Consider the following 143653-nt stretch of genomic DNA (forward strand, 5'->3'; position numbering starts at 1 on the left):
GTACACAGCAGTTACTTCCTTATAAATCTGCTCCCCAGCCCAGCTCAGCTCAGGGAGTCTGCCAGCCTCTCAGACACACTCAAAGCACAAGCAGGACCCCAAACTTCTGTGAAGGAGGAGGTGGCACCAGTGAGGTGAGAACCTCCCCATGGGATCAGCTAGGCAAAGCAGAGGGAGGTCTCAGATGCAGCGGCCACCCAATCAATGCCACCCAACAGGATGACGTAGGGACATGGAAGGCAGAACATGGACAGGAGAACAAGATTGTACCTCTGGTCCCAGATTTGCTAGGAAGAAACTGTGACCACCCTCGTGCAGCTGAGCATGCCCTGTTGGCCTGCTGGCTGTGGTGCCAGGCCCTGCTGGGGTGGGGCTCTCTTTGGTCTGGCCTTTCTCCTCCCCCGCCCTTACCAGCTGGACCGCAGCCAACCGCTGGCTAAGGTGAGCTTAGCTGGGAGGTGTCAACTGCTGTTACTTCCGGTTTAGACTTTCCAGGCGTCACACTCCTAAAACTCACCACTTGGACCGGTGTTCTGTTTGGGTGCCTCTCTGGTACAGGCCTCAGAGCGTGGGATGTGGACGCCACTGGGCAGCTGGCCTGCAATCCTGGCCCCGCCAGTGTGACCCTGGGCCAGCGACTTCACTCCTCCTTGGCTTGGGTTCCCTCAACTGTAACTAAGACCCATCTTGTAGGGGAAATGTGATATCTTGATTCTAAGGTATCTTTAAGTTGAAAAGTCTGTCAACTGAGTGTTGCTACATCCTAGCCACCGTGAATTAATTTCCCTCTGGCCCTGAGATGAAGAGCCCTTATTTCCTTGGCATGTGTCTTCTTCCCAGGTCCTTCTCCCTTCCCCTTTGCTTGGCTAACTTCTTCCAGTCCTAAAGTCAGAAGAATTCACCCCTCTGCCTCTCCGTGGCCACCATGTTGGTTCTAGCAGTTGTCCTCTCACGTGTGGTCAGCCAGGGTCCTCCTCACTGGTCCCGCTGCCTCCACTATTGGGTCCCTCAGTCAATCTTCCACCCAGACACCTCAGTGAACTTTGAAAACAGACACAGCCCTTGCCTCCATGGAACTGAGAGCCTAGCAGAAGAGGCAGCATCAGACCACTGGCCGGATGTGTCACAGTGAGGGTTATGAAAGAAAACAATATGGAGAGTATAATTTCGATGGGGTGGGGGAGGGATCAGGGGCTGTGTTTCTGACGAAGTGACACTTCAGCTACGATCTGAAGGATAAATAGAAGTTCACTGAGTGAGGTGTTGGGGCAAGAGCATTTTAGGTACACAAAACAGTAGGAGGAAAGGCCTGGAGGCAGGCAAGAACTTGGCCTTCTACAGGAACTGCAAGAAGCTCAGTGTGTCCAGAGCTTGGGAAGTGGTAGGGAGTGGGTCTCAGTGGCTCAGCACTGGCCTCTGTCCTGTGTCTCCAAGACCCTGCACCATCTGGCCCTGCTGACCTCCCCATTCGGACCTGAACCTTATTCGGAGTCAGTTTCTTCTGCAAAGGAAAAGCCAAGATGCTAGTTTGGATTGGAGAAGTCTGAGTCCCAGCAGAGCCCACCTACTCAGCATGATAGTCTAGTGGGCTGTTTGTCTTAGTGAATGAATCTCTCAGGGCGGGCCTGAATGGTTTCCTGCTCCCTGGGCCTGGTCTCTCAGGGGACAGAGGACATGCTGGGGTACACACTGGTCTGGAGGGGACAAGCTGGCCACTGTGACAGGGTGTGGGCTGGGGGTGAGGGTGGGAAATAGCTAAGGAGGGACAGGCCCATGTATACTTTCCTTCGTGGCCTTGGCCCTGTGCCTTCCTTCTGCTAAGCCCAGCCCTCAGGAGGGCCTTGACAACTTTGACAGCGATGTCTCACCTCTCACTGGGGAAACTAACCCAAGAGCGGTGGTCAGAGTTGGGGTATAGCAGACTGGGAGAGTTGGGGAGATGCCAGCTTTAAGACAGCCAGCAGGGACCAGCAGGGACTTGGGGCTTAAATATTTGTTATTTGGATATTAGAAAAAGGGTGCTTGGCATCTGCAGGTGGGAGAATACAGGGACATCTGAGTATATTGCTTTGCTTTTTAGTGCATAAAACTATCTTTTCTGGTATGTGTAGCTGGGTCACCCAGTATGGGGCCCAGAGGAACAGATGTCCCCTAGAAATGAGGAGTGGGCAGGGCCCCATGCAATAAAGATGACAAGTGTAGAGTGGCATGGAGGTAAGAGAAATAAGGGCAGAGCTCTGCTTATATAGTTCTAACAACAGAGTCAGCAGATGAGGGAGACTTGGGGGAACTCCAGTAACTTTGCCATGTTCAATTATGTTACTCTCATCTTCACACAGATATAAAAATCCTCAGAAAACCTCATGAGGTTTCATAAAGGAGAAGAAAATGTAGGAGGCTTTGTCTGGCCCTGAATTGGCTGGCAGAGAAGACAGCCAGGTCAGAAGTGCAGGCAGTGATACTTAAAGTGGGAGCAGGCAGCCCATCCTTGAGGCCCAGAGAGGAAAGCGTGTAGTAGGAAGCCAGCTCCAAGTTGGGTGTGATTTCTGCAGGGACAGGCAGCGATGGCTTTGGGTGAGCTGGAGCCCCTCCAGCCTTCAGAGTCCCCTCTTTCTCTCCCCCCCCCTTCCTTAGCTCCCTGGCTAAGCAGAGAGTTGGACACAATTGTGGGCAAACATTTTTATTCTGATCACATGCCAAATTCCCCAGGGCTGGAGAAAGGCTGGTGCGGTCAGTGCTGCAGGAACTGCAGCCCAGGGACAGATGCGGCCTGGGACAGATGCACAGTGCTTCTTCTAGCGTGCCTGGAGATAGCTCACCAGAGGGGGTCACTTGGTCTGCATCTAAGAGTCCACTTTTGACTCCAGAGATGGAAGATTAATGCCGGCAATGGGGTGGAACCCTGGGACCTGCTCTTGTTCTTGGATCTGGCTTCTGAGACGCTGGATTTCTAGGCGTTGCATTTCAATAATTCTCCCAGTTTCTTCTTGCTCATTTAGTCTCCTGGTGGGAGCAATGCTGAGAGTGTCCTTCCTGGGTGCTGTAAGGGACAGAGCAGGACTAATGTGGGCCTGTCATCGGGCTGCTGCAATGCTTTTTTGAAACCAGGTTATCCTCCCTTCCTCCCTCCCTGCCCCCCCCCAAATTTTTATTGACCACCTACTATGGAGTCGACAATCCCAGATGCTAGGAAAACAGAGATGAGCCATTTCACTTTCTAGCAGAGATGGAGAAATGAAGAGCCACGCTTCAGAGTGACAGAGAAAGGTTGAGCATGACCTCAGTCCATCCTCTCTCCTGAGCACCCCAGTCTGCCTGCCTTGAGGGCCCCCTCTAGTGCAGGCTGCTCATTCTCCCATTCCCCACACCTCAAGCAGGTGGCACTGTTCTGTTGACCTAGGTTGGCTTCCAAACTGCCAGTCTTCCTCCTAAGGTAAAACTCTTGCTCCTGGACAGACTCCCCACTACCCTTCCTGGTGTGGCCACTCATTCACGTTCCTTGAGGACATTCCCTGCGACTCTCAGTCATCCTTAGTTGCTGCCATCCTGAGCAAGGCTGGTGTCCCTGAGGGTCCAGGGCTCATCCCATCACACAGCCTCACAAAGCTGGACTCTCAGCACCAGCGTCCTCGGCCTCCACGCCATGTCGGCACCCACTCCTGTGGCTTCCCCTCCCACATCACAACCAGGACCCTGCATCTTTTAAATCTTTCACTCTTGTACTCCATTCTCCCATCACAACCTTACTGTCTTGTGCTCAAGACACTTGTTCTCTGACAGAATTTAGACCTCTTCCCAAACAACTCCGTTTTTAACCTACCAAATGGATTCCTTTTAGATTCACTCCCTTTTTGGTCCGGTGAGACCCAGTTAGAAACAATGAGTTTCTCGCACCATTTCTTGCAGCACCCTCGGAGTTCTAGATGCCCTATCCTTCTGCCCCCAACGTGCCCTGCACAGCCCAAACCTGAGATTATCCAACCATCTGGGGTTTCCACTTTAATATCTGACCTGATGCAGGCTACTGAAAAGGTAACGTGTGAGATTGAAATTCTTGGTTTCCAATCCCAGATGGTGTTTATGTGTATACTGTGTTTCCTTGAAAATAATACCTAGCTAGACCATCAGCAATAATGTGTCTTTTGGAGCAAAAATTAATATCAGACCCAGTCTTATATAAGACCAGGTATAATATAATAAATATAATGTAATATAACGTAATATAATGTAATATTATATAATATAATATAATGTTATATATATATAATAAATATAATATAATATAATAGTGGGTCTTATATTAATTTTTGCTCCAAAAGACATTACAGCTGATGGTCCGGCTAGGTCTTATTTTCGGGGAAACACAGTAGTCAGCAAACTCATTCATTCTCCACAGCAGCACTTCCCAACTTCAATCCCTACCTCCTCTCCCTGACTCAATTGTGGTAAAATATGTACAACATAAAATTTACCATCTTAGCCATCTTAATTGTACAGTTATAGTACATTCTCTTGTATAGTACAGAGTTATAGTACAGTGTTATAGTACATTCACATTGTTGTGCAACCAATCTCCAGAACTCTTCTTATTTTGCAAAACTGAAACTCTGTATTCATTAAACAACAACTGCCCCTTTCCCTCTTCCCCAGTCCCTGACAACCAACATTCTACTTTCTGTCTCTATGTATTTCACTACTCTAGGTACCTCTGATAATTGGAATCATACAGTACTTGTCTTTCTGTTACTGGCTTATTTCGCTTAGCATGATGTCCTCAAGGTTCAACTGTATTGTATCATATGTCAAAATTTCCTTTTTAAGGCTGAATAATATTCTACTGTATGTATACACCACATTTTGTTTATCCATTCATCTGTTGATGGACATTTGGGTGTTTACACCTTTGGCTACTGTGAATAATGCTGCTCTGAACATGGGTGTACAACTAATCTCTCTGGGACCCTAATTTCAATTCTTTTGGGTATACACACAGAAGTAGAATTTCTGATTTATATGGCAATTCTATGTTTAATTTTTGAGGAACTGCCATAGAGTTTTTCATAGTGGCTATGCCATTTTACATTCCCAACAATAGTACATTAGGTTTCCAATTTCTCCAGATCCTTGCCAACACTTGCCATTTTTCAATTTTTTACTGTTTTGGTTTGTTTTTTGTTTAGTTTATTTTGATAGCCATCCTAACTCATGGGTATGAGGAGGTATCTCGTTGTGGTTTTGATTTGCATTTCCCTAATGATTAGTAACGTTGAGCATCTTTTCATGGGCTTGTTGGTCATTTGTATATCTTCTCTGGAGAAATGTTTATTCAAGTCCTTTGTCCGTTTTTTAATCTCTTTTTGTTTTGGTTGTTGAGTTGTAGAAGTTATTTATATATTCTAGATATCAATCCTTTATCAGATATACGGTTTGTAAATATTTTTCTTAGATTTTGTGGGTTGTCTTTTCACTCTTGTTGATAGTGTTCTTTGATGCACAAAAGTTTTAAATTTTGATTTGTTTTTCTTTTTGTTGCCTGTGCTTTTGATGTTATATCAAAGAAATCATTGCAAAATCCCATGTCATAAGCTTTCCCCCTATATTTTCTTCTACAAGTTTTATAATTGCAGCTCTTACATTTAGGTCTTTGGTCCATTTTGAATTAATATTTGTATATGACATAAGGTAAGGGTCCACCTTTATTCTTTTGCATTGTGGATATCCTATTTTCCCAGCACCATTTGTTGAAAAGATTGTCTTTTCCCCATTGAACCGTCTTGGCATCTATGTCGAAAATCATATGACCATATACGTGAGGATTTATTTCTAGGCTCTCTATTCTATTCCATTGATCTATCAGGTCGGTACAAAAGTAATTTCGGTTTAAAGGGTTAAAAATAAATGCAAAAACTGCAATTACTTTTGCACCAATCTAATACCGTGTTTCCCTGAAAATAAGACCTAGCCGGATAATCAGCTCTAATGAGTCTTTTGGAGCAAAAATTAATATAAGACTCAGTCCTATATATTGTATTGTATTGTATTGTACTGTACTGTATTGTATTATATATTATATTATAGACCTGGTCTTATATTATAGTAAAATAAGACTGGGTCTTATATTAATTTTTGCTCCAAAAGACAATTTAGAGCTGATTGTCTGGCTAGGTCTTATTTTCAGGGAAACACGGTATATGTCTGTTTTTATGCTAGTATCACATTATTTTGATTACTGTAGCTTTTCAGTAAGTTTTAAAATCAGCGTGAGTGTGAGACCTCCAACTTTGTTCTTTTTCAAGATTGTTTTGGCTATTTGAGGTGACTTGAGATTCGATATGAATTTCAGGATGGATTTTCTATTTCTGCTAAAAAACATCTTTGAGCTTTTGAAAGGTATTACACTGAACTGGTAGATTGCTTTAGGGAGTACTGACATCTTATCAATATTAAATCTTCCAATTCAAGAACATGAAATGTTTTTCCATTTATTAATGTCTTCTTTAATTTCTTTCAGCATTGTTTTATACTTTTCAGTGTAAATGTCTTTTGCCTCCTTGTTTATTACTTAAGTTTATTCCTAAGTATCTTATTCTTTTTGATGCTATTGTAAATGGAATTGTTTTATGTTTTCCAGTGGTACCAACAAATTAGTTTCATTTTTTATATTTCCTTCCACATTTAAGTCCATGACCCACTTTATGTTAATTTTTAAAAATATTTTTATTAAAATATAGCTAATATACAATATTATATTAGTTTCAGGTGTACATCATAATTATTCAACAGTACCTACCTAGCTCTATATAGAGTTATTACTACAATTGATTATATTCCCTACGCTAAAGAAGTGATCACCAGCACCCATCTGACACTGTACCGCGCTATCACAATATTATTGACCTTCCCCCCCTTTTAAATTTTTTCAATTAGGTGACATTCAATATTATTTTATATTGGTTTCAAATGTACAGCTTAGTGGTTAGACATTTGTATCATTTAGGAAGTGATCCCCCTGACCAATACCACCTGGCTCTATACATAGTTATTACCATATTATTGATTATATTCTCTATACTTTACATCCCCATGACTATTTTGTACTACAGATTTGTATTTATTAATCCCTTCATCTTTTCACCCTGATCCCAAGTCCTCTCCCACCTATCACCCCAATGGATCTAGTACCCATCTGACACCATACATAGTTATTACAATATTATTGACTATATTCCTTAGGCTATGCCCTACATCCCCATGACTACTGTGTAACAACCAATTTGTACTTTTTTTTAAAAAAGATTTTATTGGGGAAGGGGAACAGGTCTTTATTGGGGAACAGTGTGTACTTCCAGGACTTTTTTCAAAGTCAAGTTGTTGTTCTTTCAATCTTAGTTGTGGAGGGTGCCATTCAGCTTCAAGTTGTTGTCCTTTCAGTCTTAGTTGTGGAGGGCACAGCTCAGCTCCAGGTCCAGGTCCAGTTGCCGTTGTTAGTTGTAGGGGGCGTAGCCCACCATCCCTTGTGGGAGTCGAGGAATTGAACTGGCAACCTTGTGATTGAGAGCCCACTGGCCCATGTGGGAATCAAACCGGCAGCTTTCAGAGTTAGGAGCATGGCGCTCCAACTGCCTGAGCCACCGGGCTGGTCCCAATTTGTACTTCTTAATCCCTTCGCCTTTTTCACCCACCATTTCTACCCCTCTCCCATCTAGCAGCCATCAAAATGTTCTCTGTATCTATGAGTTTGTTTCTGTTTCGTTTATTTTGTTCTTTAGATTCCACTTATAAGTGAAATCATATGACATCTGTGTTTCATTGTCTGACTTATTACACTCAGCACAGTACCCTCTATTTTCATCCATATTGTTTCAGATGGTAAGACTTCCTTCTTTTTTATGGCTGAGTAATATTCCATTGTACATATGTACCACCTCTTGTTTATCCATTCATCCATTCAGGGACATTCAGGTTCACTTCATAACTTGGCTTATGTAAATAAAGCTGCAATAAACATGGATAAGCATGTCCCCTTGAAGTAACATGTTGGATTTGTTCGAATAAATACTCAGAAGTGGAATTACTAGGTCCTTCTTTGTCTCTTGTTATAGTCTTTATTTAAAAGTCTATTTCGTCTTGTATAAGTATTGCTACCCCAGCTTTTTGTTTCCGTTTTCATGAAATATCTTTTTTCCATCCCTTTACTTTCAATCTGTGCGTGTCTTTTGATCTGAAGTGTGTCTCTTGTAGCATATATAAGGGTCTTGTTTTCTCATCCATTCAGCCCCCTATCTTTTTGACTGGAGCATTTAACCCATTTCCATTAAAAGTAATTGTTGATAAGTAGTTATTGCCATTTTATTATTCATATGTTTTATTTTTATTTATTTTACCCCTTTCTTCCGCCTCCCCCCCCACTCTGGTTCAAGCCGTTGTTTCTCAGTCTAGTTGTGTAGGACACAGCTCCCTGGCCCATGCTGGTATTACGAGGCTTGTGCTCTCCCAGCTGAGGCAGTCGGTCGCCAGTCGTCGGTGGGCCACTCACAGCAGCTCACGGCAGCTCTCACCGGCTGCCGGCCACTCATGATGGCTACCGGCTGCTCATGGCAGAACACGGCAGCCCGCAGTAGCACACAGCAGCCCATGGCAGCTCACGCTAACCTCCGGCTGCTCACAGCAGCCCAGCTCCAGGGAGAGCTGTTGTTCACAATCTTAGCTGTAGAGGGTGCAGCTCACTGACCCATGTGGGAATCGAACCTGCGACCTTGGTGTTATGAGCACGGCGCTCCAACCACCTGAGCCACCCAGCTGACCCTATTTTTATTTTTCATCTTAAAGAAGTCCCGCTAAGATTCCTTGTACTACTGGTTTGTTGGGGATGAGCTCCTTTAGCTTTTTCTTATATGCGAAGCTCTTTATCTGTCCTTTGATTCTAAATGCTTTGCTGGCTAGAGTAAGCTTGGTGTAGGTCCTTGCTTTGCATCACTTTGAATATTCCCTGCCAAGCCCTTCTGGCCTGCAAAGTTTCTGTTGAGAAATCAGCTGACAGTCTCATGGGGGCTCCCTTGTAACTAACTGCTTTTCTCTTGCTGCTTTTAAGATTCTCTCTCTGTCTTTAACCTTTGGCATTTTAATTATGTGTCTTGGTGTGGGCCTGTTTGGGTTCATCTTGTTTGGGACTCTCTGTGCCTCCTGGGCTTGTATGTCTATTTCCTTTGCCAGGTTAGGGAAGTTTTCTGTCATTATTTCTTCAAATAGATTTTCAATTCCTTACTCGCTCTCTTCTTCTGGTACCCCCATAATGTGAATGTTGGTACATTTGATGTTGTCCCAGAGGCCCCTTAAACTCTCCTCAATTTTTCAATTTTTTTTTCATTTTGCTGTTCTGATTGGGTGCTTGCTGCTTGTCTGGGTTCCGTGAAACTTTGAGAGACCCTAGGAAAGTCTGCAGCATGAGCTAAGACAGGTGGTTTGTACAAAAAAACCAGTGGAAGTGGCTTGGGTGTGTCCAAAAGTTGGGTGGGGCGGGGTCTCGAATCACCAGGGCGTGGCCAACACACAGCAGAGACTCAGATATGGCGGCCACCTGTGTCTGCATGCTGGGAAGACAGAGGGCTCAACAAAGAAACGATGGCCTCCGCCAGTTCTTCCGTCCAGGAGGAAGCTGCCCCACCAGCCCCTGTCTCAAGTCAGACAACTCAGTTCCCCACCATATGTTCCTGCTGCCCCAGCGCTGGAGCTCAGAGTAAGTCCTTGCACTGTCCTTTTAAGAGAAGCGCTGGGACTCCAGCTACCCTCTGTCTTACTCAGTCACAATCTCCGCTGGTTTTCACAAGCAGAAATTATGGGGACTTCTCTCCCTGGCACTGGAACCCTGGGCTGGGGTGGGGCTGGGACCTCTCGCTCTTGAGGGTGGGGGCAACCTCCACAGCCGAGATATCCCTCCTCATTTTTAATGGTCACACGCAGGTGTGGGACCAGCACATTTAATGCTTCTGCCCCTCCTAGCAGCCTCTAGGTGGCTTCTGCTGCATGTCCTTTGTTGTGGGGCTCCGATTCAGCAAGATTTTAGGTGATTCTCGGTTGTTTTGAAGTTTAGTTGTAATTTTGATGTGGTCATAAGAGAAGGTTAGCACAGCATTTACTTATTTCGCCATCTTGACCAGAACTCCCCTGGAATTTTTTTCTTAATTTCATTTTTGCATTGTCCTTGTTAGTGCATAAAAAATGTAGCTGATTTTTGTGTGTCGACTTTGTATTTTGTAATTGTAATTTTTGATCATTTGCATGAAACCTACTCCAATCCTCTTTGGAAGTTTGGAGGACTTTTTTTTTCTTTGTACTCTGGTGTTCTGAAATTTCATGATGATGGTCCTGGTGAAGGTCTATTTTTAACCATTGTATTGGATACTAGGTAAATCTTCTTAAAGATTTTTCCCTTTTGTTTTGAGCCTCACCTTTACCGCCACTTCCAGAAATGTTGGCTTTTGCTAATTCCTGAGCCTTTTGAGGGTTCTGGGATGTGCACTAGGTTTCCTCTAATATTCCCACTTCTGGCTTAGGAGTCAGGTTTTTTGGGCCTATGAAGTCAGTTACCACTCATGTTTCCATTTTCCAGCTTTCAAAATTTTGTCTCTTGTTTCCTTTTGGGTTTTCTTTGATCTTGTGGTTTCTTTATGCTATTGTAGTAGGTTTTCAATTAGCTGGAAGTTCTAATGATATGGCTTTTAAAAAAAAATTTTATTGGGGAATACTAGAGAACAGTGTGTTTCTCCAGGGCCCATCAGCTCCAAGTCGTTGTCCTTCAATCTAGTTGTGGAGGGCGCAGCTCCGCTCCACGTCCAGTTGTTGTTTTCAATCTTAGTTGTGGGGAGGCACAGCCCACCATCCCATGTGGGAATTGAACCAGCAACCTTGTTGAGACTTCACGTTCTAACCAATGGAGCCATATGGACACCCCTCCGCAGCTCAGCGGAAGCTCATTGCTTTCAATCTAGTTGTGGAGGGTGCAGCTCACTGGCCCATGTGGGACTTGAACTGGTGACCTTGGTGTTTGGAGCACAGCGCTCCAACTACCTGAGCAACCAGGCCGTCCTGATATGGTTTTAATAATTGAAAACAAGCAGGTGTGTCTATTAGACCTGTTAGTTAATTATGTGAATGAAAACTGAATAATAAATGCTACTAAAACAAGTGATGGTTTGAGGGTGGCAACCTGTCCTGTTTGGATAAAGAGTTCTTAAAAACCAACTGAACTGGTCAATTCATTAAACAACTTGAGGATGTATATTTTGAGCTAACTTGCCTTGGCGGGCCCATGTTCAAAATCAGAGGTCAGATTTAAGTTCTTCATGATCCAGGCAGACAATTGGTAGTACTCATCTTTAACTGTTATGAACAAAATCTTCCAGAAGAAAAACTATATGATATGATGTTTGGTTTGTTTCAAAATAATCCATGATGTGTGTAGGAGGAAATAACTGGGGGTGGGGATACAGATGAAACAAGAATGACAGAAAAAGATACTTGTTGAAGTTGGGGAATGGATTCATTAGACTTTTCTAGTTTTGTGTTTGTCTAAAAATTTCCATGATTCCGTGTTTCCCAGAAAATAAGACCTAGCCAGACCATCAGCTCCAATGCATCTTTTGGAGCAAAAATTTATATAAGACCCAGTCTTATTTTACTGTAATATAAGACCCAGTCTGATAGAATACCAGGTCTTATATTAATTTTTGTTCCAAAAGACACATTAGAGCTAATGGTCCAGCTAGGTCTTATTTTCGGGGAAACACGGTGGTAATAAGAAGAACCTGGATATACCTCAACTGATTATTTGGTAGGATGCTTGGGCATATTTGAAATATTTTTTAAAGAGCAGTTTTGCAAATGTTCATAGACACATCTATGCTTCACCTTCAACCGAAGATGTTTTCACCTCCAAAAAGTCAAGTACCTTGGTCTTTATAACACAGGCTGTGCTCTTATGTCGGTTATTTAGACCTTCAGGTACTACTCAGAGGATTTACTATTGTCTCAAGTTCTGTTTAACTCCAGTGAAAAGGGCACACAAGAAAACAAAATTATTTATATACATATATAATTTTGTAATAGTTTAAGCCTTACAAGAAGTTATGAAAATAGTAGCATTCCTGTGTATCCTATGGACACTTTCTCCTCAATGATAATATCTTCTATAACCACAGTACGCGAGGAAACTGATATTTGAAAAACCCAGTCCATAGTCATGAGATGTTTCGTTCAAGTGTCTAACCTTTATTCCTGAATGTAAACCACCAGAAAGCAATATACTTGAATCACGTTGGCTTAATTTTCCATAGAAATGCCTTATACTTTTGGTATTTGATGGTCCAGATAAAAATGGACACCTGAAGAGTCTTTTTTTTAATTGTCTGAAAACCTACAGTTACAGACTGTTAATTATGTTATTCAGTATCCTTTTCATAAGAACTATATACATGATCATATTTCTTTTTTTCCATTTTTGCCTTGGCGGTCAGTAATTCAGTTATAATTGCAATAACTAACTCATTTACTATTTCTAATGTTATTCTTTCCCTTCTTCCTTTACATAGCTTTGATCTTTTTTTTTTTTTTTTGCCTTTAATTGTACAGGTTTACAATCCTTTATCCACAATTCTGAAAGGCAAAAAGCTCTAAAAATGAAAACCATTTGTAAATGATGAGTTTAGGGTGAATACTCATATGTTTCATGACAGAAATCCTCATGTGTTTGATTTCAGGGCACTGCCCCAGACCCCTCTAGGGCTGTCCTGTATTAGGTTGGTGCAAAAGTAATTGCAATTTTTAACCTTTTAAACCACAATTACTTTTGCACCAACATAATAATATAAAGTATACAGTATTCTTTAAGATCTAAAAGATTCTGAATTCTGACACAGGAGCTAACTGCAAGGATTTTGTTTGAATGTGGCAGGCTCCTCACAGGAGAGCAGGAGTGTGACATGGAGAGGCTCCCAGAAGGCCATGGGGTGTATGTGATCTGACACAGGGGGACACTTAGGAGAGGCCTTGGAAGCCAAAGGGAGACCTGCTTGTGGCTGCCATGGGTGCCTGGTCCCAATGCCCACCTCCCTCAGCCCTTGGTGACATTACCTGTCTCTGGGACCTCTAGTGGTCGGATTTTCTTCATCAGTTTCAGAGCTGCTTCAAGGTCATAGACTTGGGAACGGGTGAGTTTCAGTTCTCTGCGGAGCTCATTAATCTCCTTGATAAGGGAGACATTTTCCTGCAGTGAAAAAGGGAAGAGAGTGAGTACAGATGGATGAGTGATTAGTGGGCAGGGTACTTCCCCTGGCCAGGGGCCCAGGGTGTGGGGAATCAATGGGGTTGGTCCTGGACCAAGATGAATTCTCTGGTTCTTCTGTTGGAACATGAATCTTTATCCTAGCGCATGGATCAGCCTCTCAAGTTACCAGCTAACTTACCTTCAGGTGGACTCTGGCAACATAAGAAACAGACAGTGCTCACTGTTCCCATTTATCCAGGCTCTTCCCAACATCAACAGCAACAACACTTTTCTAAGGATTTGATATGAATTTAATGCATTGAAATAGCATAATAACCCTATAATTAGATCTATTACAATCACAATTTTACAGAAGAGGAAACTGATACACAGAGAAGTTATGTAACTTGCCCAGATTACATAGATAGCAAGTGACAGAGCCAGGATTCTGACCCTGACAGTCTGGTTCTGGAGCTCTGAGCTCTTAAATACTGTTCTATGCTTTATTCATTTTTTTAAAATTCATTGTTGAACCTACATTTATAGGGTATCTGCCATGTCTCTGAGATGCACACAGAAATAAGACATGGTTTCTGCCCCCAACAGTGCACTGTTTGGTGAGGAACACAGAGAAGTAAATGGATAAGTAACATTTGCTACATCCATTGGAAGTTCACTTCTCGTTTGTGTTTGACAATATCATCCATCCATCCATCCAGCTCCCATCTGATATTAATTGAGTACTAATTATGTGCTGCCCTGAGGTATATAGACAGTGAGACCTGGCCTCTGCTTTTGAGTAGTTTAGGGTGTAATGGGGGAGCTGGGCACAGTTTAGCGTGGTGACCACCTTGCTGTGATGCGGGGGTAGGGCACAGAGGAAAGGCACTTAGCTCTTCCTGAATGACCAGGGTGGTTCCTTGGAATTGACCCTTAGGCTGAGGCTTGAAGGAGTTGCCAAAGGGAAGGTCAGGGGATCCCAGATGACTGGAGCAGCAGGAGGAAAGCACAGAAGTATGACATGGCTGGTGTGAGGGGGGCATTTGCAGTAGTTCTGTATCACTGGAATGCTAAGTGAGACAGGGCAGTAGAGAGGATTGAGGGCGAAGAGCCTGCACCCTGGGACTAAGCACTCTCTCCTCTCTTCCCTCCCACACCTCAGATCACTGCCTCCATTTTCACACTCAGCATGAGGGCACCAAGGGTGGCTCCATGGAGGTGTCCCCATCACTGTGGGCTGAGAGAGACCCTGGCCATTTTGCTCTTAGAAACTCCGCAGCCTCAGGACTTGGCTGGTCTACAGCAGCGCCTCTCATACTCGTATGACTGTGCAAACAAATCACCTGAGGGTCTTATTAAATGTGGCATCGGACCCGGTGGGTCTGGAGCCGGTCCCAAGATTGTGCATCTCTAACCAGCTCCCAGAAGATGCTGCTGCTGGTCTGTGAGCCAGGCCATCTGTGGGGAGCGAGGCCTTGAGGGTCTGGGTACCGAATGAGGCGAATGCAAGCCAAGTCTATGGAAAACAGACCTGTGCCAGGAACAAACTGTGCTTCCACTAGGGACATTCTCTCCAGAGTGGTGAGTGTGAAGTCAGAGCCCAGAGAACAAGATGATCCCAAGCACTGTTCTGAGTCCTGAAAAGCACTTCTCGGTTATGGGGACAGGCCTACGGAGCCCAAGAGGGAGCAGGGGCTGCATAGGAGACACCCCATCATACCCTTTCCCTTCGGAGACTCTTTATCTCAGCATGTCAGATGTACCTTCCGATTTTCAGTGTGTCACTTAACTTTAGTATTCGTCATTCCTCTCTCTTGGATAAAATGCCCCGTCATTGCCAACCCCTCATTCTCAGGCTAAGCTCTGTGCTGTTTTGTATAAAGTCAGCAGGTTTTCTCCATCTGATCTTTTACCCTTTGAACCCATCCAGGCGTGGGTGATGAATCTCCCACATTTCCTTTCCAGGTGCTCTCCTGTAAAACTCTGCCAGTTTCCTCGCCTGGAACTTCTCCATGCAGACTTTACATCATGACACAATCAATTAAATTCATATTTATTGGGTTCTACGACCTTGGACTCGGCCTGGCCTGGAAGAGATGCTCCATAAATAATTGTGGAATGAATAGCAAATGAGTAACTAGTGCAGCGGATACCAAGTTGAGTAAGATTCTTACTAATGAGGAAATTACAAACCAGGGGGTAAAGCTCAGGCAGGGGAGACCAGCCGGAAGGTAATCTCCGGGGAACCGTAGGGAACTCATGGGGAACCTGCGCTCAGGGTCTCTCTCCATTCCTCTTAGTTGGCGTCACTCAGCTTTACTGTCCTGCCTCATTCAATGCAGTAATAGTAATCAGAATAAAGATTACAGGCTGAAAGTACCATTTCCCCAGTCCTCTTCATAAACATCTTTAGTGATTACTTCTTCTTGGTCATCTCCATCCATTTTGTCACTGAATTCTGTCAATTTTGTGTCTGAACTGAATCTCATACCCACCCTTCCTGTTGTGATTCGTAACCAGCTCTCAGCATCTCTCTCCTCTGCTACCGTAAGGGCTCCAAGGGGAGCCCCTGTCCTAGTTTCTCTCTGCCCCTCCATTCTTGACAACCCTGTCACTCTAACTGGGTCTTCTGGCTCCGGGTACCTTTTGGTGTGAATGCCTGTCAGCTTTGGACATCTCCATGATGCTGGCCACCTGAATGGACCTCCAGGTCATGGCTCAATCCATTTCAGAGTGTGATTGAAACCTATGACTCAGTGCAGCCCTATTCCCCTGTTCTGTTCATTCATTCATTCATTCATTCATTCATTCATTCATTCATAAAAATCACTTAAGAACCAGTTGCTGAAAGCCGGTTATGCACTGGTCATTGTGCCAGACAGAGGAACACAATCCAGTCCAGCTCGGACCCAATGCCAAAAGATGCCATGAGAGTCTGAAGAAGGGAGCTCACCCTGTGTGAGGAGGGCTCCCTGGGGAGGCAGGGGACGGGGAAGGGCATTTCAGGCCCAGAGCCAGAGGGAACAAGCAGGAGTGGAGGCATTAAATGCTTGATGATGACAACGATGATGATGAAAATAAGAGTAGCCATAACTCCAAGGGCTGACTGGGTCCCTGCACCGTATCAAACATTTTGCGTGTATTTACTTCATTTCATCCCCAGAAGCCTCTTATGAGGAAGGCATTATTAGAATCATTTTCATAGGAGGGAACTGAGGCAGAGCATAAATGGAAGAGCTGGGATTCGGATCTGGCTGCGTCTGCATCCAACTGCCTGGTTCCTGTGTGACTGCAGCCTTCCAGAACCGACTCTCCCAACTCCATTCCATCACCTCCCATAGTATGATGGCCATGGAAGCCCGAAACGTACAAGCTGGGCTCCCTAAAGTGTGCTTTCCAGGGTGGTCCATGTTCTGAGGAGTCTAGAGATCACAATGGGCTCAACTATCCAGGCACCCCTCAGGGCGATACTGCGGTTTGGTTCCACACCACAGTAAAGTGAGTATCACAATAAAGCAAGTCACATTTTTTGGGTTTCCCAGTGCAAACAAAAACATGTTTATACTATACTGTAGTCTAAGTGTGCAATAGCAGTATGTCTAAAAAAGTAATGTATATACTTTAGCTAAAAACTACTTTATTGCTAAAAAATGCTAACCATCATCTGAACTGTTGGAAAAATGGCGCTGACTGACTTGCTTGATGCAAGGTTGCCAAAAACCTTCAATTTGTAAAAAACACAGCATCTGCGAAGTGCAATAAAGTGAGGCGCAATAGAACAAGGTATGCTTGTATGTGCTTTGGGTAGCTTTGTGAATTTAAAAGGTGAATGCAACAGGTTTGCTGAGCCTTCTCTTCCTGATCCCTCCTTGGTCAGGATGGTCTACAAAAGCCCCTCTCCGCCTCCAGAGCCCCACTCAGCTTCTCTGCAGCAGGGAAAATCTGACGTGGGGTCCCATCAAGTGCCAAGTCGTGGGGTATGTAAGAGAGACTGGCCGAGGATGCTAAGGTCCATTTATACAGAAAGTATTTTGCATAAAGGGGCTATGCTGAGCTGTCCAGGATTGCCTTTGGCTGAGATCAATGCCAGAGAGTCACAGATGGGAACTGACTGGCAGATCTTTCAGACCCCTACCGTGGGCCCAGAAGAGAGCAATGCCTATAGCACCCCCTACTGGCCTTCTCTGAGTTGACATCTTTAAGAATATGGCCGCTTTTAAGAACATGGCAGTGCGGAAAGAGTCTGCACCTGATTTATTCCGTGAACTTCAAAGCACTGCATTGGTGGCATCTTTCTGGAACCCACAGTTGGTGGGCTCACCATCTGCCTAATTGCACAAGTGAGCCATTTCTCCGCTTATCTTTCAATCTTCTTCTCATGTCTAACCTGACATTTCTATTAATCATTTCTATTCTGAAATGTCTTTTGACATCACCAGTTTCCCCCTGTCAAGCCCCTTCGCATCTCCCTTTAACATGGCAGTCATCTTCTGATGGGTTTTCCTGCCACTTGCCTTCCCCACCAGCCTTCCCACCTGCCAAGTGAGTTAACCTTTGCAGAACAGATAACACCCCTACCTACTTAAGAAACCTTGGATGGCACCTGCTTGTAAGATAAGCTTTATGCCTTTTGGTGTGGCATGGAAAGCGCTTTACTCCTGCCCCCATGCTGTGCAATGGACTCCTGGGTCCCCAAACACCTGAAGGCCTCATTCTTCTCTGCCTGTTCACAGGTTGTACCTTCTTACCAGAAGGCTCTTCCCCCATTTGTTCACAGTGCACACTCTAGTCACCCTTCAAGGACCAGCTCAAATGCCACTTGCCCTCACTGAAGCCCGCCCCTACCACAAGCTCACAACACTGGATACTGTGGGTGGCGCCGTGCTTATTTGTACCTCACTGAGGGTCCCTTTGATGAGTTCTCTGAGGGTAGGTATGCTGTCACACTCATCTTGGAATCCTCCATGGCTGGCACAGAGCTTGCCCTCAAAAATGTATACTGAATGAGTAAAGTATGTGTCCTAGATAATTTGTATTCCACAGCAACTCTTGTTTTCGTGTCTGCAAGTGGCTGAGAATGAGTGGGGAGGCCCCACCTTCCTGTCTGCGCATCCAGATGAGACAGTGACCTCATTTTCTGTTTTCTAATGAGTTTCTCTCAGGTGCCTTGTCTGCCCTGGCCTTCTCTGGCCTGTTTGGATTGAAGTGCCAGGGCCTCGGAACCTGTAGACACAGCTCCTTCCCAATGCATACCAAGGCACCGGGCGCCCTGGGCCACAGCTGGGGGGCCCTGGCGTCAGTGTGGTCCCCTGTCCCATGCCCCCTGCCCTCAGGCACCCCTCCCTGGTCTGTGCTGTGGTGGCCTTCCAGGCTCTCCCACTGGATTTCTACCTTGGTTCTTGAACAGGTCTTTTGCTTGGTGGCGGGGAAGGGAAATAACACTCTTTGAGCACGTGTGTTATACCTGGCCAGTGCCTAATGCTTTATGTTGGTTATCTTGTGTTCAAACCTTGCATTAACTCGTTATAGCTGGTGTTTTCTCCCCCATTTTATAGATAAGGAAGGTGACTCCTAAAGATAAGGAATTTACTCAAGGTCTCCCCACAAGCGTGGCTGAGGCAGGATAAACTGGGTCTGCACAGCGACAGTGCCAGCTCACTTTGTGCTTGCCCTGATACCTTCCTTGCCTGGCCCTGGCCTGGCCCTCTCCTTCAACTTAAGATCAAAGAAAGAAACAATTTGTATGATCCAAAAGAGTGGTTTTAAAAGTTTTTCCTTTTCTTTTAATCATCCAAACAAAACATTACACAGAGCCCACTGTAATAAGCAAGAAGTCTCCCTGGTTGAGGGGTGGGGACCCAGAGCCCTGCCTCCTTGGTCCCCTCTTGCTCCCTGTAGTTGTCTGGGGCATTTTATGGGTCCATTGGGCTTCATAACACGTGGGTTTACAATGCTGCTCGAGAAAACCCTCTTCTAGGGATTTCCCTCCTGTAGGGCTGGGCAGGAGCCCTGCCTGGGTCTCCTCTGCTCCCTCCATCCTGACTTGCACCCTGGCCCAGCAGGAGTGGGTACACAGCTTCCGGGGCATCATGCCAGCCCGGAGCAGCCTCATGCGATGCTTACGCCCTCTGGCTAGCCTGTGGTCTTCACTTTCTTTCTTCTTCCTTCTTCTCCTAGGCCTGACATTTGACTTGGGTGTCTGCTTGTCATGGACAGAGGCCCCCTACCCCTGGAGGGTGTCTCCGGCCTGTGCTCTCATGGCCAGGCACACATAAGAGCTCAGCAATGTCACCAGCCGACAACTGCTCCAGCAGTCGCACTCGTCCCACTGCCCAGCACACTGCACCCCAGAGCCTGGGGAGCAGGCAATGCTTGGGGGTACTTGTGACCCTTATAATATCTGTTTATCACCTGTTTGTGCCTAAGGGTTCCTAGTGCCAGCGGATCCACTCAATTTTTGGGCCTCTGAAACTGCTTTCATGGCTCCAGAATAGGGTGGTGGTTTGATGGTAGGCGCTGCTTTTAAGCAGAGACTGGTTATAAGATGGCATGGCCCTGGCCTGAACTGCAGTGGGCTCTGCCCAGCTGTGTATGGGTTGGCCAAGCTGTGAACTGGTTTGTTTCAATCCAACTGCTGCTCATCCCTACTCCAGTATTTTAATTATGACATTAAAGAAATATTTACTGTAAAAAGGTACGTGCCTTGTAAATGAGGTTCTGATGTTCTCTTTTGATATTAATTGCTTCAGACAATACTGACACCCAAACAGAAATCTGGCAGAAGATGCCCGACTGGCAGTCTTGATAATGCGCTTAAGTGGAGGTAGCAGTAATGGGGTCAGGCTCTCTGAACAGCCCTACAGAGGATCCTGGGAGGGGGGTGTGGAGAGCTCATTAAATTAGAGTGAGGTCAACTCTTAGGGTGGGTGTAGTGAGCTCTGTCCCCAAGAGATAAGGGTTGGGACCTGAGGCACCAGTAAAGTCAGATGAGGTGGGTGGAGGCAGGTGTGGTCAGAGGAGAGGACTTGGCTAGCAAGTACCATGTGATACCAGCATCAGAATAAAAAGCAGCAGAACAAAGTAGGGTGAAATAAGAGTTGGAAACAGAGGAAAGGAGGAGAGAGTGACTCAGGAAAGCTAAAGTCATGTGGATGAAGGTTCAGAGGGGGCAAGGGTCAATAGGAATGAGGAAGGACACAGAAGTGCTTTGGGTAACGAAGGGGCAAAAAAAAAACAAAAAAAGAAACAGGTGCCTGGTCAAGCATTTGGGGGAGAAATGAATGGGCATTGGTGGGCATGGAAATGCCTAGAAAACCTCCTTGGCGAGGCTCTGGGCCATGGGCACTGCCAGGATGAGCTCTGGGAGGTCAGAGGAGAGAAGTCAAAGAGAATGTTTTAGGGAAAGCTAGTGGGTAACCCTGCACACTTGGGGAGCCCTGGGTATGGGTGGTCTCCGAGAGGCCACGAACAGGCTCTCTCATCTGTGCTGGCTCAGTCCCCAAGGGAGCAGACGGGGACCTACTTGCATGACGCGGACGTAATCGGTGCGGTGCAGCTCACTCTCCTTGACTACCTTCTTCTTCAGAGTGGCCAGGTTCCTCTCCAGGTGCTCCCGCTGACGGGCATACTCCTGCTGCAGGTCTGTGTTCAGCCCTGTGATCTCCACCTGGAGGGGCAGAGGGGGTCTCAGCGAGCAGGGGAGGCCCAGAGAGAAAGGGAGGGCTGGCGACGGAGGTGGAGCTCACCATGTCGGCCCGCTGCACGTACTTCTCAAAGAGACCTCGGACCTTGTCCTTCAGCAGCTGGGGTTCCTGGATATACGCCACGCAGTTGTGAAGGTCTGTCTTAAACCGTTTGACCAGTGCCTCCAAGGCGCGCTCCTGCAATCAGAGGTGCTTGCTTTTGCCACTGAAGGATACCCCAGGCGTGGGGGCTGCAGGCTAATGACTGAAGAAAGGGACAAGAGACACCTCATTGGAGACTTACAGTTGCCCGCCAGGGACCCCACTGGGCACAGAGACCTAGAGGTGAGGGCACTGAAACTCTTGTGCACCTGGCCCAAACAGTGTCATCTTTCAGAGGTCACACAGACTGAGACCTTTATTGGCGCGGGGTTCCTTTCAGGATCACAAGCCTTAAAAGATGAAAGGAAGCACAGTGGTCACCATTCTTTTCTGAGCCAAGATGGAGAGTATCTATTCTCTCCTGCAGGGCTTCCATGCTCCCTTCTTAGCTCACTCAGGGGTTATCCTTCCTTGGGGGCTGCTGTGAGTGGGTCGGAGGGGAAAAAATGACAAAATTGTGCAGATTGGTTCATCTGCAAACTTGGTAGATCCTCCTTTTCCATCAGACTTTCTCTGATACCCATCTTCCCCTCCCCCAGACACAGGCAAGTCTTGCCTTTCTCTTGGATCCATAGCCCTTCATTTATATTCCATAATTTTCCACCGTGCATTATAAATTGTTATGCACACGCCACAAATCACTATCGACCTCTTCAGTCTGTGAAGGGCAGGATCTGTCAGTTCACGTTTGTAGTTCTGCAGCTTCTAGTATTACCTAGTAGAGCCAATGCTTACCGTGGGGGATGGAAAAATTCCATGTGGTCCAACCACCACGACAGGGTGCCCTGTGCCAGCAGGTGAGGGTGCAGCCAAGTCCTGGCCCAGGACCGGGAGGCCTGGTTCCCAGTACTGGCTCTGTATGTGTTAACTAGCCACGGGTGCGGGGTGAAATTTCTTAACCTCCTAATCATTCTGGCCCTGCTTTCCTTACTTCTTACACAGAGAGCCCAGAAGAGGCGATTTCTGAGGGGCTCCTAGCCTCAGTATCGATTTGCTAGGCAAGGTTTTTAACCACTGATTCCAAACGACCTCGCTGAGTAGGCTCTTTCCCAGGACAAATGAGCCAATGCTGTGAGCATTCTCATGAGACTGGCTTCCCACCCCTTGGTCACTTTACCCAAAGTCATTTTATAGTCTCAGAGGGCTCCAGTCATGTATATTTGCACGGGCCTGAAATCTGGCAGGCGGTGAGCACATAAAGGATGTGAGTCAAAATGGGACTGTGTCTTAGCAGTGGGCTGACTGTCTCTGAGAAGCTAGCTGCCAGTGGCAGACAGGTGTCACGTCCCGAAGCCAAGAACTGCCAGGTGCTGAAAATCCCCACACCTTCTGTATCTCTTTGCGCATCTCCTGATCGGTGGCTCTTAATTTCTGCCACAATTCTGTGATGTTTAGTTCCAGCTGCGTGTTCTGCTTATGGAAACGCTCCAGTTCAGCTTCCATCTGTAGAGAGTAAGGGACAGAGTCAAGACTGAAAGAGCCAGAGAATGAAAATTAGGTTTGAGGACTGAAGTCTTTCAGTGGGAAAGGCCTCCTCCCCGATATCAGGCATTTTGTTTCTGGTTCCCACCTGTCCTCTGGAACAAAAACCTTTCTTCTTACTCCTTGCCATCCCCAAAGCCTCCACTCTCGTGGCTGATATGTTGACTGGAATCAGGTGTTTCTATAGCCGGGCTATGAATTTTTCCCTCTCAGGTGCCCTGTTCCTGCAGCCATGCTGATTACGTGGTTTTTAAAAACTCCTTATAAATAGGTAACTGTCATGTGCCTCCTAACCGGAGGCAGGGTCCTGCAGTAGAAGTACCTTTCTTGCCTACTTTGTGAAGTTGTGTGAATTGTGACCTGCTGGGGCCACAAGTCATCAGAGTTGATTCCAAAGCAGCAAGTTTTGAGGGCCTGATGTAGGCATCCCCAGTCAAAGGCATAAAACAGGAAAGAAGAAGCTGAGAAGGAACCTCGGCCTCATCATTCTATTGCAAAAGTCTTAAAAAGAACAACTAAGGAGAGAGTGTCCCATCTTCAAAAGAAAAAGAAGAAACCATAAGTAATTTCGGAAAGATTTTTTATTCATTGTCGCATTTGTATTCACCAAAGATGTGACTGACAGCGGGAGCTTCTGATTAGGATGAGGCCAGGTGTGGGTGAGCGCTCAGTTGATCTAATACCTCCCAAAAGAAAGGAGTGATGTTTGATTTTCACACTAAATCTGGTTGATATTAGTATTTCTGTTAATAGAGAGGTTCGCTGCTTTTTGGCGAGTGAGACATGTTGTGTGGGGTCTCCTGCGGGGTCTCTGCTCCCGCTCCCCACACAAGAGGGGATATGGTGAGGCCAAAAAGGAACACCCATGGAGCCAAAGGTAGGGGAGTCATACTACTATATTCTCACTGGCAGCTGGGTTGGAGACACAGGAAGCAGGATCTACATAATCTGCAACCCGCCGTCCTAACAGCAGTTCGCGCTTGCCAGCCACCATCTTCTTGCTAGCCCCCATTCTTTCTGCTAGCGTAGCCACAGCAGTTATATTAGTGGCCAATGGCTTACGGGTTACAGCTGACGGCCAACTAGCCACAGCTGATGGCCATCTGATCACAGTTGATGGCCATTTACTACCCGAGCCAGCACCTTTCTGGAAACTGCTTTTTGGGGCTTTGTCCCCACAGACAGTTCACTGGTTTATTTTTTCATGGCTGGATGGAGTAGCCCCTCTAGTCTATTCCCGGCCCTTTGCTCAGATTTTAGGCTTCTGGCCACCTTCTAGGCTAGCAGGAGGTCCTACTGAGCCACATTCATGTTCGGGCATGAAGGGGCAGCTTTTAGAAGAATGTCATCCTCATTATTGAAAGCACCCTGTATAGACATAAAGGCAGACTCAGTAAGTATTCATATGAATGAATGCACGGCAAGTGTACAAGGCAAGGGAAACAACAATGAAGGAAGGGGGAGGGTATGAAACAACCTGCCTTCTGGAAGAAGGATAATAAGGTAAATATACAATGTTGGCAGAGCCACCTTGCAGAGGACACACAGGTAACGCAAGTGTGGGCATTTGCACAGGTAAAGCTAGAATATGCCCACTACAATGGGCATAAAGATACAGAATTCGGGGCCGGCCCAGTGGCTCAGGTGGTTAGAGCTCCATGCTCCTAACTCTGAAGGCTGCCGGTTCGATTCCCACATGGGCCAGTGGGCTCTCAACCACAAGGTTGCCAGTTCAATTCCTCGAGTCCCGCAAGGGATGGTGGGCAGCGCCCCCTGCAACTAAGATTGAACACGGCACCTTGAGCTGAGCTGCCCCTGAGCTCCATGATAGCTCAGTTGGTTGGAATGTGTCCTCTCAACCACAAGGTTGCCGGTTCGACTCCCGCAAAGGATGGTGGGCTGTAACCCCTGCAACTAGAATAATGGCAACTGGACCAGGAACTGAGCTGTGCCCTCCACAACTAAGACTGAAAGGACAACAACTTGAAGCTGAATGGCACCCTCCACAACTAAGATTGAAAGGACAACAACTTGACTTGGAAAAAAAAAAAAAGTCTGGAAGTACACACTGTTCCCCAATAAAGTCCTGTTCCCCTTCCCCAATAAAATCTTAAAAGAAAAAAAAAGATAAAGAACTCATTAAGAGGGAGTTTCTATTTTCAAGAAGCCTCAGGTCTAGAGGGATAGGAGGGAAGGAAGACAGAAGTTAAGGTGGAACAGGATAAACACCGTCTGCGGTCAAGGTAGAAAGGAACCTGTTTCTCTCCTTTACACACACAGAAATTAGAAGAATTGCCAGGTCTTCTATAATTGCAAGTCACCTGAAATATATGCCATTGCTGAACTAGAAGCTTTACGATTGCATTAAAAAAATAGTGAAATATGTCAAATTTGAGTAGCTGGCTGAACAGCCAGGAGACAAGCTTAGTATCTGGGGACAAGCTTCCTTTTCCCGAAGTGGAAATCCCATCTACTTTTCTCTGTGTTACTCATCCTACTCAGTGACTCAAAGGGGGTGAGGAGGAGCGCAGGGGAGAGGCATTTTGCCTTCCAGGGGACATCTGGCAACATCTGGAGACATTTTTGGTTGTCACATCTTGAGAGGAGGTTTTACTACTGGCATCTAGTGGGTAGGGGCCAGGGATGCTGCTGAACATCCTGCTACAACGCACAGGACCGCGGCCCCATCACAAAGAATTACCCACCTCAGAAACCCTGCACTGGATGAATTAAAGAATGTAAAGTAAAATGGTAGGGTTCTGGGAATTCCTCGTCTAGGAAGGAGATAATCATGTCTCATCAAAGAGAAGCTGGAAAAGTGCATGTGAGGGGAGGTACCTGAATCAGGAAAGCATTACGTTTTCATTCATAGGGGTCTCTACAAATGAGCCCAAATGTGTCTCTGACCTCCCCCTCCCAGAGGAAAGCCCCAAGGTCAGAGGCCCCTTGGGAAGGAGTCAGGCTGAGCTATCAGCCCTGGCAGCAACTGGCACCAGGGTGGGGGTAGGAGGGGCCCTGTTGGAATCACTCCCAAGGTGTGGGCATATCTCCTGCTGAGAATCAATGTCATGGTTGGCCCAGTTACTGATGGGGAATGAATATGCTCTCAGGTATGTGGGGGTGGAAAGTAACCGACTCAATCTGAAATCCAGTTGACAAATATGTGAAATGAGGAGGGAGAAATGGGGCAGTGATTTCCAGGGGCCTGCAGCATGTTGATTTCCAGGCAGGTGGGCCCTCTGCTCTCTCTCTCATATTCTCAGGCTGCCATTTCTGGACCCTGAAGTCACTCAAGAATGGCAGGAGGTCCATTAAGGTAGACAGGAGCTCCACAGGAGGCAGCTCTGTGGTCAACTGGGGGCATCCTTCCTTAGCTCAGAGGCCAGGGAGAAAGTCATTGCCACAAGGACATGCTCTCTCTGGACCCCTCCTAGCCCTGGATAGATTCCCACCACCTGACTTCTTTCCTGGGCCTCCTAGAGGACAGAAAAGGCTTTGCTTTTCTCTCCTATAGCTTTTGTGTATTCAATTCTAGTTGGGCCATCAATGCTCTTTGACACTCTTTTACCTGTTATCCTTGCTCAGCACAATTACAGAGAATGGAGAGGGAGCAGGAGGCTATTTTGGATAGGATGGTCAGGGAAGCCCTCCTTGAAGAGGTGACCTATGAGCTAAGACCTTGAAAGATGCAAAGAAGCCAGTCATGTGAAGATCTGGGCAAAGGAAGCAGCATTGTGAAGGTCTGGAGATGGGAAAAGCTTGGCTTATCCGTGGAACTGTCAGGAAGCCTGTGGGCCGGAGCAGGAAAGGGAGCCTGGCGATGAGGCTGAGAGGCAGGGAGAGGCTGGATTATGCAGGGAGAGGCTGGATTATGCAGGGCCTCTTAGGCCAGGGTGGAGATTTTGGATTTTCTTCTAAGTGGAATGGGACACCACGGGGGCTTCACTGTGGCCTCTATGTGGAGAGCAGCTGGTGGCTGGAGTCAAGTCTAGGCCAAAGATGACAGACGCTTGGACTGGGATGAAGGCAGTAGAGGAAACGAGGGTTGGATTTCAGGTAGCTTTTGGAAATTGATCAGATAGGTATTGATGATGTGGGTATAGGAGTTAAGTGAAGGGAAGAATCAAAAAGACTTCTACACTTCTACCTTAAGCACACGGGTGGATCGCGGTACCGTTTACTGAGAAACAGGAAGCTGGAGGAGAGGGAAATCAGGAATTCAATTTTTGATCAATCACAGACCCCACTGTTCACTGCTGTCTGCCCAGTGAGGAAACGCTGACAGGTAAACACTTGTCATAAGGAAATGCAATGTGTATGGGGCACAGGGGCCAAGGAGGACACTTGTACCCCATTGGACTCTCAGAAGCCCTTATCTAGTTGCTGTTGCTTCTAATCTTTCTCCTCTTTACCTTCATCCTGTTTGCTTCCCAGAACACACACTTAATTATGGCACTCTTCTGCTCAAGGGCCTTTGATGACTTCCCACTCTTTATCATCTGAAGTACAAACACCACGGCTTGCATATGGCCCCAACCAACATTTCCCGACTCAGAAAAAACACTGAATAGGAGGGGTGTCCTTTCTGGTGCGACAGGCTGGTGGCTGAGTAGACATCGCCCCCTGGTGGCCAAAGGCCCCAAAGCCGCGGTTTCCTTCCCTTCCAGGCCCAGAGCAAGCACCCTGAGGTGCTGGTAGGCCTGGAGCCCACCCCAAACACACGGCAAGCCAAATGCCAAAGCCTTTTGCTTTTGCACAACTGAACCCCCAGTTGGGCCTTCTCTGTGGCATCCTCTGCGGAGTGGAGGCTGCACACACCGTGGGCGCAGAGGGGCTGTGAGGAGGTTTCATTACCCCCAGGCCAGCCAGGAATAACCCTGGAGGAGGCAGCTGGGCGGAGAGGGCAGGGTGTGGCAGTGACTTCTCACCTCTTGAATCTGTTCCTTCATCACCTTGATCTCATTCTCTCGCGGTTCTATTTGTTTCTTCAGCTCCTTTATTTTGTAGTCGAGCACAAACTTGAATTTCTCTAGTTCTTGGTTTTTCTTTTTCAGGTCATAAATTCGCTTCTCCTGCAGTTGAGGAGAGAAGCGAGAGCTGTCAGGAGGCCCGGGTATATAGGATCCCTCATAGGAGGCCTCAGCCGGCTCTCCTTGCTGGGGACACACTAGGAGGGGGCACCGACTCCTTGGCTTCTGTGCCAGGACTGCATGTATTCACTCCTCATTCATATACAGGTTGTGGCTGTTTTCCAAAGCTGGCCTCGACATCATTTCTCCTCCCTTGTGGTTTTGTACAATGCGCCCTTATGCTTCTCCATCAGGAGGTAGGATCTGACTCCCTCCCCTCGCGTCTGGCTGGGCTTATGGCTTGAATGTAACGCAAAGAATGCAGCTCACATGATGTGTGGCTTCCCAGGCTAGCTCAGAAAAGGCCAAGCAGCTGCCACCTAGTTCTCTGGGGGAGTCTCTCTGCTATGGAAGTAGTCCCACTACACGGAGACCTCCAGGCTGGAGAACACGTTAGTTCTCTAGTGGGCATCCCTAGCTGATGCCAGCCCCCCAGCCATCCCTGCCAAGGGGCTGGGCATGTGAATGAAGGAGGCCCCTGGATGCTGATCTTACAGCCCCTCGCTGTTTGAGTCACCCCTGACTGTGGCCCGGCTGGGCCCATCAGGGACAAAGACAAGCCCTCCTCTTGTACCCTGTCCAAATTCCAGACTCATAGAATGTGAGCATAATAAGACAGTTGTTTTTTCACCACTAAGTTTTGGGGTAATCTGTTGCTAGGCAATAATAATTAGAATGTAGGTCTAGCTGTCCATCAAACATATACTGAATAAAGACCTTTCACCAAGGTCTGAGATCCCAAATATAAATATGACACAGTCCCTGCCCTTAAGGAGAAAACACTAGCTGGGAAAGCAGATGTGTCAACAAATGTACCCTACACTGTGAGAGGTGTCGTAGAAGAGGCAGGCATGGAAGCTGTAGTGTGTACTGAGGGTGCTGAGAACAACTTGCAGGAGGGTAAGGTGGTGGCTCATGGAGGAATTGAGAAATGAGGCTGGAGGGGAGGCGGGGAGGGAGGCAAGGGTCCTGAATGTTGGGTTAAAGGTTCAGAATTTATCCAGGAGACCAGGAGTTGGCAAACTACAGCCCTCAGGTCAAATCTGACCTGTCACCTGTTTTCGTAAAGTTTTATTGGCACATAGCCAAGCCCATTCATTTGTGTATTATCTATGGCTGATTTTACACTGCAACGGCAGAGTTGAATAATTGTCACAAAGATCATTCTGCCTGTCAAGACTGAAATATGTACTACCCAGCGCCTTACAGAAGAAAGTTTGCTGACCCCATAGGCAATGGGGAGCTACAAAGGGATTTTAAGTAGAGAATGATACAATTAAAGGGTATGGTGGCAGTGAGCAGGGGTGGAGGTAGAGAGAAAGGTCTTTAGACTGCTCAGGAGGCTGTTGCAGTTTTCTAGGTCAGGAGGTCTTAACTTCCTTCTTGTCGAAACACAACCCTTCGAGAATCTGAAGACAGCTTTGGGCCCTCCCTTAAAAAAGTGCCCAGCTACATACATAAATTCTTACATGGAGAAATTACTTGTGGGTTCTATCTCATCTCATCCTTATCAGATCCCCTGAGGCCCCATTTCACAGGTGAGAAAACAAAGGCTTAGAGAAGTTGCCCAAGGTCCTGAGGCCAGGAAAAGGAAGAGCCTGTGCTAGAACCTAGTTAACTACGCAGCACTGAAGCCCACCTTCTCAACCGCTGGAGAAATCTGCCCAATTAAGGCAGTAATGGTAGAGGGAATGGAGAAGAGGGCACAAAGCCTGGATTTGCTCAGGAAGATGACACGAAATTTTGGCTACTGAGGTGGTATGCCTCACAAAAATGTGATCTATCTGTCTTCTAAGTGTTTTGTGAGAGAGGCAGCCTAAAAAGTGATAATCAGCCTCTCGGTAGCCAGCAGTTATGGGGCCAACAAGGGGGAGTTCCCCTGTGACCAGGGGGCACCACGTGGGCAATGGGGACCGTCACCCTAGGATACCTGGAGCAGTCAAGAGCAGAGGCCTTGTAGTCAGCTGACGAAGATTGTTACCCCAAGTCTGTCACCTATAAACTGTATGACTTTCAGCAAGCTACTTAACTGCCTGGAACTCAGTTTTCTGTGCTATCCACACAACTGGGTTGCTCATGGCCCCTGGGGTTGCTGGGAGAACTGAATGTGATGTGATTACAGCAATTAGCCAAGCACACAGTAGACACTTCACTGGCTCTTCATTCCCCATCAAGTGAAATAAATATGTTCCAAGAAGCCAAGGCCCCTCTCTCTTGGGCTTTGTCCTCATTGCCTGGGTCCATCTAGGCTGCAGTTGAGGGAGGACCGAAGATGAGCCTTCACCTTATCTTGAATCGTCTCATCTCTTTCCTGGATCTCCCTCTTGAGGCCTAGGATGTCCTTCTCCAGGGACTTAATGACTCCTTGCAGCTTCAGCTGCTCTCCCTTCAGGACTTCAATGTCATTGGCTCGCTCTTCAATCTCCTTCTGCAGACTGCTGAACTAAAGATATAAATGGCAACGACAAAGATCACACATGGTCTTTGAACTCGTCTCCATTCCTCCCAACTGTCTATAAATTTAAAGAGCTCCCCATCCGAATTTGGGACAGTGAGGAATTTCCCAGGCCAAGTGGATGATGTAGTATTCTGTCTGGTAAGGTCCGGTCTCAATCCCTTCTGTGGGACGGACTGTCTGCATCAAGAGGCTCTGGAGACCAGTTCCCCGACTGGATCCAGTTTTTTCCATGGAAACACTGACCTTGAAAGGTTGGAATCCATGCCCATCAAGGTCAGAGAGATTGAGCCCTAACTGATGAGCCACCTTAGCCATGTCCAAGAAAGGAAGGCATGATTGTCCCCTGGACTGACTAGTAGTGTGATTTCTAATAGGAAGGAATGTGAGTTTACTTTGAACTTGGCTTCTCTATTGCTAAACTGTGTTGGAAAAACTGTGGAAATTCTATAAGGATCTACAAATGGAATTCCTTCTCATCCCAACCATCAGTGACTAAAAACACTGTAAATTAAGCATCCTATACCCCCCATGGATTCTGAACCGGAGCCACGCAGGACTCCCTCGACCAAGAGCCTGAGGGCACCATGAGGGGAGGACTATATCACCTCCAGAAGACCTCACTGCCATTTATATCGGGGTTGAGCTCTGAAATCTTTGACTAAATCCTACTTGCCAATAACTGAAAGTTCAGAGAGTGTCTGTCAGTGTCACAGCGAACCTCACTATCCCTGGAAAGAGGAGCGGACGCTCCGACAGTTACCCCTTCATAGGATGTGGTAAGGATCTGTCTGCCTGACGGTGCAGAAAGAACCCTCACACCCGTCAGTGCTGCTTTCCTAACCTGCTTGCTGGAGACGAGGACCTTTGGGCATGACTCTGCCAGGTCACCTGGGCAGAGTCACGGTCAGCCGCCTGTCCACCCGCCCCACGCTTTCTCTGCAATGCTGCCCTGGCCTGCCCCCAGCCTCTCAGGGAATGGCCCGACCTGTACCTTCTTCCTCATGATGCCGGTTTCTCCTTTGAGCCGCAGGTTTGACTCCTTTTCATCCCGAAGCTTTTTCTCATACTTGGTTTTGATATCTTGGATTTCTCGGTCTTCATCTTCTTCAATCTGTTTCTTGGTTTCTTCAAACTCTCGCAGCTGCTGCCTGACATCTTCCTGTGCCTGGCACAGAGAGAGGGAAGGGAATGTGTGCTAGGGGAAGAAGGGGGCACATGACGGGTTTGTGCTAAGAGGGCCTGGGACAAAATGAGTACATGGGAACTGTCATGGGGAATGAGAGACTGAGTGTATTACAGAAATGGAAACCAAGGCCCTGGGTCCCTTGACTTTTCCACTTTCTTCCTGTCTGTCCTTCTACCTTCCTTTCTTTTCCTACCAGGTTACGCCTCAGGCTCCATCACTTCAACCACTATCTTATCTTGTTCCACCTCTGGTCTTCACATTTGACACCCAGGTTTCCTCTACTTTTCCTTCACTGAATGTGTGACAGTTGTAATTTTATATTTATTTGTGAAATTAGTTGATTGTCTTTCCCATAAGGTGTAAGTTCCTCGAGGGCAGAAGCCCTAATTATCATGCCCACCACTGAGTGTACAACACATCAGCACAGAGCAGGCACAACAAATACCTGAATGAATGAGCAAATCTTTAATTTTGCCCTCCAGCTTCTTACTCCAATCAGTCCTGACCTTTCATCTCCCACAGTTATTGGGTCCATCCACCTCTCTTTATGTCGCTACCACTGCCTAAGCCACTGTCGTCTCCTGCCTGGACTGCAGTCTCAGCCTCCTGACCAATCTCCTGTCTCCAGTCAGGCGTCCATCCAGTCTGTTCCCACTCTCTAGTCAAGGGGGATCGTCTAAATCACACACCTGATCATGCCACCCCCAGCTTGAAAGCCTTCATGGCTCACCCTATCCTCAGGATAGAGTCCAGACTCTTGAGCCGAGTCTACAAAGCTCTATGTGACTTAGCACCCGCCTAGCTCTCTAGCCTCAGCCATCATTCCCGCCCCACGCTCTTGCCAGAGTAAACTAACTTCAGTTCTCCAAATGTGCATGCTCCTCAATGGCTGGGCTGGGCACATGCAATCCCTCTGTTTTCAGCCCTCTTCCTGCTACTCTCTCCTATTCTTCCTTCAGCTCTTGGCTCAGCTACCATTTCCTGAGAGAAGCCTACCACTCTCCATCACTTTATGTTATAATTGCCTGACAGATTCCTCCACTAGAATGGAATCTCCTTGATGGCAGGACCACATCTCTCTGCTGACCACAGTGAACAGCCACCACAGACAGTATCTGGTACATAATTGGTGCTGAATGAGTAAAAGCCTAGAGAGCCCAGATGCTGGAAAAACTGCCTGGTGGAGATTGAAAGCGACTAGGACGTGACTCCTCTTTGCTACTGCCATCGAGTGGTGGAAATTTTAGATTCTATCAGAATCAATTGCTTTCCTCCAAATGTACCAGCCCTGGACTGTGTGTTTTGGGGATTAAGAGAGACAAGATGATTTTAAACCAGGGCTCAATGGCCTCCTGAGAAAGGCTTCTCTCTTCACCCATCACATGTCATCAGACCCGTGCTAGACACAAACCTGGCAAGCCTGGTTGGCTCTGTCTGCAGCCTGGAGTCACACACAACCCCCTGCTCTTGATTTGGTAGATGTTGCTAAAAAGTAGAAGCAGCCCAGCCAAATTAGTAAGATGGCATGCGAGGTGGCAGCTCCCTAGGAAAGTTCTGAGTTGAAATTTTATTGACTCAAAAGAAGAAATGCACTGTGATCACTGTGGGAGGTCCTGCGAGGGAGGCCAGCTTCTTGCCCCTCTGGGAGGATTCAATGTCCCTAAAGGCGGAGCTCAGTGAACACAGGGTATCACCTTGTAAGCCAGGTGTGAGCAGGGGCCTGGGGCCCTGAGAACACACAAAAGAGGGCTGCTGAGCCCTGTGTAAGGGGAGAGGGTTTAGGGAAAAATTCCTCAAGGAGCTGGCTCTTGTCCTGAGTCTGTAGGGGTGAGCACAAGTGGCCAGGAGAAGAAGGGAAAGGAGCCCTGGGAAGAGAAATCACCCTGAGCAGAGGCCAGAGGCTGTGTGGGAAACTCCCAGATGCTCCATATTGTTGGATGGGAGGGAGCTGGACAGGGACAGCAGGAAATGGAGTTGGGGAAGTGGGCAGATCCAAGTCCTAGCAGTTTGTGCAGGCTGTGGAACAGTCACAGAACTGACCCAGGTGGCACTCAGGGGTGGGTGGGATTCCCTCAGTGCCGGCTTCCAGCTGTGTCAGCGCTCAGCCTGTTCTGAGGGGCCTGCCTCAGGAAGCCTCCACCCCTACTTCTCCCCACATTGATCCTCCACTGCCTGGCCACATTCTCAGTTCACCGGAGATTTCCGGATGCTGACTCTGTCTTCCTTGCCTTAAGTGGGGGTGGTTATAGAGGTTCCTGTAATGTCTCCTTTACTGACCCCTCTCTGGCCTGGACCCAGTGGTTGGTCATTGGCCGACCTTTATTTTCTGTGGCATCACTCAATAAACCCCATCTACAAATGAGGGCGCCGTGTCTTCCTCACTCACGCACCTACTCACTGTGCCATGCTATGGAAAAGCACACAGCCTGGTGGATTAATGCCGCCAGAATTCATGTCTCAAACCTGAGCTGGGCTCTCAGCCACACACCTGCCAGTCCTCTGCTTGGTCACTGTCTTCCTCATTCCCTTCAAAAATTACTCCACACCTCCATGCCTCTCCTGCCCCCTCACTACCGGCACACCATCTGCCGAAATGTCAGGCTGAACAGGAGGGGCCTCTCAATTCTCTCTTTGTCTTGGGAAACAAGGTATTTCAGAAACAAATTGCTTGAACATTCTATCGCATTGCCCTGCCTGGGTGCCCTTCCCTCCTGGATTTCCTGTCTCCTGTTCATTCTGACTTGTATTCCTCCCGGATCGAATGAGCTCCAGCCAGCCTTGCCTGACCACCCAGGCCAGGGCAGCACCCCATTATCTGCATCCCCCATTATCCTGTGCACACCTTTACGTACTGATCTATGTGACTGCCTCTCTCCCCAGACTGAGAACCAGGCCCTGTGTTTTCGTTTTCTCGGTCACCCAGCACTCAGGCTGGCAAACCTGACGTAAGACACCATCTGTGTCGGTGAAATCAGTGAAGGAATGACTTCACCTTGTAAGACAGAAAAAGTTACTACGGGGTTTCAGGCAACCACCTTCCCTATTGTTCAAGGCCCTTGTTCCTCTCCAGCTTCTACAGGCTTCTTTTAGAAAGGTCTCCCCAGTTCTTAAGGCTTGAGGATAGAGTTAAGATAGAACAGGTGTGAACTGAACTTAGTCTATCCAAGGAATTTCAATCTCAAATCTGAGCATCTCCTACCTCAGTGAGTCCCCTGGTCTACAGGAAAACAGATGTATAAATTCAGGACCGGATGACATACATACTGAAAGGAAGTTGGGGAAGGAAAAAGAAGTCAAGTGAGGCTTCGCACAGCTCTTCGGGCTGTTCCCGGTCAGGCCTGCAGGATGGCACCATGGAGGGGCCCAGGTCCGCTTCATGTGAGTACCTCTTCCAGAAGGGTGGTTTTCTCCTGCAGTTTGGCCTCATAGAACTCGGTCAGCTCCTCCAGGGCCTGGCTCTTAGTCTCATCATTATCCCGAAGCTGTTTTTCATACTCCTCCTGCATCCTCTGGGACTTGAGCTGCAATTCCTGGTACTTCTCATATTCTAGAAGCAACTTTTGGTTGTTGCAACATTCTGGAGAGAAGAGCAAGGAAGGTATTTAAGGTGGGAGAGTAGCATCAACCTCAGGGACACCTAAGCCTTGGGTGTTTTCCCACCCCCTTCCAACACTAGCTAGAACATCTGCCTCCAAAGCCAAGATCCAAATGCTGGCCTATCTTCCTCACCTGCCCCTGACTCCATCGTCTCATCAGGCAGCCAAACTCCCTCCCCTTTGCTGTCTAGGTAGAAAGGTTTCCAGGAAAGTGCAGATGGAGCGTTTGGGGGTTCAGGGCCAAGAAGAATGCTGAGTGTGCAAATTAGGTGGTAGTACCCTCATTTTACAGAAGAGTAAACTGAGGCCTGGGGAGGTTAGGTGACTTCCTAGGGCTCCCGGCAGGTATGTGGTGAGTCTGGGACCCGAGGCAGTCTCTCAGGCTCTAAACGTGCACTTTTCTGGATCTCCTATTGCTTGTGTTTAATCTATGTTTAACGAATGAGTAAATACACAGGAGTAAAAACCACGGTGAGTTCCAGGGGACACGTGTAGCCTGTTTATAGGCAAAGCTGCATCACCAGGGACTTCTTTTGTTGTTGTTTTTTTTTTTTTTTTAACTTTTATTTATTTTAAATGTGCTTTTCCAGGACCCATCAGCTCTAAGTTAAGTAGTTTCAATCTAGTTGTGGAGGGTGCAGCTCACAGTGGCCCATGTGGGTATCGAACTGGCAACCTTCGGAGTTAGGAGCACAGAGCTCTAACCCCCTGAGCCACGGGGCGGCCACCGCATCACCAGGGACTTCTGCTGGGTCTGGGGGACTCTCAGACTTCTGCCCTTAACCAACTACCCTCCTCTGCCCACGTGGCCTCTACTTGTGCACTCACCCAGGTCCTGCAGTTCCCGGGTTTGCTTTTCTAGGAGGTCATCCATGCATTCACGATGAAATACATCCTGCTTTTCTTTCTCTGTTTTTAAAATCTAAAACACAAGGTCAGATGTTCTCATTTCTACACATCTGCTGAAGGCACTACTGGGGCAAGAACACATTTTACAAGCGACATCTGCCTTTACTCACAAACATTTTGTACCAAGCACTGTCCTGCGAACAACCACCAAGCTATCACTTTATTTACATTACGTTCTGCTCTGAAAGTGCTATACTTTCACTATTTATATCCTTCTATTAAGTGGGTCTTGTCAATGATGAATTCAGTTTTGGACATGTAGCAAATGCATTTTCGGTGGAAAACGTAAGGGTTCAGTGGAATCCTGTTGTCAGCACATTGCTGTCACTAATCCTTGGGTATGTTAATGTGTCAGCTTCTCTGAAAGTGTTTTCTTTAATGGAGTGGGAAAGCTCCTTGCAGTCAGGGGAGGTGCCATTTCTGGGACCTAACTTTGTGCTTAGCTTACGGAATGCACCAAATCAAAGTCTGTTGACTAAATGAATGAAATAATAAAATTAACAGTCATGGTTTTGTTTTGTTTTGTTTTTTCCAGCCAAACTATGACTCATGGAGATAACATAAAAGAACACATATCCCTTGAGCAATAAATAGGGGGTTTTGGATGATGGGCCAGGCAGATTTGTGAGGAATAAAGAAATTATTCTGGGAGAGTGCTGGACCATATCTAACTACAGGAAGACCATTTAGATTAATTTTATTTAACCTACTGACAATCCAGAGATCAATATTCTAGCTCTTTTCTTTCTATACTTAGTTTTTCTTGTGAACTTTTCCTTTTGTTTTTAAGTAAGTTTCTGTTGACCATAAAGGTAATATATTCTCCTTGTAGAGAATTTGGAAATTACAGAAAAGTATAAAGAACAAAATTTAAATTATCCACAAATTTAAATTATCCAGAGATAATCACAGTTAGCTACCGTGTTTCCCTGAAAATAAGACCTAGCTGGACAATCAGCTCTAATGCGTTTTTTTGGAGCAAAAATTAATATAAGACCCGGTATTATATTATATTATGTTATATTATATTATACCCAGTCTTATAGTAAAATAAGACCAGGTCTTATATTAATTTTTGCTCTAAAAACCACATTAGAGCTGATTGTCTGGCTAGGTTTTATTTTCAGAGAAACACGGTATTTTCTTAAAAAACGTTCTATGCATATTTATTTAACTAATTATAATAATGCTATTCACAGTTTCACAGTCTGCTTTTTTTCACTTAGCACTTGTTTTAATCATTTCTGATGTTATCAACTATGCTTTAAAATCATACATTATCACATATCTTACTATATGAGCATATGCCAGTGACATCATGAGTAAATAGGAAATTTTTTATTATTTGGTGTTGGTTTAGTGTCTCAGACAGACCTGGTTTTTTGTTTTCAAGGACTCCATTTCCTGGATGAACTTGTCTGTTAGCTCCTTCATCTTCTCAGAATAGTTCATATCCTTTAACCGCAGTTGATACTCATTCTCCATTTTTAACTCTTCCACACGAGTCTTCAGCTCCAACATGATCTGAGCCTTTGAGAACACAGAATAGAGGGCATTCACAGTGTGATAAATTCGACCATTTACACCTGTGTCCTCCAGCTCTCTTGAGACCTGCAGCTCTGTTTAGCCTCCAACTCATATGTCGCAACTAGAACTTACCATCTTTCCCCCACAAAACACAAACTAAAACCTAGAAGACATATGAGCTTCTTCCTCTACCCCTACGAAATATATTCAATAAGCCCTACTGTGTGTTGGGCATTATATTAATAACGCTCCCATTTCCTTCCAACATGCGTAAACGTCGCCTGCTCAGTGAGGTCTACCTGGGTCACACTATTTAATCCTGCTACCCTCTCCTTCCCATTCCCAGCACTCAGGACCCCTCCTCCCCAACTCCCTACTCTTCCCTACTTTTTATTACTTCCTTAGATCTTGGCACTTTCTAATATATACTTTATTCTTTTGTTTTCTGTCTTTTGTCTTCTTCTCCTACTAGAATTTAAGCGCCAAGAAGGCTGAGATCTTTGTTGGATTTGTATGCTGATCTATCCCAAGTACCTAGAACAGTGCCCAACACATAGCACACACTTGAAAAATATTTGTTGAACCATGATTCCTGGCCCCATGGCATTTACCGACTGAGGCAGCCAAACAAACATAGCATTATGAATTGATACACGCCCACAGCGGGGTGGCTCCCGGGACTGTCCATTTGTCCCTCTGGCCTATCTGTCCACTGTGAATTAGTTTAGGTCCTCACTCTTCCCACCTTGCTGGTTCCTAGGTCTAGTGTCTTCTTCCTCCGATCCATTGTATTCACCATTGCCACAGTTTTCGGAAAATACTGCAAGACACATACCCCTCATTTTTTTTTTTTAAAGTTCATGTTGATGACAGAGCAGGTGAGAACACAGGTGTTTTCTTCTTGCTCACCTACGAATACACTGTGCGTCCTCGTTTGTCTTTTCTGGTCTGGTTCCCCTATAGCCCATGGACGACTAGAGAACAATGAAGGAGTTATGTTTGTTTCTGCATTCCTGACCAGCAGGCTAGCATGAGCCTGGCACACGGGAAATAGCGACATGAGAGATGAACACAAGTTGCATATGCAAAGGCAAGAAGGTAAGAGCGAGGATACCAGGTCTGGGCACTGTGTGCGCTCTGTTGCAGGTGGGAAGCAGAGGGTGAGGGAAGAGACTGAGACCAGGTCAGGCCATCAGAGTCCCGTTGGCCATGCTAAGGAGTTTGCATTTTACCCCAGAGGGCCTCCGAAGGTCCTCAGTTAACCTGATTAAGCTGACTTTGGCTTTAGAAAAACCTCTCTGATGGTAGCACGGAGCTCGGGCTAGATTAGAAGAGGACTGACGGCAGGGGTACTACAGTCCAGGTGTGGGATGGGAAGGGCTTGACCGGAGGTGGGGAAGAGGGAGCAGAGAGGAGTGGAAAGATTCAAGACATTATACAGAACATGGTGCCTGACTGGGTGTGGGGTGAAGGTGAGAGAAATGGGGTGAAGACTGTTTCTCCCGCTAGATGGTTCCCTGTGGGTGCACTTGGCTTGCCCTGCTTCCCTGCTTTATCCCGGGAGACTGGCACAGGCACAGCAGCAATGTCAGCACTAAATAAAAATTTATCAAATGAAACTATGACCCCAACTAGTGGAATACATTTATGGGTGGATGATCTGGTGTTTGACATGTTATGTTTGAAGTACTTGTTCATCGTCCTTCCTCGGTCCCTTCTCCACACTGTCGCAGAGAAGTCCCTCTAAGATGTGAATCTATCGAGTCATTCCCTAAGTTAAGGCTCTCAGTGGGTTCTTAGGAACAATTTCCAAAGTCTAACACATGGTTTAAAAGGCCATGCACGATCTCTCTCCAGCTTCATCTCCAGCTCCTCTCTCCACACAACCTCTCTTTTCCAGCCTTACCTAGCCAGGAGCACGCCTCTCTTATTCCTCAGTGTGGAACATCCTTTCCCATTTGTTTTGGAAGGTTCCATCCAAGGCTCACTTCCTCTGGCATCACCTGGCCTGGGTCAGAGTCCTTTCCCCTGTGCCCCCACAACATCGTTCCTTCATAACACCCATCACACACTTAATTCCCGTTTTCATTTCACCTATTCTTCCTCCGAACCTATAAGCTACAGGCCCTGTATGTCTTTCATTTCTGTGATCCCAGACCTTAGTACAGTGTCTGGTACATAGCGGACCCCTCTGTAAATACTAGTTAGACAAATGAATAAATGAATGACCAAATGAGTGGGTAAATCATCGCCTGAGAGACAGTTACATAGAACATCATAGACTATAGAGAAAAAAAGAGAGCTGGGAATTCTGGGGAATGTGACTTTTAAAAGACAGGTGGAGGAAGAGCCAGGCACAAACAGTCAGAGAGGCTCACAGGGAATAAATAATGAGTGAGGTAGTGTGACACCTAGAAAGACAGGCGTTTTAGGAGTGAGCAATACGCACACTAGTCATTTCCACCTTGGCAGCAGTTCTGTCAGGCCTGGCTGGGGGTGGGGTCGGGCCAGACCCCTCAGGCCTTTGGTGCAGCCTGGTGCCTCCTATCTGGTCTTTTCCTCTACCCTCTGGGAGGAAGAGAGAAGAATAAAGGAAGAGGAGACATATTCACCTGTCTGTAGTAGGTCAGACCCCAACTCTCAAAGGCTCTCCCTCCCCATTTCTTTCTACTTTGCCTTTCCTGCAGGAAGTTCCAGGGAGCTGTAGGAGGGATCTTGGGAAATGCTAGGGCCCTATCACCCTGCTTTGGGGCCATTCTGGCACTGATGTTCTGATGGTTTTACTTGTCTCTATCCCTCACTTACTGTGAGTTTCCTTGATCACAGGAGCCATGCCTGTCTTTTCACACAGGCATCCCTAGTGCCTAGCAAAAAGTAGGTATTCAATACATGCACTTTGGAACCTGGATGAACAGCAATGAGTGCACAGCTTTGTCATCCTCTGTAAGCCTTGTGAGTCTACCGTCCATTCGTCTTCTCCCTTAAGGAGTGGAGCTCACAGCTGTGCAGTCAGAGCGCTCTCAAAACACGTCTGCATGGAATGCTTACTGCATAAATAGGAGGGAAGGCCCTTTGGGATAGTGGTTTAATCCAGAGTGGGCTCTGGATTAAATCTAGATCAGAACTCCGGTCCTGCTACTTACTAGCTCAGTGACTTTGAACATGTCACTCAACTTCTCTAAAACCATGTCTTAAAACACGGGGAGAATACCAGTAACTTCTTCATAGAGATGTTGTGAGATTTAAATGAGAAAGTCCTTATAATCAGCACTGTGCCTGGTTTGTGGCAAACCTAAAAATTGTTGGTTATTATTACTTTTATTGTTTTATTATTGAGGGATGGGTTTCAGAAATGCTTTATAAATACCTCTTCTTTGTTTAAAGAAGGCTCCATATACTAGCAGTTATTAAGTTTTACAGCTACAACTGGGATATTTAGTTTGTCAGTTAATTAGTTAATTTTGTAAATATTTATCGATTGTCTTCCATGTGCTATAAATTGTCGGTCATACAAGAGGATTGTATGTCATGGTTCCCGCCTTCAAAGAGTAGGAAGAAGAAAGCTAGTTCATGGGCTAAAAGAAGAGCACAGCTTAAGATGATCACGTGGCAGGCAGGGCGCGGTGGCAACAGATCAAGTGGTAAGGAAGAGGGCGGCGTGGGCAGAGAACGTGCAGGAGAGAGCTGGGCACGGGTGCAGCCAGGCTGTAGCGGGCCTCAATGCTGGCCCAGGAGTGTGGATGTAGTCTAGTAAGAAATGTCTATGTCCCTCTTCATTAGATCCGATTCTTACCTTCTCTTCCAAGTCTATTTTTGTAACAAGCACCTCTTCGGCAAAGCCCACTTCTCTCTCTCGCTTAATTCCCCGACCTTCCTTATCATAGACCTTCCAGGTGTACAGGCAGCCATCCTGGGCGACTGTCAGCAAGTGCTGGTCATCAAAGGTGAGCAACATCTGAGGAGAAAAAGATCATGGACAGGAGGCTTTCTGAGGCCCTGGGTGACCAGGATTGAGCTCACTATTGTACAAGCCTCACGGGGAGGAAGACTCATGGGTAAGAATGAAACAGGAGCCCTCACGGGCCTTAGGTAATGAATAAAAATAGCGAGACTATGGTATCTCAAGAGTCAATTACCTAGACTATGCAAGGGACTCTCAGAACTCCACTCCCAACTCGGATGCCTTTTATTTCTTTCTCTTGCCTGACTGCTCTGGCGAGGACTTCCAACACTGCGTTGAAAAGCAGTGGTGACAGGGGACAGCTCTGTTGTGTTCCTGAACGTAGAGCAAAGGGCTTAGTTTTTCACCGTTAACAATGATACTAGCTGAGGGTTTGTCATATATGGCCTTTATTATGTTACGGTATTTTCCTTCTCTATCCATTTTATTAAGTGTTTTAACCATACATGGATATTGTATCTTGTCAAGTGCTTTTTCTAGGACTTTCACAACTCAACAGTAAAAAACAGTCCAACTGCAGGTAGGCAAAAGATATGAAGATATTTCACAGAAGACAAGATACAGATGGCAAATAAAGACATGAAAAGATGTTCAACATTATTAGCTGTTAGGGAACTGTAAATTAAGACCATGCATTCATCTCCCAGCTGCTGAGTGTTGGTTGATCACAGCTCTCCATCCTCCACAGGCGGTCCCTGGACTGAAAGGAGTCCACAAGATAGCCCCTGCCCCTCCCCAAGGTTTCAAAAGGTCTTCCCTGGGGGTAATAAGATGAGCACCCATTTGTAAACTGTCCACACGACACATCTATTAGAACAGCTAAAATAAAAATAGTGACTATGAAACGTTGGCAGTGATGTGGAGAAACTGGCTCTCTCATGCATTGCTGGTGGGAATGGAAAGGAGCTTGGCAGTTTCTTAAAAAATGAAACAAACACACACTCACCATATGATCTAGCAATTGTACTCCTGGGCATTTATCCCAGAGAAATGCAAACTTAGGTCCACACAAAAGCCTGCACGTGATTGTTCATAGCAGCTTTACACTTTGTAATAGCCAACAACTGGGAGAAAATAAAAATATCCTAAACAAACTATGGTATATCCTTACCATAGAACGTGACTCGGCAGTTCAAAGGAATAAACTATTGATACACAAAATAATTTGGCTGGATCTCAAGGGCATTATGCTGAGTGAAAAAAGCCACTCTCAAAAGGTCACATACTGCATGATTCCATTTATATAAAATTCCCAAGATGATAAGATTTTAGAAATGGAAAACAAATGAGTGGTTGCCAAGAACTAGGGATGGGGGTGGTATGGGGGATAGGTATGACTATAAAAGGGCAGCATGAGGGAGTTCTCTGTCATAACGGCATAGTTCTGTATCTTGACTGCTGTGGTGGTTACACAAATCTACGCATGTGATGAAGTGACATACGTAGAACCACACACACATATTGTACCAATGTCAATTTTCTGGTTTGATATCGTACTATAGTTACAGTAGATGTAATTATTGGGGGAGGGTACATAGGACCTCAATGCTATCTTTAAAATTTCTTGTCTATCTATGATTATTTCAAAATAAAAGGTGAAAACAAAAGAATCAACTATGAAAAATGTCTTTTTACTATCAGCAGTATTTGTCAAGAATCTTAAAAATGGCAATGCTCTTTCCCTCAGGGATTCTATCTCCATCTAGGAATTTAGCCTTAGGAAGTAATCAGAGATTCCCATGGAAATCTGTAGACTAGGACATGTATCAGAGTTTATAATGTAAATGACCAATTATATGAGAAGAGTTAAACACGTTACAGTCCATCGCAGGATAGGATATTTGTGTAGCTACGAAAATCATGCTTTTGAGGAGCATTTAATTACATGGCAAAATGTTTACAATAGCATTAAGTAAAAACAAACAAACCAGGCTACAAAAGAGAGTACATACCGAATAATCTCAAACACACGCACCATATATATATGTATGTATATACAGAGGGAGCCAAAAAAAATGTATACACGTGTTAAGATAATGTCTCTTAACACGTGTATACATTTTTTTGGCACCCCGGTATATGTACATACATACATACATATGTATGTATATGTGTGTGTGTGTGTGTGTGCATGTATATATATATGAAAATGCACCAAAATATTATGAGGACTTTTATTTCTAAAATAATCATGCATTGCTTTTATGATCAGAAAAATAAACACCTTTTGCACAAAACTTAGTAGATCTGAAGGGAAGGGTGGGGGATATGTTGTAGTAATTTACTTGGGACCCAAGACCCAGGCTCAGTTACAGGCATGTTCCAGTTTCTCAATAAAGATAGCATCTACAGGTAAGCCAATATAGAGTTTGGGACATAATTAAAAACCTCAAGAGTTGGTATTGTTCAATCCGGAATAAGGGAGGAAGGGAGAGGAGATACACAATTTTCCACTGTCTGTTTGTTGTCACACAACAGCCTAGCCGATTGCACCCCCCCACCCCGTGTCTTTCCTTGTGGAAAGAAAAGTCTGTGAGACTGTGCATCTCTAGGACTGTATATTTCTCTCTATTTAGTCTTCAAAAGAGGGTTTGCAGCCAATGACGAGTAAGATTCCCCACGGGGGGGGGGGGGGGGGGGCGGGGGGGGTGAAGGGACAACTCAAGCCAGGCGGAACCCCTTGGAGACCCCCGATGAGCTGCCTTAGAAAGATTTGGGAAGGGGCCTTGTCTCCCCTTGCCCCTGCCTGGGAAAAGCCGTTGCTGACTCTGGCGTTCCCATCTCACCTAATTGTGAGAAGAGTCTTTAGAGCGATAAGATTACGCTCTCTCTGCTCAGCTCTGTGAAACAATTTCGACATGTGATACATGTCCCTCAGGGGAGTTACATATCTCACCTCAAGGACTTTCTGCTTCGGCTGTTTAAAGATCAACATAATTGGTTTGGGTTATTTCTAAAACGTGATAAATGAGTCTCACAGACCGTGCCAGAAAAACACTGCTACTCCCTTGTATACTTATCAGTAAAAACCTCCAGTCAGCTAAAATCTGGGCTCCAGTCTTTCATGACTGTGAGACCCCTGGCCTTCTGAGATTTAAACTGCATTAAGTCTCTGTTTCTTTCTTAATACTTAACCCAAAGCCTCCCCTTCTCGCTCCCTCACTGCCCATGTTGTGCTGGACATGACATCTGTTCTTCAGAATTCCATGTAAACATAGACAGTACGTTTTTAGAAGTGAGAATGAAGGGACAATTTACAAATGTGTGCTCATCTTATCAACCCCGGGAAGACCTTTTGTGCCATCGGGAAGGGGCAGGGGCTCATCTCTTGGTCTATGACTCCTTTCAGTCCAGTGCACTTCTGTAGGAGATGGATAGCTGTGAGCAGCCAACACTCAGCAGCTGGCAGACGAATGAATGCATTGGCCTGGGAGAGAAGATCTGGGTGAGGAGCCTATAGCATTTCTCAAATGGCCCGTTATTACCCATAATATTATGGTGAACAACCTGGTACATAAATATTTAGGTGTACCTCGGACTATTTCCTAGGATGAATTCCTGGGGAGAGTTTAAGCAAAGAATATTAATAGCCAATAAATGTTTACTGAATGGATGGCTGTATGAACAAATAAGGAGAGAGAAAAGACGTTGAGAAGTTGATGGGATGAAGAAGGTATGTGGAGGGCAGGATCAAACGGATCTATTGAGAGAGAGCGAGTTCTGGGACGGAGCCCCTGACGAGAGGGCCCCCTCTCACCTTGGTGATAGGACCCGCATGAGCCTGGTACTCATTGAATTCTTTCTGCAAAGGCAGAGGGTACTTCATAGCACGAATGGTTCCCAACGAAGTGCCCACAAACATCATACGCCCGGAGTGTGAGATGACCACGGCGGTGTACACAGCGTCAAACGCTGACGTCTCTCGAAGGACCTGAAACACAAGACAGCTCCGTCCAGTTGGAGGGGCTGAGCCGTGTTCTCCGTGTCCCTAAGTCATTCTCTTCCTCTCCTCACACAGCAATGTTAGAGCAAGTTCTGCATTTTAAAAAATGTGTTTCCTGTTGCTTATAGCCTTTGGCATAGTTCCTACATAGCACAGAAAAGGCAAAAGCGAAATATTTCTTGGCGGCTTGATGGATGAATAAACAGTTGTTCATCTATAGGAGTTAATAACACAATAAAAGGAAACCTTCAAAAAGCTCCTACTAGGTGCAAAGCACCATTCTATGGCTTTCACGTGTTGTATCTCATTTAATTCTCACAAAAACCCTTTGAGGGAGCTACTTTTATCTCTATTTTAAAGCTGATGAAACAGTCACAGAGATGGTAGTTAACTTGCCTCACTCACCCACCTTGTAAGTGGCAGTCAGGCTGTGGCAGTCAGGCTGCTCTCGGCTGTGACAGTAACATGCATCTCAAGCTCAGGATGGGATGTGGACCATAAACATATTCAGCAAACATCAATTACTACCCATTATATAAACAAAACTATCCTTTCAGGGTACTCATTCATTCCTTCATGCATTAATTCTCTCGTCCACTCATCCATCGACCCATGCATCTACCTACCCACCAAACATCAACTGAGTGTTTTCAGTGGGCCATGCAGTGTGTGTCAGCTCGAAGAGACATCAAGAGGAGAGCACCATGGCCTTGCCCTAAAGGAGTTTGGTTCTGGTGCAGCACTGTGCAAACCACCACAAAATTAGGATGACGCTACTCGCTACTCAGGGGCACAATGGAGAGACACCCTACTCTAAGCTGTGTTCCCGTCAGGGGGACACATGCCTCAGGTCCGTTTGCTGCTGTGGTATCGCTGCACTTCCCCAAGGACCAGCACCAGGAGAGTGACAAGCACCAAAGAAAAGCGAGAGAAGCCAATGATCAGCTGCTGCTGGGCTGCTGGAGAAGGACACAGCCACGTGTGTAAGAAGTGTCCTTACTGAGCTCTTCTGTCTTCCCACAACTATTTGGAGCCAAATGCTGTACTTCTGCAATTTCAGAGTTTGGGTATTTCAAATGAATATGGTGGCAAGCCCAGGTGATAGCAGTAACTATAGTTCTGGTTTTAGACCAGGAACGTAAGTGGAAATCAAGGGTAAGAGTGCCATTTAGAGATGCTGCTGACCTCCATGCCTGGAGGGTAGAGAGAAATTCTAGACAGCAAGCAAAATGAAAATGGAAAAGGGCTCTACAATTAAACCCAGTCAGACAAGGTGCTGGGCTGGAAATTCCAGAAGCAACAATAACCGAGCTGACCGGAAAGGAATGGGGAGCCAGGTGTTATCCCATGAAGAAGGGACACTGTTGTCACAGGCCCGCTGCCCACCACACTTTCTGCTGTAAACACGGGGCTGTCTCCTGCAGATCGCTGCAGCAACCCAGGGGCAGCACAGGGGCAGACTCACTGAAGAATCTGCAATCTCCTTGAGGGTATAGTCAGATCCAACAGCGAAGATAATTTTGGAATCAGGGGAGATGGTAACACAGTTGTAGCTGCAGGACTTGAGCACACATTCCGTCTCTCTCTTTCCAGAGGACAGATTCCATTCATATACAGCACCGTCTGTGCCACAGGAAATCAGTTTGCTGTCATCTGCATTCCACACAATGGAACGAATCTATAGGGGAGAAGACAATCCCAGTGAAGAGCACGCATATGTATGTATATACACACACACACACACACACACCCCTCACATGGCAAAGGAGAATGAACTCCTCACGTGTTGCACTAGACTGCCTTTTCCTGGTACGTAGCCTTTAGTAAGCACAAAATATAGCTTCTTGAGAATGTGTGTCCAAAAGATGGGTCTGTCTCCCTCTCCCCGTCAGCTCTCAGTCTTTGGCTCTATGGTTTCATCCTGGGAAGGGCAGACTGCTAGTGTTTTTTACCCCTACTCAGCTCTATTCCAGGCAGGCACAGCCAAGAGGACCTGGTCTCCTTTCCCCCAGCCAGTTCCCACTCGTTGGTGGCAGCTCTACTCCACGTGCAGGAGTCCGAGAACATGGTGCCCTGACTGTCCCTGCCCCAGCTTCTCTTAGAGTGGAGGTTCCTTGCCATGAGGGGACAGCTGAAAAGACCAGGGGCTTCTACCCCTCCTCCATCTGCAAGTGCCACTCATAGAGTGGGGGGTATTACTCCTGGAAAAGAAGGTCCCTCCTCCAGCTCTAGGGCAGAGGAGCAGGGGTTCTACCCAGGGGAAAGTCAGGCCATAAAACAAGAGTCTACACTGGGCTTGACGGCACTGACTTATTTGGAACAGGACTTGAGGTGCTTTCATCTGTGTCTCCACAGTCACCTGAAGACCAAGCCAACTGCTGAAGCTGAGGAAGCTCAGCGTCATTCAACAATGCTTGTGCTTACGTAACGCTTCTTCTCAGGCCCTGTTCTTTGTGAAAGTCAATGGTCGTTTCTCATCTTTACAGGACCTCTCGCTGATATTTAATGCCACTGACCACTTTATCCTTTTGGAAACTGGTTCCCTGGCCTCTCTGATTCAAGTCCCTGATTCTTTTTGTACCTTCATTTGCAGTCTTTCTTGTCCTTCACTATTCCTTTAAATGTCAGTCACCTGAGATACTTCTCAGATTAGACATAGATCTAATCTATGTCCCTGACTTCCTCTGCCACCTAATCCCTTGGATCTTAATTTTCAGCCTTGACTTCCTTCCCAATCTCCACACTCACATATCACACTTCCCGGACACACCAAACATAACATGTCCAAACGGAACTCAGTGTCTTCCTTCTCTCTGTCCCCGCTACAAACGCCATGATGTAGTCAGTCTCTAACTCATCTTTCATCCTCACTTCCTAGCTGGTCTCCATCACTCCAACTTCCATTTCCTTTAAGTCACTGTCAATACTTTTTGGAGAATTACCTTTCTGATCCCATTACTTCCTTTCTTAAATCCTCAATTGTTTCTGATCACCTACAGACTAACGCCCAATTCCTTGGCCTGGCATACGCATTCTATGACTCAGCCAACCTCTCCAGCTCTTTCTCCTACCACTCTTCAAATGTGCCCAATGTTCCAGTTATATAATCCATAACCTACCATCCTATTTTATACTCCCTTTCAGTCATCTGTAACGTGTCCTTCTACCCAGAAAGCCTTTCTTTTCCAATTGTTTTTTTCTCTCCAAATTCATCTGCTAACTTTTTATTCCTTTCAATCTTTGGCCCCTCCCTTTTCTTCATGCCCCATATCCACTCTACCATTAGGAACTATTGGTTTTACTTCCTAAGTATCTTTTGAATCCATCCACTTCTTCCTATCTATACCACCTCCATCCTGGTCCAAAATACTATCTTCTATCATGTAGGTATCCACAATAGTCTTACCATTTCTATCTGCCCTCATCCCTTTCAATACGTTCTTCATTCTGCAGCCAAAGTACTCTTTTTAAAATGCAAACCTGGTCATACCATTCCCTGCCCCGAAAGTCTTCAATGATTTTGAGGAACAAAAAGGATAAAGTACAAAATCCTTAAAAGTCTTACAACATTCCATGCACTTGAAGCCCTGCTAACCCCTTCAGTTTCAGCTCATCCCAAGTTTTGTCCTGATTCCTATGTTCCAGTCCCACAGACACTTCAGTTCCTCTGACACCCCATATAATCTCCCACCTCAGGGTCTTTGGACCCCTGTTGGCAATGATTATCCCCAAGAGCTCTGTCTGGCTAATTCCTACCCTTTCCTTTAGGACCAAGCCTTTGTGATCACCCCAATCTCCTTCATTATGCCAATCCCTTCATTATTTCCTCTCATAACATCTCATGTTTTTCTTTCATTGAATTTATTGCAATTAGGAATTACATTTGTGCATTTGTTTTATTGTTTCGTGCCCCAAGTAGACAGTGACCTCTAAGAGGAAAGGAATCACTTCTCTTTTGTTCACTTGTGTCCCATTGGCTAGCATAATGCATGGCTCTGTGTCCCTTGCTCCCCTGGGCACTGTTCACTCACTTACCTTCCCTGTGTGTCCTTTCAGGTTTGAAATGTTCTCTAGGCTTGTGGTGGTAAAAATGTGAATCACATTTCCATTGACGGCAGCAAACAGGTGACCTCCATTGCTAAAAGCACACTACGAGAAAATACAGCCAGGGAGTAAGCATGAAAGAAAGGAGAGGTCTCACCGAAGGGTATAGTTAAGAGCCCCTTTTGGCAAAGAGTTCAGGCTGATACTATGTGTGGAGGTGGGAATCAGGGGAAGGTACCAATAGAATGAGACTTGGCTGACATTTCCAGGCGAAGGTACAAACAGAATGAGATTTGGCTGACATTTTCAGACTCTTTCACTATTCCTGTAGCTCACACTGGCCAGGTTGATAGCTTTGCCATGTGTGCTTAAGCTTGAAGCTGCTTGGATTATAGAGTAGAACACTCATTTGCCTGTAGAAGAAGTTTCCGAGCGGGGAAGCAATTCCTGGAATCATTGTCTTGTTTCTGCAAGTCATGTTGGGGAAAGCTGATGGGCTGCTTATTGCCTCTCCCTGTTGCTTACTTTCCTGGCTTCTCCCAGTCTTCAACCTGGCCTTCCCGGCTTTGACTCTGATTCTGAGGTAACTTTTCAATACTTTTGTATCACTCCACAATCACACAGAGGCCTTACCACAGGTGGGGCCTCACAAGGCTTTCGGCTCAGTGAAATATTTTGGTGAGACTAAGAAAAAGGTGATAGAGCCATATACTCAATAAGTTTGGTGGAAGAATTGATTTTTTATCCCCCTTTTTCTTTTCTTAAAAAACAACAACACTAAAGTTCTCTGAGACACATTTTGGTCCCATCTTCCCATAGTGTGTTAGTTCTTGATATTTCAATCCTGGCTTTCCAAGAAACTGGACTGTATCTTCAGCGGTTCTTACCTCTCTGCATCCTCTGACAGAGTATTCTTTGAAAGGACGTATGTCATCAATGAGTAGATTCATAAGGCGCAGTTTGTCAGCAAACCCCACCACAATGAAGTGTCCAGATGGATGGAGGCCAACTGCATACGCCTCTTCTTGGTATTCCTTATATAGTTCCAGAGCACTGTGAAAAAGATTAATTATTGAATATAAGTCTAGCCTGCTAAACCCCTCAAGCCCTCCATCGTATGTGGTACGTATTTTTATCATAGCATTTGAGATACTTCATTGCTTGCAATGATTGCTTCCTCTCTTTTCTAGATTTTGGTTATTTGAGGATAGTGTCCAGCAAGTAGGGAGAATGATCAGGGGTTTGTCTCTTGATGTTGAATGCACAGCTCCACTTAGCTCCCCAAATCAGAAGGACTGCACTTTTTTTTCCCCCCGCAGCCCCAGCAGAACAAAGAAATTACAGGGTGGGGCCAATCTAGGTTGGAGATTTTCAGGGTAGTTATGCCAGGAAGATAAACTCACTAGGGAATTGAGGGGGGTTGGGGCAGTGATGAGGAGAAAGAGGTGGAATAAATGGTCTGGCGAGCTTCATGAGGCCAAAAACAGATCAAGTGTGAGTGAGGGGATAGGAAAGCTGGAAGGACGTAGGAGGTCATGGAAGAAGGGGAGATTCTGGAGTATTAGCTCTATGTCCCTAGAGTCTTGCATAGTGTCTGGCACGTAGTAAGCATTTAATAAAGCACAAAGTAATTTTTAGCCCATGCAAAAGTCAAAAGAGACTGACTTGATTAAAAAAATTTTTTCCAACTAAAAGCTTCTAAGTAATTAAAATTTAAAACTCTCTTAAAATAATTCACATCAAAAATTTAACAACCAGACTCCTGCCTATTATGGTCTTGAAGCCTTTCATTCCTTACTTTGACTCGTAATTCCAAATGCGAATGGATCGATCCAGAGAACAGGTGGCAATGAAGGGTTTGCGGATGCAAGTAGCTAGCCCAGTGATGGATGCTGAGTGTAATGGGTACATCAGGTATTCAAAGTGGGCGGGCTCCCCCTGGAGAAATCACACAGAATGAGATCCAGCCAAGTAAGCAAAGGCTGGCTATGCAGTTCAGCTCTCATCACCCATGCACATTACTTAGCCTGCGTGCACAAAATCAGGCTGTGAACAAATTGTTTTAATATTATGCGTATTTTTCTATGCCACTATTATTTAAAAACCTTATTTCAATGGCAATAAAATATTTCATTCCACAAATATACCAGTGTCATGCAGGGAGTCACGCAGGGTCTCTTCTGGGGTCTCGAGTCCCACTCCCCACATAAGAACGCAGGATATGGTGAGGCCAAAAAGGAACACCCACGGAACCGTAGATGGGGGAGTCATACCACTATATTCTCACTGACGTCTGGGTTGAAGACACAGGAAGCAAGAGCCACACGCTCTGCAACCTGCCGTCCACTTCTCTCTGCCAGCCAACCTCACTTGCTTGCTGCAATCCGCTCTTGCTAGCTCAGCCACCATCTTCTTGCTAGCCCCCATTTACTGCTAGCGTAGCCACAGCAGTTATATTAGTGGCCAATGGCTCACTGGTTACAGCTGACAGCCAACAAGCCACAGCTGATGGCCATCCAATCATAGTTGATGGCCATTTACTACCTGAGCCAGCACCTTTCCACGTGAAGCCAAGAGCCTGGAAACTGCACTCCTGGCTCTGTCCCCACAACCAGAATTTAAGAGCCTGGAAACTGCACTCCTGGCTCTGTCCCCACAACCAGAATTTAAGTTAGCCATTCCTCTACTGTGGGAACATTTAAGTGGTCTCCAATTTTTGTTACTTAGGAATAACTAAATAACTAGACTAAAATCCTTGCAAGTGAGTCCATGTGCCTCTCTGATTATTTCCTTAGACACTGTAGTTAGGTGCAGACATTAAGCTTCCTGATTGCAGTGTAGGTGGCTGACATTTAGCTGTTGATTGTCGAGGCATTCATTTTAAGACACTCATCTTGAATAAACATATTGCAGTTGTATGGCACAGCTACTAACAAAACAACCAGATACGGAATTAGGACCCGCGAAGGTCCCTCTTCCCAAAAACACTGGATACTGATGGCTTGAGTGAGCCTACTTCTCCCCTCCTGTGCCCTAATTCCCGCTCTTATGCTGTAAATCAGCCAACAAAGAGTGAACCCATGAAACCCTAGACACCTCACCCATGGACCCTAATAAAGGCAAAGCCCTAGGTCCATGTTCTCTCTATCTATGACCTCACTGTGGCCCCTGGGCATGCATACCAGGTACCCTCCAGGACCTGTGAATAATAAATCTTGATCCTCAAAGTTCCCTGATGGTTTTTGCTAAACTGCATCCTGCAATTATATTAAGAAGCACAAAGGCCAGTCCAGCCACAACCCTGGCCTTTGTGGGGGAAATGTACAGTGACTGAGGCTTTCCTAGATGATAGCATCACTGTCAATTGGCTGGGACTGATACATACAACAGATATATTTCTAGAAGTGGAATACAGGGGAAAATGGAATGAATGATGTTAAGGATCTTGGTAAGTACTGCCAAATTTCTCCCCAGGGAGTCTATATTACTCAACCACCAGCAGCCAACGACTGGGGTGAAGATTTTAAATTCAAATGTATCCTATTACACTGGTTGTATAGGTTCCAGATATCTGTCACCAGAGCCATTAGACCTGGGACACATGAATGAGGAATGGTGATTGAGAAATTTTATGTGGTGCACATATTCTGGGTCGGCACACCAAGTCAAAACAAAAGCTGAGATGGAATTCCCCCAAATTTTGGCCCTCCCCCACTTAGAAACTTATCTGCATCACTCTATCCTCCTCTACTATTTCAGAAAAAGAGGTGCTGTACTGGGGTGGGGGGGGCAGGGACAGATTATTTCTGTTATTCTCCATCTGTTCCCCTTCTTTTTCCAATATCTTCATCCTCCCTGCCTCTGTTAGCACATTCCTATTAGCTGCTTTTTTTTTTTTCTTTCCTGAAGGATGAGCAAGAACCAATGTGGGGAAGAGGGGAAGGAAGAATGTCTCAGGCAGAGGGACCACGGTGTGCAGTAGCCTTTTGACAAAAGGAAACATGCAGATTCGTGGTGGTTGGAAAGGCCAGTCCTATTAGATGGACTGATGGGATGAGGCTGGGGAGGGAGCCAGGGCCAGACCATGCTCAGCCCTGGGAACCTGATCTGGCTCTTCTCAGAGCACGGGGAGGCCACTGAAGGATAGCTGCTGTGATGGTGGTGGTGGCAGAGGATGTTTATCTTGCAATGACCAGATCTGGAATATATCTCAGGGACAGGAGGGCAGAGTGTATGTGGAGACAGGCAGGAGACTATTATAGCCGAGGAGACAGAGTGGAAATGCTCCCCTCCACAGAAGATCCAAATCCTCTGGTCAGGTTCTCTCCTCCTCTTGCAGCCTTCCTTCTCAGAGGCCCTGCCATCTGGATGGAGAGGCTCTGTGCAATGAGCTCACCCCTTTAGACAGAGAAAGCAAACTGAAGATCCAGCCATCACATTAGCCCTTTTTGAGTCCATGTAAATCAGTTTTCCCCAGGTGAAGAGATAAAAATACAGTTTCTAAATCTTCACGTTAAAAACAGCCCTGGATTCACGGTGACTCCAAGTATAGACCTGAAAGGCCCCACCTGAGAATATCAGCCAGGCAGCATAATCTCCTTTACTCACCTCTTAACTCCAGTTAAGAGGCCACTTCTTATGGAAACAACCTGTGTCCATTGATGGATGAATGAATAAAGAAGATGTAAGACACACACACACACACACACACACACACACACACACACACACACACAGGCCTATAACCTTTTAAGATAAAACCTCTTTTATCTTAATTGAAAACAAGCAATTCTCTCTTCTGCTTTGTCTCTGCACCTCATTCTCTGAGGCCAGTATTACCCTGATACCAAAAGCAGACAAAAGCATCAGGAAAAGAACTACAGACCAATTCTGCTATGAACATAGATGAAAAAAGCCTGGAAGGAAGTATTGCTGGGGAGACCCACCTTGCTGATCTCTGTCAGGGACATGGTGATGCTGTAGAGCTGGTTCTTACTGGTGGTGGCGATCAGGGTTTCCTCGGAGGGGCTGAAGCTCATGCAGACGACGTCCTGTTTGTCAGACAGACTCGGGTCATTGCTCTGTGGGTCCACGGGAATCTGCCCGAGATGCAAGACTGTGATCAGTAATGACCCCACATTGGCATGTGGGCTTTCAGAGTTCTCTCAGATACTTTGAGCTTCAGAGTTCTCTCAGATACTTTGAGCTTACAGACTCCCAGACTAGCATGTTTCCAGGATCTGCCGCAGATGTGGAAAAGGGAGGGCTTGAGTTGCCCATGTTTCTGTGGTTTTGTATTCACCTTTAAGCGAGTAGCGACTGAATGGTAAGACAGCGCATTCGTGAAAATGATCAATCTATGGATCTCAATTTGAGATCTCCTCTGAAAACAATCGTTAGTCTAAATCCCACTGTCGCCCACCTGTCAGAAGCCCAGTGTGGACACCTGCCTGTACCAAGTACACCAGTGTGCAGTTCAGGGCAGGAGAGGGAAAGGTGACAGCCCTTCTTCTACGTGGGGTGGATGACAGGGCAGAGAGAATAGAAGGGCTCACACAGCTCTTGCCAGCAGTCTCTGAGAGGGCCTGGAGTTCCCAAGTAGACATTATAAAATTAGATTTCCTTTTCCCTGTTACTGCTTTTCTTCTATTAACAACCAAACTTTCTGAAAGGTTCTCCTGCACATACCATCTCTACTTCCTTGTCACCCACTCAGTTATTCATTCCCTATAATTTGATAAATTTTCCTTCTACTGAATCATTTACTGTAACTGTCCTCATGCACATTAGACATTTCCTTATCACCAAAGTCAGGTGGCCCTGCTCAGCCCTCAGCTTCTTGACTTTTCTAGAGCCTATAGCAGTGATGGTGGCACCGACCTCCGTGGGGTCCAGGACACTGAGCTCTCGTGGTTCCTGTCTTCTCCCCGGAATTCTATCTTCTTACATACCCTCTCACCCTTCTTCACGTAGTCACCTCCTCCTGCTCCACCAGGACAGCGAGGGCTCTGGGAAGCCGTCCCTGACCTGCCTTGGGCTGAGTGGGCCCTGAGAGTCCCTCAGTGAGCCCAGAGCACCCCATAGTTCCTTCTGCTGTCATATGTGTCACGCTGCGTCAAGTAGACTGGGAGCCCATGTGCTTGGAACAGTGCCTGCATGTAGCAGATGCTCAGTGAATAAATGGGGGTTGCCTTGCTGCCCTCGTCCAGGGACAGTGGGGTCCTTGAGGGAAGCAGCCACGGCCCATGCCTCTTTCAGGCACTGAGCACGGGGCCGGCCCTGGTAGGTGTGTAACAAGCACTTGTTGAATGAATGACTGAATGACCACTACTTCTCAGTGTCTGTCCTCTGCTGGGTTCTCGTCCTGTCTCAGTCTCTAAACTTGGAAATGCTAAGTTTTGTCTTCTGTACTTTTTTTTCTCTTTATTTGATATCTCAGTGATTTTACCTATCATGAGGGTTTCAGTGAAAACAAGAGTAGTGAAAGTAATTACAATGATAAAATACCTGAAATAGTAAAAATAAAGCATCACCTATGTGCCAGACATAAGCTAAGCACTGTGTGTGTGTGTGCATTGAGCTCACTCCCAAACTCTAACCCACAGCTCCAACTGCTTCACTTTATACCGGTGGTCAAGTCCACTTCTTCAGAGAGGCCTCTTGCTTCCTGCCCTTTTCCCGGCTCTATATTCCTCACAGCACTGGTCCCTATCTGACAATCTGTTCATATAAGTCTGTTTGCTTGTTGGCTGAGCTCTAAGTACAGACAGGCTCTTAGCGTGTTTGCTTCCCTACTGTGTCCCCCCAGCCCCTAGCACAGAGCCTGGTACATAGTAAAGTATTTGTTAGTGAGTAAGTATTTGTTAAATGAACAAACAAATAAGAGAATGAATCGCTTTGTAGGTAAACTCAGGATGCTTCTCCATGGTCCCCACCCACCTTGCTCTTACCCCTAACTTTCCTTCTCTGGCACCTTTTTCAGGCATCCAGTCTCAAAGCCAGGGCGTCCCTTCTGGCAATTCCTTATCTCTGACCTCCCACATCTCCTCCTATAGACTTGACCTTCACAAAGCCTCTTTCCCTTCCCACTTCCCCTGCTACTCACTGCCATGACCCTAGACCTCATTACGTGGCTTCAGGAACAAAAACAGTTAACTGATCCCTAACCGTAGCCATGTAACCACTATCACTTATTGAGCACCAAGCAGTGTGTGCAGTGATTTACACAGAGATTGTCTCATCCTTTTGATAACCACAAGGGATGGGCTATTTTCTCAATGAAGACACGGGATTTGCTAGATTCAGCCACTCCATCTTAAGTCACTCAGCCAATATAAGCAGCAGAGTCCAGTCTAACTCATCCAATGTGTTTTGAACCACTTCATATCCAATGAATTATCCCATTATCAAAGGCAGAGTATTGTTAAGTATACACTTCCCCACTCAGAAACACGTTGCCTGCTGTAGGGACCTGGCCTATGGGCAGAGACGCAAGCAGGCAGTCAAGGTCTCCTGGCTCCACGGGAACGCTGCTTAGTGGAGAGCCAGTTCTGTACGCTGGACAGCAGTCAAGGTCTCCCAGTTTCTAGGGATGCTGTGTGCAAGGCCTGCCAAATGATTTCTCCCATGGAATGCTCTTTGTTTTCCGTATCTACATAACCTTGCTTCTTCTCTGCCTGGGTGTGGGTCAGTACCTCACTGGCAGGCTGCCGCCGGAGACTCTCTCCAATCAGTAAGTCTCAATAAACCTATGTCTCGCACTCAGCCACCTGTTGTGTTCTTTGGGCTTGCAACTTCTCAGACACAAATCTTGGAACAACTTGGACTCAGTCCTAAGACCTGCTGAATTACAAACACACTCCTCAGGTTGGCATTTGATATCTTTCACCAGCCTTAGCTCCCATCTTTTTCCTTCAAGTGACTAGTCCCTTTCCACTGAAGAACAGAATGTCTCCCAAATACAATACCTGCTCCTGGTGCCTTTACTTAATTTGTGCCTTCCATCCGGGATTCCTCATTTGTTTCTTCCTGTTAAATGTCATCATCCTCTAAGGCCTTTCCTCAAAGATTACCATTAAACACCCAGAAGCCTTCCTGGTTCTTCCCCAACCAGAGATGGTCTCTCTCCATAACAGTGTGTATTAGTTTTTTCCACTTACTGAATGCTTGTTATGTGCTGGGCAGAATGCTGGACATTAAATATCAGTTTGTATCATAACAATACAATTTGTATGGGAACATTAAGCTTCAAAGAGAAAAACAGAATTTGCCAAAGTTCTCTCCCAGGATTCAAATCCAGATCCCCTTAATTCTAAATTGAGATCTCCCAATTCTGTTCAACCCATCCTAAAACTTCCCTCAGGACAAAGGGCTCAAGTTTCCATTTCTGCTCAGCGCTAGAGCCCCTCTCTTCCTCATCAAACTCCTTGTCAGTGCTCTGTTGCTGGAGGACAAATGCCAGTAGGACTCCAGTTTTTCTTCCTCCTCCCCTCCTTACCCGGATTTCCTTGCTCTCATGGTAAAAATCCTTATCTTCCATCTTCTCAAACAGGAGAACTCTCCCTGGCCCCGCAGAACAGGCAAATCCCTTTGAATAGGCTGCCACGGCAAACACCTGGGGCAATGTCAACTGGCTGTGGCTGCTGGTCATCATGACCTGTTCATAGGAAGGGATCGGGGAAGTCATTGTTGGAAACTCGATCAAGCTAGAAAAAGAAAATAGCATATAAGGTTTAGAGACAATCCTAAGGGGATGAAATCTGCTAAGGATGAGAAAGATCGGTTGTCCTTGGGTGGGAGAAACCCCCTCGTGTGAGCCCCTTTCCCATAACCAAAATGCTACCCTTTGTCTGAGATGCTACACAACTCCAAAGAAAAACTGGAAAGAAAGACACATTTACTTGGTAGTCTCACCACCCTGTGTGGTCACTATTACTATTATTATCACAGTCATTTTGTTGTTTACAAAAAAGTGGTTCAGAGGGATTGAGTTTTCTAAAATTACAGAATCAGTAAGTGGAAGAGCTAAGATTTGAATCCAGATGCCCATTCCCTTCCTCCTTCCCCCACCTCCCTTCATTCATTCATTTATTCAATCAATCCTTCATTCATATAACAATATTTATTGGCATTATACTGTGTTAACAACTCTGTGAAACAATGGTAAATAAGATGGCCATAGTTCCTGCGCTCAGAAGCTTATAGTCTAGGGGGCATGCAATAAGGATTGTTAGGGGGCAGCTGAGTAGGATGGGAGCAGTCAGTCGGCAGGTAGCCAGGGTGTTCTGAGGACAGTTATAGAAGAGGGGCACCTATGTGAGATGAGCAGAGGCTGAGAGCTCCCAGCTGAGACCTGAAGGACGAGCAGCAATATGTCAGGTGTGTCTCGGGGAGTGGGATAGGGGTTGGGCGGCAGGGCAATGACAATGACCAAGCCCAGAAGCAAGAGCATGCATGAGGCATGTGTAGTCGACAAAGGCCAGAGCTCATGCTCCAGATGTAGAAGAAGGGTCAGAGCAGCAGGGAGATGTGGAGTCTGGCCTTTATTGTTGGAGCCCTGCGTCCACTGAAGGATTGTGAACACAGAAAACTGGAGTGCATGGAAACTTCTTACGAAGCACTTAAGCAAATCATGACAGAAAAGGAGATGTCATTGGCATGGGGGATGGTGAGAATGGGTGGAACAAAAGTTATTGAGAAAGAAGGATCTACAGTATGCCTCTGTGGTTGAGGGCTTAGGCTCTAAAGTCAGACAGATCTAGGTAGGAATCCTGACTCTGCCACTTAACAGTGCTGTGATCTTGGTGAGCTATTTAACCTCTTTAAGCCTTAGTTTCCATGTCTATAAAATGGGCACAATAATAATATGTACTATATAAGGTAAGACTCAAGTGAGAATATATATAAGGTGCTCAAGGCAGTGCCTCGTACATACAATGGTACATTCCAATATGCATGAGATAGATTATTGGTTGTAGTAGCGGCAAAATTCACAGCTCCCTCCGGAGCCCCCACTTTAGTCCAGATGCTTCTGTCAGATTTACTGACATTTCTTTGTATGTCTTTGTTGGTTTATTGCCTCCTACCAAATTGTAAGGTCCTGAACGATCTCTGTGCCCAGCAACTAGCAAGATGCCTTGCACACTGCAAAGGCTCAATGGACATTTATTTAGTTGATTCAGTAAATTAGGCAGCCTTTAGAAAGTACATTTTTGAAAATTTGCAGTTTTGAAGACCAGTCATACTAAAATGCTTATAAAATGAAAGTAGGTGTAAAATAAAAATAACTGTATCTAAGCTATGGTCATACTGTCAAATGTGTGCTTGAATACAGATGAACACTAGAAAGGCAGAGAAAAAAATGAAGAGTTGATTTTTAAGATGGAGAGGTTATGAGTGATTTTTAGAGTGTTGTTTTTCGTGTAATGCTGTTCGTACAATGAATATATTTTTGTAAGAGCCCAGAGGGGCGCCATTACCTCTCTGATTCCTGGATCATCTCCAGGTTCTTCATCTCGCTGGCATGCTCCCTGAGCATTATACTTGTCTCCCAGCGTTGATCTCCAGATTCAAAGAGGAAGAGCTTGCCTGTATCCGTGCCAACGACAACCCTGTCATCAGACACCCAGGTATGGGCTAGGTAGTTTTGGGATTCTCCCCTCTGAAAGTTGGTTTGCTTCAGGGTTCCCTCAGTAAAACGGAGAAGTTTAAACATCCCATTTCCAGTGACACAAACCTGTGTATTATCCTGGGGACTAAAGCTCACCTGTAGAATGTGAAAGAATAAAAGACGAAGACTTATAAAACTAATCTTGATGGAATTATTTCCCATTTTGCTCATTAATATTTATTTCAGGTAGCTCAGAGTATTCTTTAAACATCACTAAATCATATCATTTTGATACCATATTTGATAAGAGTACAGATCTATATCCATTATGTTTGCGGGGACAATAGTCTTATATTAGGAAACCTACAAAAGTCATTTTACAAGGGCCAAAGAGCAAAATGAGCAGGTCTTGACAATGGCCAAACTAAGTGCCCCTCCCCCGAAAATAAAAGGCATGAAGGCTCAGCAGGAAACACAGAAACAAGAGAGTCTGGCAGGTTTATGTACCCCATCCAGGGGGAGTGAGCCAATGTCAGGGACTGCTACGTGGTCTCCAACTGAGCTTGCTTTACCTGCGTCCTCATCACAACATAAAGGACAGTCAACCTGTCACCCCACTAGACAGTGAGCCACTTGAGGGGCTGTGGCCTTTTCTTCTCTGTGTCCCAGTGCTGGGTTCACAGAGGACATCCAGTAAATGGGAACTGAACCTACTGGAGTGGAGGTGCTCTCCACTCTGAATGGGGGTGCTGCACAGGCCTCACGGTGGCCCAGAGGAAATTATCTTCTGGCTTTACCCGCCTTTAGCTGATTCTGTGAGCAGCGAGCAGCCTTCTGATTACTAATTTCACCTCTTAAGTTCTCTATTATTAGGGAGGAAATACACTGGATAAACTATGTGAGTGCTCTGGTCAGTGCTCTGGTCCTGATGTACTGGTTTACACACCGGTCTCTTGTGAGAATAACTGAGTCCACGCCTGACAAACTGACTAGTTAGTACCTCTGCATGTGAACAGAACTGAGTTCCTGAAAACTTGTAAAACTGAGTATCTGGTCTGAGACTGGTTGACTGCATCAAGGTAAAACTTGGAACCCAAGGACCCATGGGACTCCTTGGGATCCATGGCCGAGGCAGTCAACCAGCTTCTTAACAGGTGCTCTTCATTTTGCCTTCATACCATGATAGAAAACTCTGCTCCCCACATGATTGCAATTTTATTAACAGCTTATTAAAGATGTAACGCTTCACATCACATCCCTGAAATCTTCCCACTGCCCAGCAACACTGCTGAAAAGAGGTCAGGACCAGGAAGAGAGAGCGAGTTTGATCAGTCCACCTCTGGGCCTGACTTGTGACCAGAAAGCAGTTCTGGGCCAGAGTAAAGGAGACAGGCACTGCTATTCACTACTCTGTGATTTGAACCTCTTGGAACTTCATCTGTAAAATAGGTATAATAATTATGCATACCATATATAGTTGTTGTGAGACTAAATTTAAAAATGCATGTTCAGAAATCAGCACTGCTCCTGGTACATAGAAAACATTCAATAAGAGACAGCTCTTACTATTGTTTATAATTTGCACCATACTTGTGCTGGGAGGTACCTGATAGACACCATTGTTCTGAGAGTCGATTCTAACAATGGCCATTACTTTCTGTTTTTCCCACAGCCAATAGACAAGGTTGGACTCTGGAGGTGATGTCTGAGTCAACAGGTATTTGGAGTCTGGAGAAAAGGCCATGCAAGTAAATCTCTGAACTGGGAAGTCAAAATTATTAAGGATTTTGCGCTTCCGGACAGGGATGGATGACAGTTCATAAATGGTGATGACAGGTTTTTCTTGCACCATCTCTGAGACAGCGAGGTACCGCCTATTGGGACTGATGGACAAGGCCAACATGCCTTGACTCTTCTCTGAGCCTGTAAACAGAGATAAAAGGGGAGAATAAGGGTACATGAAGCTTTCACCAAGATTCAACGTGAAGCAGCCACAGTGGTAGGCACGGCCGACGTAATAGGAGAAAAGTGCAGAAACAGGTCATTGTTCTGTTCACAAGCTCCTTGGTACAACTACATCTGGGGTATTAGGAAAATGACTAGGATGGGTACCTCCCTGAGGCGAAGCTTGGAGGAGAAGTCAGAGAATGATTCCTGGAGGCGGACAATGTGGGACAGGGAAGGGAGTGGGACAGGTGGCAGGAAGAGAGAAGGTATGAATGTGAGAAAGTAGGATATTGCCAGAGCATCACATGTGAGCCAGGGATGACCAAAAATGGGTCTAGAGGGGTGGAATAGGATCAGATCACAGAGGCCTTTATGCCCTGAGCAGGCAGCACTCGATACTCTCCGTCTACTTTCAAGGCTGAAATGCTAACCACTGGATTCCTCAGCCTCCCGTGCAAATAGGTGATCTATGTGACATTCTGTCCATGAGATAGATGTAGAAGTCTGCTGACTGGCTTTATGGTAAAGCTTGTGCTTTCTTGAAAACCAGGATGGATGCAGTCTATCCCCCTTTTCCTGGAATACAGAGGTGATATGTGTAAATACAGCAGTCATCGTGCAACCTTGAAGTAACAAGCATGAGAATGAAAGGCATGGTCCTCTAGATAGCAGCGCCTGAGGCAAACATTAAAGTGCAAATACCTTATTTGTGAAATGCAATCAGGGCCACATTATGATTTCGTGGGCCTTAGGTACTTTAGCTTTCAGGGACACCTTCCTCTATTAAAAATGTTAAAAATTATATTTTGTGACTGCATTTGTATAAAGAGGAATATATCGAGGCTGGATTCATTGATATGTTCATTATTATTCATTTTTTCCTGATTTTAAAATAAATTAAAATTAAAACATTTTCTTCTATCCTTAAATGTATCATGGGTCCTAGGCTCTGTGCCTACTGTGCCTTCTGGACAAGTCTTCTATCTCAGTTAACAGCAACTCCATCCTTCTGATTAATCAGGCCAAAAACCCCACTTCTTCTCTTTCACCTTACATCAAATCTCTGAGAAAATCTGTCACCTCCACTTTCCAAGTGTATCCGGATTTGATCTCTTCTCACCATCCCTATTGCCTACAACTTGCTCCATGACACCATTTTCTCTCACCTGGATTACAGCAATAGTCTCTCAACTGGTCTCCTGCTTCCTTCCTTACCCCTTCTTACATCTACTCTCTAAACAGTAGCCAGAACGAACCTGTTAAGTCAGACCATGTTATGCTGTTCTGAGTACCCCTATGACTTCTCATTTCACTCAGAATAAGAGTCTATGATCCACAAAGCCCTAAGTGATGTTGCTCCCCATTACTTCTCTACCTCATCTCTCGTTGCCTATTGTTCCAGTCACTTCACTTGAGCCACCCTGGCCTCCTTGCTATTCCCCTAACACACTAAGCACCCTCCTAAATCTGAGCCTCAAAGGTGAAAAGCAGAAGTATAAAGCATAAAAGAGATAATATATTAATAATCTTGGGTTAGGGAGCAATTCCTGAACAAGACACAAAAAGGAAAATGTTGATAAACTTCACTTCATTAAAACTAAGAATTTCTTTCCATCAAGATACCATACCATAAGTCAGTAAGAAAATTACCCCCCAAAACCACAGAAAAATGGGTAAAAGACATTAATAAGGCATCTTACAGAAGAATGAATAGGAATAGCCCATAAACATGTAAAAAAAATATTCTCATTAAGGGAAATTCACACTAAAACCAATAAAATCAATCGCTAGGTTAGCAAAAAATTAGGAAGTTAGACAATACCAAGGGTTGGCGAGGTTGTGAAGGAATGGCAACTCTCATGTACTTCTGGTGGGAGTGTAAATTGGTACTACCACCTTACCCAGTAATTTTAGTCCTGGCTGTGTGTCCTGGAGAATCTCTGCACAAGCGGATGAGCATACATGAATGCAAAGACATTTTATACCAGTGTGGTTGGTAACAGCAAAAAAACTTGTTTCCCAAATGTCCACCAACACCAGAATAGATAGACACATTTGAGACATTAGATTCATAGGACGGAACACTACATAGCAATAAAATGAACTCAAGATGCATGTAATATATATCAAAATGTATAATCTCGAAAGCATGATGTTAAACCAAAGAAGCAAATCATAGAATACATATACTATGATTCCATTTATATAAAGTTAGTAAATAGCAAAAAAACAAAACTGTATCTTACGTGGAGTTACACATATGTGGTAAAACTATACGCAACAAAGAGTGAAAAAGGGGAATAAATAATTAAGTTGTAGAAATCATGTATATCAATAGGAGCAATGTGAACAAAAACAAATGTGACATTATACAAATTGTTATTTGTGACTTGGGATAAAATCTCCAGTGTCTTCATCATACATGAGTTAAAAAGGTGCTGGGATGAAGGTGGTATACTCTGAAAAACTGTTAGACAACTCAAAAAGTGGCCTTGGCGATGACAAACACAATGATATTGAAGATGCATGAAAAGACACTCTTTACATTTTTTTTTCATTAGATCACAGTGGAAAAAAACTTTTAAATTAACATTATTTTACATGTGATTTGAACTATGTATGTGTGATTGATTACATGTTAAATAATGCAAGCAGACATGTATTCCTTCTACATTTAGAAAACTATACGTTTATTCAAGTTGGCCAAAAAAAAAATTTCCTTTCAATCATCGTGTTGGGATTATGGGGCTATATTTGCCACCTAAGGTTAATGTACGAGTATGTGTCAGGAGGGAAAGGGGTTTACCTGGAATGAATTTTTGCCACTTCTGATCCATATTGTACCTCACACACTGATTTCCTGCAGGAAATATAATGATCTGCTCATCGAAGAAGAAGATATTGTTGGCCACGTGGGATTGAAGACCAAAAACATGGTGCGACTGAGCTACCACGGTCGACATGGTCCCTGGCCAAAGAGATCTGGAAAGACCGAGCGCGTAGTTGAGCGTGGAGAAGCGCATCGCCGCCCCGCCCCGCCCAGGACACGCCCCTCACCACGCCCCCAACCCTCCTCACCGCCCGCTCCAGCGCCCCTCACCCACTACCCCGCCGAGGCTCCGGATTCTCCCTCCCTTTGCACCCTCGCGGCTTCGTGCTCCTCCAGACATCCCCCCACCTCCCGGTACTCCCTCTCACCTTTCGCTTTTCCTCCGCGAGTTACCAGACCACACGTATGTCCCGGGGTAGTACTACGGCTCTCGGGCAACCTCGGCACTATGAGACGCCGGAGCGGTTCCTATAGCAACGGGAAACCGGAAGTGTGTCTGGGCCCGGAAGCGGAAGTCCAGATCGAGAAGTCCGGCAGCAGTAGTGAGCTGTGGGCTGTGCAGCGGTTCGGTCCCACGTGGAGCCGCGGCGTGAAGGTAGAGGACTGAAGGCCGGCGGCTGCGGCGAGAGGTGCCCTTTTCCAACCGCGCGCGCCTCGGCCTACTCCGCTTCCCCAGGTACGGGTTGGACGTGCGCGCTGCCAGATGGACACTCCTCCGCTCTCAGGTTCGGACTCAGAGTCTGATGATTCTCTTGTCACAGACAAAGAGGTGGGTGTCAGCCGAGCTCGCGTGGCTGGGCGCGGGGAGAGGTCCTTACTCCCCTGGTACCTATCGCCCATTATGTCCTGCAGTTGCAGGATGCCTTTTCCCGAGGTCTCCTGAAGCCAGGCCTCAATGTCGTGCTAGAGGGGCCGAAGAAGGCAGTGAACGACGTGGTGAGCGCGGGCGCTTGGTGCAGGGGGTACGCGGACGTGAGATGAGCACAACGAAATGTGCTGGGGTGGCCGAGTTCTTGTTCCAGAAAGGACACAGCTTGCCTGTTGCCAAGAGGGTCAATTACCTGTCGGGGTATTGGGGGTTAGCACTTTGTCGGTTCGCCTAGCGCCCTGGGCTTGAAAGAGACATGTTCAGGGTTCCCTTCGTAGGAGCTCAGTGTCTGAACTTCTTAGAATGGCCTGAAGCCGTGTTTGGCTGAATTCAAACGGGATCTGGAATGGGTTGAAAGGCTGGATGTCACCCTCTCTGAATTTCTTAGAATGGCCTGAAACAGTGTTTGGCTGAATTCAAACGGGATCTGGAATGGGTTGAAAGGCTGGATGTCACCCTCAGTCCGGTGCCAGAAATCAGTGGACCTCAGTCACCACCTCAGGACAAGGATCAGAAAGCTGTTGATCCAGAAAATGACTTCCAGCGGGAGATGAGCTTGTATGTTTGTTTTTAAATGTGGGAGAAGTTGTGGGTCCCTGTGCTAGAGAGGGAGGAGAGAAGGAAAGTGGGGAGCCCGGACTCCTCAGAAGTTATCAGAAGCCTGGGATTAGGGTGGGACGCCTCTTTGGACTAAAAGGAGCTGAAGTTTTTTGTACATTCAACTATTAGAACAAAAATTTGCTTCTGGAAGTTTCTTGTATAGACATTTTGAGCGACTGCCTAATAATTCATAATTGGCATTAGTTTTGTAAGTTAGTGGGTACTTTGAGAGTGGTCATTCTCTTAAACTATTAATTTATTTTCAGCAGTACTCCCTATCACCCTACCTTTTTAAAAGAGTGTACCGTTCAATTTTTCCTAGATACCAAGTTAATGAGGTTTTTATTTGTGTGTTTTTGTTTGTGTGTTTGTTCTTGCTGGTGGAGGTCAGATGTGGAGAGTCCTTCTGACCTTGGGTAACTCATGAGAAGCAGTGAGAAGGAATGTAAGGCCTCTCTCCCCCTTAGCTTATTTCACACTTTGTCCTACATCCTCAGCTACCGTCAGGCCCAGGCCGCAGTGCTTGCAGTATTACCCCGCCTCCATCAGCTCAAAGTCCCTACCAAGCGGCCCACTGATTATTTTGCAGAGATGGCCAAGTCTGATCAGCAGATGCAGAAGGTAAGAAACAGGGAAGGTTTTTTTCTGGAAAGCCAAGGTGTTGTACTTAAGTATATTCAGCTGGCTTGCCTCCTGTTCTGTTTACAACACTAAGCCTAATAATAGGGAACCAGTTGTCAGAGGACAATTATCACCTCTGTTGTCTACTTCACACTCGTGCCAATCACCACCAATTAGATAAATGTAAGGATGACTTTTGCCTAATTTAAAAAGGGGGGGGGTGGCTGAAATACTATGTGGTGGACCTTCTTTAATAAAATTTTTTTAAAAAAGCAAAAACGAAACAATTAAGGGGAGGAAAAGAACTGGAAGTGTGGTCCCCAAGGTAAACATGGCCTTTTGCATTTCCTAGCTGCCATGATCATGGCATGTTGTAAAGAAAAAACACAGTTCTCCTGCCATTGCCAGTGGGCAGTGCTACTACTTGTAGACAATTCATTTTCTCTGGGCTTCAGTTTTCTCTTTGGTAAAATGAGGGAATAATGTATGGCTGAGATGTAGTATAATTTAGAGTTAGGTACAGCTTGGTCCTCGTTTAACTTTGGGAGGAAGAGAATTGCCAAAATCTCAGATGTATTGACATAGTTCCCTTGGGTCATAAGCTGGATTTTAGGGAGCTTTTATCTTGGCGGTACTTAGGGAAGCTAATCTAGAGATGGGCCCAGACACATCTCTGTACATTCACACTGACAACTGTTCATCCTTTAACTAAAATGTGTATGTTTGATGAAAAAGGCTAGGTGCCTGATATCTGTTGGAGTTTTTAATGTGTACGTGGTATATTGGAGAAGGGGACTGGGGCTGCATGCTGGTTTAACCTCAGTCTGCAGACAGTAGGGGTGGGGAGAAGTTAGTTTCTCTTGGCAAAATTGCAAGCAGTTTTGTATAATGGAACAAATAGCAGTGGGAATGGGAAGGTTGCTTGCAGGTTCTAGCTCCACTGCTGATACGTTTGGAATCTTGGACAAAGTGCTCAGCCTTTGGGCCTCATTAGCCTCAGGTGTAAAACACAGGACTTGGAATAGGGGATTGTCAAGGTTCCTTTGAGCTCCATAGTTTGCAGAACTAGGAATATCTGTTTTCTTTCTTTTTTTTTTTTTTGTTGAGAGCCCACTGGCCCATGTGGGAATCGAACCGGCAGCCTTCGGAGTTAGGAGCATGGAGCTCTAACCGCCTGAGCCACCGGGCCGGCCCAGGAATATCTGTTTTCTGCTCCAGTGTACCCTAACTAGTGGTCATCCCAGATTCAATTAACAAGCTGACAACATTTTTGTGTTTTAGATTCGACAGAAACTGCAAGCTAAACAGGCCGCCATGGAGAAGTCTGAAAAGGCTAAGCAACTGCGAGCACTTAGGAAATACGGAAAGAAGGTGAGAAGGAAAGTGTGCAGGGGATAGGATGAGGCCGAGTGTGTTTATCAGGCCAGATTGCGTGATCTGATTTGTTCCATGCCCTGTATGTGTTCAGTCATGTGCTTGTTATTTCATAGTGCGGTGTGTGTGCTAGTATTCATGAACTCAATCTTTTCTTGATGCCAGTGTGTCACCAGGAATAGTGTGTTAACTGCAGGAGAGTCATTCACCTCTCGGGGCTTCAGTTTGCACATCTATTCAGTGAAGAGTTGGGTCCAGATCGGAGGTTTCCAAACCTAATCTCACAGCAGAATCACCTAGGGAAATTTTTCAAAATAGATTTCTAGGCTTCAGAAGAATCTCTGGGAATCCATGTATGTTTTCTTCCCTTCCCCCAAAGGCTTCTCAGATGATTCCAGTATGCATACTATTGAGAATCACTGGCCTAGCTGATTGTAAAGTCCTTAAAGGAATCATGTCATTGATTGTCATCCAGTTTGAGAAAAAAATGACACCTGTGTGTTAGAACTATGACTAAGTTCTAATGTAAAATCAGAGCAGCATACCATGAAACTTTTCGTGGTTTTTCTTCCTTATTTCATGGTCACCTAAGAAGGAAGATGACAGGAATTAAAGTTAGGGTTGTGGGAAGAAATGTTCGTGAGGAGGATCAGCATGAGTGTTGAGACTTTGTCAACATTTTGGACATAAACGTTGTAATCCTGCATGCTGAATTGCTTCCTCATTCGGAGTCATTTCACTGATAGATTCAGCGGAGTATGAATAGAGAGCCTCCTATCCTCTGCATACAGGCAGCTGTGGACTTATGGGATTGACCTGGTTGTGTGACTGAGATCAACCCAAAGGCATGGCAATTGGATTCACAACTTGTCTAAAACAGATCCAATTCAGTCAGGTCTATGAGCTCACTGTTTCTAATCTGAGGAAACCTCAGGGCAGTGGCTCTCAGCTAGGGGTGATTTGGCAATGTCTGGAAACATTTTTGGTTCCCACATTTTGGTGGGGAGTGTGCTCCTGGCATCTAGTGAGCAGGGGGCAGAGAGGCTGCAAAATATCCTACAATGCTCAGGACAGGCTGTCCACCCCTCAACAGAGAGTCATCCTGTTTAAACTGTCAGTAGTGTGGAGACTGAGGAACACTGACCTAGAGGAAAAGCATCTCCTTTTGTCCTTAAAGCTTTTTGGTTTTTCAGGGAGATTGTTTTTTTCTGTTAGTACTTTCATGCCTAGTAACTGTAGGTTAGATATTTAATCTGCCCAAATAAAATGAATGGGGAGAATTGGATGTGCACTTAAACATGATTTGCTGCCGGACAGTTTTGTAGGCAGGATTGTGTAATGGAGGAAGAGTGCAGACTGCCTGAGTGTGAATCTCAGCTCTGCACTTTCCTGCTGTGTGACTCGGGCAAGTTACTTAACCTCTCTGTTTCTGTTTTCGTGGGTTGGTGATAAGAATTTTTATGTCACTGGATTGTTGAAAAGCTAAACTGAGAATGTACTTAGAGCCTTAGCATGGTTTGGGCACACAGTACACAGTCAGCGGTGGTGGTGTTATCACTGGGAGAATGTATACATTTGCAGTGATGGTTTGGAATGGCTGTGACAGTCCTGTGTCCATGTCCCAGGTGCAAACAGAGGTACTTCAGAAGAGGCAGCGGGAGAAAACACACATGATGAATGCCATTAAGAAATACCAGAAAGGTCAGTATGTCTCTCCTGAAGATGCAGGGGAGCAGGCTGCCTGCCAATTCTAACACCTCGTGCCCTGGAGCCTGGATTGATGTGGAACTATTGGGCCTAAGGTTTGGGAGCGGGATGGGGAGCAGGATGTGCCTCTTACAATCAGTTCAGTAAACAACAATTTTCTTTTGATGTTTAAACTTTTTATAAAATGTGATGGTGCTGATCAAAGTACTTCTTCACTCGCAGGCTTCTCTGATAAACTGGATTTCCTTGACGGAGATCAGAAACCTTTGGCACGGGGCTCGAAGGAAGGAGCTAAAGGCCAGCAGACGAAGAAGGGGTATTAAGTGTTTTGTTTTGTTTTGTGGTGTGTCCTGGGCCTGCAGTTCACAAGTAGACTGCCACGACGAGTGGCCTCAGAATGGAGAAAGTGTAACTGCTGCCTGTGGCCAAGACTTACAGGCGTCTGTGATGGGTGTCTTTAGCCATATCAGTCTTTGAAGAGTAAAGGAAGGTGATTTAAGGATTCGACACATTTTAAGTGAATGCTTAGTCCAAGTGAATTCCTTACCTCACAGTGTGATGTTTAAGATTGCAGACCTCGGGTTCAGATCTGGACTCAGGCAGTCACTGGTAGGGTAGCTTTGAGCAAGTTACTTTACCTTTTTCAACGTTAATTTCTTCATCTGTGAAAATAAGGAAATAGTATGTGCCTCATAGTATTATGAAGATTCAAAGGGATAATGTTGACTATTATAATTGTGCTTTTTAGTTCACCTTTATGCATTCCTGGACACCAGGCCTGTAATAACCATTGCTGTGTAATGTATGTAGTAAATGCTATGATGAGTCGTTTAGGGAGTAGTAGGATACGCATTGTAGAAATATCTGACACGGTCCGGGGAACAGGGTCTGGGGTTGGCTTCCTGGAGAAGGCACCCACCTGAGCTTAGCCTGAAGGATGAGTAAGAATTAACTACGAGAATAGGAGAGACACAAGTTTTGGGAAGAAGGAAGAACATAAATGAGCAAAAGCTTAGAGATGAGAACAGTAGGTTTGTATGTGAGGAACAGCAAGCCTTTGGTATCACTGGGAATACAGTGTGAGGCAAGGAGTGGTAAGGGGGATTTGGAGGGGGATCTGGGCCCAGTCACAGAGGCAAACTGTCTGCCTAGTTGAGAAGCTTGGGCTTTATCCAGGAGACAGTGGGAAGACACTGATGGGCTTTACTCAAAATAATGAGCAGGTCATATTCATATTGCAGTGGTTCTTGTGTAGATGGTAGACTTGAGGGAGGCAGAGAAATTGATTAGGGGACTATTAGAAAAGTACATATAAGCATTGATGATCTGAAAGTAGTCATGGAAGTAGAGAACAGAAAATGGATTGAACGAATATTCAAAGGGTTAAATCAGCAGGACTCGGTCATTGAATTGGGTGTAGAGAGTGAAAGAAATAAGAATCAAGGCTGATTCCCAGGCTTCTAGTCCAGTGGCTAGGGCATGTCTGTAGGAAGTGAAACCAGACTAGGAAGGGAGACAACATGTGATTTTGTAATGCTGAATTTGAGATTCCTGTGGGATGGCCATTTTTAAGAGTTATTACATTTGAATATTAAATGCATGTATATATCCCTGAAAGGACTAGAAACAACTGTGGATAATTTAGGAAGGTTTAGTTAAAATAGAAAGCTTTCCAGAGATAACTGGTGAGCCACAAATTGTATGTGGATCCTTTCCTGGTTCTTGCTTTGTTTTCCTGCTCTAGTGGTTAAAACTATAAATAGATGAGCTTGCCTGGGGAATTTGTTAAATAGAAATGTAGGGCCAAGGATGAACTTTTGGGTAACAGTGGTATCTACTTACAGACAGAATACTTTAGGGTGTTGTTGGACCATGAGATTCATCAGAGTTTGCAATGCTGTGGGTAACCTGTAAGACTGCTTTTTTCCAGTCCCAATGCCAAACGACGCTATAAAAACCAGAAGTTTGGTTTTGGTGGAAAGAAGAAAGGCTCCAAGTGGAACACTCGTGACAGCTATGATGATGTATCCAGCTTTCGGGCCAAGACAGCTCATGGCAAGGGCCTCAAGAGGCCTGGCAAGAAAGGATCAAATGTGAGTCCCAGAGCCAGGTGACGGGCTGATCAGCCTCCTCTTCCACCCCACACCTGCCCACTCTCTTTCTTTCCCTTTGTATCCTGACCCTGGGGCAGAAGGCCAAGCTGCTGTGTGACCACATGTGGTATTTCTTTTTCTGTAGAAGAGACCTGGAAAACGGACAAGAGAGAAAATGAAGAGTAGAACACGCTAAGCAACATCTTTGTATGCACAGAACCAAGAAAAAGGAATGAAGAATTGGGATTTCACAATACAATTGGATCCCTTAGGTTGGTTTCTTTTGTTAAAAAAAAAAAAAGAAAAAAATCGTTCAATAAACTAAACATTTATCAAAGAAACATATACCCTTGGGTGGAAATTCAGTTAAGACAGATTTAGAAGTTACTTTTACATATTAAATAATACTTCTATTTATTGATAATTAGATACTGAATCCAAATTCTTTTCCTTTTATGGTAGATGAAGATTTAACACCCTCATCAATTCCTCTTTCCCATCTTGCCAGTTAATATCACGACTTGGGTAAATCAGTAACCAGTGTTATATCATCATGATTGTTTAAATACCAATCACTGGAGAGCTACATGAACTATGATAATACTTCCTGTTGAATACAATTTTTGGTTTTTCTTTGAGTTAATTATTACCTTATGTTTTTCTGTGTAAAATTTTCCTCTATATCGTTAGATGTTTCATCATTTTATCCATCTTAAAATTTTCTGCTATAACCAAGGTCTATCATACGAATGTCACCCTGTCTCTTTTTTATACGTTCTAGGTTGGCTCCACTATTAGGTTGGTGCAAAGGTAATTGCGGTGTTTGCAATTTTTAACCTAAACCACAATTACTTTTGCACCAACCTAATATTTCCTGGATCCCGTATTTTTCTGTCTTAGCTTATGCCAGCCTTTGCTCTACATTGTTTTTTAGTATCTCCCTAAGAATGGGAAGATGAGAGGTGAATTTTTTGTCTCTTTGCATTTCTGCAATTGCCTTTAATCTGGCTGCTTGAATTTGCCGAGAATGTTGCAGGCAGGTTTCTTTGTCTTATACAGCCTCCTATGTTGCCAGTGAGAGGCTTCTCTCTGGAAGCTTTTCTTCTCCCCTTGATCTGACCTTCCATGATGCCATACCTTGGAGTGCTCCCGTGTTCGTTCTTTGATTAGGGTATTTGGAAAGATTCAAGCTCTTTGGTTCTGGGAAGATTAATTTGATAACTTTCCCCCTATTTGTTCTAATTCTAGAATTTCTGTTAGTTAAATGTTGAACCTCTTCTGATGATCTTCTAAGTTTGTGTTTGTATTTAAGTTACACTTTGGGCAAAAGACTTCTTTGATTCTTTTTTTCTAATCATTTTATTGAACATATATTTCAGCTTTCATTTTTCACTTTGTGTCCCGAGAGTTTTTTCTTCTCTAATTGTTCCTTATTCAGATGATTTGAAGTTCCCTGGTGGTCTAGTGACTGGCATTTGGCGCTTTCAGATCGTTTTACTCGAGATGCCGTCCCCAATCATGTCACTCAGAATGTGAATTATAGTTTTGGTTTTTAAAAAAGGTTTTCGTGTTCCCTTTATTCTGTTACCTCGTGATTCCTCAAACCCCACTGTATATGCATTTTGGTCTCCCTTTTTAATATAGACTTTCTAGTACAAAAGAATGAGTTTATCTTTTGTAAACTAATTTCGGTTAACAAAATTCTGAGTAAAGAAGTCATGTTTTGAGAAGACCAATGATTTCCCCTTGACCTATTTTTGACACTCTGTACAATGAATGGGGCAAAGCATAGAAATTCAAATAAGGAGCCTCAGGATCAGTTAGAAGTTTTGAATTATGTTTGGAAGATATTGAGAGTTTTCAGACAGTAGAACACAGGTTAACAGCAGTTCATGCTGTAAGGCCAAAAGTAAGTTATTAATGCTAAGTACTTTTAAAAGGTTTGAAAACCATGTCCCTTCCTTCCTTTTTTATTTTGGTATAGCAGAGTTTTACAAATGGAGTCACTTTCCTTAATTTCAGAGTATAGTCCATAGAACCCATTTATATCACTTCTACCATGTCAGTCTTCAAATGAAGTATAATAGGGTGCAGGCATTGTTATCTCGCATGTCCATGCAGTGAAAGGTAACAGCCTAGCAGTTCCCTGTCCCCAGTACCGGCTGTTCGTGCTTTGCTTTGTTCCAATATGCGTGGGTCTGTTTTCAAGTGCAGTTAAGTAAGAGCAGTTTCTCAGCAATACTGTTTATAAGTAGAAACTTTGCTGCTAGCTGTTTAGTCCTCAGACCACTAAGTAAATTGAAGAGGCATAATGATTTCAAAGTCTAATAGTCGTTGATCACTGCACATCTGTTACTCGAAACTAGACTTCAAAAGGATTAAGACAATTTGCCGAGGCATAGAAACGATGCTTGCTCCATGTCATGTACAAGAAAAAGCAAGCAAGCACTGTTTTGTTTTTCGTTTTTTGTTTTACAAATAAAACACTTGATTCTCAAAGTTTTTAATGTTTTAATCTAAATAAATAATACGGTTACTTTTTTTCATTGTCTTAAGCATTTATCAGTAAGGTGTTTAATCATTTGACTAAGTTTTAAAAATTCACCATGAGTGTATTTTGAGGAGAACATAAAGAGTGGATTATGTGATATGCGGAGAGGTGTCTATGATCTAGTGTAAATTAGACAATAGATTAGGTTCCTGATCCTCTTTCATCCCAAAGTTAGCTCTGATGGAGGTCATTATGCCCCTGTTTCTCTGTTCCTTTAAATAGAGCAACCCGATTTTTTCCGCTTTCACCTCCTTCCCAACAGCACCAAAAAAAGGACGCTTACTTTGCACAATCAACTTATCTAAAAAATACATACAGTCAGTCTTCACTTTGCAATGTAGTGTAGGACCATGAAAATGACTTGCTTGCTACAACTATGCAAAGTACTCTTAACACATTTTGACAGATTTAAAGGTATGGGAGGGGTGTGGGGCATAGACTTCCATGCCCGCTTTGAACACACCACCCTCCCACTACCTCAATGTGTTCACCCTGTCTCTCCAAACCCTGTGGCATAGGGGTTTTTATGGAGGACTCAAGTATATCTGCAGGATTGATTAAATCATGGCCATTGGTGATTAACTCGATCTTCAGCCCCTCTTCTCTCCCCAGAGATTGGGGGGTGGGACTGAAAGTTCCGAGTGTCTAATGAAGGCTTCGTCTTTTGGGGAACAGCCCCATCCTGAGGCTATCTAGAGGCTGCCAAGAGTCACCTCGTTAGTACAAAAGGTGCTCCTGTCACCACTATCACTTAGGAAAATGCAAATGATGCAGGAGCTCTGTGTCAGGAACTGGGGACAAAGGGTAAGTATCTTTCTGTGACATCACAGGTCACCCTCTGGTCTTTGGCCATGAATCCTTATGGCAAAAGGATTATAATAGTTCAGAGATAGGTACATTTCTAGATTCCCATGCAGTCATTAATGATTAGTCCATCATCATATTGTATGAAACTTATCTCTTAGGGCTCAGCCACTCAGGTTTGTAGGCTTCCATTCGATCTTGTCAGGTTCCAAAAGCAAGATGATCTCAGCAGAATATGGTTTCACCCTTCCAGGCATAACTCAGGAACAGCCATGTGGAAAAGATACTGGAGATGGGGGTGGGGGGTGCGTGGAGCTTTTATGCCCACCCTGGGCATGCACTGCTCTCCCAACAGCTCCATGTGTTCACCATCCTGGAAGTTTCCTGGCTCTCTTTTTATAGAACCTTCAAATGGTACTTTGTCCAGATGTTTTTTTAGAGCTGTTTTTTTTTTCCAGACAGGATTTCATCAGCTTCAAACCCAGGGTGAAAATACAATGTAGGTGTAGGTTAAGGGTTCAGCCTTCCCTTTCCAGATTTTTATTGGTTGTTTTCAGCCTCACACCTCTTTCCTAGTGTCCCTGTGTTTTACCTAGTGTCCCTGAGCCCCAGGCTTTTCCCATTTCTCTAAGAATAGCCCTCCAATGCAGCAATATTACATGCCTGGCTGCTGGTAAGTATGGAGTGGGACACCCTGGAGACCGTCTACCAATGTCCATTTTCAGTTCCCTGCTTCCCGCCCCTCTGTCTCAGAGTCCTGGGAGGACTGGGGCATGGGCTCCATGCTCAGAGGTATCCCATTCGGCTTGCGTTTTGTGGCTTCCTCCGCCCTCTTCCACTTCTAAGTATACCTTCAGTTTTCTTGGTTGCTAATGGTTTTCTCCCATTCTCTCTTTAGGGTTCATACATTTTGTATCCCCTTATTATCTCTTACTGAGGTCTGGGAAGGCAAAGGAGAGATTGTTCGCAGTTTGCCGTCTTACTGGAATTCTCCCACTAGTTTATGTGATTGAGGATTTGAACCAGTGGAGTCGGACAGGACAGAGAAATGTAAGACTCGGGATAGAAGTTTGGGCTTTAAAGTATCTTTACTGAGCAGCTCTCACTTTGGGCATTAAAGACAGGTTGACATCACTGCTGGAAATTACTTGTGGCGATCATCTTCTCCCAAGCTCCACATTTTAGCCTTGTACAGAGTGATGTCTTGATGGACCCTGTAGTGGTTCAGCCTGTGGTCATCGCGTGCTGGGTTGACCTAGAGAGGAGAGTGTAAGCGTCAGAAAGAAGCCTGTGGGGAAGGGGGAGACCCCGGGTTTGAAGTCAGAAGGACCTGGGCTTGAATCAGGCCCAATCTGCTGATGTGTGACCCCTGGTGCTCTTCCTTGCTAACCCTGTTTTTGAAATGAAGATGACAACATTGACATCAAGAGTCATAGGACTGAATGACAATAACCTATGCAAAGTTGCTGCCCGCCCCTGTCCTCTGCCTAAATTGGAGGCCTATGGACTCTTTCCCCACTGGAATGTAAGGTTTAGGAGGGCAGGTGCTGTGTCTGTTTATGTCACTGCTTAGCTCCAGCACCTAGAGCAGTGTCCAGCACACACTAGGTACTCAAGTACATATTTGTTGAAGGAAAGAAGGAAGAAGAGTTGAAGTAGTTACACAGAGAACAGTAAGACTGAGCAGTCTGACACATGAACCTTAGAGAAGCAATTAACTTAAAGGACACATGTTCAGCACATTTTATTAGACCAGAGGCTGAGCTCTGTTCATAGTGTGTGGTTTTCCCTGTGTCTCAGTATTGGGGTTGGGGGTTCTCTGCCTGTTTGGGGTGAGGTACTGCCAGGGGCAGGGATCCTAAGTTAAGTTGGAGCTGATCAATCCTCTTCAGCCCCCAACCACATCACTAAAACTGTGTATGTACCTTTTAGGGTTGTTGTATAACACCTGGATATAACGTTTTGGGTTTTTTTGCTTATACTTGACTCTGCCGCCAGCGCCATCTGTTGGCATTGCCCCCAGTTACAGTGGTGAACAGGCTTGTTGTCTGCAGACTCTTTATAACTCCATAGTGATGACTGATCTGGCGGCCACGCAGTTATCTGCAAGGCCTAGGAGGGTCTGAGCAGGGCAGGGCTTGTCCTTCCTGTCACAGTGTGGTAAGCCTGCCGTGAATTGTGCTGGTCAAAGATGCGACATTTCCACATGCACACCTGTACTCGTGGAAGTCAGATCTTTTTTTAAAAAATGAAGAATAGTGAGTTAAATTATTTGTGCTTCATAATACTTTTCTGAGTTGCTAAATCACTAACTTGGGTGATTTTTATCTTCACCTGCCTTTCTTCACAACTCTCCTTTCCTCCAGCTACATGCACACAATTTCCCTTTGAGCATTTCTCTCTTCCCCAGCTGTCTAACCCGACCTCTCCCTCTTGGACTCAGTTATCCTTGTGTAAATGGCAGGGCTTCCGCTAGAACCCTCACCCTGTCTCCTGCAGTCTCATCTCTCCGTGGTGATAGCTCACGTTTGAAGAGGAGCTGTTGCAAATGAGCAGCTATTAGAGCTCCTCCTCACTGGGAAAACTTGGCTTTGAGCCACTTATTCCCATCGGCATGCAGTACCCCTCTGTCAGAGCCACATGCCCAACTAAAGTTGTGTAAGTGGGCGGGAAGGGCAGGTCTCCATAGTAGACATAAGGGAAGGACAGGGTATTGGGAGATTGTGGGAAAGGAGCACGTAGTGGACAAAGAGAACTGGGATCGAGGCAAGGGACCACGTGCAGCACGTGATGGTCGTCGGTGGGGCTATGTGCCCTTTCTCGTCTTCCTCATGACATCATAGTAGCCCACGTTTATTGAGCACTTACTATGTGCTAGGTACTATCCTGGCAGGTTATATACATTGTCTCAGCTAATCCTCACCACAAACCTTCAGGTGTCCAAATTATTATCCCCATTTTAAGGTAAGTAAATGGAGGTTGAGAGATTTAGGTCACATAGCAGAAAGTGATAGAGCAGGGATTTGAACTCATGCTGTCTGGCTCCAGAGTCACCCTGTTACCTTGAAACACTGAGGCACATGGTGCTATAGAAGGATGGGAGCAGTGCCCAACTCTGCCTGGTGGGGGCAGAAGTCACTTAATGGGACTTTCTGGAAGAGGTGACTCCTGAGCTGTCTCGAAGGATGAGTAGGAGTCTCCAAGGCATATGGTCTAGGGGTCAGGAGGTGGCGACAGGAGCCGTCCATGTGGAGATAGATACAGGGGATGTAAGATTCTGGTGCCTGCGAGGCAATGACGTGAGTTCTGATACAGCTGAGGAACAGTGTCTCCAAATTCACATCACCCACAGAACATGCAGATGGACTAAGAGCCAAGTGTTAAAAGAACATAACAACTTAGGGGAAATAGAAGTTTTGTAACTCTTGATGTTGAAGGTTTTCCTAAGAATGGTACAAAACCCAGAAACTATAATGGAAAATGGTGGCACAATGACTACTTAAAAATGAAAACCTTCTATGTGGTAAAAGACATAAACAGAGTTAAAAGACAAGAGCAGCAGGAAATTCTTCAAGTTGTCTATTCAGAAGTCTGCATTTCTTAGTAACAGAAGCCCTTTATCATCTAGGGTAATGACATACCAAAGGTTCCATTTCCCAGGCTTCTTGCAGCTCCTGGTGGCCTTCCCATCAAATGAGGTGAGTATTGTTACTATTATTCTCAGTTCCAGGTAAGTGAGATGTTAAGTGACTTGCTCAAGGCCACACTACTGGAAGAGCAAACCAGGCAGTCTGTCGTCAGCATCAGTAACCTTTGTTAATCAACACTTACATGGTACTGTGTGCCACGCACTGTTCTAATCACCTTTTAAATTCTACCTCATTTATTCCTCATAACAACCTTATGAAATAAGTACTGTAAGATCTCCATTTTCCACCAAGGAAACTGAATCATAAAAGAGCTGAGTCACTTACCCAACGTCACACAGCTAGTACCGTTAGTGGTAGGCAGAGGTCAAACCCAGGCAGTCTGGTCCATACCCTGCTCTCTCAGCCCCCACCTCTACTGCCTCTGTGCTTCCCAAGTAAAGGAGCCACACTTACCAAGGGATCTGCATTCCATCCAATTTCTTGGCTCTCAGTCTGTGTTTCTGGGTATTTCTTCCTTGGTCCCTGGGCAGCATGGTGAATAAGATTCAGAAACCTGTCTGGAAGACCAGGCATGTATTATGAAATCCGGCTTTGGGAACCCTGGGTGGTTCTGTGCTTTTAACTCTGGCCACATCCTTCCTTAGAGGCAGAGCACCGGGCCTCAGAGGCTTACGTAGGCCTCACAACATGGGTCTGCTCCCTCCTCTCATCTTTCAACACATATTTGTTGAGCCAAAACTCTGTGCCCGACACTGTCCTGGGCCCTGAAGGTAGAGCAGATAAGACAGACACGGTCCCTGTTCTGGAGCTCCTGGTCTAGGGGGAGGGACAGGGGACACAGCATATATTATACAAGCAAACCCGATGGTGGAGACTGTGACGCGAGCTGTGAAGAAGGGAGTCGGCAAAGGGGCATTCAGAGGCCGGCTGGCTGCTTCAGACAAGGTGGTGAGAGGCCGCCTCTCCGGATGCCAGGCAGGAGCCAGACCTGAGACTGAGGCAGAGAAGCACACCACGGGCGGGAGGCGAGAACAAAGGCCCTGAGGCCTGAGCGAGTGTGGCCGAGAGAGGAGGAGGAGGGCTGTAAAGTGAGGTCAAATCCTTCTGTATAGACAGAAGTCTGGCCGCCAACACCAGGTGTATTTGTAACTCCACAGCTTAAGGACTGAAAACATTTTCAGTTTCTCCACTATCAGTTCTCAATCTGCGAGAGGCCATTTGACAGTGGGAAGAACCTGGGCTTTGTAATTGGACATTCCTGGACCTTCCACTACCAGCTTGTCAGGTGACTTAACTTTTCTGGGCCTCACTTGTATTTTCCTGTAAAATGGGAGGAAAATATCCACCTCAGGAAGATGACTGGGAATGGAATAAGAGAGTGAAAAGGGGCCTGACATCCAGCCGAGCTCATCCTTAACCAAAGGGAGCTAGTAATAAATTACTGCCTGGCTTTCAAGATTTCATCATCTGTCATTTTCCTCATTTCTACAAGTCCCCAGCTCCAATCCTTTAGCTAGGCTGGTGTCTTCACTACAGATAAGGACCTTACTTTCTTTTGTTGTGCTCTCTCGATTAGTCTATTCACGTGTCTGTCTGCACTGTGCCAAACGATCCTGTGCGCTTTCCCCACGCCACACCCCGTCCCCAACCTCTGATATGTCCCACATCCTTCCTCTATCATAGTCTACTCTAAGAAGGTAGAGGGGAAAGAGAGAAGCTTGCCAGGAAGGATTACGCTTTGCATCAAATCTCTCTTCCCTCATTCTCGCACGTGATCCCCACCCCCCTGTATATTTTAGACAAGCCCAACTAGTGACAGTTCTAGGGCCATGGTCTCTCTCATTCCTGTGCCTTTCCATGTACCTTGGAATTTCCTTCCACAGTTCTATACCTGACATACTCCTCCTCACCCTGTTACCAACTCCTTTAAGAATACCTCCCAGAACTCAATATCTGATTTAGGCACCTGTTTTCTATGCTGTTACCATCTCAGTGCTAGGCTTCACTAAGGTATGAGATTCCCCACCCCACATAGCGACTATCACATAGTAATAATGAAAATGACGGGCTGGCCCGGTGGCTCAGGCAGTTAGAGCTCCCTGCTCCTAACTCTGAAGGCTGCTGGTTCGATTCCCACATGGGCAGTGGGCTCTCAACCACAAGGTTGCCCGTTCAACTCCTCGAGTCCCACAAGGAATGGTGGGCAGCGGCCCCTACAACTAAGATTGAACACGGCACCTTGAGCTGAGCTGCCGCTGAGCTCCCGGATGGCTCAGTTGGTTGGAGAGCATCCTCTAAACCACAAGGTTGCCAGTTCGACTCCCGCAAGGGATGGTGGGCTGTGCCCCCTGCAACTAGAAAGCGGCAACTGGACCTAGAGCTGAGCTGCACCCTCCACAACTAAGACTGAAAGGACAACTTGAAGCTGAACGGCACCCTCCACAACTAAGATTGAAAGGACAACAATTTGACTTGGAAAAAATCCTGGAAGTGCACACTGTTCCCCAATAAAGTCCTGTTCACCTTCCCCAATGAAATCTTTAAAAAAAAAGAAAAGAAAAAGAAAATGACATTAATAACATTTCATAATCACCAGTGCCACATACTGTCCTAAGCACTTGCATTATTTTGTTTAATCGCACAACAACCCTAAGTGATAAGCTCAGAGAGGTGTAAAGTACTTGCCCAAAGTCACACAGTTATGAGTGGCAGAACCAGGATTTGAACTCAGTATGACTCCAGAACATGTGCTTGTAACAGCTAAATGTTTGATGGATGAATAAATGGAAAGTTAAGGCCATTAGGAACATTTTTGTTGGCTTTTAAGTTAATAAACTGGCAGTATGGTGGAATATGTCAGTCTCTTGTGAGCTTGGTTAGTATGAGTCCAGTTCTCAGATGATCGAAGCAAAGGACTGATGTTTGCCCCAAGGTAACTACCCTGCCAGGTCTCTCCAGCCAGTTGCCTCTATGTGCTCTACCTCAGTGGTATTCTCAAACCCCCGGACTTACCATCTGCAGGTTCCTCCAGATTATCATGCCAAGACATGGGCTTTCTGGTAATTATGTGAACTGGAGAAAAACAGCATCACAGGTTCACGTTAAAACAGTATCTCCCTACCTTCTCTAAGACCCACCTTAGGCCAGAAGTCATTTAGTATTTTCTCAGTGTCACATGTGCTGGGCACTAGGGAATAAGGCCTTCAAGGACCTCACAGTCTCGAGTGGCACTGTCCAGTTCATTGGCCATCAACCGCATGTGGCTACTTGAATTTGAATAAAGTTTAATACAATTAAAAATGAATTCCTCAGACACACTAGCCACATTTCAAGTGCTCAATAGCCACATGTGGCTAATGGCTACCATTTGGAGCAACAGATATAGTACATTTTCATCGTTGCAGAATGTTCTCTTGGACAGCGCTGGCCTACTGAAATATACAAGGGAGCCAAAGATGTTAGATAGCTCCATTTGAGCCTTGGTGGTATTCAGGAGGAGCTGCTGTTACAAGACCAGAGGAAACTGCTGAAGGAGTGTGCAGTGAAGAGTGAGTGAAGGGTAGGGCCATTTGATCAGGGGGACACTGTGGGCCCTGAGTCTACTACCCCTGAACTTTCCAAAGGTCTAAGACAATATTAGAAGCCTGAAAAAACCCTAAACTTTAGCTTATGAAAAACAAACCAAAGCAGAAACAAAACATAAAACCCTGCTAAATATAATTATTTCAAAAGCAAAATGATAAAAAGCCTTCCAACTTTTTTATAACAAAAATATTTTAATTGCGACCTGGGTGCATTTGAATATATGTAATATATTTGATGTGATGTGCGGCGAGAACCTCCCCCGGCTCGCCGTTTCCCCCCGGCCCCCACCCTCCGCTAAAAGTCGGACTTCCTGAAGTCTAGGAAGTGGGGCCAGGCCAGAAAAGGCATCTCCTGAAAAGGCTCTGCCCCAACCCCGCCTCCCCGTCCAGCACCCTGGATGATTCCTCCTTCTCCGAGCGCCCCCCCCCCCTTCTTCCACCCCGCGGCGCCCCTCACCCTTGTGCAGGGGATTCACGTGATACTGCGTGTAGAGTTTCTGGGTTCGTAGCTCTTTGAGGTACAATTCCCGCAAGATCTGGTTCTGTTGGACCTCATCTTGCACCATCACCTCCTTTTGGCGCCTGGCCATGGCCTTGGCCTTGTTGGATCTGGCCGGGCTCTCTCTCACAGTCCTCTCTACGCTTGCGGAGTTGGGGGCCAAGGGCCGTCTCCAGGCAACGGAGTCCTGGCGGTCTCCAGGCAACAGCGTCCTACGTTACCCGCTTCCCTCCTACCTCACTGCCGCCCGCCCACACCCACTTCCAGAATCGTATTCCATGCCCCTCCCCCACGGGCGCTGGACTCACCTTCCGCATCTTCTCAGAACAGCCTGGTTACTAGGACCGCCCCTGGATACGGCCAGAAAAGTACTCGGGCCCAGTGGCCAACCCAGGCGGTAATGGACTTGATTGAAGCTCACCTTGGCCAGTCATTACCTGAAAAAGATTTTGGAAAGAGTCAGAAACCTCTCGCACTTTAGGCATTCACGGCCACCGCTGCCTGCCCCAGCCAGCGGCCCCTTGGTCTCTCGCGGCTGCTTTCCCAGGCCAGGCCCTGCTTCACTATGGCTGCAGCACAGAACAGCACGCTGGACTTCGTGCTGGGTGCCCAATCTGATGTCGAGACCATTCTGAAAGGCCAGCGGTCCATTTTCCAGGAGCAGGGGATGACAGACCATGGCTGTTTAGCAACCTACATCAACAAAAATGGCAGCTTGGCCAACTTGAGGATTTACCCACATGGATTGGTATTACTGGACCTTCAGAGTTATAGTGGTGATGCACAAGCCAAAGCTGACAGACTTTTGACCAAAATGGAAGAAAGAATGAAAGAATTGAGTCAGGACAGCTCTGGTCAGTGATTACCACCCATAGTTTGAGGAGGGGCATTGACAGATTCTGGCTCACTGCTGATGGCCTTCTGGCTGAGTACGACAGCTGAAGTGGTATATGATGAAGCTTCACCTTATCAGCACATTAAGATTCTATGTACGAAGCAGTATGGACATATTCTCATCTTGAGGGGGTTGTTAATATCGTGGGGAGTGATTTGGCCTATACCCAGGCCATCATGGGCAATGGGAGAATTACACTGGCATAGATGTACTGATTATGGGAGGCAGAGATGGCGGACATATTATGTGCAATAGTCAAACTGAGACCAAAGATGGCCACTGTGCTAGAGATTGACCAAATGGTGATTGATGGATGTGAGAAATACATGCGAAAAACTTATGATGACCTATTTTTGACAATCTGTACAATATTAGTGACTGGGACAAAGTATAGGAATTCAAACAAGGAAGCTCAGGATCACTTAGAAACTTTGAATTATGTTTGGAAGATATTGAGAGTTTTAAGAAAGCAGAACACAGGTTCTTGGATAAGGTCTTGGACAATCTTACAGGAGGCTGCTATCAGGTTCTCATAGAAAACCATGCTCAGGTACTGAAAAGGTACGCCAAAGAAGGTAGAGAGTTTGATTATGTGATTAATGATTTGATAGCTGTTCAAATCCCCATATCTCCAGAAGGAGATTCCACATGGGAGTTTCTCAGACTGAATCTTGACCTCTCAATGAGAGTACTGAAGCAGGATGGGAAATATTTTACACAGGGGAACTGTGCCAGTTTGACGGAAGCCCTTTCACTCTATGAAGAGCAGCTCAGGTGCCTATATTGTCCTGTGGGATTCTGCAAGGAAATGGTCTGGGCCCATCCATATTTGCAGTTGTGGGTATTTTACTCTGGAAGAAAGCTCAGCCTTGAAGATCATGCCCTCATCCTGTGTGCTGCAGATAGGCTTCCTAACCATTCACATGACACTGAAATGAGTCAGGCAATTATTATTGTTAATTTTAAAAAGCATATGGAAAATGTATATTTTGATGAGCTAGGATGCTATTTTTTTTTTGTAAGTCAGCTGAAGGATAGTGAGACAGCACAGAGAAGGCTGCTAAATGCGCTGAACCCCGAGAGTGTGATTTTATTACTTTTTTTCTGTGTGGTCTTTTCTTGTTTTTATTTTGTTAGACTTTTAATTTGATTGTTGGAGGAATGAACATCATTGTTTTGTTCTGGAGGGAAGTTTTTGATGGTGTTTCTTTTCCCCCAAAATCGACTTAGATATTAAAATTTGGTGCTTATAAGAAAAAATTTAAAAAGAGTGAATCAGCAATGCTTTGATTAAAATTACAAGGGAGGAAAAAAAATGAAACAAACCCCTTTCCCGCCTTAAAGCAGATGCCCAGAATCAAAACCCTCTGTATCTATCTTACAAAACAGCAGAGGTTTCACATCTAAGAAGACATTCTGGCCCATGTCACCCATGTGATAATATAGACAGAATAATCCTTTCCTAATCTAAGTAATTGGGGGGCCTTATAGTTTATTTTTTAAAATTTTAATTGTGGTAAAATACCCATAAAAAATTTACCATCTGGACCATTCTTAAGCACACAGTTCCGTAGTGTTAAATGTGTGCACATTTTGTGAGACCAATCTCCAGAACTTTTTCATACCCATTAAATAACAATTCCCCATTTTCCCCTACCCCAGCTCCTGGCAACTATTTTACTTTTTCTTTCTATGAATTCGACTACTCTAGATACCTTATGTAATATAGTTTATTTTTAAAAAGAACCCAAAGTCGGCCTAGCATAAAGAAAGGGGCCATCCTGGTTTTAGTAAACACCTAAACACTGACTCCACGGCCTGTGCTCTTCCCCACTATGTCCGTCCGTCCTTCATTCATACACACACTCATTCATTCATGACCCAGTGTGTTTCCAGGATGTTTTTAAGTCTGGGGGGACATGGTGTTGAACATACCAGTTGTGTGAACATGTCTGCAGTTTCCTGAGCCCAGCAAGCGACTTCATGTCTCCTTGCTGTAGCTCCTGCTCCTTGGCCTGGAAGGCTCTTCCCCACATTGTCTGTTTGGGGAACACACACCCAGTGTTTATAATGAGTTCATGTGTAATCTTTCAAAAACCTTTCTGGATTCTATAGCCCCTAGTCCAGTTTTTCTTTGTGCTATGCTCTACCCCAAATCTATAGTTACTAGAATAGTTTACTAGACTAATGTATTTACATCTAATTTTCTTGAGTACAAGAAATATATCTGGTCCATCTCTGTATTACCAGTACGTGGCACAATATGGATAGATGTAGATGTTTGGTAAATGCTGGCTGATTTTATGTCTGATCAGTTGGCACTGTGATTTTCTTCTACATCATTACATAAACCCTTACAACATTCAGAAACACAAACAGATTTTATCACACACTGAACTGAGCTGGGGAAGTGCCTTTGTTGCTTGTCATTGTGAACCACGGGTCCGTTTTCCTAGCAAGGTTCAAATAGCCTCCTGAAGTTGTCACTACTTTCCAAAGACTGAGAAAATCATCATTCTGCTAAGGAGCTACACTATTAGCTTTGGGACAAGTAGCAAGACTGTATTTGTTCCAGCCAAACTGACATTTTTTTTCAGCCTGGGCTCAGTGGTCCAGCAGCCCTCCCTCCACACAGGGCTAGGGTTAGGCCAAGTCTCAGAAGGAAGTAGGGCTGGAATCGGTGTGGCTTCCTCTTCTCTCCACATTCTTGTGTTTCCCAGGAGCCCCGATATGGACTCTAAACATATCACAGCCCAGCCCAGCCCAGGCCAGCCAGCCCAGGGATTCTCTAGGGCTGCGTCTGTTACCTTGGGTAATTCCAGGCCATCAGTGTGCTTCTAAACTCCGAGACTATGTATTGAGAAATACTGAAGAGCTGAAAAACGTAATAGTCCAGGCGCTCCAGTTTCTCATCCAGTGTCTGAGGTTTTAGATTTTTCTTGAAATTTCTAGGTTACATTTCAATTAAGATCAGGTGCAGAGACCCAGATAACAGGGAAATCAACTAGAAAATATAACAGAAAATAAAATACCATTTACATTAGCAACCAACTGAACTGTTTAGGAATTAAACTAACAAGGAATGCGTGAAACTTTTATGCGGAAGAAAATTACTCCTATTTTATAACATACCAATGATCTTAATAAACAAGCAGATATGCATTGCTGGCGTGACAACTCTGCAGTAATTAGAACCACAAACTAGATGTACTGCAGCAATATGGACAGACCTGTAAAAATTATGTTGAGGCTAAAGTTTATAATACAATACTATTAATTAAAACTACAAACAGACCAACTCTATATGGTACAAGACCAATTGTACATGGTATAGAGTTAATGTCTATTTGGATAAGAAGATTGGGGAGGCAAAATATAGGGTGGAAAAAAAACCCCCACGATTTCTAGGCTGAGTCTGCCCCAGGAGGCCCGAGACAAGGTAAGTCACAGCCCACCTCACCCCCCAAGGCACCCAAAGCCTAGTGAGCATCAGGACCAAGGGCAGCTAGAATCCCTGTCTACACAGTTAGGCACACCAGTCCTCTCTCTTGGTGCAGATAATCTGAAAAAGATTTCCTGGGACTTTGTAATAAGTCATATTTTTTCCCCTGGCAGATTTTCCAGCTTTGTCATAATAACTTTTGCTGCCATAGTGCCCTCTGTTTTTGCTGCAGGGCAGGGACAAGTAGGTTAATTCTGCATTCACTGCACATGAACCAGCCACCTTTCTGGGCCAGGCATCACAGCTGGTGCTGAGGGTACCACTGAACAAGACAAGCAGAGTCCTGCCCTCATGGAGTTTGCAGCCTATAAACTGGTGTTCATTAAAAGCCTCCGTGTGGGCATCAGTCTCCAGGGGAGGGACTGAAACACTCCCACCAGAAATACCAGGGACCACCCTCGTGAACCATGAGCAGGGCAGGCAGCAAGACCTTCCTGGAGGCAGAAAATGGATCTTGAACAAATTTGAGGCTTCAGAGGTTGTAGCCCCAGCTCCAGCCACCTGAGTCAGAGCACCCAGTGCCTTTCAGGTCTCTGGCCCAACACCTGTCTACCTTCTGCCTGAGTTCATTCCCTCCATTATGGCCACCAAAAGTGCTTGTTCTTCAGTGCATGGTGTCTGGAGCCTCCAAAATATTTACTGTATGAATTGATTAAAACACATCTGTTCCTATGGGGGAGAAAAGCACAAGACTTTTAGCTACGATAGAGTAACTGGGACTGGGCTTGCCCTCCTGCTGCAAACAACTGGCCAAAAAATACATGAAACAACTGTTTTCAGACAAGCAGCCAGTGGTCTGTGGTTTCTTGAGAGAAGGGAAACAAGGGAGATAATTCCTCCAATTGCCCTAAATTTCTACTTGGAGACACTTTCTGAAATAAGGAAATGGGAACCCAAGTTGAGTGTGGTAATATTGTGTGGTTGGGGAGACATAGATTGAGGAAGTGTGAGGCAGCTGAGAATTTGTGGTGCAGTAAACGAAAGGAGCAGGAAGAGGAAAAGAGGAGAAAGGAAATTTAAAGCTTTAAATACTAGTATAAGATCCAAAGTACAGAATTGATGGACTAGGCTTCTACCTTAGGAAACTAGAAAAAGGATAAACTTTAATAAAAATTATAAGTAGAAAGAAAGAAAGACTCAAGAGTAGAAATCAATCACATGAAAAATAAGCAAGCAATAGATAAAACTAATAAAGCCAAACCTGGTTTGCTGAAAATATCAACAACATGGATAAACTTCTAGCTAGACTAATCAAGAAAAAGAGAGAGAGACACAGAGACAGAGACAGAGAACAGAACCAATATAATGAATAAAAGTGGGGCATTACTGCACATTATACAGCCGTTAAGTGGGTGACAAGAAAATGTTAAAATGAATTTTGTCAATAAATTTGACAATTTAGACAAAATGATAACTTCTGTGAAGATATAAAATTCCAGAACTGACAAAAAGGGGGAAATCTGCAATGCTTCATATCTATTTAAAAGTTGAATTTTTGATTGAAAAATATTCTCCAATATATAACCTCCAGGCCCTGATGGCTCTTCTGGTTACTCTGTCAAACATATAGTGAAGAAAATACCAATCTTAACACAAATTCTTTCAGAAAACAAGTGGAGGGAACATTTCCCAACTCACTTTATGAGGTCAGCATTACATTGATGCTGAAATCTGACAAATTATTATAAAAAGGAAAACTAAAAATAAATATCCTTCATGAACACAGATGCAAAAATTCTTAAGTATTTAGAAAATAATACTTAAGAATATAAATACTTAAGTATATAAATAGAGTAATACATCATGACGAAATGAGGTTTGTCAAAGATGCATGGTTGCTTTAATGTTTGGCAATATCAGTTCACCATTAGTAACGAATAAAAGAGAAAAGCCATATTATCCTCTACATTTTGCAGATGAGGAAGGATGGAAAAAGGGGAGAGCTGCTGGGTTCTTCAGGGGAGACCCTTGCATCTTCCCCCTGACACAGCAACTTATCAGAACTCACAGTTCCAAGTTAGGGGGTCTTGATAAGCACTCACATTTAAAACACAAAACAAAATCTTTTTATTGTGAAATATCACACATATACAGAAAAGTGCTTTCCTCCAAACTATGTAGTTCACACTGATTTATCACACTGTACACATGTTTTTCCATCACACAAGCCAAGATAGAACACTGACCACACTCCAGAAGCCTCTCTCATGCCCCTTCCCAAACACTGCCTTCTCCTTTGTCCTCAAGGGTACTCAGTATTCTAACACCAAAATTATCCTTTAACTGTTTTTTCACTTTCTATAAATGGAATCAACAGTATGCATGCTTTTGTGTTTGACTTCTTTTGCTCAACATTATGTTTGTGAAATTCATCTGTGTCAACAAAATAAAGAGGCAACCAACCGAATGGGAGAAAATTTTTTGCAAACAATGCCTCCGATAAGAGGCTAATATCCAAAATATATAAGGAACTCATACAACTCAACAACAACAAAAAAACAAGCCAATTAAAAAATGGGCAGAGGACCTGAATAGACAGTTCTCCAAAGAGGACATGCAAATAGACATGAAAAAATGCTCAATATCACTAATCATCAGAGAAATGCAAATAAAAACCACAAGGAGATATCACCTCACCCCAGTCAGAATGGCTTTCATCAACAAGACAAATAGCAACAAGTGTGGAGAGGCTGTGGAGAAAAAGGAATCCTCATACACTGTTGGTGGGAATGCAGACTGGTGCAGCCGCTATGGAAGGCAGCATGGAGGTTCCGCAAAAAACTAAAAATCAAATTACCACATGACCCAGCAATCCCTCTCTTTGGTATCTACCAAAAAATTTGAAAACATTTATCCATAAAGATATATGTGCTCTGATGTTCACTGCAGCTTTATTTACAGTAGCCAAGAATGGAAACAACCAAAGTATCCTTCGATAAATGATTGGATAAAGAAGTTGTATATACACAATGGAATACTATTTTGCCATAAGAAAATATGAAATAGTGCCATCTGTGACAACAGGGATGGATCTTGAGATTATAATGCTAAGTGAAACGAGTTAGACAGAAAAAGTCGAGCATCATATGATTTCACTGATATGTGGTATATAAAACCGACAATAACAAAAGAACAAGAAAAACAAATGAAGAAATGAAACTAATAGACACAGACAATAGTTTAGTGGTTACCAGAGGCAAAAGGGGAGGAGGGTGGTAGATGAGGGTAAAGGGGATCAAATATATGGTGATGGAAGGAGAACTGACTCTGGGTGGTGAACACACAATGTGATATATAGATGATGTAATACAGAATTGTACACCTGAATGAAATCTATGTAACTTTACTAACAATGGTCACTCCAATAAACTTTAATAATAAAAAGAAGAAAAGAAATTCATCTGTGCTTTTGCATAGAGCTGCAGTTTCATTACTTTTCATTACTGTGTAGTGTTCCCTTTTCTGGCCAAACCACAATTGATTTATGCATTTTACTACTGATGGACACTGAGTTGTTTCAGGAAGGACTATTACAAATCACGCTGCATGAACATTTTTGTAGATGTCTCAGTGCACATGTGCAAACACTTGGCTGGATATATACTTAGGAGTGGAATTGCTGGCTTATAGGGAATGCCTATGGTTCACTTTTAGTAGATGATACCCAGCTGCTTTCCAAAGGGGTGGAGCTGATGGACTCTACCACTAGGGTTCTTGTTGCTCCACATTTTAGCCAACATGGCACATCGTCAGTCTGTTTAATTAGAGCCATCTGGTGGGTATGTAGTGGCGACTCATTATGGTTTTAATATGCATTTTCCTATTGACTAGTGAGGTTGACCAACTCTTATTTTGTATGTTTGTTGGTCATTTGGATAGCCTGTTTTTTTGAAGTGTCTGCTCCAAATCTTTTCCTATTTTTGAATTCCTATTTTTGGATTGCTATTTTCTTTATCAGCTTGTTGGAGTTTTTTATATATTATTGACATAGGTCTTTTTAGAGTTGTATGTGCTGCAAATTTATTTTTCCTCTATGGCTTGCCCTTTTAGTCTCTTAATAGTGTCTTTTGATAACTTAAAGGACACTAAATAGTGTCTTTTTAAAATTTGTTTGTGGTCGAATATGCCAGTCTTTCCTTGTATGGTTAGTGCTTTCTAAATGCTTCTTAACACATTTTTTTCCTAATTTAATGTTATGAAGACATTTTCTTATATTACCTTCTAGATCAGTGTTGTTTAATAAAAAGTATGAAGCAAGCTACATATGTAATTTAAAAATTTCTAGTATCTAATTATAAGAGCAAAAAGAAACAAAATTAATATTTAAAATGTGTTCTTTAACCCAATATACCCAAATTATTATTTCAGCATTTCAATATAAAAATTCCTGAGATATTTTATTGTTTTTTCATACTAATTGCAAATTTTACTCTTAATAGCACATATCAAATGATCAAGAGCCATGCATGACCAGAACAATTCTATGTTCTACCTGAAATTAATTTTTGAGTGTAGGGTGAGATAGGAATCTCGCTGAATTTTTGTTCACAAGATCATCCAAATGACCCAGAACAAATTTATTGTAAAGACTGTCCTATCCCCACTGTTTTACTATGCTACTCTAGTTTTAAAGCAACTGTGAGTCTGTTTCTGGACTCTCTTCCCTGCCATTTGTCTATGCACAGTACTACACTATCTTAATTACTATCATTTTAATAATAAGTTCTGATATTTAGTAGGAAAATTGTTTCTACCAATTCTAAAGAGAGTCTTGGCTATTCTTGGCCCTTTCCCTTTACTTATATACTATAATCAGCATGTCCAGGTTCCTAAAAATATATGTTAGAATTGTTATTTGCATTGCATTGGTGTATATATCAGTGAGGAGAGCACTTTCAGATGTCATCTTTTCTTCTGATGCTACCATCTGGGTTGGAACTAGACATGTCCTTGCCTTCTAGACTGCTACCTGCCACATTCTGGGGGCACAGGCAGCAGACGGAGAGAGAGGCTCAATCTTCAGAGCTGTGATGAGAACACAATGGAGGGCCCCCTCCCTCTTCTTGTAGGAGGCATTTCTCAAGGACAGAAAGTCCCTGGCAAGGTTCTAGAATCCCAGGATGCAGAAAAATAGAGTCTTGGAGGAACCAGACCATAAAACCTGAGTCCTCATTTATCTATAGTAGGTCTAACTCTTTGTGTGAGGTCTTAGGGGCCACCCATTTTTGTACTCACTTTAACTCAGGGTAGGTCAGTTTGATTTACCCTCCTAGAGATCAGATTAGATGCTTTCGACTCTTCACTCTTCTCTACCTTCTCTGTGACCAGTCTTCTTGTCTGCTCTATGCTCACAGACCAATTTTCATGGAGAAACCAGTTATAAAGGTAGGGGCCTCTGCAACCTGGCTGATCAGAGAGAAGAGGAAAGGAACAGACTCTCTACAAAAGTACTTATTAAATATGTCTCTGGCATCTGAAGAGGACTGATAAGATGAGGATGCAGGCAAAATACAGATAATAGTAAGATGACCAGGATCTGGTCATGGCTGAAAACACTATCATGGAAAAGGGGGTCCTATAAGTAACTGAGCTTACCCTCCAAGCCGAATGTTGGTAGGCACTCATCTCGAATGCCCTATGTCCACCAGGTCAGGCTACTGGCAATCCACAGTCCTGGAAGTTCTGAACTGCAGTAGAACTATCCCACTAGTAGGGAAACCATCTCTCCAGGATGCTATTTGTGAAACACCAGGTCTGGTTGAGGGTGGCTGAAGTGTCACTGAGAAACAAGGTCTAAGGGGCTAGACAGAGGGGCTAGGAGGAGGAGTAGGGGCAAAGACAGAGGAGTAACAGGAAAGGGGGCCACGATGAAGAGGGCAGCAATGGGATTGTCTGGAAGGAACAGAGGAAGAGCTGATCAGAGAAATCTTTAAAGTAGGGTAGTAGGATTTTTTGGTACTAGTCAGAGGAGGGAAACTGGTAGGACAGAAAGCTGAAAGAGATGAGTGGTGCTGGGGAGCAGGCTGAGGGACAGAAGGGTGAGGAACCAGGTCAGGAAGGTGGATTGAATAACGGGAACCTGAAGGAACAGAAAGGGGAGGTAGAGGCTTGGGTTGAGATGGAAAAATGCGAGGTAGCTTTCTTTTCATTTTTCCAAATGGCCTATGACTAGATATTCATCTTGTAAAATGAGTAACTGGGCCTAGTTTCCAATGTATCCAACAGTTATCCCACACACTATCCCTTGTATCTTCCCGTGACATAATGCTCATTATGAAGCAAACACACATACCCCTCCCTTTTGGGCATGTCAGAGAAATGGTCCCAGTTTTCTAGATGACCGTGGGAAATAGCAAAGAGCAGAAATGTGGCTGTAATATCAGTCGCTATTCCTTTTAATAACATCTGTTTTTTGCCCCTCAGTAGAAAAAGATTGATCAAAGGGGTAGGACAGGGTTAGGGGTTTGGGACCCAGAAGAACGTGGGAGAAGCCAGTGCCCCCATGTATTTAACTTACTACAATTTTCAAAGGCCTTTCACATCATTTATATCACTCCATGACTATGAGGCCATCAGAGAAGGGATATGATATCTATTTTACCAATGAGAACACTGAAGGCCAAAGAGGGAACTATATGGGAAGGCAGTAGCTAACACAAAATACATGTGACTAGAACGTGGGCAAAAAGTCAGGGAGTTGAGGGCATATATGAGGGTGCATAAAATGACACAGAGCACTGACATTCAGCATGATTCTTCCCATGTTTCTGGACAGGATTATGTAGGGGTGCTTCAGAGCAGGATTTTAGAGATAGCTTTTTTCTTAATTGCTGTAGTTTCCTGATCTGTTGTCTGATCCTTAACTGAAACCAAAAACATAGGGCCAAAGCTGGTAGAATGGCTGCCCCCACTATTGAGTACCTAGTGGCCAGTTTTGGACTTTCTCGCTTACCACCTGTGATACCTAACTCTGTGTCAGATGATTTAGGAAGCTACTGCACCCTCCCTCTTTCCTTTGCATAATGTAGCAAATCTCTTTGCTTATCATTCCTGATTTCTTTGACCATCACACAAATCATTAGCCCCTTTGGTCCCCTGTCCTCTCCTATACTTTTAACACAATAATAATCTGATATTTCTCCCTTGACCCAATAACCTTTTCCTCCCATAATTCACAAAACTTTCAGTTGTACTCTCTGGAAATCCAAGTGTATGACTATAAAAATTTCCTATTTCCTTAGACTGCTTCTTTATTGACTGTTCTTGTGTCTCGTCTTAAACTGTAACCTAGCTTTCTTGAGGACATTGCTTCCCTTGCATATCTCTCAAGTAGAGACTTTTCCTTCTCTCAATCTCTAAAGTACTCCAGGGTAGGGATGTGTTGTATTCTCTTTGTTCCTTCTGACTCCTTTCAAACCATTATTCCTCTCTTCCTACTAGAAAGTCTCTTGCTCCTTAGAAGCTTGTGTTTCCCACCACCATTTTCCTGGCATTGTCACCTTCATAGCTCCTGAATACTCTTTTTCTATGAAAACTTTGTTCTGGTCTCAAAGTCTTAGTCTTGTGTCCATCATCTTGAGTGATTTCAGTGTCCATGTAGATGACCTTATTCAATGCTCTAGCCTCTCCTTTCCTTGATTTATGACTAAAGTCCATCACCTACATTCTACTTTAGCCACTTATACGCATAGCCACACCTGTTTTCTTCCATTACCCAAGAATTATCCCACTTCTGAATCACTTATTCAGACATTGTATCCTCTGACCACTAATTCCTGTCCTTACAGTGTAATCACTCATTTGCTCCCACTTCCGGAGGACCTCCAACCCACTGACTCTTACTTTCTTCTTGTCTATCAACTCTGATTCCGTTTTTATTCCCCTCCTTACCCATTTCAGAATCTATGATTCATAATTTTAGTGACTTTCTCACCATGGTTCTAAATTCTCTTGCCATAATATTTTTTATTGCACTTTCCTAGGGTGAGGGGAACCCCAACCTGGGTGAATCCAACTATTAGACTTCCCTGTGTTTCCAGCTGACTGCTGCTGGAAAAAATTTTCATACCACCTGAAAGATGGCTGCTAAATTAATGGTCTAATTTCAACTCTATTCTAAATAATACCTACAATACTCAATACCTATGACAATGTTGATGGCAATATTTTTTATTACAGTTAAAAACTGAAAACAATACAAATACTTATAAACAAGGACTTAGGTAAATTATGGTGCAGGCACACCATGGAATATGAACAGGAAATCTCCAGATGCAAAAAATAGAGGTAAGTACTTGAGATGATGCTACGGCAGTCTGACATGGGATGGGGGTGAGGGAAGATTACTGAATTTGATAATTGCTAGGGGCTTTGATTTTGCTGCTTATCTAGATGAAACTAAAAACAAAAACAAAACAAAAAAACAAAACCTAAATTATCCCTTGTCACAGAGAAATGACAAGGTCTCTGACTGTGATTTGAGTTAAAATAAAGTTTCTCTTGAGATATTGAATTTCTGTGCCTACTGCTTGTCCTGGTTTTGAATTTAAAATTTAAACTCCGTGATATAGAAACCCACAGTCAACAATTAAATTGGTTTCAGATCAATGTTACCTCCAAGGCCTTAGGAAGATGCAAGTTTATCACTTTGTAGGAACACTACCATATCAAGGCCACAAGGAAATCCCCACTGAAGATGAACTCACAATCCAAAATTACAAAACTCACGAGCAAAGAATTCACATGAAGGATTGTCAGCTGATACAACAAAGAGAATAGTATACACACTTCACCAAGAATTTCATATAATTAAAGGCATAAAACAAGGATTGAAATTTAAAAAAAACAACACAACAAGATACTAATGAATAGATGGGGGATAAAAGCATTCAAAATGAAAAATGTGTTCATTGAAATAAGAAGATTCTGGGTAACAGCAGTGTCTAAGGACCTTTGCTTAAAGACAAGAAACTGTGGGTATTTTTGTGCCATAAGATTCATCAGAATTTGCAGTGCCATGGGTAACCTTTAAAATCACTTAATTACTATACCAATGCCAAATGACGCTATAAAAACTAGAAGTTTAATTTTTTCTTTCCAAACTTTAGTTTAGTTGGAAAGAAAAAAGGTTCCAAGTGGAACACTCGTGACAGCTATGATGATGTATCCAGCTTTCGGGCCAAGACAGCTCAGGGCAAGGGCCTCGAGAGGCCTGGCAAGAAAGGATCAAATGTAAGGAGCCCCAGAGCCAGGTGACGGGCTGATCAGCCTCCTCTTCCACCCCACACCTGCCCACTCTCTTTCTTTCCCTTTGTATCCTGACCCTGGGGCAGAAGGCCAAGCTGCTGTGTGACCACATGTGGTATTTCTTTTTCTGTAGAAGAGACCTGGAAAACGGACAAGAGAGAAAATGAAGAGTAGAACACGCTAAGCAACATCTTTGTATGCACAGAACCAAGAAAAAGGAATGAAGAATTGGGATTTCACAATACAATTGGATCCCTTAGGTTGGTTTCCTTTTGTAAAAATTTATTCAATAAAATAAAATTATGAAAGAAACATATACCCTAGGGTGAAAGTTCAGTTAGGACTAAACGATTTAGATGATATCTTTACATATTAACAAATCCTGCTATTTATTGATAATAAATAATAATTTAGACTTTGAATCCAAATTGTCTTTCATTTATGATAGATGAAGATTTAACACCCCCCAGTTCCTCTTGCCCATCCTCCCAAAGAGTTATGTCATGATTTTTAAAAAATCAATAATCAGTGTTTATTTTATTATGATCATTTAAATACTAATCTCTGGGGAGTTGGATGTGCTATGATATAATTTCCTTTGTGGTACAGTTTTTGGTTTTACTTGAGTTATTTGTTACCCTGTATTTTTCTGTGTGCCTAATTTTCCTTCTACATCGTTATTTTCATAATTTTCCTGCTGTAACCTAGGCCAGTCATACAACTGTCACCCTGTCTCTTTTCTTGACCTTCTGTGTTGGATCCACTATTTCCTGGATCCTATATTTTTCTCTTAGTTTATGACTCCTTTTGCTCTATACCATTTTCTAGTATCTCCTAAGAAAAGAAACATGGGAAGTGAACTTCTTACCAATTTGCATTTTTTGAATTGCCTTTATCTGGTAGGAATTTTCCCTGAGAAAGTTGCGGGCATGTTTTCTTGTCTTGCAGCCTCCTATGTGGCCAATGAGAAGTCAGTACCATTCTAATTCTCATTATTCTCTCTGGAAGCTTTTCTTCTCCCTGTGATCTGAAATTCAATCATGCCTTGGCTTGGTGTGCTCCCATGTTCATTCTTTGATTAGGGTATTTGGAAGCATTTGAGCTTTTCAGTTCTGGTAAATTTTATATTTGATAACTTCCCCCCATATTTTCTTTGTTCTAATTCTGGAATTTTTGTTAGTCAAATGTTGAACCCTTCTGATGGTTTTCTAAGTCTGTATTTATATTTAAGTTGCACTTTGGGGGAAAGACTTCTTTGATTATTTTTTCAAATCATTTTATTGAATATTTATTTTAGCTTTCATTGTTTACGTTTATATCCAAGAAGTCTTTCTTCTCTAATTGCTCCTTTACAGATCATTTTACTCGTATTTTATAGATGCCTTCCCCAATCATGTCTTTCAGAATATGAATTATAGTTTTGGTTTTTTAAAAAGGTGTGTTTTTTTTTCATTCTGTTTCTTCTGGTTTTCCCAAGTCCCTCTGTGTGCACTTTGGTGTCCTTTTTTCATATAGGCTTTCTAGTACAAAAATAATGAATTTAGCTTTTATAAACTAATTTCAATTAATAAAATTCTGAGCAAAGAGGTCATGTTTTCAAAAGACCAAATCATTTCCCCTTGACTTTTTCTGACAACCTGTGCAATATTAGTGAATGGGGTAAAGTATAGGAATTCAAATAAGGAGCCTCAAGATCAGTTAGAAACTTTGAATTACACTATACGAGTTGGAAGATACTGAGAGTTTTCAGATAGCAGACACAGGTTAACAGCAGGTCACACTGGTAAGGCCAAAAGTAAGTTAATGCTAAGTACTTTGAAAAAATTAAAAACTATCTTCTCTCCTTCCTTACTTCTTTCCTTCCTTCTTTCTTTCCTTCCTTCCTTCCTTCCTTCCTTCCTTCCTTCCTTCCTTCCTTCCTTCCTTCCTTCCTTCCTTCCTTCCTTCCTTATTTTGGTATAGCAAAGGTTTACAAATGGAGTCACTTTCCTTAATTTCAGAGGTATAGTCCATAGAACTCAATTATATCACTTCTTCTACCATGTCAGTCTTCAATTGAAGTATAATAGGGTGCAGGCATTGTTATCCCTCATGTCCATGCATTGAAAGGTAACAGCATAGCAGTTCCCTGTCCCCAGTACTGGCTGTTCTTGCTTTGCTTTGTTCCAATATGCGTGGGTTTCAGTTATTAAGTGCAGTTAAGTAAGAGCAGTTTCTCAACAACACTGTTCACCTTCCAGTTACCAAGTATTGTTAACTATGAGTACTTGCATAGCTCTTCCATCCGCAAATTTCTACATACGTTGTAGGTACATAATGATCTCAAATCTGTTGGTGATTGGTTCCTGCACATCTGTTACTCAGTTCACACTGCTGGTAAGTATGGAGTGGGACATCCTGGAGACCATCTACCAATGTCCATTTTCAGTCCCCTGCTTCCCGCCCTTCTGTCTCAGAGACCAGGGAGGACTGGGGCATGGGCTCCATGCTCAGAGGTAGCCCATTCGGCTTGCGTTCTGTGGCTTCCTCCGCCCTCTTCCATCAGCTTTCCACTTCTAAGTATACCTTCAGTTTTCTTGGTTGCTAATGGTTTTCTCCCATTCTCTCTGTTTAGGGTTCATACATTTTGTATCCCCTTATTATCTCTTACTGAGGTCTGGGAAGGCAAAGGAGAGATTGTTCGCAGTTTGCCCTCTTACTGGAATTCTCCCACTAGTTTATGTGATTGAGGATTTGAACCAGTGGAGTTGGACAGGACAGAGAAATGTAAGAGTCGGGATAGGAGAAGTTTGGGCTTTAAAGTATCTTTACTGAGCAGCTCTCACTTTGGGCATTAAAGACGGGTTGACATCACTGCTGGAAATTACTTGTGGCGATCATCTTCTCCCAAGCTCCACATTTTAGCCTTGTACAGAGTGATGTCTTGATGGACCCTGTAGTGGTTCAGCCTGTGGTCATTGCGTGCTGGGTTGACCTAGAGAGGAGAGTGTAAGCGTCAGAAAGAAGCCTGTGGGGAAGGGGGAGACCCCGGGTTTGAAGTCAGAAGGACCTGGGCTTGAATCAGGCCTAATCTGCTGATGTGTGACCCCTGGTGCTCTTCCTTGCTAACCCTGTTTTTGAAATGAAGATGACAACATTGACATCAAGAGTCATAGGACTGAATGACAATAACCTATGCAAAGTTGCTGCCCGCCCCTGTCCTCTGCCTAAATTGGAGGCCTATGGACTCTTTCCCCACTGGAATGTAAGGTTTAGGAGGGCAGGTGCTGTGTCTGTTTATGTCACTGCTTAGCTCCAGCACCTAGAGCAGTGTCCAGCACACACTAGGTACTCAAGTACATATTTGTTGAATGAATGAATGAATGAATGAATGAATGAATGTGTTGAAGTAGTTACACAGATAACTGAGTAAGAATGAGCACTCTGACGCGTAAATCTTATAGGAGCTCCACTGTGCAAAAAACGTAAAGGACATACATTCAGCACATTTTACTAGACCAGTGACTAAGTTGTATTCATAGTGTGTGGTTTCCCCAGTGTCTCAGCATAGGGGTTGGGGGTTCTCTGCCTGTCCAGGGTGAGGTACTGCCAGAGGCAGAGACCCTAAATTAAGTTGGAGCTGATCAATCCTCTTCAGCCCCCAACCACATCATTCTGAAACTCCAGTGTAATTATCTTTTAAGTTTGCAAAACACCTGATCTATTGGTTTTGGGCTATACTTTCTTACTATGCCACCAGCGCCATCTGATGGCATGGTACCCAGTTTATAATGATGAGCAGACTTGGTGTATTTGCAGTTCCTTTGCAACTCCATAGTGGTGACTGATCCGGGGGCCACGCAGGCAGTTACCTGCCAGGCCTACAAGGGTCCAAGCAGGGCAGGGCTGGTCAAGGCAGCCATACCTGTCCTTCCTGTCACAGCATGGCAAGCCTGCCAGTCAAAGAGGTAGCAATTCCACCTGCACAATAAGTATCCATGGGACCCAGGCCTTTACTCTTTAAGAAAATAAAGAAGAATGAGTTAAATTATTGTGCTTTGTAATACTTTTCTAAATAAATTCTAAATTACCTAACTTGGATGATTTTTATCTTCACCTTCCTTCTTTCACAACCCTCTTCTTCCTACCATCATTCACTATAAGTTTGTTGCCCCCTGTTTCCCCATGCACACTTTTCCCTATGAGCATTTGTCTCTTCACCAGCAGTTAAACACAGCCAATCCCTCTTGGACTCAGTTATCTTTGTGTAAATGGCAGGGCTTCCGCTGGAACCCTCACTGTCTCCTGCAGTCTCCTCCATGGCGATGTCCCAAGAGGAGCTGTTGCAAATAAGCAATGATTAGATCTTCTCCTCACTGGGAAAACCTGACTTACTGAGCCACTTATTCCCATCGACATGCAGTACCCCTCTGTCCGAGCCACATACCCAACAAGAGTTGTATAAGTGGGCGAGAAGGTCAGGTCTCCATAGTAGAAATAAGAGAAAGAACACCCAGCCTCAGAGGCTTACGCAGGCCTCACAACATGGGTCTGCTTCCTCCTCTCATCTTTTAACACATATTTGTTGAGCCAAACTCTGTGCCCGACACTGTCCTGGGCCCTGAAGGTAGAGCAGATAAGACAGACACGGTCCCTGTTCTGGAGCTCCTGGTCTAGGGGGAGACCAGGGGACACAGCATATATTATACAAGCAAACCCGATGGTGGAGACTGTGACGCGAGCTGTGAAGAAGGGAGTCGGCAAAGGGGCATTCAGAGGCTGGCTGGCTGCTTCAGACAAGGTGGTGAGAGGCCGCCTCTCCGGATCCCAGGCAGGAGCCAGGCCTGAGACTGAGGCAGAGAAACACACCACGGGCGGGAGGCGAGAACAAAGGCCCTGAGGCCTGAGCGAGTGTGGCCGAGAGAGGAGGAGGAGGGCTGTAAAGTGAGGTCAAATCCTTCTGTATAGACAGAAGTCTGGCCGCCAACACCAGGTGTATTTGTAACTCCACAGTTTAAGGACTGAAAACATTTTCAGTTTCTCCACTATCAGTTCTCAATTTGCGAGAGCCCATTTGACAGTGGGAAGAACCTGGGCTTTGTAATTGGACATTCCTGGACCTTCCACTACCAGCTTGTCAGGTGGCTTAACTTTTCTGGGCCTCACTTGTATTTTCCTGTAAAATGGGAGGAAAATATCCACCTCAGGAAGATGACTGGGAATGGAATAAGAGAGTGAAAAGGGGCCTGACATCCAGCCGAGCTCATCCTTAACCAAAGGGAGCTTGTAATAAATTACTGCCTGGCTTTCAAGATTTCATCATCTGTCATTTTCCTCATTTCTACAAGTCCCCAGCTCCAATCCTTTAGCTAGGCTGGTGTCTTCACTACAGATAAGGACCTTCCTTTCTTTGGTTGTACTCTCTCGATTAGTCTATTCACGTGTCTGTCTGCACTGTGCCAAACGATCCTGTGCGCTCTCCCCACGCCACACCCCTTCCCCATCCTCTGATACGTCCCACATCCTTCCTCTATCATAGTCTACTCTAAGGAGGTAGCGGGGAAGGAGAGAAGCTTGCCAGGAAGGATTACGCTTTCCACCAAATCTCTCTTCCCTCATTCTCGCACGTGATCCCCACCCCCCTGTATATTTTAGACAAGCCCAACTAGTGACAGTTCTAGGGCCATGGTCTCTCTCATTCCTGTGCCTTTCCATGTACCTTGGAAGCACACTTAAAAAACAAAACATGAAATTATGTAATTTCATTAACAATTGTCACCCCAATAAATAAATTTAAAAAAACAGAACAAAACAAAAACTTTTTATTGTGAAACATCACACATACGCAGAAACACGCTATCTTCCAAACTGTGTAGCTCACTCTGATTTACCACAGTGTGCACATTCTTAACTGTCACACAAGCTGAGATAGAACACTGATCGCACTCCAGAAGCCTCTCTCATGCCCCTTCTCAAACACTGCCTTCTCCTTTGTCCTCAAAGGTACTCAGTATTCTAACACTAAAATTATCCTTTAACTGTTATTTCACTTTCTATAAGTGGAATCAACAGTATGCGTGCTTTTGTGTTTGACTTCTTTTGCTCAACATTATTTTTGTGAAATTCATCTGTGCTTTTGCATAGAGCTGCTGTTTCATTACTTTTCATTACTGTGTAGTGTTCCCTTTTCTGACCAAACCACAATTGACTTATGCATTTTACTACTGATGGACACTGAGTTGTTTCAGGAAGGACTATTACAAATCACGCTGCATGAACATTTTTGTAGATGTCTCAGTGCACATGTGCAAACACTTGGCTGGATATATACTTAGGAGTGGAATTGCTGGCTTATAGGGAATGCGTATGGTTCACTTTTAGTAGATGACACCCAGCTGCTTTCCAAAGGGGTGGAGCTGATGGACTCTACCATTAGGTTTCTTGTTGCTCCACATTTTAGCCAACATGGCACATTGTCAGTCTGTTTAATTAGAGCCATCTGGTGGGTACGTAGTGGCGACTCATTATGGTTTTAATATGCATTTTCCTATTGACTAGTGAGGTTGACCAACTCTTATTTTGTATGTTTATTGGTCATTTGGATAGCCTTTTTGTGATACCTTTTCCAAACCTTTTTCTATTTTTGGATTGTTTGTATTTTCTTGACCAGTTGTTGAAGTTCTTTATATATTGTTATTGGCCCTTTTAGAGTTGTATGTGCTGCAAATTCATTTTCCTGCTATGGCTTGTCTTTTTAGTCTCTTAATGGTGTCTTTTGATAACTTAAAGGACACTTAAGAGTGCCTTTATAAAATTTAATTGTGATCAAATGTATCAGTCTTTCCCATTATGGTTAGTGCATTCTAAATACCTATTACGACATTTTTTCCTAACTTGATGTGTGAAGATATTTTCTCATATTACCTCCTAAATCAGTGCTGTTTAAGAAAAAAATATGAAGAAAGCTACAAACATATGTAATTTAAAATTTTCTGGTATCAACGTAAAAGAGGAAAAAGAAACAGATAAAATTAATATTTAAAATGTTTTCTTTAACCCAATATATACAAATTATTATTTCAACATTTCAATATAAAAGTTATTGGGATTTTAAAAATAATGTTTAAAATCCAGTGTTAATTTTACACTTACCAGCACAATAGCCATGCATGACGAAAGCCATTCTAGAAGATTTCTTGTTTTTACCCTTTCACATTTACCTCTGTTTTACCTGAAATTTATTTTTCGAGTAGTGTGATCTGGAACTCTAGGTGAATATTTCTTTCATGTGAATATCCAATTGATACAGAACTGATTTGTCAAAAAGATAGTCCTATCCCCACTGTTTTACTATGCTACTTTTGTCTTAAAGCAAATGTCCACATATGTGTGAGTCTGTTTCTGGACTCTATTTTATGCCATTTGTCTATTTGTCTGTGCTTACACTATTACTACATTATGTTAGTTACTGTAATTTTTGTGAAAAGTCCTGATATTTGGTAGGGAAATTGTTTCTACCAGTTCTTAAGCGAGTCTCAGCTATTCTGGAACTTTCCCTTTCCATATAAATTATAATCAGCTTGTCAAGTTACCCTAAACTATATGTTAGAATTGTTACTGGATTGCACTGAATCTATATATCAGTTTGAGGAGAGAGAGCACTTTAACATATATATGCTAATATCATCTGTTCTTCTTATGTTACCATCTGGGTTGAAACTAGACATGTCCTTGCCTTTTAGACTCTGCTACCTGCCACATTCTGGGGCATAGGCAGCAGATTGAGAGAGAGGCTCAACCTTCAGAGCTGTGATGAGAACACAATGGAGGGCCCCCTCCCTCTTCCTGTGGGAGGCATTTCTCAAGGACAGAAAGTTCTAAAATGGCAAGGTTCTAGAATCCTAGGATGCAGAAAAAATGGAGTTTTAGAGGAACCAGACTTAAAAAAAACCTTGAGTCTTTATTAATAGTAGGGCCTTGTGCCCTGTCTATAAATTCTCAGGGGCTACCCATTCTTCTACTTACTTTAACTCAAGATAGATTAATTGGATTACCCTCCTAGAGATCAGATTAGATGCTTTCCATCCTTTGCTCTTCTCCCCTTTCTCTGTCACCAGTCTTGCTGTTTGCTCTGTGGTCACAAACCATGTGCCATGAAAAAGCCAATTACAAATGTAGAGGCTTATGCAGGCTGACTGATCAGGCAGGAGAGGAGAGGAACAGACTCTATAAAAGAACTTAAAGGTGTGTCTCGCATCTGAAGAGGACTGATAAGATGAGGATGCAGGCAAAATACAGATAATAGTAAGATGACCAGGATCTGGTCATGGCTGAAAACACTATCATGGAAAAGGGGGTTCTGTAAGTAACTGAGCTTACCCTCCAAGCCGAATGTTGGTAGGCCCTCATCTCGAATGCCCTATGTCCACCAGGTCAGGCTACTGGCAATCCACAGTCCTGGAGGTTCTGAACCGCAGCAGAACTGTCCCACTAGTAGGGAAACCTGTCCAGGATGATATTTGTGAATCACCAGATCTGGTTGAGGGTGGCTGGAGTATTGGTGAGGAACAAGGTCTAAGGGGCTAGAAAGAAGGGCTAGGAGGAGGAGTAGGGGCAAGAGGAGTAGGGGCAAGAGGAGTAGGGGCAAGAGGAGTAGGGGCAAGAGGAGTAGGGGCAAGGAGTAGGGGCAACAGGAAAGAGGACCACGATGAAGAGGGCGGCAATAGGATGGTCTGGAAGGAACAGAGGAAGAGCTGGGTAGGGAAATCTTTAAGGTAGGGTAGAAAGAATTGTCACTACTAGTAAGAGGGGGGAAACCGGTATGGCAGAAAGCTGAAAGAGGTGAGTGGTGCCGAGGAGCAGGCTGAGGGACAGAAGAGTGAGGAACCAGATCAGGGAGGTGGCTTAGAAAATGAGATCGTGAAGGAATAGGACGAGTTGGAGACTGAAGTCGAAATGGGGAAATTCGAGGTAGCTTTCTTGTCATTTTTCCAAAATGTTACTACCCATCTAATGAAAATAAGTAACTGGACATAAGTTCCGATGTTTCCATAATCATGGGATTATGTCATCATCCCATGACATAATGTCCTTTGTGAAACATACAGACCCCTCCCTTTGGGGCAAGTCAGTAGTCCCCACCAGGGAAATGGTCCCAGATTATAGTTGAAGAGTGATCATGGGAAATAACAAAGAGCAGAAATGGGGCTGTAATATCAGTCCCTATTTCTTTTGATCACATGTAGTTAGTTATGCCCCTCAGTTGGCAAAGATTGATCAAAGGGTTAGGATTGAGTTATGGGGTTGGGATCTAGGAGAACGGATCTGAGGCAGGAGTGGGCCAAGTGGGAGAAGTCAGTGCCCCCATTTATTTAACTACATTTTTCAAAGGCCTTTCACCATCGTGTATATCACTCCATTAATATGAGGCCATCAGAGAAGAGATCTGATGTCCACTTTGCCAATAAGGCTACTGAAGCCAGAGAGGGCCGTATATCGGAAGGCAGTGCATGACAAAGCAGGTGAGACGAGAACTTGGGCCAAAAATCAGAGACTAGGGGCATACGAGAGCAAGCAGAAAATGGCACAGAGTAGTGACAGTCAACATGACCCCCTTCCATTTTTGGACAGGATCTTGTTAGGGGTACTTTAGAGCAGTACTTACAGTATGGCTTTTTTTCTAGGTCCTGTGGTTCCTTGATTGGTTGCCTGCCCCTGAAGTGAAACCAGAAACATGGGGCCAAAGCTGATAGAATGGCTGCCCACTCCTGTCTAGTGGATAGATTTGAACTTTCTTACTCACTACTTTTGATACCTAACTCTATGTCATATGATTTAGGAGTCTACTGCACACTCTCTCTTTCCTTTGTGTGTTGTCTTTTGTCTGTGCGTAATGTTAAAGTTGCCTAAATAATTTTTGAGACAAGTTCATCATTCCTGACTAAATACCTTTGCCTAAGAATAAAACTATATTTTATTAGCATAATGATTAATATCTATCTCTAACAGCCAATAAAATCTCCATTAAAGTTTCACAGTCATTCCAGATTGTCTATACTAGCAGATCCAGCTCAAACCGATTCTACACATTAAACTGCTGCAGACTGGTTCGAAAGGATTAGACCATTGCAAATTTCTCCAGGTAACTGTACACTGAGTCAAATAATTTTAAATTGGTCTAAACTTTCCCTTTCTACAATTATTATCTGACCTTTAAAGTTGAGGTTACTATTGATAAGGTAGATAGTGAGATAGAAATGAACAGGAGAAGGAGAGACCCAGCCCCAGTTAGAAAGCCCCTTGCTGCAGCTCCTACTTGGGTCAAGACCTCTTACAGCTGCCCTCACGTAGGGCACCAGTGCCTTATTAACCCAGTAGGATTCCAGGCTTACACATGTCCCTAAATCAAAGGGATGTGTTGTTAGAACCCAGAGAAGGGAGGAGGACATCCCGCTTATTAGACCTATACATCCTGCTTATCAGGACCATTTTAGTGAGCTTCTCAAACAAATCCTAAAAAGAAAAACTGGACAGAAACTGCCATGAAAACTAAAAGGGAGGACTGGGCATCTCAGCAGGAGGAAGAGATAAAGTGAAGGGAGAGGGAGAGGCAAATTCTACCCATAGAATTAAAAGCCTTCATACAATGTAAGGAGAGGCCTTTCCCCCTCTTGGGATTGGTCCGCTCCACAGCTGGGAGTGTATCTGCTTTTACTAATAAACTTCTTACTACTCTATACCTGCACAAAACGCTGTCTCTCCACTGAATTCTTTCCCTCAAGAAGACAAAGAGCCAAGGAATTTTATCACACCCAGTAACACTATCTCTTTTCCAGGTAGAGACAGGCTCAGAGAAGCAGTATAGAATAGAAAGGAAAATAGTGAAGGATTTGGAATCAGCCTAGCACTATCACTATGAATACCTACTTAACCTCTCTAAACCTCATCCCTAAAAGGGGTAAAATAATAGTACTTATTTACTTATTTGACAGAATTATTATGAAGACTAAGATACCGAATGTAAACTATTTAGCCCAATGCCAACTCAATATATAATGCACTCAATAAATATTTGCTCTTATTACCCATTTCACTAGTCAGGATAGGATAGGCTATACTGTGGTAAAATATAACCCGTGAATATCACTGACGTAACACAACAAATCTTTGTTTCTTGCTTATCCCAGGCCAAGAGGAGCCAGAGCGCTTTCCTTGGCAGCTGCCCTACAATAGTGACTTGGGAATCTGGGCTGCTTCCCTCTTGCAAGTCTGCCTTCTCAGAGGTTTTCAGTGACCAATCACACAAATGGAAGAATGCATGAAAAATTCATAAAACTCTGTCCGATTGTCTCAAACTAACCACAAGAAGCCTGGATAATGCCCAGGAAGAGGAATCTATGGGATGAATACATAGCATTGTCACCTCCCTACTTTTATCCTGAGGGGGCCATCAGGGTTACTCCTTGGGCAAGGGTTATGGTCCAGTCAATAGGATGCTGCCTCCTATTCAATTCTAGGCAATTGTTTTAATGTGGAAATGTGAGCCTATTGTTGCCCACTCACCTGGTTTTTCAAGAGAAACGAGAGAGAGAGAGAGAGAGAGAGAGAGAGAGAGAGAGAGAGAGAGAGAGAGAGAGATCTGCTCAAATTACATTGAATCCATGATTTGAAAACCAGGTACCACCTCTGCTCCAGTCCCACTCCTTAGATAAACAAGGAAGATAAAGCCCAAAGGGAAAAAGGAATTGACAAAAAACACAGCCAACCCAGACTGGGCTCTTTGCCCTGAAACATAGTTACAGCAAGTCTACCAGTCTACCATTTTTCTGACTCTTGTTCCCAGACTTTGTGGTCTTACTAGGAGGAGAGGCTTCTTTGTGAAGAGCTGTGAGTGAAAATCCTGGCCCAGTGTTTATAGCCTCACCTTGCCATATGTTTATTGCTGACTTGCATATCCTTTTTTATGAAGTGCCTATCCTGGATTGCTTATGTTACTGACTTGTAGGAGTTCTGCAGATATTCTGGATAAGTGAGTGCTCTCTGAAGACTTTGTATATGTTAGAAATGTCTTAAGGGCTTGATGTTGAAGTTCTCTAACTGCTTTCACCCGAGGGGAAACAAACCCTGGGAAACAGGGTGGAGTGGGTGGTGGAAGGGGCACAACACACAACCTTTAATCTTTCCAAAAGTCACCTTCACTGCTCTCTCTCCCCGCAAGGCTGCTGAAAGAATCTGGTGGTCATCAGCAATCTGGTTATGACACAGAGACACCTGAGGTATTCTGAGTCCCTCAGAAAAGTGGCAGATCACAACATTCAGAGGAGATAAGTTGGTTCCATTGATCTTATTCCTCAAAACCTCTAGATGGTGTGCCAGTTTGATCCCTTGGGCGCTCTGATGCTCACATTTCCTCAGAGAAGATTCAGGCATGGTCTTTCTGTCTCCACTTTCTCTATTACATTCTCACTTTGGACCTAAGGTAACACCTATTGGAGAAGGAGATGGAGCCCCTTTTCCACCCTGCCCACTCGTGTTGCTCCATCTTCCTAGGCCTGCACCAGTCTGGTTGCCTGGGAGACACAGAGCAAGGGATTTTGGGGAGTTTGGGGATGCACAGGGAGTCTGGCAGGCTGGTCCAGGTGTGGTACTACATAGAGATGGACTGGGGCACCACATCTCCCACTCCCCCCCCACACACACACATTTGTTGGCCTTGGGGTAGGGGCAGGTGAGCTGCTGGTGAGGTTACTCTGGGAAGGCCCCAGGAAAGCCATCCTGGCAAATAGGACTGTGCAGACAGAGCTGGCTCCATCTTAAAAAGCTGACTCCATTTTAAAACTAAACTACCTGAACCCTGTCCCACTCCCACTTTCCCCTACGGATGGACTCTGGAATATGCACAGAAGCTTTGGGTTAATTGCAAACTGCCATTAATCCTTCCCTTCCTTTGGGCAAGGTGCTCTCAATGTTTAACTCACCCTGGCACCAGAGCCCCGATATCCCCCTGCATTCCTTTAGGATTACATAGGTCCATTTCTTAGGAACGTATAGAACAGGTGGTCTGGGGGATGAACAGTGCAGGAATCCATTGTCTGCTACTGCCCAGAATGGCTTTCTGTAAGTAAATTCCCTATTAAAACCCTATAAACTGGCCGGCCTGGTGGCTCAGGGGGTTAGAGCTCCATGCTCCTAACTCCTAAGGCTGCCGGTTCGATTCCCACATGGACCAGTGGGCTCTCAACCACAAGGTTGCCATTTCGATTCCTCTAATCCCATAAGGGATGGTGGGCTGCGCCCCCTGCAACTAAGATTGAACAACAGCAACTGGACTTGGAGCTGAGCTGCGCCCTCCACAACTAAGATTGAAAGGACAACAACTTGAAGCTGAATGACACCCTCCACAATTAAGATTGAAAAGACAACAACTTGACTTGGAAAAAACAAAAAGTCCTGGAAGTACACACTGTTCCCCAATAAAGTTCTGTTCCCCTTCCCCAATAAAATCTTTAAAACAAAACAAAACAAAACAAAACAAAAACAACCCTATAAACTGACAAGCTGGACTTGTCTGCATTATTCTTTGGCTTATCTGCTCCTTTGGTATTTGGGAACTGCTTTGCATATATGGCCTCTTCGGGAAACAAGGACCTTCAGAATACAGGAAGCAACAACTGAGAGATCTCCAAAGAGAAATAGACAAATCCATAATTACAGTCAAAGATATCAATACTCTTCTCTCAATAATCAATGAAACAAAAAAATTCACAGGGGTATTGCAGACTTCAACAACACTATCAAACAACTGGACCTAATTGACATTTATAGGACACTCCATTCAACAACAGCAAAATAAACATTTCTTTCAAGTGTTTAGAGAACATTTGACCAATATAGTCTATATTCTGAGCTATAAAACAACTCTTCATAAATTGAAAAGTATTCAAAGTCATCCAGAGTATATTCTCTGACCATAATGAAATTAAATTAGGAATCCATAACAAAAATTTCTAGGAAATCTACAAATATTTAGAAACCAAATAACATACTTCTAAATAACCATGGGCCAAAGAAGAAATCAACGTGGAAAATTAGAAAGTATTTTGAACTGAATTACAATAAAAACACAGCATATCATTTGTGAGATGTAGCACCAAATACATATATTAGAAAAGAAGAAAGAGCTGAAATCAGTGACCTCAGCTTCCACCTTAAGAAATGAGGGGAAAAAACAGATTAAACTGAAAATAAAACTTCCTTTTGCTTAGAAGAAATGAAATAATAGAGTGGAAAGCAATGATGCAAAAAATAGTAAAACAGAAAATCAATTAATAGTTCTTGAGGAAATCAACACTCACTGGAGAAGAAATGTATTCAAATCTTTTATTTATTAAATAAATTGCATTTTTAGTTAGAAACATTCTCACAAAGAAAGCTCCAGCACAGACAGCTTAACTTGTGAATTCTACCAAATATTTAAGGAGAAAGTAATACAAATTCTACACAAACTCTTCCAGAACAATGAAGAGAATACTTTCCAACTTAATCTATGAGGCAATCATTACCCTGATTTCAAAACCAGACAAAGACATTACAAGAAAATAAAACTATAGATCAATGTTTCTTATGAACATAGATGCAAAAGCTCGAAACAAAATTTTAACAAATCAAATCCAACAATTTAATAAAAGAATAATACATCATGACCGAGTGGGGTTTACTATAGGGGTGCAAGGTTGATTTGACATTAGACAATAATCACTGTATTGCATCATATTAACAAACTAAAAACCATATGATCATCTCAATAGATGCAGAAAAAGCATTGACAAAATCCAACACCCATTTACCATAAAAATACTCAGCTAAGGAGGAATAGAAGGGACTTCCTTAACCTGTTAAAGAGCGTCTATGAAAACTATAGCTAACATTATATTTAACAGTGAAAGGCATGAATGATTTTGCAGTGATAATAGGGATAATGATAATACGGATGATGATGGTGGTGAGATGATGAGCTGGGTGATAATATTCAGAGTAATAATGCAACAGGGAAAGGATGTATTTTGGGGGTGATGATGAATGAAAGCGATGATAAGAATACTAATAGGGTGATGAGGTTATGATGTAATGTCTGATGAAAATAACAGTGACAGTTGTGGTGAAAGCGAAGGTGCTTTGGGTATGTGCTTAGTAGCGAGGGTACACACTTGGGATAAAGTTAGGCAAAAGTTAAAGTAAGTGTCTTCAGACGCCTCTGAGGGACACTGAGTCACTTCTGATCTTTCTGCTTAGCTGCTGACGTTGGCCCAGCTGTCTAATAAGCTGAAGTTCTTAATGATGTTCCTTCCAAGTTCTTAAGCACTGAAGTTAACAAGCCTCCCAGGACTTCGCACTTCAGAGCAATTCAACTGTGGCATAATTGGGCCACCACCAAGAAGGAGGACTCCTGGGGTAGAGGGACCCTGTTGGCTCCCAGGAACTGGGGAATAAACTTGGAAACTCACAGCAGCGGGGAAAAGAGGAAAAGTGACCAAGGTTTACTTGTAACTTAATTGGGATTAGAAGAGCGTAGCTCTCTATATAACTGACATTTCTTATATCCTCCTGGGAAGTATCAAACTAATACAGAGCTTATGGAGAATTCTCAGTAGCTCAAAGTCTGGGGCCTATGACTGCTCTTGGCAGGCTACATACGCAATCCTAAAACAGGCCCTAAATTCAGTCGGCATACGCTGCCTGAGAAGTTTTTCTCTACTTTGAACTAGCCTTGATACGCAAGTCCATTACTAAAGATCAAAGCTATTAGGAGCCTTAAAGGTGAAAGTGATGGCCTGGTTACATCAGGAACTCTTAAAGTGTTTTCATTGCTATTATTTATAATTTCTTTTATTTCCAGGTAAACATTAATACACTCATTACAAACATTCAAACAGTACAGATAAGTAAAAATCCCCTTGGACTCTCTCTTCAATACTCGTCTGCACACCACACCAGCGGTTAAGTCTGCGTACAGATTTTTAAAAATATATGCTTTAACATTGCATACCTATGAACACATAGAAATATAATTTTGTTCTCTTTTTACTAAGGTGGACGGATATAATGATATCATCACATAACATAATAATGATATTAATGACATTATTTTTACTGCTGGGACAAAAGGTATATATACTTTAAAAAAATTTTTAGCTCTACTGAGGTATAATTGACATATAAAATTATAAGATATTTAAAGTGTACATCATGGTGATTTGATATACATATGCCTTGTGGAAGGATTCCCCCCCATCTAGTTAGTTAACATTTATCACCTCACATATTAATCTTTTGTGTTTTGTGACAACATTTAAGGTCTACTGCCTTTGCAAATTTTAATTCTGCAATGTTGTTTTATGAACTATAGTCATCAAGTTTTACGTTAGCTCCTCAGACTTTATTCATCTTATAGTTAACAGTTTGTACCCTTTTACTAACCTCTCTCTATTTCCCCGACTCCCTGACCCTGGCAACCACTTTTCTACCCTCTGTTTCTATGATTTTGACATTTTTTCTTCCTTTCTGTTTTTCAGATCCCACATATAAGTGATACCATACAGTATTTCTCTTATTTCACTTAACATAATGCCCTCAAGGTGGATCCATGTTCCTGCAAATGGCAGGATTTCCCTTTTTCTCCTGGCTGAATAATATTCCATCATAAATGCTCCACATCTTCTTTATCCATTGAAGTGTTGATGGACATTTAATTTGTTTCCATGTTGGGTATCATGAGCAGTGCTGCATTGAGCATAGGAGTACAGATATTTTTTCAACATCCTGTTTTCAGTTCCTTTGGTTATTATATACCAGAAGTGGAATTGTTGAATTATATGGTAGTTTTATTTTTTTGAATTTATGAGAAACCTCCATACTGTTTTCCATATTTGTATTTCCACCAATTTATATTCTCACCAACAGTGCACCATTGTTCCCTTTCCCTCACATCCTTGTCAATACTTGTTATCTCTTTTTCTTTTTGATTAAAGCCATCCTAACACGTGTGAAGTAATAACTCATTAAGGTTTTGATTTTCATTTCCCTGATGATTTGTGACGTTGAGCAGCTTTTCAAATATACCTGTTAGCCATTTATATCTTCTTTGGAAAAATATCTATTCAGACCCTTTACCCCTGTTTTGATGGGTTATTATTATTATTAATGCTATTGTGATATATGAGTTCCTTACAAATTTTAGACATTAACCCCTTCTTAAATATAGAGTTTGTAATATTTTCTATGTAGAATCTATGTCTGCCATTTTGTTACTTGTTTTCTCATAGATTATGGATTTCTTGTTCTATCCCTCCATTACTGCCTTCTTTTGTGTTAAACAGATATTTTTTTTAATTTACCAATGGTAATTCCCTTGTCATTTATTTTCCGATTGTTTTTCAGTTATTTTCTTAGTGGTTCCCCTGGGGATTACAATTAATATCTGAATTTATAACCATCTAATCTATTGAAGCTAAATTTCCATAGTGAACAAAAACTTTGCTGTTACCTTTATTCCCTCCCTACACATTTGTGCTCTTATTGCCATTTTAATTGCACCTTTATCATTGTGTGCCCATCGACACAGCCTTTGTAATTATTATTTTATGCAATTGTCTTCTAAATCAGGAGAAAAAAATGCTAACAAAAAGTACATATACTGACTCTTATATGGACCTATGTAATTATCTCAACTAGTACTCTTTATTATTTCATGCAGGCTTGATTTACTGCCTAATGTCTTTTCATTTCAGTCTGATGGACTCTCTTTAGTATTTCTTACAGGATAGGTTTGTTAACAATAAATTCTCTCAGTTTTTTGTTTATTTGGAAATGCATTAGTTTCTTTTTCAGTTTTGAAGAATAGTTTTACTTGACATAGAATTCTTGGTTGAAAGTCTTTTTCTTTCAGCATCTTAAATTTGTCATCCCATTGGCTCTGGCCTCTGTGGTTTTGATGACAGCTCATATGTGATCCCTGGTATATGGTGAGTCACTTCTCTTCTTTAAAGGTTGTGTCTTTGATTTTTGACAGTTTGATTATGATGTAGTTTTATTTTTTTTTTATCTCTTTTAAGTTTATTCTACCTGGGGTTCATTAAACTCCTAAGATGTGTAGAATAATGTTTTTCATCAGATTTGGGAAGTTTGGGGCCATTTTTTCTTCAAATATTATTTCTGCCTCTTTCTGATTATTCTAGGATTCTCATTAAATGTATGTTGGTAAACTTGTGGTGTTCCATAGATTTCTGAGGCTCTGTCCATTTATCGTCTTTTTTTTCTTTTCTGTTCCTCGGACTGTTTAATCTCAGTTGACCCATCATCAAGGTTGTTGATTTTTTTGTTCTGCCTGCTTAAATATGCCAGTGAATTTTTCATTTCAGTTATTGTACTTTTATACTATAGAATTTTTATTTGGTTCTTTTCTATAATTTGTTTTCCTACTGATATTTTCTATTTGGTGATACATTATTTTTATACTTGCCTTTAGTTATTTTGGCATGGTTTCCCTTAGTTCTTTGAACATATTTAATATAGCTGATTTAAAATCCTTATTTAGTAAGCTCAAGATCTAGGCCTCCTCAGGGACAGTTTCTATTGATGTTATTTTCCCCTCTGTTTTCATGTCACAGTTTGTTTTCATGTCACATTTTTTTGCTGTTGTTGAAAACTGGATATAGTATAATGTAGAAACTCTAAAAATAAGATTCTTCTTGCTCCCAAGGGTTTGTTAATGTTTGTTTTGTTATTTGTCTGAGCTAATTCTGAAAAGTCTGTATTCTTTGTCATGTATCCTGGGCACCTGATGCTCCCTGCTCCGTTAGCTTAGTGGCCAGACAAGGATTGAACAGAGATTTCCTTAAACTCTTGGAACCAAAAAGTTTCCCAATCTTTGCTGAGGGACACTATGTGCATATGGGGCAGGCCTTGGACTCTGCAGGCAATTGACTACGCTGCCTTAGCTCTTCCTTTCTGATTGTTCAGAACCTGAAGGACAGTCCAAGGTGAGAGCTTAGGACCTTTTCGGTCTTTGCTGAGTGTGCCTATAGCCATGGGCATGCGCACAGCCCTACACATGTCGGAGTTTTCCAAAGTCTCAATAGACATCTCATTCCCTAACTTTTTCTTTTAAGCTTTTTGACTATGTTATTGTTTGTCCCAATTGTTTTCCATTACCTCAGGAAGTTGTGAAGTTAATCAATTGCTTTTCATTGTTTCCAACTTATATCCCTGGAGAAAAGGCTTTTTGTACCAGGAAAGGTCCAAGTCAGTTCAAATAAAGATAGCCATGCGAGTGGTGTCTTCCAGGGAAAAAAACAGAAAGGTCAAATAATGACAATTACCTATACAATATTTTAACATTAATACTACAGATTAAATATATAGCCTTAGTTAAATCAATTCAGTGCTTACATCCATAGTTTCTCCATTTAGCTCTTATTTTGGCCAAAGTTCATGCTGCGGTTATTTATTTAGCAAAGGATCATGGAAACTGTATTTCCTCAATTCTTGCATATAAAAATGTTTGTTACCCATGTATCAGAAAATAAGTTTGGCTAGATATAATATTCTTGGGTCACATGTTTTATTCCCATTTGAAAACTTTGGGTAAGAATCATTCCAATGTCCCCTGCTTTCTGCCATGAAATGACGTTGTGAAAAAGCCTGAGGCAAGTCTGATATTTTTCCCTTATAGGAGTTTTTTCTTTGGATCTTCCAAAGATTTTATTTATCATTGAAGCCTCGTATACTTATTAGGCCATGGCGCTGTGTTGATCTTCTGTATCAGTTTTTACTAGCATATTGTATTGGGCCAACTTTCAGTTTGTAGAGTCAAAGCTAATTTTTCTTTTTAAAATTTTCTTGCATTATATATTAACTTTTAATTTCTGTTACACATATTCAATTTAGTCTTCCAAGATGCAAATTGTATGTGTTGGTTTTTATTTGTACTACATATTTGTCATTTCTCTATAATCCTTTCCAATTCTTGGTTAATTTTCATTTCAATTACTTGTTTTTCTTGTTCTGAATTCTTTGTCCCTAACCGTGGTTTTAGCAATATCTGGCCTACATGTGGCTGCATGCGGTATGGCCTCATTTCTGTGGTCATCTTATTTTTCTCTTTCACTTCTTTCCAGAGTTATACCAGCTCGTGTCTTATTTCTTGATGTTGTCATATCGTGTTCAATGAACTCTTGAATCGCTCTTTTTTTTTTTTTGAGCTCTTTGGTTGTTTCATTAAGCACTTTGAATGTTATGGCCAATAAGTGCTATATTTAAACTATAGTGACTAAGCATGCTGTGCGACATGTATAAATCCCTTAAGAGTAGGAGCCATGTCTCATTTTTTTGATGTTCAGAGAACAGACACTCTGGTCAGGCTAATAAGAGAAACCCTCTTTAAGCCAATGCTTATTCATTCACAAATAAAAATATTGCTTCTCAGATAGAGTGAGCCTGTTCCAAATAACATATGATGAAATGAGGACATGAATCCAGGACTCTGATTCCCCACCCACAGCCCCGGACAGGTCTCTTTCCCTGCTAGAATGCCACAGAAAACCAAAGCAGACCCATTTTGAAGTTCGGAGGTAGGTATATACCTACAGGGGCGATATCTGAACTCATGCTCCTATAGTTCTGGCTTTCTCCACCTCAGCATCACTGGAATCGTGGGCTGGATAATTCATTATCGTGGGGAGATGTGCCCTGCATTGTTGGACGTTTAACAACATCTCTGGCTTCTACTCATTAGAGGCCAATAGTATTGTCTCCCCCCCACCCCCCCGTGACAACTCAGTTTTGGGTTATCTCTTTCCGGGTAGCATTATCTTTAGGATCTCTTATCCAATTCCCTCCACACACCAGCCATCAAAGTGATATTTCAGAAATTCAAACCATGTTATTTCCTTACATTAAATGATCTAAAAGCTCCATATTGCCCAAGGTAGAGTCCTAGATTCGTATCATGCTTTAGGGAGTCTTTTTTAACCTCGCGCTGCTTCCCTCTTCAACTTCTTTCCTAATTCCAACTCAGATGCACACTCTCAGGTCAATCCACCAAAGTATTTTCTGTTCCCCGGACATGTTGTGTACTTTGACATCACTTAGACTTTGTTTGCCTGTGTCTAAAATTCTCATTCCTTTCCATGTAGAATATTTTATTGCATGCTAACGGCCCAATGTAAAGGTCATTCTCTTGGGCAAACTACGCTGCTACTCATTCAGAGCCCTTGCATTTGGTGCAAACCTCATAGAATGCCCTAAAGACATTGATTTGTAAGTCCTTATTTACAAGGAAAAAATTCCTCTTGGCTCTAAATTCTCTTTCTCCAGCACAACGCCTGGCCCAGAGGAGACATGTGAAATGTGTGTTGGAAGATAGAAAATGGAGGTGCCCAAGGAACTAAAGCAATTCTGTGTGCTTAAATAACTCTGTATGCTTAGAGACCGAAGCCATGCAGATGTGTTAGGCTGGGGACTGAAGCTGGGTACTCAGAGGGATGAACTCTTCAGAGCCCTCACAGGTCACCCAGGAGTCCCAAGAAGAGTGGCAGAGAGTGAGGGTAACAGGAGGAGAGAAAGGGTCAAGTACTCACGGCTGCCTTCCTGGGGGAGGTGAACCTGAAATTCGGGGAGACTTGAAGACATAAGGGGAGAGGATCTTCAGGTGAGGAGCATAGAAGGTACAAAATGGGGGAGAATAGTAACTTTGCAGATCACTTACTATAAGCCAGGCACAGTCCTTAAAACTTTATACTTGTTAACTCATTTTATCTCCACTAAGACCCTATTGAGCAAGTTCTATTTTACTGAGAAAAGGCCTGGAGGACCAGAGAGGTTTTGGGAATTTGCCCAACGTCACATTGCTGGTTATTCTGTGACACCAGGATTCAACCATGCAGTCTGGCATTAACTCAAAGCAAACATGGAGCATGGGAGGGCATGGACAAGCAGAAGACAGGCCTGACCAGAGCAAGGAGGACCTTTATGGAGCAGTTAGGCCTTGAGCTGGGAGACTCAGGGGGTCTGGTTGTACATAGTCTTAAGCAGTTGAAGTTCAGACTTGATGTTCAGACCTTGGGGGATTCATATATGCAGGGAGCTTATTAAGAAATCATTGGATTTGCTTTCCTGGGAGTCAGGGCCCCAGGAGCAGAGTTGCAAAGGAGAGCTCCTCAGACTCCTGACCCGTCCCTCACACAGAGCCCAATAGCAGGTTAGAGTGGCAGGGATGGGGGCAGGGGGCCTGAAGCTCAGAGTCTTCTCATCTGAGGTATCCCTTCTTCTGCCTACCTTGGCTCTCTCTACTGTTGACAAATCCTCACATCTGTGTCACTTCATGCCTGTCCTTTCTCTGTCCTTTGCTTCTCTGTCCACCTCTTCTTCCTGTCTCTCTAACTTCCTTTATTTTACTTCATTGTGTCCAACTGCCCTTCTTTCCTTCTCTGTCTTTATCTGACTTAGTGTGTGAATTTCCCTCAACACGTCTGGCCTTGAGTTGCCAATGAAGACAAAGATAGGGAGGAGGGGCTGTTGTTGGGGAGGCTGAGGCAGCTGGGCTCTCCCATGTCCATATCCTCATCAGTGGGCCCTCGGAAATGGGCAAGACGAAGGGATGGCAGATGGAAGGGGGAAGGTGGATAGGACAGCAGTAGGATATGGGAGGGGAGAGGAGTTGCAAGGAGATCTCAGGGGAGGCAGGGATTTGGGAGACCACCCTGAAATTGGGAGTTGCTCAAAGGATCTCTTATTGAGGAGGGGGAACAAGGCAGATGCATCCCACCAAGATACCTACAGTCTAGTGATGCTCCCTGTTGGTCACCAGGGATGATGAGGCTGAGTTTGCTTTTGGAGCCAGGTCACCTCTCCCCTGTTCTTATCTCCTCTGCTTCTTCCCTTATAAGCACTCCTGCTGTTTCCCTCAGATGTTCTGCACCATGTTATGGATACTTGAGTAGACAGAGATTACAGCAAACATGCTATTTTCTGAAGACTGCTCCTAGCAAATGCCACAGGACTGAGTAGGTAGGACTGGAGAATGGGAGTCACAAGTGAGAGGTTGCAGCAATGCTCCAGGCATTCAAGCATTGGGAGCAGGCGAAGTTAGATAATAAAGAAGACAGAGAAGATGAAAAAGTCATTAACTCTTCCAGGTGGAATGGACCTCAGCAGCCCTCTTGCCTTACCTCTCTCTGAGTCCCGGTTGATCCCAATGCATCCCTGACATATGGTCAGCTAGATTCAGCCTGAACCTCATTGCGTTGGGAGCTCATTGGTTCTGAAGACAGTCATTTCTGTCTATGAGTAACTCTGAGTGTCAGAACATTTTTTCTAGTCAATCTGAAGCTTATCACCGTGGTAAAATTTACACTTAATTCTAAATTTGGGACCATGTAGAGCAGTTCTTATCCATCTTCCTTAACACAATTATTTAGACTCTTCTGTAGACAGATCTCAGTACCCTCTCTAGCTTAAATTTCTACAGAGAAAACATCACCAGTTACTTAGATTTATTTTATTTTATTTTTACCATATCCCAATGTATCTTTTTTATATGCTGCAAATTGTCCACACACCCATCTAAGGCATAGGTGTAAATTCTACATTCCAAATGTGTTTGCCGTACTGGAAAGGATAGGTGTCAATCACCTCTCTTTGTCCTGCCAACATAGTTTCTAGGATGGAGTCTAAGATTGGCATCCCTGCTTTAATAATTTAATAAATATTGTGTTCCTACCATGTGCCAGGCACAATGATTGACACTGGAGAAATAGTGGTAAACAAAACAAAGTCCTTGCTTTAAACAATCTACTTGAGAGTGAAACACAGTAATCAGAGATGCAAAGGATGTGAAAGAACTTACCCTGAAGATAACTTTGTAAAAGAGCATAAGGACTGGATATTGTGGCCAAGGTCCTTAGGTGAAGGTATAGTTGATGGACTAGAAGGGATTATAGTGTGGTTTTTGTGGAGTGAGCAAAGGGGACAGTAAAGGAAGATGAGATCCAAGAGCTACATAATGCAGTGAAAATTAAGAATTCAGTTTTGGACATGATACGCTTAGTGCCTTTGAAATATCCAAAGACAGAGTTCAAATGGGCAGTTGAGTTCAGGAGAAGGGTCTGGGCAAGAGATATAAATATAGAAAAGTATTTAGGCGGTGAGATTGGCTGGTTTCAGACTGTTTTTCTTGTGAGATGGTTTGTATGAATTTTGATTCTGTTGCTCATTATATTATTATAGATCATTTTCCACATTGAGTATAAGGGATGTTAAAAAAAACAGCTCAGAGTTGTCTAATGGATTTGATACAGATATGCTTCAAAATTTCTAATACATGCTGACATTTCAAATAGTCTGTGTCCACACTAATCTTCACCTCTTTTCCGTCAGCCACAGTGGAAGGGGGTCCCTTCTCTGATTTCAACCCAATCCCTCCATTTGTAGCCTGAATCCCACCCTTTCTTGTTTCATTGAAACCTTGCTCCATGATTTAGTCTGTCACATTCCTACAATTTTATCCTTCTCATTTAATCAGCAATTTCCTTCACCATATAAGCAAGCCAGAATTCTTATTTCATAAAAAGGTTTCCATCACCATCTAGATCCTGATATATACCTCCTTCGGGTTGGTGCAAGTGTCTTAGAATTCCAGGGTACACTTGCTTCTTTTAACATAGTACACACAGATATCTGCTGAAACTATTCTCCCAAAGCCTCTTTATTGCTAAATTGGTAGGCACTTTTTGGTCTTTGTCTTGATGTCTATACACATTTGATCACAAAGACTACCCTCATCTTGCAGACCTTGCCTCTCCTTGGGTTTCTGTGTCACATGTCATCTATCTTTGGCCTTTCGACACAATTTTCTTTGGAGCCTCTCGTTGAAGTCAGCCCTTAAATGTTGCAGCCTTAAGTGAAATAAGTCAGACAGTAAAAGTCAAGAACCATATGACTTCACTGATATGAGGGATATTGAACTGAAAGCAACAAAGGAACAAGACAAACAAATAAAGAAACAAAAACTCATTGACATAGACAATAGTTCAAAGGTAAGGGGGAAGGGGGAATAGTAGAAAAGGGTAAAGGGGGTCAAATATATGGTGATGGAAGGAGAACTGACTCTGGGTGGTGAACACACAATGTGATATATAGATGATGTATTACAGAATTGTACAATTGAAGCTCATGTAATTTTACTATCCATTTTCACCCCAATACATTTTAATTTAAAAAAAAATGTTGCAGCCTTTCAGAGTTCTGCTTTCAGCTCTCTTGTCCCTCTGCCACTCTCTCTGGGTGATCTCATTCCTTCCAATGGCTTCAGTTCCTACAGTAGTGCCCATGACACTCAGATTCCTATCTTTAAAACTTTCTCTTTAGCTCTTGACCCATCAACCCAATAAACACTAGGAGTCCTAAAACTAGACTCATCATGTGTCCTCTTCAACTCCTTTCCCAAACTTCCCATTCCCAGGTTCCTTATCTCAGTAAATGGCACCAGCACTCATCCATTTACTCAAAGCTGGAATTCATCCTTGATGCCTCTTTCTGTCTCCCCACTCCCTGATCACTCACCTAGGTCCACAGACCCCACCTCCTAATGGCTTTTGTCTAACACCTATCTTTCATATTAATAATCACTGCCTTAGTTCTCTTTCATCCTTTCCTTCCTGAATTATTGCAGTCACTGGCATCCTCCTCCTCCAATTTAGTCTCCACAGGACAGCCAGAGTGATTGTTTCCAGATATAAACCTGATATCGTGCCTATTAATGGATCCTTATCTTTCTCTTTTAGAATCCACCCTCTTTAGCCTGTTCTGCAGGGCGTGAGCAGTCCTCCATGGTCTGTGCTTGCCTACATCTCCAGCCCCATATCTCATCACTGTCTGGATTAGCTCATGCTTCATGACGTCACACATGATGCTGCTTCTGCCTCGCAGATCCTTTTCTGCACTTCCCTTCTAGTTAGCATCTACCCACTCTTCAAAGACCAGCTTGACTTTTGCTTCCTGCAGAACGCCTTCCATAATTCTTCAGATTGAATTAGGCTTGCTACAGCTAGCTGCCTGCAATAAAAAGGGGGAAGTATGACACATTTCTTCATCCCATAATTTGTCAGTTCCTCATCCCAGTTCCCTGTGGCTTCAGTCACTGCTGGACTTGTAATAAGAGAAAGATAAGGTGAGGGGCAAGAAAGACTAAGTTGATTGGTACTGTCTTTCTTTTTTTCAGTTTGAAAACTTTGTTACACATTTTTAAATTTTTTTATTCAATTTACTTTATTTATTTATTAAATTTATTGGGGCAACATTGGTTAATAAAATTATATAGGTTTCAAGTGTACAATTCTATAACACATCATCTACACATGGGGTAAAATATATAGGGATGGAACTGACTCTGGGTGGTGAACACATCTTTTATTTATTTCTTTTTCTTTTCTTTTTAAAAAAATATTTGTATTAAAAATATAACTAACATACACTATTATATTAGTTTCAGGGGTACAGCACAGTTATTCAACATTTACATACCTAAAGAAGTGATCCCCATGATAAGTCCAGCCACCATCTGACACCATATGATGCTATCACAATATTACTGACTATATTCCCCATGCTGTACATTACATCCCCATGACTTATTTGTTTTATACCTGGAAATTTGGGCCTCTTATTCCCCTTCCCCTTCCCTCCTTTTTAAATTTATCAATTACAGTTGACACTAATATTATTTTATACTAATTTCAGGTGCACAGTGGTTAGATATTTATATAATTTAAGTAGCGATCCCCCTGACTAGTTTAGTACCCACCTGGCACTATACATAGTTATTACCATATTATTGACTATATTCCCTATGCTTTACTTTACATCCCCATGACTATTTTGTAATACTAATTTCTACTTCTTAATCCCTTCACCTTTTTCACCCTGCCCCCAACCATCTTCCATCTATCATTCCAAAAAGTCTAATACACATCTGACACCATAAATAGTTATTACAATATTATTAACTATATTCCTTAGGCTATACTGTACATCTCCATGACTGCTTTGTAACAACCAATTTGTACTTCTTAATCCTTTTCCCTTCTTTCACCCACATCCCCAACCTCCCTCCCATCTGGCAACCGTCAAAATGTTTTCTGTATCTATGAATTTTTTTCTGCTTCATTTGTTAATTTTGTTCTTAGATTCCACATATAAGCAAAATCACATTGCATCTGTCTTTCTCTGTCTGGTACGCTCCACTCAACACAACACCCTCCAGGTCCATCCCTGCTGCCACAGATGGCAAGAACCCATTCCTTTTCATGGCTGAGCAATATTCCATTGTATAGATGTACCACATCCTCTTTATCCATTCTTCCATTGACAGACTTCCAGTCTGCCTCCACATCTTGGCCATTGGAACCAATGCTGCAATGAACATATGGATGCACATCTCCCCTTGAAATAACATTTTGGGTTTCTTTGGATAAATACCCTCAAGGGGGATTCCTGGGTCCTTTTCTGTCTCTTCTGTCTCTTCTAAACAAATAGCCTTTGTTTTAAAGTTTATTTTGTCTGGTATAAGTATTGCTACCCCAGCTTTATTTTTTTCCCCCGTTTTCATGAAATAGGTTTTCCATCCCTTTACTTTCTGTCTGTATGTGTATTTCAATCTGAAGTGAGTCTTTTGTAGGCAGCATATATAAAGGTTTTATTTTCTTATCCATTCAGCCTTCATATGTCTTTTGATTAGAGCATTTATTTAATCCACTTACATTGAAAGTAATTGTTGATAGATATGTAGCTAATGTCATTTTATTATTAAGAATTTTTTTTTTTGTCTTTAAAGAGTCTAAGATTTCTTGTAATACTGGTTTGGTGGTGATGAACTCCTTTAGCTTTTTCTTGTCTGGGAAGCTCTATCTCTCCTTCAATTTTAAATGATAGCCTTGCTGGGTAGGGTAGTGTTGGTTGTAGGTCCTTGCTTTTCATCAGGTTGAATATTGTGTGCCAATCCCTTCTGGCCTGCAAAGTTTCTGTTGAGAAATCAACTGACAGCCTTATGGGAGCTCCCTTATAAGTTACTAGTTGTCTTTCTCTTGTTGCATTTAGGATTCTCTCTTTGTTTTTAACAATTGCCATTTTAATTATAATATGGCTAGGTGTGGACCTGTTTGAGTTCATTCTGTATGGGACTCTCTGCACTTCCTGGACTTGTATGTCTATTTCCTTCACCAGGTTAGGAAAGTTTTCAGTCATTATTTCTACAAATAGGTTCTCAGTCTTTTGCTTTCTCTCTTCTCCTTTTGATACCCCTGTGATGCAAATATTGTTGCACTTGATCTTGTCCCAGAAGTCTCTTAAACTGTCCTCATTTTTTTTCCTGGATTCCTTTTCCTTTTTGCTGTTCCAGTTGGGTGGTTTATGCTACTTTGTCTTCCAAATCGCCAATTCAATCCTCTGCTTCATCTGGTGATTCCTTCTAGTGCATTCTTCATCTCAGTTATTGTATTGTTCACTTCTGACTGATTTTTTTTTAATGATTTTTATGTCCTTTTTTTCTGCTTGCTATCTCTTTGTCGATGTTCTCACTAAGCATCCTTATGACCACTGTTTTGAACTCTGTCTCTGATAGGTTGCTTGCCTCCATTTCATTTAGTTCTTTTTCTAGATTTTTCTCCTGTTCTTTCATTTGGGATGTGTTTCTTTGTTTCTTCATTTTGGCTGCCTCTCTGTTTGTTTGTATGTATTAGGTAGCTCTGGTATGTCTTCCACTCTTGACTGGATGGCCTTATGCAGTCCGTGTCCTGTGGTGCCCAGGGGCACAGTCTTCCTAGTCACCTGAGCCGGGTGCTCCAGGAGTGTCCCTTGTGTAGGTTGTATGTACTTTCCTGTTATAGTTGAGCCTTGTTGCTATTGGCATATTAGTGAGTGGGATTGACCCTCGGGCTGACTGGCCATGTCCACAGCTTATGGACTGCTGTGTGGGAGGCTTACTCCACTGAGTGGGATTTGCCCCAGTAGTCTCTGGTGCCTGTTGAGACCACCCTTTGTGTGTACCACTTGTGGGGCTAATTGTAAGTTGCTCTGCTGTGGTCTGAAGCCAACCTCCAAGTATGTTGCTTCTGGGGTCTCTTGGGAGGGGTTCTGGTACAGGCCCAGGTCATCCACTGCCTGTGACTGGCAAGGAGCTACCTGGGAGGAACTACAAAGCGACCTGCAATAGTTCAGTCTGTGCTCAACCTGGAGGCACGTGGGAGAGGCCACGCTGCAAATTGAGGATGGCTGCTACCAGTACCAGTACCAGGCCTAGGGCAACTCCGCAAAAATCCAGGACACCCAGAGGCCTGCTGCCACCTGCTGGCTCCCTTAAGATTCAGCCACTGATAAAGCCTCATGCAGTACACAAGTTAAGTGAGGCACGGTCTCAGGGAGTCACTAAAGTGGGAAGAGCTGTGGTCACCAGGTTAAAGTAGACTCTGGTTTGGTGCCAGTGCTGAGCCTGGAGTGACTTGGGAAAAATCTCAGAGCATACCAAGACCAGTCGCTACCCACCTGGGGCTCGTGAACTCCAATAGTTTTCCAAGAAAGAGTGCAGTGTGGGAGGTGCTGGCTGCTCATGGAGAAAGTGCCGACAGCAGTGCTCAAGTTGTTTGGAGCAGGGCCCCAGCTGAGTCAACAGGGCGGAGCAGTGGAGCTCACCAGGCCAATCAGATTCACATTTGGCCTGTGGGGGCGGGCTCAACATAGGAAAGATGGCGCCTGCCTGCCGGCTGCACAGGAAGAGGTCCCCTCACTGGTAAAGTGCTGACTGTCCTCCAGTCCTCCTAAAGCCGCACTCCTCAGTCTGTCCCAGTATGTCTCTGAGGCCCCCTGAGTTGCCATCTCTCCGCTGGAGCCCAAGGTGAGTGTGGGGACAAAACCCCAAAAAACAGTTTCCAGGCTCTCGGCCTCACATAGAAAGGTGCTGGCTCGGGTAGTAAATGGCCATCAACTGTGATCAGATGCCAGCAGCTGTGGCTAGTTGGCCGTCAGCTGTAACCCGTAGGCCATTGGCCACTAATATAACGGCTGTGGCTACGCTAGCAGGAAGGAATGGGGGCTAGCAAGAAGATGGTGGCTGGCAAGCGCGGACTGCTGTTAGGCAGATTATGTAGATCCTGCTTCCTGTGTCTCCAGCCCAGCCGCCAGCGAGAATATATTGGTTTGACTTCCCTACCTATGGCTCCGTGGGTGTTCCTTTTTGGCCTTACCGTGTCCTGCGTTCTTGGGCGGGGAGTGGGAGCTGAGACCCTGCACGACAAATGGCGCAGCGAGCAGGGTCCCCTGCGTGACACATGGCGTAGTCGGCAGGATACGGTGCTGGCCAAAGCTTTCCGAAGGGCAGCGGAGCAGTTTGTGCGTAAGAAAGCTCAGTCTGAGGAAGACCAGGAGGAGCAGCTGCCGGAGAGCTCGATTCCCGTGGAGGGGTGGAAAGATGTGGATGGTTCCCCAACCAGCAGAGGCCGGAGAAAGCAGAGAAAGCGAAGGTTGTTGCCGCCCTGTGGGCTGGGAAGTGCTTGCTGAGGCAGCCCGGATGCAGGACTTTTAGTCCCAGGAGGAAATGCTTGCTGAGTCCTCCTTGGGAGATAAGGGTGAGATCAAAGTCATCCCTCACCCCCAGGACAGCCCTGGCGAATAACTATGGACTATGGGGAATTGCCTTCTATGCCTGATTTAATGGACGCTTGACTGTTGGAAACATACCATCATGTAGTGGGACTGGTGGATGTTTGCTTTTGTGTCTTGACTGGCCGCCATTGATAATATGTAAGCACCTTGATGTGAGCCGCTGTTGTTCCAGCACAGTACCCCGAGAGGCCCAGAGAGAGTGGCAGTGCCCTGTGAGCCCTGTCTGTGTCCAGGAAGTCTGGCTGTGTCCAGAGAGAGTGGCAGTGCCCTGAGAGCCCTGGCTGAGTCCAGGAAGTCTGGCTGTGTCCAGAGAGAGTGGCAGTGCCCTGAGAGCCCTGGCTGTGTCCAGGAAGTCTGGCTGTGTCCAGAGAGAGTGGCAGTGCCCTGAGGCCCTGGCTGTGTCCAGGAAGTTTGGCTGTGTCCAGAGAGAGTGGCAGTGCCCTGAGAAACTCTGGCTGTGCCCGGGGAGACTGGTGGTACCCTAAGAAGCCCAGGAAGTCTGGCTGTGACCAGAAGTACTGTGGTGGTCCCCTGAGAAAACCTGGCTGTGCCCAGGGAAAACAGGTGGTACCCTAAGAAGCCCAGGATGTCTGGCTGTGCCCAGAAGTACTGGTGGTGCCCTGAGAAACCCTGGCTGTGCCCAGAGAGCCTGGCTGTGTTCAGGATAGTGCATTCACCTCCAGGCTCCTTGCACAGGGCCCCTCGCAGAAGACGCTTGTCGCGTAGATTGTGAGGCGAGACCCTGTAGGGGTGGAGTGTGGGGACAAAAACCCAAAAAACAGTTTCCAGGCTCTCGGCCTCACATAGAAAGGTGCTGGCTCGGGTAGTAAATGGCCATCAACTGTGATCAGATGGCCAGCAGTTGTGGCTAGTTGGCCGTCAGCTGTAACCCGTAGGCCATTGGCCACTAATATAACTGCTGTGGCTACGCTAGCAGGAAGGAATGGGGGCTAGCAAGAAGATGGTGGCTGGCAAGCGCGGACTGCTATTAGGCAGATTATGTAGATCTTGCTTCCTATGTCTCCAGCCCAGCCGCCAGCGAGAATATATTGGTTTGACTTCCCTACCTATGGCTCCGTGGGTGTTCCTTTTTGGCCTTACCGTGTCCTGCATTCTTGGGCGGGGAGTGGGAGCTGAGACCCTGCACGACAAATGGCGCAGCGAGCAGGGTCCCCTGCGTGACAGTGAGTGCCTGTAAACAAGTGAGTCTGTACGTGGGCTGTTTAAGAGGACGTCTGGATTTCCCAGAGCCTTCCATTTCACCCGAATGGTCAGAATCCCCACTTTTCTTCACAGCCAGATGTTGTGGGAGCTCTCTTCCCAGCATCAGTAATCTGGGCTGGGGAGCCTGGTGTGGTGGGCTGGGTCTCACTCCTCCTGGGGTGAAACTCTATGGCCTTCTGACTCTCAACACCACAGGCAGGTTTGGGGCCCATTCTGCGTCTCTGCCCCTCCTACCAGTCTCAACATGGCTTCTTCTTTATACGTATTTTTGGTCATAGGACTTCTGTTCAGCTAGACTTCAGATGGTTCTCCAGGTTGATTGTTCTATAATTTAGTTGTGATTTTAATGTGTTCATGGAAGGATGCAGGCACAGTGTTTATCTACTCCACCATCTTAAATCTCTATCTCATTGATATTTTAATTTGCATTTCTTTAGTGCCTACTATGTTGGGATTTTCTCATATGTTTACTGACAATTTAGATTTCTTTTTTATGAATTGTTCATATCTGCTGCCAGTTTTCTGGGGTGTTCATATTTTAATTGCCAATTTGTAAGCATTCTTTCTAAGTTAATGATATTATCCATGTGTCTGTAAGTATGTTGAAAGTATATGCCCTGTTTTATCTGCCTTTTACTTTTGCTTCATTATTTACACAACACTATGACTCCTGGACAGTGGGGTAGGGTTATACCTTTGAGGACAATGTGAACCTATGCCCTTGGCATGGACCCTGTTGAACACGGACTCGTGGAGAACACAGGCATTCATGTTAAATAATTCTGGCCAGCTCAAGTTATTTTTTGCAAGGCGTTTCATAGGTATGTGTATCAGCAGGGGTCTGGGAAGAAGAACCCGATGGGGCTGCATGTTAGCTTTTGGGAGATGTCCCTAAAAACTGGGCATGTTCTGGGCATGGTTTTGTTGGGTGATGGAGTTTCTGCAGCAGCAACCAGAAACAAAAGCCAGTAAATATGGTTGTTGCTCAGTAATGTGACCCTGCAGATTGGGGAAGCCTGGGAAAAAACCAAGTTACGTTTGTAAAGATTCTGTGAGGAATAAGCAGAGTTTGGGGAAAAGTCCCTCTAAACAAGAGGAAACAGAGCAAAAATCGCCACGTGATTTTTTAACCTTTCTCTGGACTCCCTACAGTTTGCATCTGAGGGAAACATTATGCCCACTCTCCTCTCTCTAATTTCCCTCATCCTTAGGTGGACAGGGTCCCTCTTCTTTGAGATGACCCAAGACAGGCTGTAGTTTTCCAAAATGAACTTTGTTGGAAACAAGGAGAAAGGAAAGCAAGAGGTATAAAAATACAAACGAACAGAAACAAACGGTCATAAAAGTGTTTTTCACCTTTCTAAGATACTTTCAACCGACCTCAGATGTTCTAACTGGCACAATTTGTAGGTGGGTAGATATAGGTTCATTTACTCATTCTCAAGTTTCTTTCTCACCCTAAGATTGTACACTTTTCAGTTTCTGAATTTTTAATTATTCTACTCCTCCCATTTTCTTTATTCTCTAGGGCACCAGTTACTTCCACAGCTCAGGAGGGTCCTAGCTCATTATTGGTTAAGAGTTCATCCCTGAGTAATAAATTTTAAAAATTAATACTTAACATTTGTTGAAAGATTACTATATACCAGGTTCTGTACTAAGCACTTTTCATATATTATCTCATTTAATCATCACAACTTCCTGTGAGGATGAGATACAACCCTTAGAGTAGTTAAATGACTTGCAAAAATTCACATATCTAGTTATTGGTAAAACCAAGTCTCTCATCCTGGTCTGTCTGGCTCTGAAGTTTAGGCTCCTGACCACTGTGCTCAATCTTCACAATCATCTCTGTCTCAAAATACATCACCATAGATTCTGCAGATGTCTGGGTATCCTGTTCCCTCCCTCTGGGCCAGGGTGAAGAGTTAGCTTTATGAAGTCCACCTCTTCCAGGTCTCTTGGAAGAGTCTCTAGGGAGCTGGTGAGGGTGAGTCCTGCTTTGTTCATCTCCCCAGGTTTTCAGATTTGAAGAATCACTCTGGGGCCCTGCCCCATCCCATCAGTTTGAGGAAAGCCTTTTTCATGTCCTTGTTTCTCAGACTGTAGATGACAGGGTTGAGAAAGTCTGTGGCAATATTATAGAAAAGGGCCATTTTCTTGCCACTGTTTGACAAGGAGTCCGAGCCTGGACTCATGTACATGATGGTGCATGGAATGGCCAACATGGTGACCACAGGGATGTGGGAGGCACAGGTGGAGAAGGCCTTGATCCGCCCCTGGGCTGAGCGGATCTTCATGATTGCAGCAAAAATGTTGGCATAGACAATGGTAACTAGGGAGAGTGGACCACAGTGACATTGAATCCCGTGATGAAGTCCACCAAGTCACTGAGGGATGTGTCTGCGCAGGCTAGCTTCAGGACAGCAGGAACCTCACAGAAGTAGTGGTCAATTTCATTAGGCCACAGTAGGGCAGGCGCATAGCAAAGAAGGTAGAGCACAGGCCACCCACCACACCATAGGCCTCGCAGAGGCCCACCAGCGTGAGGCACACCCAGTGGCTCATGATGGCCTTGTACCGAAGAGGCTGGCAGATGGCCATGTACCTGTCCACAGACATGATGGCGATAAGCTAGGACTCAGTGACCCCAAAGAAGAGGAAGATGTACCGCACATCTGGGCCGCACATCTAGCAAAAGAGATGGCCCTCTTCTTGCTGAGAAGATGCACGAGCATCTGGGGCAGGGTAGTGGTGGTGTAGCACACATCCAGGATGGAGAGAACACTGATGAAAAAGTACATGGGTGTGTGGAGGCGCGAGTCCTGGTGGATGAGGGTGACGAGGAGGCTGTTGCTCACAAAGACCAACAGGTGAAAGATTAGAAAGAAGGTGAAGAGCAGAGGATTGATCCTGGCGTGGGGGGAGAAGCCCAATAGCATGAATTCTGTCACAGCAGACTGGTTGACATCCCGCCTTGTGATCTGCCTGTTGAAAGAGTTCTGAGGAATATGTAATTTATCGCGTGCCCGTGCTGAAGGCGTGTAAGGCATTTTCACATTCATTGTCTCATTTACATTCCCTAACAGGAAGTTTGGATTGGCAGATGGCACCACTTGGCATGTCCCTATAGTAGTTTGAGTGATATTGGGGTTTGGTTCAGGATTTAGATGAGGGTCACTGATAAAAATAAAGACCAAGTCAGAATGGAACACGTCTGCTGTGTTCCATTCTGGCCTGTAGGGATCTGTGCCTCCTTTTCCCGACACAACCTTGTTTTTCTCTTTATTATTCACCCCATTTTCCATTTTCTCTTGTGACTACAGAGGTTGCTAAGCCTTGTTTTAAGATTAGGACCAGTGTCCGGACTATTACACTCATTATTTGGGTCAGGGTTTTTATCATTGTTGGGACTGGACTAAGGTCAGAAGTGCGGATTAAAGTCAATGCTGTGTAGGATAAAAGTCAGAGTTAATATTTAAGATTTAGCTTTTCCTGGTGAATGAGACTTCACTGGTGTTCATTAATTATGTCATTCGTTCAACACATGTTTACTAAATGCTTCCTACTTCTTATAAATCAGAGGCAAGGAAGAGTTATAAATATAATCTGGGTGGAAAAAGTGATTTCACTCTGTCTACCAAGATAAATTCTAAATGTGTTAAAGAACTAAATGCAAACATAAAACTATAAAGCAACCTAGGGGAAAATATATACCTGAATGTTTATTTTATGGTGGGACAGAGAAAGGCCTTTTAAAGCATCACCTGAATGTTTCAAAGTAAGTCCTTCAGCCTCATGGTGATGACCTCTTTCCTTTAATATGCAAATAAAGCAACATCGCTTCTCATCTGTCTGCTGTAAGAAGTCTAATACTTTCCCCAATATTTCAGAGGGTTCCTTGTGCATTCCTAATCACTTTGCTCTCAAATCCTGCTCTCCTTGAATCCTTGACCCTCCTCCCTGCCCAAATGCCTTGCCTCCTGTGGGTATACACCTCTTCAATTGTTCATCCCTATTCTCTTTATCCTTTATGCCCCAAACCTCACCAACACAAGGTTGTCGTTTGGAAGACTTGTCCTAAAGGTATAACTTACAATGCAGCACAGAACAGAAAACCATGTACAACGGAATAGTTAATGTTGTATAGTCCCTAAGTCATCTCTGCAGCAGTTTTTCCTGGCATTTTCCTTTTTAGTTCCCAGCAGCTGTATTGTTACTCAGGTCTGGTCTCTTTCCTGGAACTTCCTTTCATCTCTGCCTGAGTCCCTGTCCTACAACTTCTTATTCCCTGTCCCCTGGGTAACCAGCCACAACCCCCAATTCCTCTACCTCAGGGCTTTGAAACTTTGTGCATCAGAATCAGCTAGAGGGCTTGTCAATATGCTGCCGTGCCTCATGCCCAGAGTTTGGATTCAGCAGGTCTGGGATGGAGCCTGGGCATTTTTGTTTCTACCAAGTTCCCAGGTAATGCAGGAGCATCAGGGACGACACTTCAAGAATCTTCGATCTACTCAGTTGTACAGAAAAAGTTGGCTTGCTCTCACTTTCCCTGTGTCCATATTATCCCCAAGCGACTCACATTCCTCCTGCCTAAATATCAATATTCCCCCCTCACATAAGTATAAAAACAAAAGAAGAAACAATAAAGGAAAAGATGAATATTTTTGGCCATGTAAAAAAATTTTTTTCTCTAAGTTAAAAAAAAAAATCAATGTTTGTTACATGTGGAAGATAAATAATGTCATTAGAACATAAAGAACTTTTTTTTTTAATTAATTTTATTGGGGTGACAATTGTTAGTAAATTTACATAGATTTCAGGTGTACAATTCTGTATTACATCGTCTATAAATCCCATTGTGTGATCACCACCCAGAGTCAGTTCTCCTTCCATCACCATATAAGAACTTTTTTAAAACAAGAAAAAGCACTAACAACTGAGAATGAGATATGAATAATACATTCACCAAAAAAAAAATTTGAAAGGCCAATGAACCCACAAGTTTAACTTTTACGATAATTAAAGATTGCAAGTTAAAACATCAATGAAATAATAGTCTTTAACCTATAAAATCGGCCAAAAAAAATCTTTGTAAATGGTAATGCCTGGCATTTGCCAGTTTACAGTATGACAGAAATTCTCATGTATTGCTATAGGAAATAAATCACTATAATCTTTCCACAGGAAAATTTGGCACTACGCAATTTTATTTTAAAGAATTTTGCATAGGGAAAAATCAGCAATGTGGAGAGAGATTTTCATAAGGGATGTTCACTGATGTAGTATTTATAATAGGGAAAACTGGTATCAACCTAAGTATCTTATAATAGGGGACTGGTTAAATAAATTATGGTATATTGATATGATTGAATACCTTGTAACCTTTAAAATCACATTTTGGAGACTATTTCACATTGTGGGGAAACGCTCCAATAGGTTATTAAGTTAAAAAAGCAGGATATGAAACTATGACCCAATCCTAATAGTATAAAGATTTATATTTATAGGCAAAGATTGGAAAGGAATGTACCAAAATGTTAACAATGATCATTTCTGGTGGTTAGATTTATAGGTGATATTTGTTTGCTAACGTAACGCTCTCTGAACTTACCACATTTTCCACAATCAACATGAATTACTTTTATAATAAGGAATAAAGTTCAAAATGATACTCTGAAGACGGAATGTACAGGGGTTTGGCTTCTTAGGGTGGAGATGAGACAGGAAGATCAGAGGGGTCAGAAGACAAGGTGGACCCAGAGAGGCCAGAGGAGAACGGGGAAGAGGCTTCTCCCGTTGTTCATTCCGCCGACTGGAGTTGCACTTGGGAATCAGCTCTTGTAGTTTAATGCCAGTACATTTACTGGTTAAGCTAAAAGTGTTTTGGATAGGGGATTACTTGAGAGGTGGAAGCCTAGGTTGACTGCAGTATGTGAGAAGTTATGTTGGAAGACAGAATGGTAACCCAAGTTAGAAAGACTCAACCCAGGGTGGGACCAGAGCAGCTCGCAGAGGTGGAAGAGTGTGATCATAAAAACAAAAGAGAGGTGAAATTAGATTCTAGATTCCAGAGGCTGGTAGACCTCTGAAGCCGGCAAACCAAGGAGAAATGGGGCGTGAACTTGGGCCATCGTAGCATGAGGCAGCCTGCGAGGCAGAGAGCCCTGGATTTGAAGGTAAGCACACCTGGGCTCCAGGAGCAGCTTTGCTCCTTATGCTGTGTAACCCGTGCAAATCACTTCACCTCTCTGAAAGTTAGTGTCTCGTCTGGACAGTGGAAACTACAGCGTGGTTGCGAGATTAGATGAAGATAGTCTTGAGTTCACGCCAGAGAACAAAGTAGGTGGTGAATAAATAAAAACACACGAGGGGGCAGTTAGTGTCTGTGTGAGCCGCTACAAAAGGTGGTGACATAAAACACAGCCACTTCTCTGCCTCTGAAACCACCATGAGAGCCCAAACAGTGCTGGAGCTGAGAGGAGGAAGCTGATCACTGGGAAGGGTGACCCCAAGCAGAGAAGGGTCCAGCCTGCGCTGAGCTCTGGCCACTCACTTCTGGCTCTGGCCCTGCAATGTGCACCCAGGCTCCCTCACAAGAGGCCCGGCCCAGGTGGACAGAAGACCAAAATGAGACTGCCCCCTACTCCCAGCTTATACCCTCCTCTCCACATCCCTGCCTGCCATCCAACTAGGGCAGGAAGGTCAGTCATTGTGATTAATAACAAAAGAAGCCAGAATTCTTAATGTGTGTCCAAGCCCTTCGCCGTAGAGCCCAGCTAGCTTTCCTGGCCATCCCCTATAAGTCCTGTAAAAGCCCGGCTGTTGTGCTCACTGAAGTACTAGCTTGCTGTATGACCTTGGGAGAGTCACCTAACCTCCTTGGCTCTCGTGATCTCATCTGTAAAAGGAGGGTGGTGGATAATCTGAAACTCCTCCTCTAGGACAGACATTCAACACTTTTCTATTTATGCCTAGATTTGGAGGCAACTGGGGCCAGGAAGTGGGGCTGCAGAGACAGAGCAAAGGGTGCCAGCCCCCCACGATCTCTCCCCTCTCCAGGTGCCTAGGTGAGACTGTGGTTAAATGTCCGCCGAGGAGGACAACCAAGGCTGGAAGATGAGGGGAGGCCTGTGTCACCTGAGGGGACGTTATCCTCTAGACTGCTTGCCTCTTGAGAACAGAACTGGAAATGGTTTTGTACTGCATTTTAGGGAGCAGAACTCAGAGTCTTACAATTTCAAAGTTATACATTTTCAGGTTTTTAAAAATCCTTGAAACTTTTTTATCAAAAGCGGACTTCTGTAGGACCTCAGAACCACTTCACTCACACCCTCCTCACTGAGACACACTTGGCTTCCTGGAGTTCCTCTAACTAATTAAAGCCTCCTTGAAACTTAATTTGATAACCACTATTACAAATGTCTATGGTAAATGTCTTTGGTAAATGTTTTTACCAAAGCCCAGAGAGGGGAGGCGACTGGCCTAAGGTCACACAGCAAGAGAGTCTAAAGTAGGGTGAGCACCCAAGTGACTTGATCCCCCAGTCCAGGCTCTTGCACTGCCAAGTGCAGCTCTCAGAGATGAACCGCGAGCCAGGATGTGAGACTTAGTGACAGAGGGAACCTGAGGCAGCAGACTACATTCTCTCCCCATCTCCTGAGGTATGGAGAGCCTTAAGCAAGGGCATGGTAATGAGAGGCTGCCCAGTTCTTACCTCCAGGTTATGCCTGTAGACTGAGAGCAGAGGAAGCAGAAAAGATGTGGGTGACAGGCCTCTGGTCCCCAGGATTCCTTGCCCTTTGATGAGTTTGTGTCTTTGTGGAGAGCAGAGTCTGGGCACTGGTTTCTACTCTCACTTTCTTTGGCTGGTTTGCTGAGTGTCTTAGGGTCAGTTGCTTGGTGTCTCTGAGCCTCAGGTTCTAACCCTGCCACAGACAGGCTTAATGATGACCTGTTACCAATGAGAAGACAGGAATGAATTATGTGAGTAGTTGCAAGTTCCTGGTAGCGGGTGAGTCTCCAGTCCCCATGTTGGTTGGGCTTGGGGCTGGGTGTACCAGCCTTGGTTCCTTCTCAGGATATAATGCAAATCAGAGAAAACTCATTTGTTATTCACTTTGGACTCATTTTTATCTCCTTCTCTCATATCTATTCTCCTGCAGCACAGGCTAGGAGATGAAAGACTTAAGACAGAGTTTTGAATTTTCACTTTTGCTGTTTATTACCATGACTCCAAGCAGGTAACTGTTTCTCATCCATTAAAAAAAAGGAGGTTGCTTGCAATAATATCTGATTCTGTCATGTTCTGAAGATGCATGCTTTCTCCTCACTTCCCCTTTCTTCAGCCCTTTCCCCTAACACACACACACACACACGCACACATATGGATACACACACATACACACAGACACACACACAAGCATACACACACCTTCCCCCAGTATCAGCACAGACCTGTAGGAGCTAAGAATGACCTGGAGAAACAGGTAAAATTAGAAAGCAACAAAAGCAGAGAGAATGGGGCCGGCTGGGTGGCTCATGTGGTTAGAGCTCCATGCTCCTAACGCCAAAGGCTGCCGGTTCGATTCCCACATGGGCCAGTGGGCTCTCAACGACAAGGTTGCCAGTTCAATTCCTCAAGTCCCGGGATGGTGGGCTCCACCCCCTGCAACTAAAATTGAACACTGCACCTTGAGCTGAGCTGCCACTGAGCTCCCAGATGGCTCAGTTGGTTGGAGCGCGTCCTCTCAACCACAAGGTTGCCGGTTGCCGGTTTCGACTCCTGCAAGGGATGGTGGGCTGCGCCCCCTGCAACTAGAAACAGCAACTGGACCTGGAGCTGAGCTGCGCCCTCCACAACTAAGACTGAAAGGACAACAACTTGACTTGGAAAAAAGTCCTGGAAGTACACACTGTTCGCCAATAAAGTTCTGCTCCCCTTCCCCAATAAAATCTTTAAAGAAAATAAAAGCAAGAAAATGATGGAAAAAGAGGTCCAGGAGGGAGAAAGATGCACACAAACACAAGCCACAAGGAGGAAGAGAGAGGCACAGAGAACCAGAATCTAAGGGACACAGACAAGGAGAGAGAAAGATGCCAGGAGCTCAGCTGACATCGACAGAAGAAGGATGGGGGCTCAGAAGGAGGACGTTGGAAGAATGGGTATTCTTTTCTTTGTGAAGTAACAAGAAAGAGGCATAGAACTGTGGAGCCCCGATGGAAGAGTGAGAGGGACAAAACGAGAAGAAGACACAAGAGGAGAAAGAGGCCGGGAGACAAAGTAGAAAGCAGAAAGGAATGCCTGAGGTTCTGGGAAGGTGGGGTGTGAGGGAGGGCTGTGGGAAAAAGACAAAGGAGGGCTGAGAAGGGCGACTAGACCAGCAAAGAGCCAGCAGAAACCAGACAAAGAAAGAGAGAGGCAGAGGCCATCACTCAGTTGGTGTGGACAGAGGTGGGGGACAAGTCCGGTCTCCCGGAGAGAGAACAAGAGCTGGAAGAGAGGCCAAGAGCAAGACGATGGGTGACTGCAGGCAAGGGAGCAATGGACGGAGTGGTGGAGACAAGGGAGTGGGATGGTGTGAAGGGATGGGCAGAGAAACAGGGTGAGGTGGTGAGCCAGAGAAACGCTGTAAGGGGAAAATCCTTCTGAATCAGAGGCAGTGATAGGCTGCGGAGAAGAGGAATCAGGGATGGCTAGAGAGGGACTGTGCCACAGGCAAGTCCAGAGGCAGAGCAAGCAATAAACAGAGAAGCCAAGAGGGAAGAAAGGCAAACAGTGAGCTGAAGACCCATCAGAGAACACAGACATGCTGAAAGCAGATGGGAGAGATGGGACAAAAACTTTGGAGGCAGAGAAACAGAGCAGCAAACAGAAACAGAGGCAGAAAGAGGCAGATGAAGAGGAATGGAAAGCAAGACGAAGAGAGTCAGAGATAACAGAAACAAGAGAAAGAGAAAGGAATGGATGGATACCGAGTCGGAGAGGCAGAGACAGGGCCATATGCACACTCACATAGACATGGGGAAGGAGACAGAGGCAGAGAGACAGGTGGCTGGTGAGTGGGAACTGTGGACCAGGCAGGGCTCCTCACGAGGCTGGACATGGGGGGCAGCCAGTAGCCTCACTTGCTCCCCAGAATGGTTGGGAGCACTGCTGTCCTGAGCTTATAACCCTGAAGGGAAGGGAGTTGTGGGCAGGGCTACCTCAGACTCAGGGGCCAATTCAGGGCCCCAGTCAGGACAGTTCCTGAAGCCACCTCTGGCCCAGGAAGGAAGCACCAGGCTCCCGTTATGGCACCTCGCTCCCCAAGGACGTTCAGGCCATGCCCTTCTGGAGGCCCCTGTTGACTGGGCTGGGGAGTGTAAGGCCAGCTGAGGATGGAGTGCCAATGCTGGAGGTGGGGTGGAGGGGGTGCCAAGGCGCAGACAGGACCCTGAGGACAAGTCGTTTCTCAGCTGCTCCTCCTTCTCCAGGAGGAAAAAACATGAGGCATCCTGGGATGTCCAGGGTGATGAAGGCCATGAAATTGTCCTGTCGCCCTGCCAGGTGGCACCCCCAGGGCTGTTCCATCCATTAGGCACTGTAGGCAAAGTGTCTAGGGTCCTTGAGCTTCATAGTCTACAGACATGTTGGAGACCTGAAAGAAAAGATTACTGGCTCAAAATTAGGGATCCTGCAAAATAAAAATTAGTAATGTTTAAATGACTGTTAATATCAGAGTTGATCAATTAGTCAATGGCAACTCATTAAACTCGTATATGATATGCAATGACAAGGTATATAATTGTGTATCTTACTGTATAGTTATATCCTAAGTGATAGATTAATTACGTTGAATGTGGGACACAGGTACATTTTAATAAGTATCTTAATAAGTGCCCATGGAAGTCTTCAGCTGCCCAGTGGCCTCTCTTCTCTCAGCCCTTTGAGGGTATGTTCTGTCTGGCATTTTAGATCATTTGGTGAGAAGCTTTTCTCCAGCAGGAGAGAAGGGTCCAGGCTCCAGCTGTGGCAGCTCGTTCCCCAGGGACTGTAGCACTGAGGACTCAACAGGTCACAGAACTCTCCTCTCCTGACCCTGACCCCGGCACGGAGTCCTGCAGCGCTGACTGGGCCTTGGAGGCCTCTCCCTCCACTTGAGGGGAGCTCAGGACTTGCTGATGTCCATGTCCAGCGGCATCTGACGTAGCTTCCCTCTGAGACCCTCAGGGTTGGAAGCCTTTGCCTCCACCCCCCAGGAGTGCTCCCGCACAGGGGCCTCGTCACCCCTCTAGGGGGCTGTTTCTGTTCCAGGAAGAATGCTCTCTTCCTGGCTGCTAGGCTGAGCACTTCGGGACTCCATGCCTGTGATCCACCTCCCTTCTCAAGTGGCAGGGCCTGAATTCTACAACCGGGCTCGGTAGGCAGAGCGGGTAGAGCCACCTTTCTAACCTGCAGCTCTCACATTGTTCCTCCCCTTCTCCAGAACTTCCAGTGGTTCCCATCTGCCGAATTCGGTCTCAGCATGCTGGTCCAGCAGTCAAAGCCACCCCTTGTGTAGTTTTTTGATTCACACCTTGCACTCCTCCTCAGCCTGAACCACCTGTAGATCCCCGGATAAGCCACCCCTCGCGTGGCTGCCTGAACCTGCCACAACCCACTGCCTGGGAAACACCCGCTCTCGTGCCCTGCACAGTGCCTTCCCTGCACTCCCATGCCTACCCGTCAGCTCCCCTCTTGAGAAACCTCAGGATGGCTCCTCTGTGCCTCTCTGTATGGGCCATGGTTTCACTAACTGATGGATTGATTCTACAAACACTCAAATGTGCCGGGGGCATATCAGACATTACTTGTCACCGGAGACACAACTTGGTCCTGACCCTGCTCGTGCCAGCCGAGGGCTGGGGGGTGATGGAGATGGATGCAGGTGTCGTTGATGCGTGGGGAAGGGTACACACACAATTATGTAGTAACACAGAGGAGGGTCTCACTGACTCTATTTTTCTCTGAGGGATGTGGAAAAGGGTTCACAGAAGAGGCTATATTTAAGGTGGGTCTCAAGAGATGAATAGGAGGTGGATAGATGGAGAAGGCAGAGAAGGTCCTCCAAGATAACATAAGAACTTTAGAGTATTTTCTCCATTCATCCCATTCCTGATACAAATGTTATCATTTTAAAAATTTTAATTTATATCATATAACTCCATAAGACATTATCATTATTGGTCTTCAGAGACAATATTTGTTTACATTTACCCAGATATAGCTGGCTTTCCTTGTTCCTTATTCCTTCTTGCATTTCAGCTCTTCCATTTTTATTTTTCCTTCTTCTGAAGTCCTTACTTCAGAACTTTCTTTGCTAGGGTACTGCTGGTGACAAATTTTCATAATTTTTGTTACTCTATAAATATCTTTATTTCAACTTCATTCTTTAATGATATTTCTCTGAGTACAAAATTATGTGCTGGTAGTTGTTTTCTTTTAGCACATTTCCACTGTTGCTGTTCAGAAGAATGTTGACTGTCATTAGCTCAAGAGAAAATCTCTTTTTCACTCCGCTGGCTACATTTAAGGTAGTCTTTTTACAAGTTCTGAAGTTTCTCTATGGGGCATCCATCTGTGGATTTCTTTTTTATTCACCCTGTTTGAAATTTGTTGGGCTTTTTGAAACTGGATAGGTGTCTTTCATCAGATCTGGAAAATTCCCCACCATCAACTTTTTCAGGTATTACTTCTCTCTCATTCTCTCTCTTCTCTTTCTGGAAATCGTATTAGATGTATGTTGGACAATCTTATTTTATCTGTTATGTATCATAAGTCGTATATTTTCCATCTCTAAGTCTCTTTGTGCTACTTTCTGGATAATTTATTTTTTAACCAAACTTGTAGTTCACTAAATCTCCCTTCAACTGTATTTAATTTGCTCTTGTTAAACTTATCCATTGACTTTAAAATTCCACTTACTTTATTTCCAAAACTCATTTGTTTTTTTCTGAAATCTTTTCTCACTTTTTATAGTTTCTTATGCTATGCAAATATTTTCAAGCTCCTGTTTTATTTCTTTAAACATGCAGTACAGTTGTTTTTTTAAGTTGTGACTGATAATTTTTTAAAATATCTGAGGTGCATATGGATATGTTTTTTCTGTCTCTTGTTTCTGGTGGTTCTTACTTTTAGTAGTTTCTTTTTTCTTTGTTTTTATACTGTGAGATGTGCTCATTTTCCATGCTTGATTATTGATGAGAACTCTCTGTGGCCTAAGATGGGGCTGCAGACCTCTAGAGAAGATTTGTACTAATTCGTGCCTGACGTGCATTCTACCAGCCTGGCCCACCATAAAATAGTTCCAGCTTGAGGTTGTTGGACCATCCAGACAATAGAGATTCAAGCTACTCATCTTAACTCATGCTTCGTGGTTACAAATTCTCAGGTTTCCTTGCACTCACTCTGATCAACATCGAGCCTTCCTCTCCTTATAGTATTGAAGGTGAAGGTGGCAAGAGCATGTGGATTTACTTTGGTTCACTCTTTCACAGTGTTTATAGAGCTTTGGGGTCCTGGCTTAATGTGGAAGGGACATTCTATTATACTCTTCAGTGTGGGGAGGCTGTGGTTGTGTATTCTTTGCTCCACAACCCATTGGCTATGAAAACAAAATTCAAGTTTGCCAGGGTCAACAAATGCTCCCAGGGGAAAAAAAATAGCTTTGCTCAGCTAGCATCTCTGGTTCTTCTCATTACTTTAGCACTTGACCTGATAACTCTACTCTCCTTTTAGCTCTTTAGTGTATTCAAAAGATTTTTTAGTTTATCCAAAAATCTTGTTTTCAGTGGGTACATTGGTCCAAATACCCAACTTATCATAATTCTGGAGATGAAAGTCTCTTTCTTGTTCTTATCTAAGTGTATTTTAAGGTATACATTTACCTCTAAACTCTGCTTTTGACACAATTTTAAAATATATGATGCTTTCACTTTTGGCTAGTTCAAAGTATTTGTAATCACTATTGTAATTTCTTCTTTAATCTGAATTATTTAGAAATGAATTAATTTTCACACATATATTTGTCTTTGTTGTGTTTTATTTTGCTATCTTTTAACTTATTTCTAATTTTATTGTAGGGATATGACTTGATTATATTGATTTTTTAGAATTTGTTCAGATTGCCTTTGTAGCAGGTGGTTCATTTTGGTAAATTGTCCTTGTTTTCTTGTAAAAAAAAAAAAAGAAAAATGTATTCTTTATTTGTTGGGCACAAGAATACACACACACACATGTAAAAATTTGATGAGTGCTTATTCAGAGCTTCCTTAGCTTTATTAATTTTTGGTTTATTCAATATATCACTTTCTGGGGCAAATAAATATTACCAAAGAAAAGAATCTCTGAAATGTGTTAAAAAGTTGGCAAGGGTTACTCAGTTTTGATGAGCTTACATTCAAAATATCTATTTTGTTTTTAGAAAAAGAAATTGTGAAATCTTTACTGTAAGTACAGTATGAATGGAAAACTTAAATTTGGCTTTGTCTCTGTTAAAATAATACATTGGTCTTACAATTGTAAACAAGGAGTAGAAAAGGCTATAATCAGCTTTCTGTGTAATCTGCCGATAGCAGTGATTTTTTTTGTCTTTCCAGAAAAAGTTTCTGTGTTGTATGTTGAGTTTAACATGTCTTTAAATACTATTAAACACAAACATGCAACAAAGATTCCTTACTTGTTTAAGAGCTAAGGTAGCTTACAATTTGTATCACTTTCTTTTATATCATTTTAAAATACTTTATTCACACTTTGATTAAAATAGGTAACCAAATATTGCTGCTCAGTTACTCTTGAGCCAATCTTAATCAAGCGATAAAATGTTGATTTTACTTTCCTAAGACAAGATCTTAAATTTAGCAAAATAAAATAATTTCAGGGTCTTTTTACCTAAAACTCTGAGATTTCCCAGATCTGTGTGTTCCTGGAAAATCATAAAGATTTACTCTTTCATATTATAAAATAGAAATAATTAGGTCTGTTTGGTATGCTCTACATTTC

General features: G+C 44.0%; 3 protein-coding genes and 2 pseudogenes across 7 annotated transcripts; 2 read left to right on the forward strand and 3 right to left on the reverse strand.

Moving 5' to 3' along the window:
* Window positions 1-2666: 2666 nt before the first annotated feature.
* On the reverse strand, window positions 2667-65189 carry CFAP57 (cilia and flagella associated protein 57). Of its 2 annotated transcripts, XM_081056567.1 has the most exons (23): window positions 65095-65189; window positions 64703-64878; window positions 61556-61872; window positions 59819-60105; window positions 57838-58045; window positions 54287-54439; window positions 51139-51278; window positions 50228-50393; window positions 49332-49445; window positions 46762-46974; window positions 45111-45284; window positions 41186-41347; window positions 37240-37395; window positions 35785-35878; window positions 34747-34937; window positions 31166-31339; window positions 30001-30159; window positions 27516-27659; window positions 22432-22548; window positions 21007-21141; window positions 20784-20927; window positions 13129-13261; window positions 2667-3040 (listed from the first exon to the last, which is right to left on the reverse strand). In XM_081056567.1, the coding sequence occupies exons 2-23, from the start codon at window positions 64857-64859 to the stop codon at window positions 2844-2846; spliced, it is 3735 nt and encodes a 1244-aa protein (XP_080912693.1). In that variant the 5' UTR covers window positions 64860-64878; window positions 65095-65189; the 3' UTR covers window positions 2667-2843. The 2 variants fall into 2 exon arrangements, with proteins under 2 accessions (XP_080912693.1, XP_080912694.1); XM_081056568.1 differs by lacking the exons at window positions 2667-3040; window positions 13129-13261; window positions 20784-20927; ... (1 more) ...; window positions 22432-22548; window positions 27516-27659 and having other exon boundaries at window positions 30047-30154.
* On the forward strand, window positions 64763-73722 carry EBNA1BP2 (EBNA1 binding protein 2). Its single transcript, XM_081056569.1, has 9 exons — window positions 64763-65495; window positions 65579-65662; window positions 65983-66152; window positions 66692-66815; window positions 68097-68186; window positions 69815-69890; window positions 70119-70212; window positions 71827-71989; window positions 72135-73722. The coding sequence occupies exons 1-9, from the start codon at window positions 65430-65432 to the stop codon at window positions 72183-72185; spliced, it is 918 nt and encodes a 305-aa protein (XP_080912695.1). The 5' UTR covers window positions 64763-65429; the 3' UTR covers window positions 72186-73722.
* Window positions 73723-76064: 2342 nt separating this feature from the next.
* On the reverse strand, window positions 76065-83256 carry CFAP144 (cilia and flagella associated protein 144). Of its 2 annotated transcripts, XM_081056570.1 has the most exons (4): window positions 83036-83256; window positions 82007-82066; window positions 79448-79551; window positions 76079-76599 (listed from the first exon to the last, which is right to left on the reverse strand). In XM_081056570.1, the coding sequence occupies exons 1-4, from the start codon at window positions 83166-83168 to the stop codon at window positions 76489-76491; spliced, it is 408 nt and encodes a 135-aa protein (XP_080912696.1). In that variant the 5' UTR covers window positions 83169-83256; the 3' UTR covers window positions 76079-76488. The 2 variants fall into 2 exon arrangements, with proteins under 2 accessions (XP_080912697.1, XP_080912696.1); XM_081056571.1 differs by lacking the exon at window positions 82007-82066 and having other exon boundaries at window positions 76065-76599.
* A 386-nt stretch (window positions 83257-83642) lies between these two features.
* On the forward strand, window positions 83643-84845 carry LOC308501020 (spermine synthase-like; annotated as a pseudogene). Its single transcript has 3 exons — window positions 83643-83800; window positions 83953-84319; window positions 84466-84845. The product of its transcript is annotated as a spermine synthase-like (transcript).
* Window positions 84846-130667: 45822 nt separating this feature from the next.
* LOC308501529 (olfactory receptor 2D2-like) lies at window positions 130668-131696 on the reverse strand (annotated as a pseudogene). Its single transcript has one exon. The product of its transcript is annotated as an olfactory receptor 2D2-like (transcript).
* Between the last annotated feature and the right edge of the window lie 11957 nt (window positions 131697-143653).

Source organism: Rhinolophus hipposideros (genome assembly GCF_964194185.1).
Source record: "Rhinolophus hipposideros genome assembly, chromosome: 8".
Lineage (NCBI taxonomy): Eukaryota > Metazoa > Chordata > Mammalia > Chiroptera > Rhinolophidae > Rhinolophus > Rhinolophus hipposideros.

Excerpts from the sequence above, each read along its gene's own strand:
- CFAP57 (XM_081056567.1), bottom strand. The coding sequence starts at position 64,859 with ATGTCGACCGTGGTAGCTCAGTCGCACCATGTTTTTGGTCTTCAATCC. Across the intron at positions 22,549-27,515 it reads TGAAGGAACAGATTCAAGAG|ATGGAAGCTGAACTGGAGCG; the intron begins GTGAGAAGTCAC and ends TACTCTCTACAG. Across the intron at positions 13,262-20,783 it reads ATTACGTCCGCGTCATGCAA|GAAAATGTCTCCCTTATCAA; the intron begins GTAGGTCCCCGT and ends TTTTCACTGCAG.
- EBNA1BP2 (XM_081056569.1), top strand. The coding sequence starts at position 65,430 with ATGGACACTCCTCCGCTCTCAGGTTCGGACTCAGAGTCTGATGATTCT. Across the intron at positions 69,891-70,118 it reads CATTAAGAAATACCAGAAAG|GCTTCTCTGATAAACTGGAT; the intron begins GTCAGTATGTCT and ends CTTCACTCGCAG. Across the intron at positions 70,213-71,826 it reads GGCCAGCAGACGAAGAAGGG|TCCCAATGCCAAACGACGCT; the intron begins GTATTAAGTGTT and ends GCTTTTTTCCAG.
- CFAP144 (XM_081056570.1), bottom strand. The coding sequence starts at position 83,168 with ATGGCCAGGCGCCAAAAGGAGGTGATGGTGCAAGATGAGGTCCAACAG. Across the intron at positions 79,552-82,006 it reads TCTGGAGGAACCTGCAGATG|ACAGGTTTCTGAATCTTATT; the intron begins GTAAGTCCGGGG and ends CTGGTCTTCCAG. Across the intron at positions 76,600-79,447 it reads GATGGAATGCAGATCCCTTG|GTCAACCCAGCACGCGATGA; the intron begins GTAAGTGTGGCT and ends TCTCCTCTCTAG.